The 144,179-nt window shown below is 37.0% G+C and overlaps 2 protein-coding genes and 1 pseudogene across 24 annotated transcripts; all 3 read left to right on the top strand.

Moving 5' to 3' along the window:
• Window positions 1-40,499: 40,499 nt before the first annotated feature.
• Window positions 40,500-46,434, top strand: LOC122751360 (annotated as a pseudogene).
• A 10,436-nt stretch (window positions 46,435-56,870) lies between these two features.
• On the top strand, window positions 56,871-116,679 carry SUN1 (Sad1 and UNC84 domain containing 1). 21 transcript variants are annotated; one of them, XM_043978511.1, is made up of 22 exons: window positions 56,871-56,896; window positions 74,235-74,331; window positions 78,625-78,810; window positions 80,241-80,431; window positions 83,781-83,807; window positions 83,907-84,092; window positions 89,862-90,059; window positions 90,629-90,712; window positions 91,033-91,143; window positions 92,548-92,646; window positions 93,195-93,288; window positions 95,761-95,819; window positions 95,994-96,139; window positions 97,350-97,436; window positions 100,924-100,967; window positions 101,860-101,995; window positions 106,346-106,609; window positions 107,201-107,285; window positions 108,649-108,764; window positions 111,377-111,544; window positions 113,522-113,614; window positions 114,892-116,679. In XM_043978511.1, the coding sequence occupies exons 2-22, from the start codon at window positions 74,255-74,257 to the stop codon at window positions 115,003-115,005; spliced, it is 2,565 nt and encodes an 854-aa protein (XP_043834446.1). In that variant the 5' UTR covers window positions 56,871-56,896; window positions 74,235-74,254; the 3' UTR covers window positions 115,006-116,679. The 21 variants fall into 21 exon arrangements, with proteins under 21 accessions (XP_043834446.1, XP_043834449.1, XP_043834448.1 ...); XM_043978514.1 differs by lacking the exon at window positions 56,871-56,896 and adding an exon at window positions 57,056-57,176 and having other exon boundaries at window positions 78,697-78,810; XM_043978513.1 differs by lacking the exon at window positions 56,871-56,896 and adding an exon at window positions 57,056-57,176 and having other exon boundaries at window positions 106,346-106,597.
• A 2,273-nt stretch (window positions 116,680-118,952) lies between these two features.
• GET4 (guided entry of tail-anchored proteins factor 4) lies at window positions 118,953-139,396 on the top strand. 3 transcript variants are annotated; one of them, XM_043968679.1, is made up of 9 exons: window positions 118,953-119,064; window positions 127,059-127,137; window positions 127,636-127,717; window positions 128,746-128,895; window positions 133,742-133,880; window positions 135,440-135,580; window positions 135,666-135,741; window positions 136,025-136,097; window positions 136,591-139,396. In XM_043968679.1, the coding sequence occupies exons 2-9, from the start codon at window positions 127,063-127,065 to the stop codon at window positions 136,677-136,679; spliced, it is 825 nt and encodes a 274-aa protein (XP_043824614.1). In that variant the 5' UTR covers window positions 118,953-119,064; window positions 127,059-127,062; the 3' UTR covers window positions 136,680-139,396. The 3 variants fall into 3 exon arrangements, with proteins under 3 accessions (XP_043824614.1, XP_043824604.1, XP_043824622.1); XM_043968669.1 differs by lacking the exon at window positions 118,953-119,064 and adding an exon at window positions 119,318-119,636; XM_043968687.1 differs by lacking the exon at window positions 118,953-119,064 and adding an exon at window positions 126,725-126,759.
• The last annotated feature ends 4,783 nt before the right edge of the window (window positions 139,397-144,179 follow it).

Genomic DNA, 144,179 nt, shown 5'->3' with positions numbered 1-144,179 from the left:
CAAATCCGGCCTCAGACACTTAACACTTACTAGCTGTGTGACCCTGGCAAGTCACTTAACCCCAATTGCCTCACTAAAAAAAAAAAAAAATCTCAACATTAGCAGCATTGAGTTATGCATTAGCATTTTTTTGCAATTATTTTAGTTGTGTGTCTGTAGCTGTGTAACATACATACTTTTGGATTAAAAGAAAGAAGATTAACATCTTTCATTAATACCTTCTGATAAAACGTCACAGGTCACAATTTCTTTGTTAGAATACAAAACTGCAATAATTTCATCAGCATGTGCTTAGTCTTTTGCTTCCTAATGGAACTCTTGGGCCAAGGCAGGCAGCAATAATGAAGGTGACCCAGTTATTCAGGCAAATTAATATCAATAGCTAAAATTTGCTCTTCCCCTCAGATTTCCCTACAGAGAGACAGATTTTTTTTGCCAAAAGATCTCTACCAACAACTTCTTTTATTTCTTTGTCTTATTTCAATACTAGCAGCAATTTGCAGGTTGGTTGTCATGACTTTTTTTTTTTTAATTTTTAGGCAGGGCAATGAGGGTTAAGTGACTTGCCCTAGGTCACACAGCTAGAAAGTGTCAAATGTCATAGGCTGGATTTGAACTCAGGTCCTCCTGAATCCAGGGCCAGTGCTTTTATCCACTGCTCCACCTAGCTGCCCCGTCATGACTTTTTAATAAAATTTTCTCCATCATTATGGTTAGACATATATAATAAATGAGTAATTAATAAATTCTGAAAATTGTTTCTCTTTCAGTGTAAACATATGCAGCATAGGAAGCTGATGATTTCAAACTGAGGTGTAAGGGGCTAAAAGTCTAGCTAGACTGTCTAAAAATCTAATGAGTGGTCACCATAAATTAGAAGCTTTAGCAAGAGTTTAGACTTTTAAGCATTTAATAAGGAATCTAGTGATCAGAGAGAAAGAGGCCAAGATTCCTTCATCTATCTTTCTAAGGGAGCCAGCATCTCTGCTCCACTCAAATCAAGGTCCCGAGCCAAAAAGAGATCCCTCCTCCCGGGCTTCTTCCTGAAAACTCCTGCAAAACCAGAAACAGGGCCATCCACACACCCCTCCCCAAGCTAATTGGTTGGCAGCCCTGATTGACAGAACCAACAGGCAGCTCTACAGATGCAAGCCGGCCAGCTTCCAGACGCCAAAGAACTGACCTTCCAAGCCCTAGAAAAGGTCACTTCCGGACGCTAAAGCCACATAGCTTCTAATTCACATGCTTTCTCCTCATGGTGGAGCTTCCTTACAGTATCTGTCCAGTAGGGGTGCCACTCCAATTCTTACAGTGGAGATGGTACATTCTAAATGTTCATTTACAATTTCTGGCCTTTTTTAAAAAACAGCATTTTTTCCATAGAGGCTTTAAAGGAAGAAAAAATTCCATTCCCTGACTTACTGGTAGAAGAAATTGAAGCTGTGAGATATAAACATCAATCTCTAATTTATTGTGAATAGCTTTACATCACATTCAGTCAACTAGAGCCATCCTCTAAATGCAAGATTCTAGAAATATTCAATTTTTTGCATTTTTTGGAATTGTAGGACGGTTTTAGAATTCGGTTCCTTTTTTGGACAGTAATTGGTGGTACTTAATTCTATAAGCAGTGGCAATTTTTATTAATAGTTTAGAGAAAGTAAGAAATAATAGGATAGTAGAAAAGTGTTCTTGTTTATTGTATATAGTCTAGGAAAACACATTTTCTTATGAATTTATTTTATATCTAATAATTTTAATAGCAATATTAAATAGATTCTCTAGTCATGATAGTTTTCAACATTTGTAAAGATTATAATCTAATATGAAAATGGGCTCATTTTTGGAAAAAAATTAATATTTAGAGTGATAGTGCTGAAATCCAAATAACAGTTCAGATATTATTTTAGTTGATTTCTTATAAAATAAATAATAACATATATTTAAAAATTTTAAAGTGGTCAGATAAATTTCACAATCATCTTGTCAGCAATTTTTTCCCCCAAAGTGCCTTATGGACTTAAATTTTCAGGTATATATTATATTTATAGGTCAACATGTATATTGACGCAAGGAAGATTGATTTCCATTTATTTCTGTTTTGCAATAATTGATTATATATAATTTAAACTTTGTCATTTTGTGTTTGAAAATATAATTAAAGTTTTCTGTTTTATAATATTGGATGAATGTGTATTTTTTTTAAATACTTGACAGAAATGTTTAGAGACTACTGTTTTTTCTACTTTTCCTTTTTAAAGACCTAAAGCCAAAGGACTCTGTCCCTCTATCCCTTATCTAGGCATAACTTTAACGACAATAACTTAACTGTTACCTGGTGCTTTCAGATTTACAAAGCATTTCCTCTGTGTTGTCTTGTTTAATCTTCATGGCAACCCTGTGAAATAAAGAGTAGCATTCCAGTTTTTGAGATGAGACAGCTAAGGCTGAGAGTGGCCCAGTGACTTACCAAGGTTTATTCGGTTAAGTTCCAAAGTAAAGCATCAGATCCATATCTTCTGTCTCCCAAGTTTTGTGTTCTTCCAACTACCTTCTCCTGCATCCACACTGAGGTTGCCTTCACTTACAAGAACAGATGTCAACTTTGTGGCACAGTTAACTCCATCTAACTCCATCTAACAGATCATCTCTATTGAATGTCACGATTGAAAAACGGTAGTGGTTTCATTTCGTTTTCTTGAATCTCATAGTTGCAGGGACTTAAGATCAAAGTTACTGTACCATAATTATTTTTGTTGAACACAGAAAAAGAATGTTTAGAGTCTGACAATTGTTCCTGTTCAGTTTACCATTAAGTTGTACACTTAAAAATATATAAACAATCTTAAATGAATGGGCCTCTCAATGAAGTTTCAGAAAAGCTGTTTTTAATTACTTAGTAGCATTTTTCTCCCTCCCCCATTTCACTATTATGACTCATAATTCTATCAAGTTTATTCTAGCTAGTGTTCCAAGGTCTGACCATATAGTACAGTTTACCATAGAATGACTTGGCATTTTATGTGCTGGGAAAATACTCAAAGTTGTAAGCCAGAATAATTTTAGTTAGTCCACAAGCATTTATTCAGGGTTTACTGTGGACCAGGTGTGGAACTAGGTGCTGGGAATACAGAGAAAGGCAAAAACATTTTCCCTGCCTTCAAGGAGCTCCTATGTTAATGAAAGAAACAATATGTCAATTAACCATGTACATTCAAACTATATACAGAATAGTCCAGAAATCATCTCCAAAAGAAGCTACAGCTACCAGCACCTGGGGGGTGGTAGGGTGGTGGTAAAGCTGCCAGCAGGAGATGGGATTTGAGCAGTCTTGAAGTGAGAAAATCAAATAATGATCTAGTATTTTATATTTGATTCCATTCTATAATTGATTCTATTCTGTGACTGCCAGGGCCATGTTTCTTTGTCTCTGAGTTAAGTTCAGAAGTTCATGAGTCCAGAAGTTCAGTTTTCCTTTCCAAGTTAATTTTTTTTTTGTTATTGTTTTGCAGGGCAATGAGGATTAAGTGACTTGCCCAGGGTCACAAAGCTAGTAAGTGTCAAGTGTCAAGTGTCTGAGGCTGGATTTGAACTCAGGTCCTCCTGAATCCAGGGCTGGTGCTTTATCCACTGTGCCACCTAGCTGCCCCTCCAAGTTAAATTTAAAAGTTAAGTTTCCCTTTACTTTAATTGAAAGAAAGCTGTTATCTCTGTCCCACTAGCCGATGTTGTCCAATTAGAAAAAATCTGTGGTCTTTGAAGGGTTGGGGTGGGTACCACAGAGTCTGGCTATCATCCCAGAAAGTATGGCCTGCTGTGGCTGTGACATTAACTAATCATGCAGGTGGACACCAACCATGCACTTTCTTTTTTAAAAAATTTTTTTTATTATTTTCCAGTTACGTGTAGAGACAGTTTTCAACATCTGTTTATATAAGATTTCCAATTTCAAATTTTTCTCACTCCCTCCCCTCCCTTCCACCCTCCCCTAGACAGCAGGTAATCTGACATATATATATATATATATGTGTGTGTGTGTGTGTGTGTGTGTGTGTTTATATATATATAAAATAACATTAAACATATTTCTGCATTAGTCATGTTATACAAGAAGAATCAGAGCAAAAAGGAAAAACCTCCAAAAAGAAAAACAACAGCACCAAAAAACAAAAGAAATAGTATGATTCAGTCAGCATCCATATTCCACAATTCTTTTTTTCCCCCTGGATTTGGAGAGACTTTTCCATCATGAGTCCTTTGGAACTATCTTGTACCGTTGTATTGGTGAGAAGAATCTAATCTATCACAGTTGATCAACACATAATGTTGATGATACTGTGTATCATCTGTGCATCTTCTGGTTCTTTTCATCTCACTCATCATTAGTTCATGCAAGTCCTTCCAGGTTTCTCTGAACTCCTCCTGCTCATCGTTTCTTACAGCACAATAGAATTCCATTATATCCATATACCACAACTTGTTCAGCCATGACCCAATTGATGGGCAACCCCTCAATTTCCAATTCCTTGACACCACAAAAAGAGCAGCTATAAATATTTTTGTACATGTAGGTCCTTTTCCCTTTTCTATGATCTCTTTGGGGAAAAGACCCAAAAGTGGTATTGCTGGGTCAATGGGTATTTACAGCTTTTATAGCCCTTTGGGCATAATTCCAAATTGCTCTCCAGAATGGTTGGATCAGTTCAAAGCTCCACCAACAATGCATTAGTGTTCCAATTTTTCCACAGCTTCTCCAACATTTATTATTTTCCTTTTTTGTCATATTAGCCAATCTGATAGGTGTCAGGTGGTACCTCAGAGTTGTTTTAATTTGCATCTCTCTAATCAATAGTGATTTAGAGTGTGTAATTTAAGATTCTAAATGTGGATTCTAATGTGTTCCCCCAGTTTGGGGGAAACTGACTAAAAATCACTGATAAAACGAGTTTAGGTTTTTAAGGGTTTATTGGAAAATAGAAAGAAAAAGATTGAGAACAGAATTCTAACAGCCTGGCATTCCTATCTTTCCTCAAATTTCCTGTGAAGTCCTCTGCCGCCACCACCATCAAGTCCGGAAGCCAAAAGGCAGCGCTCTCTGCGCAGGCTCCCTTTCCTCCTTCCTGTCTCCTCCCAGACCATAGGAGGCTCCTCCAGTTGATTGGCTGGTAGACTTGATAGACAGCACCCATGAGCAAACATCATTTCCTGACGCCAAGGAAAAGCCACAATGCCTCTGAGGCATTTTCCTCATGGTGGAGCTCTCCACAGCAAGTCTCCAGTAGGTGGCGTCATTTCAATCATTACAGTCCCCCCTTTTGTTCCTCAAGAAGAGCATTTTTTCATATGGGAATAGATAGCTTTGATTTCTTCATCAGAAAACTGCCTGTTCATATCCTTTGACCATTTCTCAGTTGGAGAATGACTTGGATTCTTATAAATTTTATTTAGTTCCTTATATATTTTAGAAATGAGGCCTTTATCAGAAGTACTGGCCATAAAAATTGTTTCCCAGCTTTCTGCCTCCCTTCTAATTTTGGATGCATTGCTTCTGTTTGCACAAAACCTTTTTAATTTAATGTAATCAAAATCATCCATCAAAATCTCTATCTCTTGTTTGGTCATAAACTGCTCTCCTTTTCAAAGATCTGAAAGGTAGATTATTCCTTTCTTTCCTCATTTACATATGGTATCACTTCTTATGTCTAAATCATGTACCCATTTTGACCTTATTTTAGTATAAGGTGTAAGATGTTGGTCTATGCCTAATTTCTGCCATACTCTCCTCCAGTTTTTCCAGCAGTTTTTGTCAAATACTGAATTCTTATCCCAGAAACTGGAGTCTTTGGGTTTATCAAACAGTACATTACTAATGGCATTTACTACTGTGTCTCCTGTGCCTAACCTATTCCATTGATCCTCCTCTCTATTTCTTAGCCAGTACCAGATAGTTTTGATGACTGCCGCTTTATAGTAAAGCTCCAGGTTTGGTACCGCTAACCCACCTTCCTGTGCATTTTTTTTTCATTATTTCCCTTGATATTCTTGACTTTTTGTCTTTTCCAGATGAATTTTGTTATTATTTTTTAGCTCTATAAAATAATTTTTAGGTAGTCTGATTAGCATGGCACTGAATAAGTAAATTAATTTAGGTAGAATTGTCATTTTTATTATATTAGCTCAGCCTGTCCATGAGTAATTGATATCTTTCCAATTATTTAGATCTGATTTGATCTGTGTGAAAAGTGTTTTGTAATTGTGTTTATAGAGTTCCTGGGTTTGTCTTGGCAAGTAGACTCCCAAGTATTTTATATTATCTACCATTACTTTAAATGGAATTTCTCTTTCTACCTCGTGCTGCTGGACTTTGTTGGTTATGTATAGAAATGCTAATGATTTATGTGGATTTATTTTATATCCTGCTACTTTGCTAAAGTTGTTAATTGTTTTAAGTAATTTTTGAGTTGATTCTCTAGGAGTCTCTAAGTATACCATCATATCATCTGCAAAGAGTGATAGTTTTGTTTCCTCCTTGCCTATTCTAATTCTTTTAATTCCTTTTTCTTCTGGTTGCTAAAGCTAACATTTCTAGAATATGAAATAATAGAGGTGTTAATGGGCATCCCTGTTTCACCCCTGATCTTATTGGGAAGGCCTCTAACTTATCTCCATTACATATAATATTTGCTGATGGTTTTAGGTAGATAGTGCTTATTATTTTAAGGAAAGCTCCACCTATTCCTAAGCTCTCTAGTGTTTTTAGTAGGAATGGGTGCTGTATTTTGTCAAAAACTTTCTCTGCATCTATTGAGATAATCATATGCTTTTAGTTAGTTTTCTTATTGATGTGGTTGATTATGTTAATAGTTTTCCTAATGTTGAACCAGCGCTGCATTCCTGGTATAAATCCCACCTGGTCATAGTGTATTATCCTGGTGATCACTTGCTGTAATCTCCTTGCTAATATCTTAAGATTTTAGCATCAATATTCATTAGGGAAATTGGCCTATAATTTTCTTTCTCTGTTTTTGCTTTGCCTGGTTTGGGTATCACCACCATATTTGTGTCATAAAATGAATTTGGTAGAACTCCTTCACCTATTTTTCCAAGTAATTTGTATAATATTGGAATTAGAATTAGAATTCACCTGTAAACCCATCTGGCCCTAGGAATTATTTCTTAGGGAGTTCATTAATGGCTTGTTCAAGTTCTTTTTCTAATATGGGCTTATTTAAGGATTTTATTTCCTCTTCAGTTAACCTGGGCAGTTTGTATTTTTGTAAACATTTGTCCATTTCATTTAGATTGTCAAATTTCTTGGCATACAGTTGGGCAAAATAGTTCCTAATTATTGCTTTAATTTCTACTTCATTGGTGGTAAAATCACCCCTTTCATTTTTGATACTGGTAATTTGGTTTTCTTCTTTTTTTAAAATCAAGTTAACTAATGGTTTGTCTATTTTATTGTTTGTTTTTTTTTATAAAACCAGCTCTTAGTTTTATTGATTAATTCTATAGTTTTCTTGCTTTCAATTTTATTAATTTCTCCTTTAATTTTCAGGATTTCTAATTTAGTATTTAATTGGGGATTTCTAATTTGCTCTTTTTCTAGCTTTTTAAGTTGCATGCCCAATTCATTGATCTCCTCTTTCCCTTTTTTATTCATGTAGGCAGTTAGAGCTATAAAATTTCCCCTAAGCACTGCTTTGGTTGCATATCATAGATTTTAGTATGTTGTCTCATTATTGGCATTCTCTTGGAAAAAGTTATTGTTTCTTTGATTTCTTGTTTGGCCCATTCATTCTTTAGAATGAAATTATTTAGTTTCCAATTGATTCAGTCTAACTTTCCATGGTTCTTTATTACATGTAATTTTTATTGAATCATGATCTGAGAAGGATGCACTTACTATTTCTGCCTTTCTACATTTGACTATGATGTTTTTGTGCCCTAATACATGGTCAATTTTTGAAAATGTGCCATGTGCTGCTGAGAAAAAGGGTATATTCCTTTCTATCCCCATTCAATTTTCTCCAGACATCTATCATGTCTAACTTTTCTAGTATTCTTTTCACCTCTTTCACTTCTTTCTTATTTATTTTGTGGCTAGATTTATCTAATTCTGAGAGGGGAAGATTTAGATCCCCAACTAGTATTTCCTCTCATAACTCATTTAACTTCTCCTCTAAGAATTTGGATGCCATACCACTTGGTGCATACATGTTTAATATTGATATTACTTCATTATCTATAGTACCTTTTAGCAAGATGTAGTTTCCTTCCTTATCTCTTTTAATTAGATCTATTTTTGCCTTTGCTTTGTCTGAGATAAGGATTGCTACCCATGATTTTTTAACTTTAGCTGAAGCATAATATATTCTGCTCCAGCCTTTTACCTTTATTCTGTGTGTATCTCTCTGCTTCAAATTTGTTTCTTGTAAACAGCATATTGTAGGATTCTGGTTTTTAATCCACTCTGCAATTCGCTTCTGTTTTATGGCAGAGTTCATCCCATTCACATTCAGAGTTATTATTACTAACTGTATTCCCCTCCATCCTATTTACCCCCTTTGTACTTTCCCCCCTTCTTTTACCCTATTCTTCCTCACCAACGTTTTGCTTCTTACCCCTGCCTCCCCCAATCTGTCCTCCCTTTTATCACCCCCCTCCCTTTTCTTTACCCTTTTCTCCCTTGCTTCTGCCCTCCCTTCTATCAGTCCCTTTCCCTTTTACTTCCCTAAAGAATAAGCTAAGTTTCTTTATCCAAATGAACATATATGTCATTCCCACTTTGAATCAAATCTAGTGAGAGTAGGGTTGGAACAATGTTCACCCCTCCCTTCTTTCCCTATATTGTAATAGGTTTTTTTCCCCTCTTCATATGATGTAATTACCCCATTTCACCTCCCCTTTCCTCTTCTCCCCATAAACTCCCTTTTTAACCCCTTAATTTTCTTTTTATCATCACATCAAAGACAGTTTATATTTATACCCTCTGTGTATAAATTCTGTGTATATTCCTTCTGTCTGCCCAAATACATATACAGTTCTCAAGAGTTATAAGTATTATCTTCCTGTGTAGGGATGTAAACAGTTTAACCTTATTGAGTAAATTTTTCCCCCATGTTTACCTTTTTAAACTTCTCTTGAGTCTTGTATGTTAAGATTGAATTTTCTATTCAGTTCTGGTCTTTTCATCAGGAAACCTTGAAAGTTCCCAATTTCATTGAATATCCATCTTTTTTCCCCTGAAAGAGAATTATCAGTTTTGATGGGTAATAGATTCTTGACTGCAATCCAAGCTCCTTTGCCTTCTGGAATATCATATTCCAAGCCTTGCGATCCTTTAATGTTGAAGTTGCCAGGTCCTGAGCAATCCTGACTGTGGCTCCATGATATTTAAATTGCTTCTTTCTGGCTGCTTGGAGTATTTTCTCCTTCACCTGATAATTCTGGAATTTGGCTACAATATTTCTTGGAGTTTTCCTTTGGGGTCTCTTTCTGGAGGTGATTGGTAGATTCTTTCAGTGACAATTTTATCCTCTGATTCTATAATATCAGGGCAGTTCTCCTTAATAATTTCCTAGAATATGGTGTCTAGACTCTTTTTCTGATCATGGCTTTCAGGCAGTCCAATGATTCTCAAATTGTCTCTCCTGGATCTGTTTTCCAGGTCAGTTGTCTTTCAAATGAAGTATTTCACATTTTCTTCTATTTTTTCATTGTTTTGATACTGCTTGACTGATTCCTGGTGTCTCATCGAGTCATTATCTTCCAACTGTCCAATTTTAATTTTTAAGGCATTGTTTTCTTCAATCAGATTATGCACTTTTTTTTTCCATTTGGCCAAATGAATTTTTTAAGGAATTGTTTTCTTCAGTCAATCTTTGTGCTTCCTTTTCCAAGTTGCTGATTCTTTTTTCATAATTTTCTTGTGTTGCTTTCATTTCTCTCCCCATTTCTCTCAATCGATTTTTGTTTTTTGTTTGTTTGTTTGTTTGTTTTTGTGTGAGGCAATTGGGGTTAAGTGACTTGCCCAGGGTCACACAGCTAGTAAGTGCTAAGTGTCTGAGGCTGGATTTGAACTCGGGTACTCCTGACTCCAGGGCTGGTACTCTATCCACTGCGCCACCTAGCTGCCCCTCAATTGATTTTTAAAATCCTCTTTGAGCTCTTCCAAGAAGGCTTTTTGTTCTTGAGACCAATTCATCTTCCCTCTTGAGGCATCACATGTAGGCAATTTGTGAGTATTGTCCTCATCTGAGTTTGTGTTTGCCTCTTCCCTGTCAATACAGAAGCTCTTTTTTGTTTCTTACTCATATTGTAGCTTATTCTTTTTTAAAGTTGATGTCTGCTCTGGGGGCACCAGGGTCCCTGTTTCAAGCTTCTTGTGCTGGGGTATAGGGGCTGTGTCACTGCTTTTTACACTGAGGCCTCTATGGCTTGTGGATTTCACACCACCTTGGACTTGCTGGTGGCGCGTTGGGATTGGTAGGCCTGGCCACGCCTGTCCTGTGGGTGGCTCTCCAGCTGGCAACCTGTCCTCTCGGCTGGTGCATATGGGTTTCACCACTGTCCTGCTGCGCCATCAGCTTGTTGAGCCAGGATCCAGGGGCCTCAGTTGCTTGGCTGTGGCCCACAGCTTCCTGCTGACTTGCCCCAATCCTCTCCTCACTGTGCTGCTGTACACTGCACCTCCCTTTTGCCCAAGTGAGACCAACCTTTCCTGAAGTCTTCTAAATTATCTCTGGTTGGAAGACTGTCTCTCTCTGTCTCTTTGCAGGTTCTATAGTTTCAGAATCCATCCAGAGGCTTGATTTCATGTTCTTTTTGAGGGAACAGAAGGAAAGTTCAAGCAACTCGCTGGCTTCTCTCCACCATCTTGGCCCAACCATGCACTTTCCATAGCAACAAGTTTGAAGGAGGGGTTCTTGTTAGCTCTGCATTCCAGATTTCCATCCAGTCATATTGTTTTCCATCATCTATGACACTTCAGATTTTCTAATCAATCATGTTGTTTTCCATCTCTGATGCATCCCATTCTTTGTTCTCTTGTACTTCCCAAAACTATGAGAAGGCTAGTAAGCGTCACTTCATGGCCTGAGGTGATGGCTGTCTGCAGAGCTGAAAGAACCATTTTTGTTGGTTATTGGTAGCCTTACAAACAAATCCAACATTCTTGAAACTTTGTGCCTCAGTTTACCTTAATTTCAGTTGTGATAGAAGGAAGCCAGAGAACCTGACAGTGAAGTGAGAGGGAAGAGCATTCCCAGACAGAGGACAGCTGATGGAAAGGCTTTGGAGTTTGTGTTCAATGAACAGGTAATAACCCAACATGTTATATCGTAGAGTGCATGAAAGAGGATAACAGATAAGAAGACAAGAAAGAGAGAACTGGACTAGGTTGTGAAGAGCTTTAAATAGTAAATAAGGGGTTTCCTGTTTGATCCTGGAAGTAATAGGGAACCTTTGGAGATTATAGGGTAGGTGAGGAGTTAGGGCAAGGAGTAGATAGTTTCAGAGCCACACTTAGGAAGATGGCTTCTGCAGCTGAGTAGTTTGGAGTAGACTTGAGGGAAAGAGATTAATTAGAAGGTTATTGCAATAATACGCTGGTGGCTGTATGAGTGGAGAGAAGGGGGACGTAGATGAGAAGTGTGAAGATAGACATGAACAGATTTGACAACAGTTTAGATATTCAGGATGAGTATGAGGAAGCAGTTGAGGATGAGACTAAGATTTTGGCCCCAAGTGACTGGGGGAATGCTAACGTCCTAACAGTAATAGGAAAGTAGGGATAAGAAGAGAATTTAGGAGAGATAGATACTAAGTTTTGTTTTGGGATGATGTGGAACTGGAGTTCAGGGATATTTGAATCCATAGGCACCTATGTGATCCAGGAAAGAAGAATCAAGGGAGGAGAGAAGAAAAGCTAGAATAGAGCCTTGGATTAGGCAATTTATGGTTAATGGGCATGATCTGGATGAAGGTCCAGCAAATATGACTCAAGAGTAGTCAGATGGGTGAGGGGAAAAACAAAACAAAACAAGAGAAAGCTGTATCATGGAAAGCAAGAGAGGAAAGAATATCTAGGAAGAGATAGTTATTAGAAGTGTTAAAAGGGGCAACTAGGGGGCAGCTAGATGGCGCAGTGGATAGAGCACCGGCCCTGGAGTCAGGAGTACCTGAGTTCAAATCCAGCCTCAGACACTTAACACTTACTAGCTGTGTGACCCTGGCCAAGTCATTTAACCCCAATTGCCTCACCAAAAAAAAAAAAAAAGTGTTAAAGACTCCAGAGAATTCCAAGAGGATGAGGATTGAGACAGAGCCATTAAATTTGGCAATTAAGAGATCAGGGGTACTTTAGGGAGTATCTCATGCTATTAAATCTACTTTATCTGATCCATGAATGACTTTATCAATGTCTCTTTAAACACAGAAACAAGAAGTTGAAGGTGCAGGGCCATGATAGTATACATACTTTGGACTAAATAACATCTGAAATCCTCTTCAAGTCTTAAGATTTTGTACTTTTATGATGTCCTATTCTAATGCTTATTCCTAATAACCTCCTAGCTTTTCTGTGAACTTAACTTTACATTACATGAAGGTTAATCTTAAAAAATTGATTGGGCTTTATAAAAACGAATGTTGAAAACTATCTTTACATGTAACTAGAAAAAATAAAATAATAATATTGAAAAAAATAGATTGAACTATATCATCTTACCTTATAATCCACAATAAATTCCATATCAGTGATCAGTGATCTAAAAATTAAAAAGTCCCACCACCACAAGAAAAAAGGAAAACAAAAGGTAGTTTCTTTGACAGATATGTATGGGGGGGGGCAGCTATGTGACACAGTGGATAAAGAACTGGCCCTGGATTCAGGAGGACCTGAGTTCAAGTTTGACCTTGGACACTTGACACTTACTAGCTGTGTGACCCTGAGCAAGTCACTTAACCCTCATTGCCCCACAAAAAACAAACAAATAGACAGATATGGACAGGGAACAAATTTGTTACCAGCTGTGTGGTATGGAAAATAATACAAAAAAACAAAATAGATAATTTTTATTACATACAAATAAACAGCTTTGGTACAAGTAAAAATAGCATAGCTAGGATAAAAAAAGGACATGGAAAAGAAAATTGTTTGCATTTAACATTTCTTTTTTTAATAATAAACATTTTCATTTATAGTTTCGGGTTCCGATTTTTATCCCTTTTTCCCTCCTTTCTCTCCCCCCTTCCTTGGGTGGCAAATAATCAGATATGGGTTATACATGTATGATTATGTAAAATATTACCATATTTGTCATTTTGTACAAAAAACTTGACTAAAAGAAAAAAATGAAAGAACGTGAAAAATAGCATGCTTCAGTCTGTTCCATCAATATCAGTTCTTTTTTTGAAGGTGGATAGTATGTTTCATCAATAGTCCTTTGGGATTGTCTTAGATCATTGTATTGTTGAGAATAATCAAGTCATTCATAGTTCTTCATCAAACAATATTGCTGTCTCTGTGCACAATGTTCTCTTGGTTCTGCTCACTTGACAATATGCCATTTCATACATGTCTTTCCAGACCTTTCTGAAGTCATCCTGCTTGTCATTTCTTATAGCACAGTAATATTCCATCACCATCTTATACAACAGCTTGTTTAGCCATTCCCCAATTTTAGGGCCATTTAACATTTCTGATGAAGAATCTGACATCTAAAATCTATAAGGCATTGACACAATTCTATAACATTATTGGACATTCTTCAATTTAAAAAATGAACGGTTTTCAAAAGAAAAATCAAACTATATGTAATCATCTGCAAAAAAAAAGAATATTTTTAACAACTAGAAACATGACAACTAAAACTATTCTATCAACTTAAACTGATCAAATTCGCAAAGATAGAAAAACATGGAGAACTTCAGTGCTCCCATCATTAGGCATCAACAGCTTTTTTAATTGGGTTGCTCTGGCGTAGACTCTGTTGGCCAGCACATCTTCATGTAAGTAGTGTGGTAAAAAGTGAAAGTTTTTAACAGTCGGTTAGCGATAACTGAAAGACGCCAGTTTTTGAAGGACCACCCTTTCAGGGAGGAGACCATGATGAACTGCCCATGCATCTGCTAAGCACTCCACTTCCGGGGTGCTAGCTTAAAAGGCAAGGAGAAAACGGAAGTGAGGTCTCTCTCTTTTTTGTTCACTCGCTCCTGGCTAGCTCACTCGGCAGACAGACGCTGACTCAGGTCCTTGGTGATCAGCCTGGTCCTCCATAACAGCACATGCTTGACGCGGTTCTCAACCTCAGAGGTGGCCTTGGGTTTTTGGTGAGTTCTACACGGAATATAGACTAAGCTTAGATCTAAGACTATTTATTTGTATTTCTATTTTCCTATCCCTCTAATCAACATCACCTTGTTTTGTTGGCTAATTAATTCCCAAATAATAAAAGTTCTAACTAAAGCTCAGAGCCTTCTTTCACTTACTGGTCTGGGAGATATATAAAGGAAAGGTTAAAAGGGAGTTTAATGCTCTTGTATCCAATTTTAAATCTCACAGTAGGCAGTCTGACTATCATACATAACACATGTGGACAGCCTCCAACTGATAACAAATCATTTTAGATGTATTAGGATATAATCATTTCATTTTAAAAAAATGTTATTTGGTACTTACCATCTTCAGAATTTCTCAACTCTTTTTAATTAACTATTTTATTATGAACTTAAAATACCTTTAAAAAAACCCACCAACATTTCCAAACAGCAGAATGACTTCATATGGATAATTACTGTGAAACAGACAGACACAAGTGTACTATCATTTCCTTGGATCAGTATACATTTTGGTCTACAGAGTATCATATTTCTTGCTTTCTCAAAGGGCAAGTGGGAGAGGAGTGGAGGGAAGGAAAGAATTTGGAACTTAAAAATTAAAACATTTTTTAAAAACAGCAGAACAGAAAATTCTGTGGAAGACTGTGAATCTCCATTTCCTACAGTTTGCTTTTAAAAATAATCCTGGGAGGCAGCTAGGTGGCACAGTGGATAGAACGCTGACCCTGGAGTCTGGAGTACCTGAGTTCAAATCCAGCCTCAGACACTTAACACTTACTAGCTATGTGACCCTGGGCAAGTCACTTAACCCCAATTGCCTCACTAAAACAAAACAAAACAAAATAAAACAAAAATAATCCTGTATATTACTTTCAAAAACTATCCTGCTTGTGTTTCCTTCTAAATTTCCTTCTGTTCTCTTTTGTGCACTTAAAAAAATGTTACAGTGGACTACTTTCTTTCTTCTTTTATGATACCTTCTAGAATATATTCCTCTTTAAAGTGATTTTGAGAAAATGTATTAAAACAAATTTAAATAAACTGTTTTGTAATATTTTAAAATTTTCACAGATAGCTTGCAGTCATTGATAACTTAGTATCACTTAGCTTCTTTGGGGGAAAACTTTTTACATAGATATATGGCATGAATTGGCACAAAGTGCTACCATACTTTTTTTTTTTTTGTCGGGCAATGGGGGTTAAGTGACTTGCCCAGGGTCACACAGCTAGTAAGTGTCAAGTGTCTGAGACCGGATTTGAACTTAGGTACTCCTGAATCCAGGGCCGGTGCTTTATCCACTGCACCACCTAGCTGCCCCCAGTGCTACATACTTTTAAGATGCTATTAGCCCTTTATCCAATATTTAGATGCAGACCTAGAAATAGCATTAGAAGTCACTTTTCTTGAACATAAGATTTTTATAATAACAATCAAACAACACTCATTTATTAAGCACTTGATTTGTGTCAGGCACTGAAAAAAAAAAGCAAGATGTTTATATTCTAATAAAAAAGTTGGCATGCAAAGAGATATGTACATATCAGATCTATACAATGGAAATGGAAGTTAACCTCAGAGGGAAGCCATTGGGTGATGTGGTAAAAAATATGAAAGTTTTTTTAACAGTTGGTTAGGATAACTTAAAGACGCCAGTTTTTTTTTAAGGACCACCCTTTTGGGGAAGAGACCAATGGCATGAGCTACGCACGCCAGTGCGCCTGCTGTGCATGTCAGACTGCCTGCTATGCACTCGACTTCCGGGGTGCGAGCTGAAAAGGCAAGGAGAGAAGGAAGTGGGGCTTTTTCCTGCTCTGCTGGTCTCCTGACTGCGCTGCACAGACGGTCTCTCTCTCTCTCCAAAGGTGGCCTTCAGTTTTGGTGAGTTTTTATTAGGAATATAGACTAAGCTTAGACTTAAGATGATTTGTATTGTGTTTCTACTTTCCTATCCTTCTAATCAACATCACCTTGTGACTACCATAACAATAAAAGGTCTATCTAGAAAACCAAAAGCTTCTTCCATTTACTAGTCTGGGAGATAAATTAAGGGAAAGGTTAAGTAGGGGAGATTTATGATCTAATATCCAATTTTAAATCTCACAGTGAGGATGGCAAGAAAAGACATTAAAAGACTTTTTGCAGAATGTGAAATTTGAACTGTCTTTAAAGAGGTCAGAGAAATCAGAAGGAGGTGGGATTGGAGACAGCCTGTGAAATGGCACATAATGGGAAGATGAGAATGTTGTGTGCAAAGAACTGCTGGACCATGTAGTTGGATCAGCTTACATAATGAAAAGTAGTAGGCTCAGCAAGCTTAGTGACATGAGGATTTCTTTAGCAATGAACACAAAGTCAGCAAATGAAATCCAAAAAGAAAGCATGTTCTTTGTCCTTCTCTGTCTGTAATTAGCTTTTTAAATTTCCTGCTAATATGTGAAATCCTATAAGTATTGGCATCAGCAAGATCCAATAGAAAATAGACTTGAAGCATTATTGATTCTCATTTGAATATGCCTTAACTTCTATGTACAAACATTAAAACAATTCATCTGCAAAGCTCTTTACAATTATTACCTCATTTGAACCTCATTGGGGGCAGTTAGGTGGCACAGTAAATAAAGCACCCTCCCTGAATTCAGGAGGACCTGAGTTCAAATACAGCCTCAGACACTTGACACTTACTAGCTGTGTGACCCTGGGCAAGTCACTTAACCCTCATTGCCTGGCCAAAAAACAAACAAACAAACAAATGAAAAATGAGTGGGTAAAAGAACAAATGGTGGAGGGGCAGCTAGGTGGTGCTGTGGATAGTGCACTGGCCCTGGATTCAGGAGGACCTGAGTTCAAATCGAGCCTCAGACATTTTACACACTTACTAGCTGTGTGACCCTGGGCAAGTCACTTAACCCCAAGTGCCTCACCAAAAAACAACAACAACAACAACAACAACAAAAACAAATGGTGGAAAAATAATTTCATTATAGAGAATTCTTTTTTTGGGGGGGGGGCAATGAGGGTTAAGTGACTTGCCCAGGGTCACACAGCTAGTAAGTGTCAAGTGTCTGAGGCTCGATTTGAACTCAGGTCCTCCTGAATCCAGAGCCTGTGCTTTATCCACTGAGCCACCTAGCTGCCCCCAAATATTTTCATTATAAAAGAGAATGAGGGCAGCTAGATGGCGCAGTGGATAGAGCACTGGCTCTGGATTCAGGAGTACCTGAGTTCAAATCCGGCCTCAGACACTTAACTAGCTGTGTGACCCTGGGCAAGTCACTTAACCCCAATTGCCTCACTTAAAAAAAAAAAAAGAGAGAATGACATCAATGAGACAACATACCAAAATTTATGCAATGCAGGTAGAATCACCTACCCAGCAAAACTATTTATAATCCTTTAGGGGAAAATGTAGTAATTCAATGAAAGAGAGGACTTTCAGGCATTCTTGATGAAAAGACCTGAGCTGAATAGACAATTTGACTTTTAAATATAAGACCCTAGAGAAGCATAAAAAGGTAAACAGTAAAAAGAAATCATGAGGGATATTAAAAGGTTAAACTGTTTACATTCCTACATGGGAATATGATACTTGTAACTCATAAGAACTTTCTCAGTATTAGGACAGCTTGGATTGAGTATATTTAGACAAAGGGCACAGGTATGAGTTGAATATGAAGGGATGATATCTTTCAAAAAATAAAATTAAGGGGTGAGAAGAATGCACTAGGAGAAAGGGAAAGGGAGAGTTGGAATGGGGTAAAGTATCTCACATAATAGATGCAAGGAAAAGCTTATGGAGTGGAGGGAAAGATGGGAGAGATATGGGGGAGTGGGTGAGGCTTACTCTCATCAGAATTAGCTCAAAGAAGGAATAACATACACACTCAATTGGGTAGAGTAATCTATCTTACCCTGCAGGAAAATAGGAGGGGAAGGGGATAAGGCAGGGGAGGGGAAGGGGGGAGATGAAGGGAGGGAAGATTGGGGAGGGGGTAGTCAGAAGCAAAACACTTTTGAGGAGGGATAGAGTGAAAGAAAATAGAAAATAGAGTAATTCTCATGGGGAGGGAATAGGATGGAGGGAAATACAGTTAGCAATAGTAACTGTGAAAAAAAAAATTGAATCAAGTTGTTTGATAGGCCTCAGTTCTCAAACACATAGAGAACTAAGTCAAATTTGTTAAAATAAGAGCCATTCCCCAGTTGATAGATGATCAAAAGACATGAAATTTTCAGATGAAATAATCAAAGATACCTATAGCCAAAAAAAACCCCTGTTCTAACTTACTATTGACTGAAGAGATTCAGGTCTAAACAATTCTGGGTACTACCCCATGCCCATTGGATTGGATAATAGGACAGCAGAGAAAAATGACAAATGTTGTGGAGGATATGGGGAAAATGAAACATTAATACACTCTTGGTAAAGTTGTAAACTGATTCAAACATTCTGTAGAGGAATTTGGAACTATGGCCAAAGGGCTATAAAACCATGCATATTCTTTGACCTAGTAACACTACTACTAAGTTAGTATCCAAAAAGAGAAAAAAAAGTTGAATTTGAAATTAGGGTGATGCCCATCAATTGGGGGAATGGCTGAACAACTTGTGGAATGAGATTATGATGGAACACTATTGTGTTGTAGGAAATGATGAGCAGGATGCTATCAGAGAAACCTGGAAAGACTTACATGAGCTGGTGCAAGGTAAAATGTACTATATAAAAAATAACAGCAATATTGTAAGATGATCTGCTGTGAATGACTTCTTTTCAGTAATACAATGATCCAAGACAACTCTGAAGGAATTATGAAAAATGCAATCCATTGGGGGCAGCTAGGTGGCACAGTGGATAGAGCACCGGCCATGGAGTCAGGAGGACCTGAGTTCAAATCCAGCCTCAGCCACTTGACACTAGCTGTGTGACCCTGGGCAAGTCACTTAACCTCAATTGCCTCACCAAAAAAAGAAAGAAGGAAAAAAAAAAAAGAAAAATGCAATCCATCTACAGAGAAAGAACTGATGGTATCTGAATACAGATAGAAGCATAGTTTTTTGTTACTTCCTTTTTCTAAAGTTTTTTTGTCTGTTTTCTTTCATAACCTGAATAATGTAGAAATGTTTTACATGACTACACATGTACAACTTATACTGGATTGCTTAAATTCTTAAGGGACAGTGGGGAGGGAGGGAGGAAGAGAATTTGGAACACAAAGTTTTAAAAATTGATGTTAAAATTTGTCTTTTCATGTAATTTGAGAAAACTAAAATTCTAAACATTAAAAAAAGATAGCCCTCATGTAAATTGTTCTAGTTCTGCTTCCTTCTGCATCAGTTCATATGACTTGCCAAGCTTCTCTGAATTCTTCATATTCAATGTTTCTTACAGCATAATATTCCATTACCTTCATATTAAAATTTACTCAGCCATTTCCTATGTGAGAAAATATTGGGTTTTGGTGGGGAGAAATAGAGCCCCCCCCCCACTTGAGGGAGCCTTACCTGACTTCTTTTAAGGTCAGCCCAGAGTCAATAAAGTTGGAGCTGGGGCTCTGAATAGAGACAATAGAGATTAGAACCATACCTACCTAAAAGCTTTGCCCTCAGAACTGTCTTTCATTAGACCTTGAGAAGCGGGGCACTGCTCATTTCGATGTGGACCACCTTCAAGTCATGCCAATCAATGGACTTGAATGTTACTTAGGGAGAGTGGGGTCGCTCTCTCTTTTGCCCCTCTTCTTCTTGTAGTGCCTCACAGAAACTTATCTTAACCTGGGGCTGGCCTGCCCACTCCCCTCCTTCCTGGGATTCCATGCTGGGTTATATGCGGTCAAACTAATAATAAATGCTTAATGCCAAGATTGATGTAATATCCTCTAATTTATAAGTAGCAATATAGTAGAAACCCCAGATAAGTTCCCTAAAACCTAGAACAGAAAAGGCACTCCCCCAAATATTTCAAACGACACACTTAAAAAAAGAGCATCAACTTTTTCTTCCAATTCTTTGGAATTCTTTATGTATATATGTATGTATATATGTATATGTGTATGTGTATGTGTATATGTATATGTATATGTATATGTATATGTATATGTATATGTATATGTATGTATTTGCGGGGCAATGAGGCTTAAGGGACTTGCCCAGGGTCACACAGCTAGTAAGTATCAAGTGTCAGAGGCTGGATTTGAACTCATGTCCTCCTGAATCCAGGGCCTGTGTTTTATCCAATGTGCCACCTAGCTGCCCCTGGCTATATTTTTAAAAGAAAGGTATTAAGCAGCTAGGTAGCATAGTGAATTGAATGTTGGGACTTTGAATCAGGAAGTCTTGAGTTTGAATCTTGCCTCAGACACTAGCTTTGTAATCCTGGATTTCTTTATCTGTAAAATGAAGATAATATTATGTATCTAACATGGTTGTTGTGAGGATAAAGTGAGATAGCACAAATAGTGTTTTCCACACTATGTAAACGCTATCTATTATTATCAAACATATAGCACTTTCATCTTTGATGACTTTTCTAGTCTACAGTAGATAAATGGACAGACAGATACCTAGATAGATGAATGGATAGATAAATGGATGGATAGATATCTAGATGGACAGAGTTACATACACGTAAAGTAGCATAGAGTTTCCCACATTTAATATACAGATGACAGGTAGGAACATGAATTCCCATGTGAGGTATAGGTATAGAGAGGAATAGATAGACCTCTGAAATTTGTAAATGGATTTCCACATGTAGAGGAAGTAGAAGTTCTCATCTGTAAGGAAAGCTCCTGATTTGCAGAGGACAGCTTGGATGGGATCTCATCTTCAATGTGCCCACACTAGTAAAGAGGAATGCTCATGTATAATAAGGACGGTCCCAGCAAGAATAATACATATAATGGTTTCTGTTAGTAGACTGAGGGGATGGGGGTGCTAGTGGTGGTGGTGATTTTTAGGTCTTTCTTGGCCTGAGGAAGAAAAAAAATGTCTCCTTCATGTTTAAGGGCAAAACCTCTTCTCCATTACATTGCCAAATAATACAGCTCCCAGAAGGAGCTCGTAACATCAGTTTTCTTTTATATAAATGGCAACAGCAAATAAGGAAACAACAGAAGTCAATTGGAGGACGTTCATTTATAATGCCAGCTGCTTGAGACTATAGCAGACAGGGAACAGAGAAGACAACTAAATGGTTCTCTCTCTCTCTCTCTCTCTCTCTCTCTCTCTCTCTCTCTCTCTGTCTTTCTCTCTCTCTGCTCCTTCTCTTCTTCTCTAGCAAGGGGGAGAAGGGAATGGTGGGACGAGTGTGAATAGTTTAAACAGTTAACAAAAGTGGTGGCCCAGCCAGGGATAAGGAAGGGAAACAAAGATATCAGGTGCCTGGTTTTGGTGTTCACCAGCCCACTCTGGCATGACTCAATGGTTTCTCTCTTTTCTCCCTGCTCCACTTCAACTCTCCAGTCTCTGGCGCCACCCCACAGTTTCTGGTCAATAGTGTCAGCAACAACAATCCATAAGAGTACCAGAGATAGAGGCAGGTCACCCAGGGACAGCACACTACTCTTACCTCCAATCTGTCCCTAGCATTCCACCTGGCTAGGCTAAAAGAAATACTTCATGTCCTCCTTCCCAGAATCCTCTTCCAGTACTTAGTTCCAATGCTATGGGTTCTTTTGAACACTGAGTAAAAGTGTGCTCAGTTACCATAGTTCCTTACAGCATCTTTAGTCTCCCTGACAACAATCCCTAAACTGGAAATCTGGGAGAGGATACATAGCATTCCTGCCTTGGCCCAGAAATTTTGTAGTCTCTTGCAAAAATCAGCTGAGGAATACTTCAAATCTTCAAACATAGATTCCAAACACCAAAAGAAACATCAATATTATAAAACAACAGGGGTGATTATCACAGAATGCCAGGTAATCGTCCTACAGCACAGTACATAGCAACTACACATCAATAATACACAAAATAGACGAAACATGGTACAAAACTTGCCTTACCAACTGCTTTAATCACCTGAAGTCTAAATTACATGAAAGACAAAGTATACGCATATCCTAATAATACATGCATATACATAATACAAAGTCAAATAATTATAGACAACAAAATAAAACAAAGCTAACAAAACTGATAGCATATGAAAGAACATGCATAGTTTTAGCATATACACAAACATCAAATAGCAAAATAGTGTATAGCTAATAAACAGGTATTACTATCCTACATTAATAACAATAGCACTGATAAATAAACAAAATTGCAAAATAGTAAAGGAAGCATGAACCAAACATGTAATAATTAATTCATGTGATATCAATAAATATGTAACCCTATGTAGGGCAGTGGTGTTAAACCCAAACAGAAACAGATTTCTGATGGTTGAATATTTACTTAGAAAACCACAAATCAATATCTCTGTAGTATTTTTATTAATTTTGTTCAATATTTCCTAATTATATTTTCATCTACTTCCAGACGTGGAGTTTTGCTGTTTCCTCAACCTTTGATGTTCCATCACTTGGGCGAATTTCAGTATTTTTATTCAGCCAAGTGTGCAACCATCTCAGTGTTTTCATCTGTAATATCACCTTAGTCTGTTCACAGGTCAAATAAGTCTACGGAGAGTTTATGGACTCTAGGTGATGAGGTATATGTTATTTTCACTGTCTCCTTTTATTGACTATACTGCTGTCATAATGAAGAGAGTGGGGAAAAATGACAGTGATGTCATCAAAACTTTTTTTATAAATTAAACTTTGTTAGGAAAAAAAATAAACTACCTGAGCTACAAATACCTTGATATCAAAATATAATTCTCTTAATAAACTACTTAGGATCCACTCTAAATAGATGGATTAAACCTGCATGTTTCCTACCTGAGGTAGTTTTTCAAATGGTCATGAAATTAAATATCTGTGAGATTTGTATAATGTGTGTTTAGAGATGTGATTTTTATTTGCTTTAAGCACTATTTCCTGTGTACCCATAGGCAGATTTTAATTTAGCCCACAAAAAAAAACCCTTACCCCATGATGGATGAGTGCTAATTTTCATAAGTGGATTGGCAGTGTGCTTTTAGAAAATGGCACACAATAAAGTTCTTGATTAAGGTAGGAATAGATTTTCTGTTTATTAGCAGCTTTCTGTCTTTACAAAGCCTTTTATATGTCTCATTAACTTTCTGGCAGACTCACCCTTGGCAAGAATCAGGTCAGGGCCCCTTGCCAAACACACACACAGAAATAGGCAGCTAGCTACTCATCTTTCCATTCCAACTGTTTTCCTATGCCTTGCCTGTTTGTTGACAACAGTTGCCTTCATGTTGTCACATTAAAACTAAGAAGTCAGTGAAAGCATAAGTGAGTAGAGAGCTTGAGCTCTGAAAGCTTTAGCTATCAGTGTTAGGCAATTGACTTCCCTGGCCTTGGAAAAGCCACTGACCCCTGATTCAATTTTGCCATTTGTCTCTGGAGCTGACACTCATTTATCAAGGCAGTAGATTAACTATTTAGTCTTTCCAAAAATGGTAAATACCATAAATTACCCTGTGTTTAAAATTAGTGGAACAAAATAAATATTGAATGTGCCCCAAATTACCACTCTCTCAAAGAGTAAATGTGCTAAATTTCACAAACCTTCTACCCACACAGAAAAAGATGTTCGGAGGAAGAGAAGAAAAAAAAAGTAAGGCCAGGTCAGTCTTAGCAAAGGGAAGTTGATAAATGAAATAGCTATTGAGTAATATAGATCATTCAGGTACAAAATGTGAGACTTAAAAATATGCATTGCACTTTCCTCCCTATATTATCTGAACAGTTGCCCCAGTTTCCTACCTGGCATAAAGAGAAAAAGTGGAATGGCAAAGGGGAGTATTATATCTTTCTCACTAAAAAAGATAAAAGCATGTAAAGTTAGACCACTGAAGGCCAACCACACCTCCTTGAAACTAACACCTCATTTAGATAGTTGCCTTCAGATGAAGGTGGAGCTTATTTAAGGTAACAGGCTTATACATAGTCATTTCATCTGTGGGTGACTGAGAGAAGCAATAATAGAAAAAAATCCATTCACCTAGGTGGCGCAGGAGATTAAGCACTGGCCCTGGATTCAGGAGGACCTGAGTTCAAATCTGACCTCAGACACTGGACACTTACTAGCTGTGTGACCCTGGGCAAGTCACTTAACCCTCATTGCCCCGGCCCCCCCCAAAAGAATGAGAGATGACAAAATTCATTCACCTATAATTTGTCTATAAATATGTCATTCTTCTTGGTTCTTACTTCTAGCATAATGCTCTATTTAGAAGGGTAAAACAAAAAATAACCCCCTAAGCACAAATTAAGTACCCTTGTCATCGCTTGACTGCTATAAGTTTCTCTTATCTAGCCATTTACTTTCTTTTTTTACACTAAAGGAAGTAATTTTGTTTTCTCATCTCTAGGATTATCCTCTCTCAGTTCTTGGCCTTGTCTATTCTTAGCCTTTGGCTGCTATTCAAAGGAAAGGTGTTAATTACCTCCTTAACACTTCTCTTTTTCCTCTGTGAATAGTAACTGTTTTTAATTTCTCTCCAATTCTCTTTAGCTATTTTAGCTCTTTGGGCAGGCCATTCCTCTTGATTAATGGTTTATATTCTAGTCTGACTTCTTACAGGAGATAGACATCTTTTTAAAAAAAAAATTTTAAATCTTAAATAAATGTTTATCTTTTAAAGTATCACAAACATTTCCTAAAGAACCATCTCCCCAGTAACCCTACAGAGAGTAAGCTCTTATGTTGTTGTTGTCATTATGTCATTTTCAGTTGTCTGACTCTTTGTGAACCTATTTGGGATTTTCTTGGCAGAGATACTGGAGTGATTTGCCATTTCCTTCTTCAGCTCATTTTACAGATGAGAAACTGAAGCAAACAGGGTTAAGTGACTTGTCCAGAGTAATACAGCTAGTAAGTTTTTTGACACCAAATTTGAACTTAGCAAGAAGAGTCTTCCTGACTCTAGGCCCAACACTCTATCTACTGTGCCACTTAGGAAGAAGAAAAAAAAAACAGCAAAATTAACCACTATATAGAAATATACAGAAATATATTGTAATGGAATTTATTAATTTGATCATTGACAATGCTATGCTAAGCTTTAGTAAAAATCCAACAATTCAAACAATTAAAGAAGAGAATCCAGATTTCCAGACCAGAGTCCAGAATCTAGCTTTCCAGATCAGAGTCCAGAGTCCAGAGCCCAGTTTTCCAGACCAGAATCCAGCTTCCTCCTGATGACATCTTTTTTTTTTTTAAGTGAGGCAATTGGGGTTAAGTGACTTGCCCAGGGTCACACAGCTAGCAAGTGTTAAGTGTCTGAGACAGGATTTGAACTCAAGTCCTCCTGACTCCAGGGCTGGTGCTCTATCCACTGTGCTACCTACCTGCCCCCTCCTGATGACATCTTACCACTTCAAGAAGACAAGAGAACTCAGAGACTTTATATGAACAGTTTTGCTTTGTTAGTTTTTGTTATCTCCTGTTATTATATACCATCTGTAACATGTACTCTCTGCAGAGGCCCTCCCTCTGCAAGACCAATGTCAAAGCGTGTTCAGGAGGGACTGCCCCTCTGGACAAAACTTTTCTCTCTCCTCTTTCTATATTGATATTAACATATTATTAGCTAGCATAGGACATTATTTTTGGCTGTTTCATTGAGCAAACTCATTTGTTTTTTTCAAATGAAACAAAGAGGGGAATGTGGTAAAAACCGGAAGGTTTAGCTGAATCACTTGAGAGTTGAGCGCATGCTACTGAAGCGGTTTTTGAAGGACCGCCCTTTTGGGGAGGAGACCAGGAGGAAAGGCGGTGTGCCTGCTCCTGCCCGGAGAGCATGGCCAAGCACGCCACCGTACTTTCAGGATGCCAACTTAAAATGGAGGGTAGAATGGAAGTTTGCTCTCTGTCTCACTAACTCTGGCTCCTCACCTTAGCGCACGCTTTGGCATTTGGCTCTGGTTCTCGGCCTGGCAGGCAGTTTGGGGTTCGGTGAGTTTTATAAAAGAATATAGACTAAGTGTAGATCTAAGACTATTCATTTGTATTTCTACTTTCCTATTTCCCTAACTGGTATCCCCTGTTTGTTGTCTAAACAATAAAGGCTAATCCCTCACTGATTAAAGCTCAGAGGCTTCTTTTCTTAGTGGTCTGGGAGATATATAAGAAAAAAAGTTAAAGGGGAAGTTTAATGCTCTTATATCCAATTTTAAATCTCACAATATATAAATAAAAAACCCAAAAACCCCACCAGAATATATGTAAATCTATATACACATATATGCCTGACATTATTTATATTTTTCCACACCTGTGTTTTCCCATATTTGAAAAGGAGAGGGGACGAAGTGCCATCTCATACCTTTTATTTGAGACCTACTTTGGTTTTTAGAAGTTTGCAGCATTCAACTTTGATTTTTCTGTTGTTCTTTCCATTTACATATATTGGAGATATTATGTATATTATTCACCTGGTTCTGCTTATTTCACTTTGTATGGTGCAGATGTCTTCCCATACTTTTCAGTATTCAGCATATTTGTTCTTTCTTATTGTACAGTAATATTCCATTACATTTACTTGCCACAGTGTGCTTATCCGTTTTCCATTCAACAAGCAATTGATTTTGTTCCCAATTTCTTGCTGCTACAGAAAGTATTACTATAAATATTTCACTTTCTTTTTTGCCGCTGACCTCCTTAGGACATACGCCTAGCACTGAAATCTCTGGGCCAAAAGGTTTAGACATATTAGCCACTTTTTTTTTGCATAATTCCAAATTGTTGTCCAGAATGGGACTCTTTCATCTTTTGAATATTGATTCACTAAATAAAATAGCAAATGTTTTGGAAAAGGTTGCAGAAAGATGATAGATTTTACAACTTGAAACGAATTGCTCATTTTCCAGGTGACTGTCGTATTCTAAATCAGCTGCTCTACTCTATCAAATTTCTGTGTTCATGTTTCACCAGGAAACCCCCAAGACAGAACCAACAATTCAGCTCCCACAGTTCAGTTTTTCCTAGTTAAGTCCTCTGGAACTAGCTGTACTATAGGCCACATTGCCATTATACAGCCACGGGACTGCCCTTCCCCATCCCTCACTGAAGTCACATTTAGTGACCTATAGAGTCATAGCCAAAAGACCTCATTCAGAAGCCCCCTCTTTTTCTGTTTGTTTTGGCTTGTCTTCAATTTAAGAATGTGTTCTCCCTTTCTCACTCAGGCTGGAAGAATAAGGGCTATTTATAGGCCAGATGCCATTATTGAGGCCAAGGCCAGTTAGCCCTTAGGCAACTTGGTGGCCCCCAGTTCTGGGGCCTTATCATATTGATGCTGAATTTTGTGCACCCATCATCATAGCCCACTGCATCCCAGAACTCCAAAGCTCAAGAGATCTGCCAGCTTTAGCCTCCCTGATGAGGGGGAGTACAGGTGCAGGGGTATGCTGATAAGTGTTTAACAATCAGCCCTCTAGGAAAAAAAGAAATGTACACTGAACACTTTTTTGTTGTTGTTTTTTTTAAATAATAAACATTTTTATTTATAGTTTTGAGTTCCAAATTTTATCCCTTCTTTCCTCCCTCCTGTCCCCCCTCCCTGAGGCTGTAAGCAGTCAGATATGGGTTATACTTGTGCGATTATGTAAAATATTACCATATTTGTCATTTTGTACAAGAAAACTTGAATAAACAAAAAGAATGAAAGAAAGTGAAAAATAGCATGCTTCAGTCTGTTCCATCAATATCAGTTCTTTCTTTGGAGGTGGATAGTGTGTTTCATCAGTGGTCCTTTGGGAATGTCTTAGATCATTGTATTGTTAAGAAAAGTCAAGTCATTCACAGTTCTTCATCAAACAATATTGCTGTCTCTGTGCACAATATTTTCTTGGTTTTGCTCCCTTCGCTATATATCAGTGCATACAAGTCTTTCCAGGCCTTTCTGAAATCATCCTGCTTGTAATTTCTTAGAGCACAATGATATTCCATCACCATGATATAACACAGCTTGTTTAGCCATTCCCCAATTGATGAACATTCCTTTGATTTCCAATTCTTAGCCACCACAAAAAGAGATGCTAGAAATATTTTTGTACAATAGATCTTTTTCTCTTTTGGGGGATGTCTTTGGGATATAAACCTAGCAGAGTATTGCTAGATCAAAAGGGTATGCACAGTGCTATAACCCTTTAGGCATAGTTCCAAACTGCTCTCCAGAATGCTTGGATCTTTTCACAACTCCACCAACCAACAGTGGATTAGTGTCCCAGCTTTCCCACAACCCCTCCAACAACCAATATTTTCATTTTTTGTTATATTTGCCACTCTGATAGGTGTGAGGTAATACCTCAGAATTGTTTTAATTTGCATTTCTCTGATCAATAGTGATCATATAGATAGATAGCTTTGATTTCTTTGTCTGAAAACTGCCTGTTTATATCCTTTGACCGTTTATCAATTGGGGAATGACTTATTTTCAGAAATTTGACTCAGTTCTCTATATAATTGAGAAATGAGGCCTTTATCAGAGATACTTATTTCTACTGAACACTTTTAAGTTTAATTGGCAATATTAGCATTTTCCCTATCATTTTCTCATTGACAATCAACAAAACAATAAATCAAGCCCTGATTAGAGCTGCCTTTAGCACACTCTTGGCTATGTGCCTGCCTTCTTTCTTTCTTTCTTTTTGGTGAGGCAATTGGGGTTAAGTGACTTGCCCAGGGTCACACAGCTAATATGTGTCAAGTGTCTGAGGTCAGATTTGAACTCAGGTCCTCCTGACTCCGGGGCCAGTGCTCTATCCACTGTGCCACCTAGCTGCCCCTCCCCTGCCTTCTTTTAAAAGGTTCCCCCTGCTTTCTCCCTGGTTGTAATCCTATGTACCTTATTTTATACAATAAAACGTTATTCTGTGAAGGGTTCACAAGACTACCCCAAAATCCATGACACACAAAATGGATGCAGACTCTTGCTCTGGGGTTAGTAGTTGAGGGAGGGGGATGGTGTTGGGTAAGGGGAAGTTTTCATGACCACAGCTTCCTCAGCAGGGGCAGTAGGTAAGGCAGTTGTTTTAATTGTATGCTTATAGGAAAATCATTTTTAAGTTGTGCACTCTTACATGCTTATTAATCCAAACGAAGAACTGGCATCATGGATAGAGAGATGGCCTCAAGTCAGGAAAACCTGATGATGTAGGCCAGGATACTAGAAAGCAGATACTGAGCAGCTTGAATTATCTTCTCTCAAATGTCAGTTCTTAGGCTCACTGTAGTTATTGGATTTGGGCTTCTCAGACAATATGGAACTTGTTTGTGTGCTGCTTTGGGGGAGGGAGGGGTACTCATTGAGCATATTTACTGGTAGACTAAAGACAGCTGGTGCAGCTAGGTACTGCAGTAGATGGAGCACTGAGCTTGGAATCAGGAAAACATCTTCCTGAATTCAAATCCAGCCTCAGATACTTACTAGCTTGTGTGACCCTGAGCAAATTACTTAACCCAGTTTGTCTTAGTTCCTCATCTGTAAAACGGGCTTGGAGTAGCAAATGGCCAACCATTCCACTATCTATGCCAAGAAAATCTCAAATGGGATCATGAAGAGCAGGACTCAACTGAACAACAACAAAGACAGCTGTGCTCAGCTGTCCCTCTACTTAGTAAAGTAATTGTTTACCCGGACAGTTAAAAAAAATTCCCCCGGGTCAATTCATCCAGCTCAGCAGCCAATTAAGAGACTCACACATTGCTAGAGTCTGCTTATGGTTAGAAGAACCCCTCCTCAGCAATTTGGAACTATGCCCAAAGGGCATACCCTTTGACCCAGCAACACCACTATTAGGTCTTTATCCCAAAGAGATCATAAAGAAGAGAAAAAAACCCACATGTACAAAAATATTTATAGCTGCTCTTTGTGTGGTGGCAAGGAATTGGTAATTGAGTGGATGCCCATCAATTGGGAAATGGATGAACAAGTTGTGGTATATGAATGTAATGGAATACTATTGTGCTGTAAGAAACAATGAGCAGGAGGAGTTCAGAGAAACCTGAAAGGTCTTACATGAACTGATGCTGAGTGAGATGAGCAGAACCAGGAGAACATTGTAGACAGTATCAACAACATTGTGTGTTGATCAACTGTGATAGATTTGACTCTTCTCAGCAATACAATGGTCCAAGATAATTCCAAAGGATTCATGATGGAAAATGCTCTCCAAATCCAGAAAAAAGAATTGTGGAATCTAGATACAGATTGGACCATACTGTTTCTGCCTTTTTTCTCTTTTTTGAGATTTTCCTCTTTTGTTCTGATTCTTCTTTCACAGCATGACTTAATGCAGAAATATGTTTAAAGTGATTGTACATATATAACCTATATCAGATTGCTTGCTGTCTTGGGGAGAAAGAAGGCAGGGGAGGGAGGGAGAAAAATTTGGAACTAGAAATCTTATAAAAACAAATGGCAAAAACTATCTCCATATGTAACTAGAAAATAATAAAATACTTATAAGATTTTTAAAAAGAGGTAGGTATAGTGCTAAAAATAAAATAAAATAAACCACTAAAAAGTAGAAGAAGAAGAAGAAGAACCCCTCCTTCCTATCCCTTACCAACCCTGCAAGATTCCATAGTGAACTGGAAGCTGGCAGAGAATACCTATACATGTTTTATTCAACCTACCAGGAAGGGCAAATCCAAGCATGTTCCATGGCCCCATTTCAATTAGAACCATAGAGAAAAGCTGTCCAAGGTCAGAATAACATCTTGCAACCCTATAATAAGATGTTTGCCTATGCACAGCCAACTGCCATCATGGGCACAGGAATAGGGAGAGGGAGAGGGATAAAGAAAAGGAAAGGAAAGGGGATCAAGGTAGGGAAAGTGAGAGATAGGGACAAAGTGTTTAAAGTTGCCCCAAATTGAACTTAAACACTCATCAACACCAGGTTTGATCAATGGACTCAAATAATGGGTCTGTTTTGGAGGGAACTCAAAATTTATTGTCCCTTCTGTGCTTTGGGATCTGTCTCTCAGCCACGTAGATTTAGAGAGTTCCAGGTCCATCAAAAACCAGTAACTTAGGTTAATGATAACTCTTTATGAGATTGCTTTGTGTAACGATTGGAATAACGCCACCTGCTGGATACTTACTGTAGAAGAGTTCTGCCCATGAAGCGAAGGTCTTTGAGGGCAAGACCAGGAGTCTTGACACGTGTCACTTCCTGATGCCAAAGAAAAGACTCCTGGTCTTGCCCTCAAAGACCTTCGCTTAATGGGCAGAACTCTTCTACAGTAAGTATCCAGCAGGTGGCGTTATTCCAATCGTTACATTTGTAAATCAATTGGTAGGTAAGTCTGATTCAGGATTTCAAGGAACAGAAAATGCAGCTGCAAACTCCTAAAGTCTAACTCTACAGAGTTCAAAAGATACAAGGATACACATATGTACCAGTCTACCCTATTGGCTACCCAGTTTCCCAGCTGTCCAGTCTCAGCTGGCCCCCGAGAAGCAAAGTAGAACACATGCGAGTTAGTTCCTGGAAGAGTAGCCCGTCCAAAGCTGAAGGGGGTGGTTAACAACACATAGGGACAGCATTCTTTCTTTCTTTTTTTTTTTTTGGTGAGGCAATTGGGGTTAAGTGACCTGCCCAGGGTCACACAGCTAGTAAGTGTTACGTGTCTGAGGCTGGATTTGAACTCAGGGTCCTCCTGACTCCAGAGCTGGTGCTCTATCCACTGTGCTACCTAGCTGCCCCAGGGACAGCATTCTTTTTACTCAGGGAGGCATAGGGAGCCTGGTCTCTTTCAAATGCACCAGCAGATACAGAAATTGATAGATACTGGTAGAATTCCTTCTGTCCATCTCTCCCTGTGTCTTAGCCCTCTGAAGACTATTCTAATCCTAAGGGCAACCTCTCATTACTTTTCCCCTGTCTCCAGGGCAATACTTCATTCTGGCCTCTCTTTCCTCCTTTCAAAATCCCAAACTACGGTTAACCCTCTCGGCTTCACCTTTATACTCTACCCTGGCCCCTTGCCCTTTCACAGTTCTGCCCTTGCCAAACTGCAACCCTACATAACTCCCATTACTTCTACTCCTACTCGTGTTCAATGAGGAAATCACCTAACAGTGCTGCCTGTGTGCACTACAAATTTGTTATCTAATCTCAGTTGCCTGCTCCTGGCTCACCGCAAGCCTTCGACTCTTCCCTGGAATCACAGCCCCCCACAGCTGAAATGGAACCACGACCCCAGTGATTTAGGAGTTCCCTCCAAGAACGCAAATCTCAGACAATCTATGCCTACCTGTCCAGTGTGACCCTAATCCATGATCTCCCTAAGGAGAAGGATGATGGGAGGGAAGATTTATTTACTATGTGCCAGGCAATGAGCTAAGTACCTGCCTATCCGATGTGACCTGAATCCATGTTTTCCCCAGAGAACATGGCAGGAAGGGGGTGGTGGTGAAGATGATGGGGAGGGAGATTCACTGAGTATCCTTGAAGCTTTCCTTGTTTTCTCCTAACATCACAAAGGCTCCAGAGAAGCACTATGACTGTCTTGTCTCCCTGTCACCTCTCACTTTTGCCAGGACACCTTCCCTTCTTCTCTCCCTTTCATACAATTCCTTGGTGACACTCATCCTCTACTCCTATTCTTTGGAGTTCATTATCTGTTGTAGCCTTCTCAAACAGGCAGCCCCTTTGCACCACAGTTTGACAGAATCCTATTAAAATGAAATATCATTAAGAGGAAGTAGCATTAATTGGGAAATATTTAATAAAATACATAAAATGCAATAGAACTTAGTGTCAAAATACTATTAGAAGCCACCCTATTTTCCAGAGCTAAGGCCCAGAAAGCTGTGCCCTGAGTCTAACATAACAACAATCCTTTGAGCTAAACCTCTGGATGAACTCTGCTGCAACTAAGTCACAGAACTGATGGTCCCTGAGGTCTGGCAAGCACCCACAGGCCAAGACATGATGACTTGCTATAAATGGACTTTTTGTAACTTGCCTCACTGGTGCTGTTGTGTCTCACCACTGTTGCCACACTACACTGCTTGATTCTCTGTATAGCCACAAGTATATAAATCAAGGTTTGGTCACACTAAGTAGGATCCCCCCAACTAGGGGCCTGGCCCCTGGCACATGTATCTCTAGACCCTCCTTGCTTACAAACCATTTTCCTCACTTAATTAAAAAATTTTTTTTAAAAATAATAAACATTTTTATTTATAGTTTTGGGTTCCAATTTTTATCCCTCCTTCCCTCCCTCCCGTCACCCTATCTGGAGAATCAGATATAGGTTATAGATGTACAATTATGTAAAACATTGCCATTTATTAGTCATTTTGTATAAGAAAACTTGAATAAAAGAAAAAATGAAAGAAAGTAAAAAATGGCATGCTTCAGTCTGTGTTCCATCAATATCAGTTCTTCTTTGGAGGTGGATAGTATGTTTCATCAATAGTCCTTTGGGTTTGTCTTGGATCATTGTGTTCTTGAGAATAGTTAAGTCTTTCACAGTTCTTCATCAAACAATATTGCTATCTCTGTGCAGTGTTCTCTTGGTTCTGCTCTCTTCATTATACATCAGTTCATACAAGTCTTTGCAGGCCTTTCTGAAATCATCCTGCTTGCCATTTCTTAGAGCACAATAATACTCTATCACCATCATATACCACAGCTTGTTTCGACATTCCCCAATTGATGGGCATTTCTTTGATTTCCATGTCTTAGCCACCACAAAAAGAGCTGCTATAAATATTTTTGTTCAAATAGGTCTTTTTCTTTTTTTGTGTTTCCCTCACTTTAAAATTAAACCTGTTTGATTCCAGAGTCTCCTGTCTCTAGCCTGTTCTGTTCAGCTCTGGCCATCCACAGGGTTGAGGCCATTTTGGTCCAATTGACAATACATAATATTAATATGTAGCTTTCTAAGTCAATATATGGCTCATAAAGCTCCTTATGTTTCTATCTGTTTCTTAATTGAGTTTGATACTACTTGTCTAAATTCATTTCTTCCTTGAGCTCACATTATACTCATTTCTCAATCTCTTATAACCAAGTTTTCAACCCTACAACTCAACAAACTGTTCTCCCCCAATGGATCAACAAGCAATGATAATATGATAAATTACCCTTGCAAGACAGGTAGATGGCACAGTGGATAGAGCCAAAGGCTGGAAGTAAGGAAGAACTGAGTTCAAATTGGGACCCTAACACTTACTAGTTGTGCTATCCCTGGGCAAATCACTTCACCTTTGTCCACCTCAGTTTCCTCATGTGTAAAATGGGCATAATAATAGCCCCCACCACCCACGATTGGAAGGGTCAAATCAAATCAAATGAGATATTTGTTAAACACTTGGCACCTGGCACAAAGTAGGTGCTTAATAAGTGCTTGTTCCTTTCCCTCTCCTGTAGCAAGCTACCCTCTAAAGAACCAAGTCTGATGATCTATGTAGCCCTTTGATAGAGGCTCTCACATGAGATAAAGAGCCATAGATTTCTCCTTTTTCAGCTCATTGCCCCCACTTTCAGGATAACCTGGGAAATTCATTCTCTGACACTACCCAGGGTGCTGTCACCAACTGTCTTTAGAAGCAAACACATGTTCCACAAGGCTCAAAGAATGAATAGGATTATTTACAGGCCCATGAAATTCACAAAAGGAAATAATGACACCTGTTTATGAGTAAGTCTTTCTGAGAGGCCTCTATTGGCACAGTCACAGTCATTGCCTTGAAGAGAACTTCTGGTGTGTAATCCTTATAGTGTCAAGGTACCTGATCTAATTGTCTAAAGAATCTTTAGGTCCATGGATAGATTTCAGGGTTTTAGCTAATTAAAAAAAAATATTCTGATAAACTGCTTGCCTTCTCAGGAAGGGGAGAATTTGGAACTTAAAAATTTTTTAAAATGAATGTTAGGGGCAGCTAGATGGCGCAGTGGATAGAGCACCGGCCCTGGATTCAGGAATACCTGAGTTCGAATTCGGCCTTAGACATTTAACACTAGCTATGTGACCCTGGGCAAGTCACTTAACCCCAATTGCCTCACCAAAAAAAAAAAAGAATGTTAAAAATTGTGTTTACATTTAATTGGAAAAAATAAAATATTTTAAAATATGTTGATAACTCTATTTCACTATGATTGGTTTTCATTGTAATCATATATATTTTATTTCACGCATTTTTAAACACTTATGACCCACAGTTCTCGGTTCATCCACAGTGTAGGCACCATGAACTGAACCTGTGAGAGGGGAAGCATTTCCTTCTCCTGTTCTCCCTTTTATTCTGGCCTGGAGAAATGAGCTTGGGGATGTTTGTTTCTGTTCTGTATTGTTTGTCCTCCTCAGTTTCAGGTGCCAGAGGGATCCCCATGGAACTGGAAGTTCAAGCTATGGCAACTTTGGAGTCAGGACTGAGGCAAACAAGGTTAAGTGACTTGCCCAGAGTAATGCATCTGAGGCCACACTTGAACTCAGGGCTTCCAGACTCTAAGCCCAGCCCTCTATCCACTGCACCACCTAGCTGCCTTATTAGTAATGAGTAACCAAGCCCTGGTTACAGATTCTTTTGAGAGGGGGTCCACAGGCTTCACCAGACCACCAAAAGGGTCCGTGGTTTAAAGGGATAAGAAACCCTGCTCTACTGCGATTCCTCAGTGCAATGGTGGTTGCTCCCTGTCAGTGCTCCAAGTTGTGAGTCCTCTAAGCAGCTTCCCTCTATCTGCCTGTAGTTCTCCATAGCTCCCAGCCAGTAGATGAGGGTCTCTTCCTAGATACTGGGTCCTTTTCTGTCACTGACTGCAGTTCTTCATAGCTCTCAGCAGATGGCATCTGCTCTTCCCTTGCTCAAGGAACTAGATCTGAATTCACCATTTGGTTTTGTTTGTTTTTTTGTTTTGTTTTGTTTTTGCAGGGCAATGAGAGTTAAGTGACTTGCCCAAGATCACACAGCTAGTAAGTATCAAGTGTCTTAGGCCAGATTTGAACTCAGAGCCAGTGCTTTATACACTGCGCCACCTACCTGCCCCCACCATTTGGTTGTTTTGTTTTTTTTTTAATTTAGTGAGGCAATTGGGGTTAAGTGACTTGCCCAGGGTCACACAGCTGGTAAATGTTAAGTGTCTGAGGCCAGATTTGAACTCAGGTCCTCCTGAATCCAGGGCCAGTGCTCTATCCACTGTGCCACCTGGCTGCCCCATCCACCATTTGGTTTTAATCAGTCTCATGTCCATTTATGTAAGCACTTCTTACAGGTCTAAGTGCTTAACTGTCTCGGGGTTATTCCAGCTGGCCTCCTATATTTAAAACCAAAGCATTTCTCCTTTTGGTTTCTTTGTCCCCACCTAATTTCAATCAATTTCAGCTGGGTGGCTCAGTGGATAGAGTGTCAGGCCTGGAGTCAGGATAGACCTGAGTTCAGATTCAGGGTCAGATACTTACTAGCTGTGTTACCTTGGGCAAGTCATTTAACTTCTGTTTACCTAAGAGGCAGCTAGATGGTTCAGTGGATAGAATGGTCACGGGGTCAGGACAGACCTAAATTCACATCTGGCCTCTGATACTTACTAGCTGTGTGACCGTGGGCAAGTCACTATACCTTGTTTGCCACAGCTTCCACATCTGTAAAATGAGCCAGAGAAGGAAACGGCAAAGCACTCTAGTATCTCTGCAAAGAAAATCCAAATGGGATCACAAAGAGGTGGACATGACTGGGATCACCAACAAATTTTAGCACACATTTCTTTTTTGCCATTTCTGAACCTGTTTTCCCAATGCACATATATATATATATATATATATATATATACACACACACACATATATACATTGACATATATGTATATATTAATTATAAACATTTTTATTTATAGCTTGGATTCCAATTTTTATCCCTCTTTCCCTCCCTTCCCTCCCCCCTTCCTGAGGCAGGAAACAATCAGATATGGGTTATACATGTATGATTATGTAAAACATGACCATATTTGTCATTTTGCACAAGAAAACTTGATTAAAAGAAAAAATGGAAGTGAAAAATGGCTTGCTTCAGTCTGTTCCATCAATATCAATTCTTTCTTTGGAAGTGAATAGTATGTTTCATCAATAGTCCTTGGACCATTGTCTTATTGAGAATAGTTGTCATTCACAGTTCTTATCAAGCAATATTGCTGTCTCTGTGCACAATGTTCTCTTGGTTCTGCTCACTTCACTATACATCATTTCATACATGTCTTTCTAGGCCTTTCTGAAATCATCCTGCTTGTCATTTCATAGAGCACAATAATACTCCATTACCATCACATACCACAGCTTATTTAGTCATTTCTCAATTGATGGGCATTCCTTTGATATCCAATTCTTAGTCACCACAAAAAAGAGTTGCTAGAAATATTTGTGTACAAATAGGTCTTTTTCTCTTTTGGGGGATGTCTTTCCCAATACCTATATTAATTTGTTTGCCATTTCATTGCACCACTATGATCTGGACTGGGTGTAATTTAAATGAGTTCTATAGTAATTCATGTAGGGGTCAGAAAACTGAATTTAGACTCAGAAGCAGGTTCAAATCCTGTTTCTGCCACTTACAATCTATGTGAACTCAAGCACATCACTTACTTTCTCTAGAACTCAGTCAGTTGGTCAGTCAATAAACATTTATTAAGCACTGGATTCTTCATCTGTAAAATAGGGTGCTTGGTCCAGAAGATCTTTAGGATACTTTCCAGCTCTCAATTCTATATTCCTATTCCTGTTTGTGGCCACGAGGTGGTGCCACAGTGCACAGAGTCCTGGACCTGGAGTCAGGAAACCTCTTCCTGAATTTAAATCTGACCTCAGATACTTACTAGTTGTGTCATAGGGCAAGTTTGTCTCAGCTCCTCAACTGGAAAAGGAAATGGGAAATCACTCCAGTATCTCTACCAAGAAAACCCCAAAGGGAGGCACAAAGAGTCCAGCATGACTGAATGACAACAATTCCTGTCTGGCCTTTATGTAATTTGATTTTTCTCTAAAAAGTCTATTGAGGGAGCAGCTAGGTGGCGCAGTGGATAGAGCACCAGCCCTGGATTCAGGAGGACCTGAATTCAAATCCAGCCTCAGACACTTAACACTTACTAGCTGTGTGACCCTGGGCAAATCACTTAACCTCAAATGCCTCACCAAAATAAATAAATAAAGAAACAAACAAATAAATAAAGAGTCTATTGAGGGGGTAGCTAGGTGGCACAGTGGATAAAGCACTGGCCTTGTATTCAGAAGGATCTGAGTTCAAATATAGCATCAGACACTTACCCTGGGCAAGTCACTTAACCCTCCACCCCCTTCCCCCAAAATGCCATTGGGTTAATTGCCTTTTGTGGACCTTTGAGAAGTCATTTCTACTTGATATTTTAACTTCATTCAATTCAACAAGCTTTTTCGGAGCATCTAAATGCTTTGCCTTTTGTGCTAGTTGCAGGGGTTATGAAGGCAAAAAATGGAAATCAGGACCTGCTCTCAAGGAGCTTACTTTCTAGTGATCAGCCCTGATCATGTAAGAAATAACAAATTTTAAATTCTGACTGGAGAAGGATAAGGAAAAGGGGAGCTCTGGAAGGGGAGCGAACACTTTGAAAAAATATTTAGTGGTCTTCAAAATCATATTCTGGCTTAAACCACACAAGACATTAAAACTTACATAATTCTGTTCAATATGAGTTAGTGTTAGTTCCACTAAAGAAAGCTATTCTACATGACTTGACTAGGTAAAAAAATGAATTTTTTCTCAGGGAAACAAATAAAAGGCTTTTGATTGTGTATGTGTGTGTGTGTGTGTAAATTGGGGTTATGTGACTTGCCCAGGATCACACAGCTAGTAAGTGTCAAGCATCTGAAGTCGGATTTGAACTCAGGTCCTCCTGAATCCAGGGCCAGTGCTTTATCCACTGCGCCACCTATCTGCCCCGATAGTTTTCTGATATGAAATGATTCATCCACAAAATTGAGACAACAAGCAAGATGATCTAATAGTTAATTATGTGATGAGTAACACAATATAAAGGTTGAGAGACTTAGAAGATAGCTATTATTTTCAACTTCTTTTTATTGAGAACTTAAAAGGGTGTAAAGATTTTATGTAAAGATTTTACATAATTGACAAAACATAATGAAGCCTGTAATATATGCCCTATCATGTTGATACTCAATTGATATCATTTGAGGCCATTAAATGTTGAAGTGGATAGACTGGAATCCAGAAGACAAGTTCAAATCCAGCCTCAGACACTAACTAGCTGTGTGACCTTATAATATTGTTATCTGTCCTTTGTTCTCAAAGAGAATTAAAGACATCAGTAGTGTGATGTCTTGACTTGCAAGTGAATTGGATTTGAGTGAGGCAGAGTTGTGCAAAGTCATCAATCAGCTTTACTCTCTCCTCCAGAGTCATCAGAGTCCAGTGAAAAGAAAGACGTAAGTCAAGATGACTGGAGATGTCCCAGTGTGTGGCCCTAAGCAAGTTACTGAACCACTCACTACCTACCTCAATTTCCTCATCTTTAAAATGGGGACAGTAACAGTAGCTTCCTACTATTATGAAGATAAAATGAGATAATATTTGCAAAGCGCTTGGCAAAGCTCAAGGGGGCAGCTAGGTGGTACAATGGGTAGAGTATAGGGCTTAAAATCAGGAAGAATCATTTTCCTGAGTTCAAATCTGGCCATAGACACTGGCTCTGTCACCTCGGAAAAGTCACTTCACCCTGTTTGCTTCAGTTTCCTCACCTATAAAAGCTGGAGAAGGGGATGGCAAACCACTCCTAGTATCTTTGCCAAGAAAATCCCAAATGGAGGTCATCAAGAGTCAGACACGACTCAAATGACCAAACAACAACAACAAACATCAAAAGCTTAAAGCTATTATTTAATGATGGGACATCACTTCCCTGGGTCACCTAGGAGTTAGGGGTAGATCCTTGAAGATGGAGGCCTGCAAGTCAGAGCAAAAATCCCCAACTTGCCTTTACCACAAGGAAGAAGGGGTTACATAGATGCTATAATATCTGAAAGCTAGTCTCTCTCATCCTTAGTGAAGACAGATGAGAGGGCATAAGGGGGAAGGATGAGGCACCCTCCGGAGTACCGAAGCAGTTTTGCTGCCACTGTCACAAGTGTCCTGGCAGTGGGGGAGAATGCCAAAACGCTAAGACAAAGGCCAAAGCAGATCTATTCAGATGCCAGGAGAACAGATGCAGAGTAGATGGAACGGTTTCCTGTTGCTGCGAACAGAACAGGCCAGGCCCTCCTTTCTAGTGCCTTGAATCACCCTGACTCCTGGGAGAGTGCAGAGCCTGGATTCCCCCCCATCCTTGTTTCCTACGAGTTGATTTGTTTTGCATCAGTTGAAAAGACATTTTCACTAGACAATGCAGTCAGTAATTGCATTACTGATTTGTGTATGTCTTGGGGCTATATTCAGTGTAGAGAGAAGCCCTAGGTAGAAAAGAATTGAGAGGAGAGAAGAGATTTTCTTAACTGTTGGGTCTTCCCAGTGGGAGGTTTGAGCGAACAAAGGAGAATTCTTCATTCACCTTTTTATAGCCTCTTCAAAGTAGGGAACAAGGAGACCTGAATTCTCCTAGGCAGAGGAGTCAGCAGACCCCGCTAGGAGAAAAGTTTGCAAGGGAATTGAGCCTTTCCAGAGGCAGTTGACCCCAGACACCTCCTATCCCTATTGTTGGGGTATTGTTTTTGTTGTCCAGTCATTTTTCAAGTCATAGTGAACAACTTTGTGACCCCTTTGGGGTTTCACGTTTGTTTTATAAGAATTTTGAGTTCCAAAATTTTCTCCCTCCCTTCCTTCCCTACCCCCTCCTCAAGAGAGAAAGAATTCTGGTATAGGTTATGTAAGTACAATCACATTAAACATATTTTTGCATAGTCATGTAAAATGTGTTGATATTTAAAAATTTGAATCTTCTCTTTGTGGTGTGTGTTAAGAGACTCATACAATGTAAAAACAATGCACTGTATCAAATATACCACAGAGCAGAACCTGCAATATGCAAGCTCAGGCTAGGAAAGGTTAACTTTCCCTTGAGATGCTTGGTGGCAAAGAACAATGCAGAAGGCTTCAGGTGGAAACTGCAGCTACAATTGACCAGAAATGAAACCATTTCCCTACTAATTTACTTGACAACTTGTCACCTTCACATTTTTCCTATTGATAAAGTGAGGCCTCAGAATCCTTATTTGCATTAGTTTCAAAGTCCTTTCAGAAAGTACCTTTCCAGTGGCAGGTTATATGAAGATGGTGATCTTACTAGGAAAACACACCTCTTGTAATTCTTCCCAATATGTCACAGCATCCATGTACTCCCTTCCTACCAGAGAAGAAGTTTGAATTATCATTGTATTAAAAGATAAAATATGGAATTACTCAGTGGGGTACATGTTTAGGAAAAGTAGCGCCTCTGGTGTGAGAGCTTAGTGAGCCTTTTTAAGGGCTATTCATCCACTTTGGGTGTCTATTTGATTTACTCAACTCTCACCTGTAGCTCCAGGAAGCTGTAGCATGCACAGTACCTATACCCTGGTAAACCCTAGGAGCATTATATTTAGGAGCCTATAAGGGTGATCCTATGAAGTATTCCCCAGAGATTCTCTGACAGCTTCCAAGGACACGTGGAGGTTAGTATTGAAGGGGGTGAGATTTTTGAAATGATTAAGTAACTCTCTTATATGAAGGAGAGAAAAAGCCACTGGACCCAGTGAACCTTAAAAAAGTGACTGCCCTGTCTCTCTCTTCCTTTGACTCTCCAGGTGGCATAAGGTGACTCTGGAATTCCCTATGAGGTTTGGAGGGGGAGTATCATAAAGACTGTTCCCTAAGACAGCCAGAACAGCTTCTCAGTGGTCAGCTAGGCAAAACAAGCCGGGACTGGGAGTCCTAATTGGTCTTTCTGCTTTGTGTTTCCTTCTCTGAGAATAGGTGACCAAACAGCACTCACAGGAGGGATGGGTCAACCTGAGAGACAACCTTGTAAGATTGAAAGGATTGGAGATCCCAAGTCCTTTAATAGAAGCTAATTAGTGGCCGGGGCAGTTTCTTCATGGCAGAGGATGATTGGAGAAAGAGATCAACCCTTGGTCTAGCTTAACGGAAAACATGTTCCTCTAGGGCACTGTTTGGACAGTTCAGAGCCGCAGAGAAAGGTGAAGCACCTATTCAGCAGTCCTGGGCCTGAAGTTTGTCTCAGCCTCCTGGGAGACCATAACTCTTTGTTACTGCTACTTCTTTAAGGTTTTGGTGTGTGTGTGTGTTTGTTTTCTAACATAGATTTGTGAGTCTCCTGTGTTTTTAGCATTTCTTTTGTGTTAAGGAAATAAATCACTGTCCTATGTCTGATCTAAACAAACTGCAAGTTGAATGCCTTTCTACTCCCTGCTTTTGGGGAGACCCTTGACATGAACCAAAATCTAAGCTTTAAGCAATTTTCCCCAGATGGGCATGTAAAGAGTCAGATAAGGGAAATGAGAGCCTGACCTCTCCCTTTAGGGGTCAGGAACCTCTAGACTGAAGTTTTGTCAGAGTGTATCCTGGAGAATAGCCCGTGAAGAGAGAATGAACAGCCTCTGGCCCAGTAAGAGTTATGATTATGATTATGATTATAAGAAAAATGAAAATTAAGTAATTCTAAGGTTTCGTCTTATATTCAGCAAATGGACAAAGATGATAAAAGATGGGAAAAGGCAATGAGGGAGGGACTTGTGATGGGACAGATCAATTTTGAACACTTTTGGAATCACTTATTTAAAAACACTTATTGGGGCAGCTAGATGGCGCAGTAAAGATAGCACTGGCCTTGGATTCAGGAGTACCTGAGTTCAAATCCAGCCTCAGACACTTAACACTTACTAGCTGTGTGACCCTGGCAAGTCACTTAACCTCATTGCCCTGTTAAAAAAATAAATAAAATACATTAAAAAACACTTATTTGAAAATTCAAGGAATCAACTATTTAAAAAATCTCTGTTACAAAGGATGACTGGCTTGGTAGAGGAGGAGGGATAGATGTGGAAATGAAGCTGACAGGAAAATGAAAGATAGTAATTAAAAATAAGACTTTTTTTAAGGAAGCTGAGAATGGAATTCTGGTAGTAGATGCCCACATCCCTCTCCTCTTTAGTATGGGAGGAGCTCTGCCTTTTAGGTCAAGCTGGGGAGAATAAAGAAGAAGGAATATTTAGCTCCTTCCAGGAGGTACTCCGGGTTTTTTTTTTAGTGAGTTTCACTCTTAAGATTTGGCTGGAAATTCCCTTTGTCAATTGTAACACTACCTGACTCTGAGCAAGGAGAAGCTAGACTATCTAAGAAATAGAATACTCCATTCTTGTGTATCAAGATTAGGTAAAAGCTGGATAAGAACCAGCAAGGCCTTGAGGACTCTATAGTTTCAGGTGAACAAAAATGAACCGAACTTGGCTCAACTCAGGCCCAGAACCCACATTTTCTCAATGGAACAACTTGCAGTTTCTAAATGATGAAAGCTCATTTAGTGCCTTATTTTGGCTCTGCTTTATACCAAATAAAATCGTGGGGTTTTTCTGCCAACTCTAGTAAATTGTGGTCAGTTGAGGGTGTTTTTAAAAGGACTTCTGTGGTTTTGTGCAGAGTGAATACTTCCTGGGAAATGCTTAGACAGCTGACATGCAAAAGAGATTGGATAAAATTAATTCAAGGCAGCAAGTAGGAAGAATTAGAAACACTTTGGGCCGAAACTTCACAAGATTTTTTTGTCAAGTTTCCCAAAATCTCAGACTTACCACCAAAATGATTTACTTTATTTATATGATTTTACATTTTAAAAATTCTGATGTTAAAAACCACCTAATTATATAAACATTTCCATATACAAAGCAGAACAGAAAAAGAGGATTATACATGAAACTGCAGATGACCATGATGTGCAGCTCATTCTTCCTTTCAATGTACATGACAATTCATTGTGTAACTTTTTTTCTAAACATTTATTAAATGCCTACTATATAGCAGTTGGGCAGCTAGGTGACACAGTGGATTGAGTTTCAGGCCTGGAGTCAGGACACTTATCTTGCTGATTAAAATCTGTCCTCAGACACATACTAGGTGACCTGGGCAAGTCACTTAACCCTGTTTACCTCAGTTTCCTCTCTGTAAAATGCTCTCGAGAAGGACAAACCACATCCAGTATCTTTGCCAAGAAAACCCAAATAGGGTTTACAAAGAGTTGGACATGACAGAATGAGTGAAACACAATATAACGGTTATTTAAGATACAAAATAAAAACAACAACAAATTTCTTCCTTCAAGGAGTTTATACTCTACTGGATAACCAGAAAGTGTGGTATATTAGAAAGAACACTGATTTGGAGTCTGAGGACCTGGAGATGGCGATTTGCCACTTATTACCAACATTGTTTTGGAAAAGTCACCTAAATATTCTGGGCTTCATTTTCTTATGATAAAATGAGGAAGGTGGGACTAGATCACCAACATCTCTGTCATCTCTAAAATTTAGGATGGTATGAAAGCACAAAGGAACTAAATTGATGTGGGTTGGGGCTTTTTGGGTAACATTTCAACATGTAACTTTCAAAGCTGCCTTGCCTATTTATATCACCCTCTTGCCTTCCCTCTAATCTCCTGTATGCATTTAAAAAATGCTTCAATGACTTTCTCTTTCCTTCTTCTTTCCTTCCCTTCCTTCTCTCTTTCTTTCTCCTTTTTCTCCTCTCCCTTCCTTCCTTTCTCTTTTCCTTCCTTCCTTTCAAACCCTATATTCTTCCATCTCTCCATCCCAACTTCCCTCTGCCAATAGCATTTTTTATAAACAAACCCCCCCCCCAAACCTTTGCCACGAATATGCAGTTAGTTAAAACAAATTCCCACGAGACAATGTTTAAAAACAAATGCCAATGTCTGCTAGGTGGCACAGTGGCTAAAGCACTGGCCCTGGATTCAGGAGGACCTGAGTTCAAATCCGACCTCAGACACTTGACACTAGCTGTGTGACCCTGGGCAAGTCACCTAACCCTCATTGCCCTGCAAAAATAAAAACAAACAAAAAAACCCAATGCCAAATTGTACATCTTGATTCTATCACTTCTGTAACAGGAGTCAGGAAACATGCCTAGTTATCATCCTTTAGAATCTTGAATTGATTAGTTTCTTGAGTTTTTCAAAATTGCAAAGTGACTCACTTTAAAGATACTGGCAAGATGATTATCACATGACACCACCATGTACTGTACTTTAGGAAATGCTAATTCAGTAGAATCCAAAATATTTAGGCCAACTCTTTAACTATGTTAGAAGATACATAAGGAAGTACTGGAGTCAAGAGTTCTAACCAGCCTTTGAAGCACTCACCATCTGACTTTAGGAGAGTAACTTAGTCACCCTGAGCATCAGTTTCCTCTTCTGTAAAATTAGGGGCTAGCTCAATGGCCTTAGAGGTTCCTTCCAAATCTAGATCTGTGAACCTGTTGGGTCACTGTAGCCCAATAGCACATGGTTTTGTATCAGTTGTCTACCACATCAGAAAACAACAGCTAAGATCACAGACCGGGCTTGTGAGGTCTACCAGTGCCCTGGGAGGGAGGGCTGGAGGGAACTGAGCAAGAGTGAGGGCAGCGGGGCATTGCAGGGAGCCGTGGCAGGGCAAGCTTTTAGAAAATTTCTTCCTCTCCTTGACTGAGTTTTGGTTGAAAGGAGTGCAGTTGAGACTGTTAACCAAAGGAGGTATCATCATGCTTCCAGAAAAATCTCAAGGAAAAAGTATTACAAGCAAGTGGACTAGCTGTTGGATCAGGATCTAAAGGAAAGAGTGGAGAGATTCAGCCAGTAAGTGTAAAAGTTGGAGACAAAGTTCTTCCAGGATATGGTGGCACCAAAGTCCGTTATAGAAGACAAGGACAGTTCTTATTTAGAGATAGTGACATTCTGGGGAAATATTGGATTGAAATCACTGATGAAGTGGCATCAAGAAAGTTGCCCATTCCACTGAAGTTCTGAAATATTTTGTTTCATCATGTAAATAATTCCAGGTCTCTTGTTTTATAATAAAAGGCTATCTTATGTCTCTAAAATCCAATTTCTCTGCATCGATATGAACATCTCCAAATAAAAAATGTATAAATGGATGGTTAACTATAGTTCATGCATTAAGAATTCTCTGAAATACTTTTGATCTCATACTTCTATAGAGTATTAGAGTTAAAAGACTTGCAGATTGGGGCTTTCTTTGCCCTTAGCTTTGGTATAATTGTATTTAATTAAAAACAAGAATGACAGTAAAAAAAAAAAAAGAAGAAAGAAAAGAAAACAACAGCTATGACAGCAAATGACATATCTAGCAAGAGTTAGCTGGATATCATTGTGAGGCAACTTAAGAATATAAATCTTTCTACTGCAGGTAAAGATGTGTGCAAACACTGATGCAAAATCTGACAGCTGACGCGGAGGTGGTCTTGATGAAATATATTCTATGGGACAATATGTTCTTAATTTTTAAAAATTAAATTAAAAAAATTAAATTTGATTTTTAAAAACATTTTTTCCAATTACATGTAAAGATATTTTTTGAGTTCCAATTTTTCCCCCAAACCTCACCTTCCTTCCCCACTTCCGAAGTCCACAAGCAATCAGATATAGGTTAATATATTACAAAGACAATCTGTGTTGTTGGGTTTTTGTTTTTTGGTGAGGCAATTGGGGTTAAGTGACTGCCCAGGGTCCACACTAGTAAGTGTTAAGTGTCTGAGGTGCATTTGAACTCAGGTTCTCCTGACTCCAAGGCTCTATCCACTGTTGCCACCCTAGCTGCCCCAAGACATCTTTTTAAAATGTTATCATCAGAGGGGTCAGATACAGGGACAGCTCCCATTCTTCCCAGTAAGCAGAACAAGATGAAAATGCAATTGGAAAATATTTAACAAAAAAAAAACATACAGCAAAACATAGATCATTAAAAACAAATGCCAATGTCTGCTAGGTGGCACAGTGGCCTAAAGCACTGGCCCTGGATTCAGGAGGACCTGAATGTGGCTATCTAAGTCATGATGTGGGCCAGCAGGATTCCTTAGGCATAGTTGAGTGGTCTTTTTCTATATATGTTTGATGCCACTACTACCAAAGTTGAAAAGGGTGTCATCAACCATTCCATTTAACTTCATGCACTGTGAATCTGCAGTGGTGGAAATGGACATAAAATAGGATAGTTTTTGTTGATATTATTAATAACAAGAAGAATAAAATAAGCCCCAAATTTCCAATGTTGTGTTCTGTACTCTATGCTGCTCAACCTTGGCCTGTCCTGAAGTCTCTCTGTGATCTACCTACTTGTGACCTACCCAAGAGTCTAACTAAATTTTCCCCTCTACAGGTTACTACGAGAAGGCTCTCCCATCCCTCTTAATTCTAGTGCCTTCCTCCACTGATTATTTCCTATTTATCCTGTACATAGCTTGTTGTACATATTGGTTGCATGTTGCCTACCTCTTTAGGTTTCCAGTTTTCTCTAGGGTAGGGAATGTCTTTAGCCTTTGTTTGTATCCTAACACTTAGCATAGTACCTGGCACATGGTAAGCAGGTAATTAATGTTGACTGATCTAGCTCTTAATCCCAATCCATTAAGTCCTGAGTGAGTGTTATAGCAGAGTGGATAGCATGCTGGACTCAGAAAGACCTATGTTCAAATCCTACCACACGAACTGTGTGACCCTGGGCAAAACATTAGACTTTCTTAGTTTCACCATCATAGTAACAACTGCTATTCAGTGTCACTGTGAGGACCTAATGGAATAACATATGTAAAGTGCTTTGCAGACTATAAAAATGTGAGCTCTTGTGATTGATTGAGTGCCTAGGCAAAGCTCTCTCTCTCCTAGGAATAGGGTAAGGGATAGAGGTTGGCTATTAGAAAATCTTACAGTTCTCTCAACCACCATATATATAAGATTCATCCCCTTTCTTTCCTTCATTCATTCACACAATCAGCTATCGACGTAGATCAGGCCTTCATCATTTCTTACTGGACTCCTATTTTAGCTTTCCTAATTAATCTCTCTCTGTCTCTAATCTCTTCCTTCTCCAATCTTCTATGGGGCTGTCATTGAATATTCAGTAGTTGTAAATCAACAAAAGTATAAGAAATTGTGCTTGCTCTAAAGAGCTTAAAGAAAAGTTAAAAAATGTAAAAATCCATATAATATCTAGAATGGATATAGTCCTTAATATGGCAGGTATTGTGCTAAGCACCTTCCAATGATTGCCTCATTTGATCCTTACAAAAACCTTTCAGCTAGGTGCTGTTATGATCCCCATTTTGTAGTTGAGGAAACTGAGGCAGACAAAAATGAAGCAACTTATTCAGGATCACACATCTAGAAAGTGTATGAGCCAGCACTGGAACACAGGACTTCCTGATTCCAAATCCAGCACTCTGATGACTGGGCACCATCTAGATGCCTAACACGGCACCTTTCCACGTAGAAGGTGCTCAATAAAATACTTTTGATTGATTTTAGGAGAGAGGGCACAAATTATGGAGGCCATTGAAAATCAGGCAGAAGCGGGTTTGGACTTGATAAGATACAGGAAAAAAACCAAGTGCATGCTTCTTGAAGAAGTAGTAAGATGATTAGACTCTGTCTACTCTTCATCTGGCTATACAATTACAGCGAGAGTGGAGAGAGTAAAAGCAAAGGAAGGTGAGCAGAGGAGAGATGTCAATGAGAATGATGTTAAACTGCCATCTCCTGATAGACCTCTTCTCCCTGAAGACCTTCGTGAAGCCAGTGATGTCAACACCCGCAACATTCTCTCTCTCTCTCTCTTTTTTTTTAGTGAGGCAATTGGGGTTAAGTGACTTGCCCAGGGTCACACAGCTAGTGTTAAATGTCTGAGGCCGGATTCGAACTCAGGTATTCCTGAATCCAGGGCTGGTGCTCTATCCACTGCGCCATCTAGCTGCCCCCCAACATTCTCAAGAAAACATATCTATTAACATATCTTCCTGTGAAAGTCTGTGTATGGGGGCAGCTAGGTGGCGGAGTGGATAAAGCACCGGCCCTGCATTCAGGAGGACCTGAGTTCAAATCCATCCTCAGACACTTGACATTCACTAGCTGTGTGACCCTGGGCAAGTCACTTAACCCTCATTGCCCCGTTTAAAAAAAAAAAAGTCTGTGTAAAGCACACAACCTCACTCTCAGAGGCATCTAGGTGGTACAGTGGACAGATTTTTAGGCCCAGGGTCCAAGAAAACCCGCAAAATGGGGTCACAAAGAGTTAGACACAACTAAAATGACTGAACAACAACAATCTGCTTCTATAAAAACGAGGCAGAACAGTTTGAGCCAAGGGAGAGACTGTAATATTTAACAGATTAGGGGTAGAAGTGAATCTAATGTAGTTATAGCTCCAGACACCCACAGCTCCTAGTTCTGCCTTCTGGGTCTAAGCAGAACAAGTCTAATCCCTTTTATTTTATTTGCTTGTTTGTTTATTTATTTGTTACACTAGACAGCACCACCATCTTCCCAGTCACTCAGGCTTACAACCCTAGCGTAATGCTTGGCTCTTTGCTAGTACTAACCCTACATATCCCACCTGCTGTCAAATCTGGTTGCTATCTTCCCAGCATCCCTTCTCCTCCACCATCCTCATTACCACTCACCTAGACTGTGGCAATAGCCTTCTAATTGGTCTCCCCATTTCAAGTCTCTCCCCATTCAATCCACCCTCCACTTAGCTGCCAAAGTGACTTTCCTTCTAAAGCAGAGGTCTCCCCAACTTAATGGTCTCTAAGCGATTTCTATTAACTTCAAGGTCAAGGGTATGAAAAGCCCTTCACGACCTGGCCTAGTCTTACCTTTCTAGTCTTCTTACAATTTAATCTTGCCCTCTTCCCACCCTCCCAGCCCCTCACCCCCCAATACAATCCATCTAGACTGACCTCATTGTTACTTGAAGAAGATACTCATCTGGGCTTTTGCTCTGGTTTGTTCCCATGCCTGGAATGCTCTTCCTCCTCACCTCAGCCTCAAGTTTCTTTTAAGATTCAGCTCAGATCTCACCTTCTGCAGAAGGCCTTTTCCATTCCAACAGGTCTTTTTACCCTCCCTTCCACCAGGGTCTTTCCTCCAAGATTATCTTCCTTCTACTCAGTAGATGGTAGTAGGTGTCCCAGTGGATGGAACAACAGGTCTGGAGTTAGGAAGACTCAACTTTCTGAGTTCAAATTTGGCCCCAGACATTTACTATCTGTGTGATCCTGGGTAAGTCACTTCACCCTGTTTTGCCTCAGTTTCCTCATCTGTAAAATGAGATGGATACGGAAACAGCAAACCCATCCAGTGTCTTTGCCAAGAAAACCCACAAAGGGGTCATGAAGAGTTGGACACAACTGGATAACAACACTCAGAATATGTTGCCTAAGGTACATAGTTATTTGCATGTTGTCTCCAATAGAATGGGAGCTCCTTGACGTCAGGGACTATGTTTTTGCCTTTCTTTGTTAAGTAATCCCAGCTTTAGCACAATGTAAGGTATGTGATAAGCACTTAATGAGAGATCTTGGAAGGATCCTGAAGATCTATTCTAGTCTTCTCATATTTCATCAAATCATCAAGTACTTAGAAAGCACTTATAATTTTACATGTTTATTAAGGATGTTATGTATCTCCAGGCATTAGAGATACATATTTGTCAAAAGGGGGAGATTGTCTCTTGTAAGAGGCTAAAATTAGTCTCCAGCGCCTCAACTGGCGCCCCTCCCCCAGCACAATGGCGCTCCCTGAAACTGCCTCAGGCACGCTAACCACCCCCCCCCCCCCCCCCCCCCCCCCCCCCCCCCCCCCCCCCCGCACAGAGGCCCCTGGTGCCAGCTTGCTCAGCTGGCTGAGGGTACGCAAGGAGTCTCCATGCCCTGGAAAACCTGGGTGCACCCTGGGTCCCTCTGCCGGTTCTGGCACACCCTGCATGGAGGTTCCATGCCTCAGCCTCCCTTGGGCTGGGCCAGTGAATTAGCTTGGGGGGGGGTGGGGGCGGCTTGGGCCAAGGTTCCTGAGAGAGAGAAGGTTAATAAAAAGGGATGCTATGGAGAAAGCAGGGGTGGCTGACAGAGAAGGAGAGACGGGGAGCAAAGAAGGAGAGAGTGGCAGTTGCACGGGAGCTGAGAAGAAAAGAGGCTGCTGATGAGAAAAGAAGGAGTTTCTAGTGAGTTGAATGAGGGTGGCTTTCAGCTAAGAGGGGAGTGGCGATGAGTGCAAGGTGAGCAAGGGGAGAAGGAGAAGCAGCTTGGAGGCATGGCTGCAGTGGTGGCAGTGGCCAGCATACCCACAGGCAGGAGGAGATTTCACAGGGGCAGGGAGAAAGTTAAACGTTAAACACAGTCAGGTCATACTTTTCTTTATCCTTATCTGTAGGTTTATTCTTATCAATAAACCCTGTTTGTGTTTAATTGAAAAGAGACTTTGTCTTATTAGTTTGGGAGAGGGCAGTAGGGGAGGGGGAGCCTCCCAATTGGCTCTTCCCATATTAAATTAAAAGCTTAAAGATAGCCAGGAGTTATAATTTTTCAGATAGCCAGACAGCCATTCAGATTAGATTAGATAGCCAGTTTTTTTTTCAGTCTGCCTTTAAGGACTTTTTTTTGCCTATTGATCAATAAGAGTTTACTATGCTAGGGATACAAAAAAAAAAAAAGGCAAAAGACATTCCCATCATTTTTTTAAAGTAATAAACATTTGTATTTATAGTTTTGGGATACAGTTTTTATCCTTCCTTCCTTCCCTCCCTCCCTCCCCTACCCGCTTCCTGAGCTGGTAAGCAATCAGATATAGGTTATACATGTATGATTATGTAAAACATTACCATATTTGTCTTTTTTATAAGAAAACGAATAAAAGGAAAACATGTAAGAAAGCAAAAAATGGCATGCTTCAGTCTGTGTTACATCAATAACAGTTGTTTCTTTGGAGGTGGATAGTATGTTTCATCCATATTCCTTGGGATTGTCTTGGATCATTGTATTGCTGAGAGTAGCCAAGTCGTTCACAACTTCTTCATGGAACAATATTGCTATTACTGCATACAACATTCTCCTGTTTCAGTTCATTATGCATCAGTTCATGTAAGTCCTGGTTTTTTCTGAAATCATCCTGCTTGTCATTTCTTAGAGCACAATAATATTCTATCACCATCATATACCACAGCTTGTTTAGCCACTCCCCAATTGATGGGCATGCCTTTGATTTTCAATTCTTAACCACTACAAAAAGAGCTGCTATAAATGTTTTTGTACAAATAGGTCTTCTTCTCTTTTGGGGGATGTCTTTGGGATATAAATCTAGCAGTGGTATTGCGGGATCAAAAGGTATACACAGTTCTATAGCCCTTTGGACATAGGTTCCAAATTGTTCTTCAAAATGGTTGGATCTTTTCACAACTCCACTAATAGTGAATTAGTGTCCCAGTTTTCTCATATCCCCTCCAACATCCAATATTTCCGTTTTTGTTATATTTGCACTCTGACAGGTGTGAGGTTATACCTAGAGTTGTTTTAATTTTCATTTCTCTGAAAAATAGTGATCTAGGGCATTTTTTCATATGATTATAGATAGCTTTAATTTCTTAACAATTCCTATCTTCAAGGAGCTTACAATTCAATGGGAGAGGCAACATGCAAACAAATGCACACAGAGAAAATTATATGTACAAGCTAAATAGGAAATAATTAACTGAGGGAAGACACTAGAATTAAGCAGGGTTGAGGAAGGCTTCCAGTAAAGATGGGATCTTAGTTGGTACTTAAATAAAGCCTTGAAGGGAAAAGGATCTATTTATACAAATATTTATAGAAACTTTTTGTAGTGGCTAAGATTTCGAAATCAAAGGGATACCTATCAAATGGGGGAATGGTTAAACAAGCTGTGGTATATAATTGTAGTGGAATATTATTGTGCTATAAGGAATGATAAGCAGGATGATTTCAGAAAAACCTGGACTTACATGAACTGAAGCAGGAGAATGTTGTATGCAGTAATAGCAATATTGTTCCATGAAGAAGTGTGAACGACTTGGCTACTCTCAGCAATACAATGATCCAAGACAATCCCAAAGGACTAATGATGAAGCATACTATCCACCTCCAGAGAAAGAACTGATATTGATTGAATACAGACAGACTGAAGCATCCTATTTTTCTACTTTCTTTCATTTTGTTCTTTGAGTCTTTTGTGCAAAATGACTATTATGGAAATGGTTTACATAATTGCACATGTATAATCTATATCTGATTGCTTACTGTCTCATGGAGGGGAATGGGAAGGACAGAATTTGGAACTCAAAACTTTAAATAAAAATGTTAAAAAATTGGGGGGGGGGGGAAAGAAAGCCATGGAGATTAGTAGTCAGAGCAGAGGAGGGAGAATGTTTCAGACATTTGATATATAGCCAGAGAAAATGCCTACAACAGAAAAATGGAGTATCTTGTACAGTTGAAGAGTATGTTGTAGGAAATAAGGTTTAAGACTGAAGAGTGTGAGAGTCAAAATTGGATATACGGAGCATTAATCTCCCCCTTTAAACTTTCCCTTTTATATATATCTCCCAGGCCAATAAGAAAAGGAGTTTCTGAGCTTTAATCTGTGAGGGATCAGTTTTTATTGCTTGGGAATTAGGCAACAAAAGTGAAACCAATTAGGGAAATAAGGAAATAGAAATACAGATGAATAGTCTGTTCTAAATTTAGTCTATTCAATCCCAGAGATTATGCTGGTTTAAAGGAATTTAGGATTTTCCTTTATAAAACTCACTGAATCCCAAACTGCCCGCCAGGCCACATACCAGCACACCCAAAGACCGAACACCAAACGCGTGCTTCCGAACTCCTCTCACCAGAGCACCGCCACTAAGTTAACCACCAGTGAGAGCGAACTTCCGTTCCTGCCCTCATTTTTAAGTTGGTGTCCCCAAAGTTCCTTGCATTTTCCTCCCCAAAAGGGGAGGGCCTTCAAAAGTCACTTCAGTAGCATGTGCAATCTCTCAAATGATTCAACTAAAACTTCTGATATTAATCTTTACTACAAATAATTTTTACCACAAGAGGTAGGATGGACTATGTAATTAACATCTTTGAATGCCAAGCAGAGTTTTCTGTATTTGATCCTGGAGTCAATAGGGAGCTACTGGAGTTGGGGGGGGAGGGGTGCATATGTGATTTAGGAAAATCACCTTAATGGCTGAATAAAGAATGGACTGGAATGGGGAGAGAAACTTGAGGAAAGCAGACCCACCAGCAGGCTATTGTAATAGCTCAGGTGTGAGGTAATGAGGGCCGTAACTACTGTTAATTCCAGTCTATATACAAAAATGCTTTACAAAGGAAGAAATTGAAGTCCAGACTGTATGAGTGAATTTGTAAAAGATTATATTAACCTCCACTTGCTTGAGCTCCCCAATTATCCAGGTAACCAAGAAGAGCTGAATGAGGACTGGCTATATTAACTAAGATACAGAGTGGCTTGGCATAAGAACAATCCTTTGTGGTGACTGAGAGTCAGTGGGATGTGCAGAAAATCAGCAACTCTGAAGCCAATTAAGCTCATACCTGCCTTGAAACAGACCCTGAGCCATTTGATGGTTTACGGACCTTTTGGAGACATCCTTATCTTCAGAGACTCCACTAACTTGGTTTATGGGGCTTTGGGAAACATCATGTTTTATTATTTTGGGAGGTACCCCCTTATCTTATTGTTTATGCTCAGTCTTGAATTGTTGTGGTTGCTTATCCCAAGAATTTTATTTCCCTGCTTAATAGAAATCTTCGATTTCACAGGCATCAGCTTCCTCTGATTTTCTTCCCTTTAGGGAAAAAGGAGGTTGGGACCTGAGAACTGGCTTTTGTATCCTTCAGGTATCTTCCCCTTTTGGGGGGGAAAGGGAGATCCATGTTCCCTGGGGAGAGTGTCAGTTTGGGTTTATAAGACAAAGGAAGTCACTTGCCTGAGGTCAGGTTCCTGTCTTTAAGCAGTAAATAATACAATAGCAAACATAATATAAAATCACAAGGATTAAATGCATAGGTAATCATAGGTTAATTACAATTAATTACACCTCTCAGTTTACACAGTCCTGAGGGAGGAACCACATCAAAACACTAGTTATCCTTTTCACATCTCATGGATTAGGGGTATGGTGCAACCCGACCCATATCTGAAAAATCCATGTAAAAGTTTTTGTCCTTCCCTTCATACTAGAAAAGAAGTCTGATTTTTTTCTTTCTTTCTTTTCTTTTTTTTTTTTTTTTTGGCAAGGCAATGAGGGTTAAGTGACTTGCCCAGGGTCACACAGCTAGTAAGTGTCAAGTGTCTCAGGCTGTATTTGAAATCAGGTCCTCTTGAATCCAGGGCCCATGCTTTATCAATTTTCTTTTCTTTTCTTTTTTGATAATTTATTTTGTTTTGTTTTTGTTTTTCGGGGCAATGAGGGTTAAGTGACTTGCCCAGGGTCACATAAGTGTCAAGTGTCTGAGGCTGGATTTGAACTCAGGTCCTCCTGAATCCAGGGCTGGTGCTTTATCCACTGTGCCACCTAGCTGCCCCCTTTCTTTTTTTTAATGGAGTGTTTGCAGTACTTTATTGTAAAATTTAGGTTAATATTATATAATACTATACATATTTTATGTATCTGTTGAGTTTCTAAACTTTTTCTGTGTTGTCTGCTGGTCTTTGAGTGTCATCTGCAGCTTCTGAAAAACTCCCAAAAAATTCCCATGCAATTTCTTATGCTGACCCAGAAACTGAGATGGGGAAAGTCCAGATGTGGAAGGGATAACTATACTCATTGCTTCTTAGAAGGTTCCTCCCTGCCAAGCCTTCTCCACTGGCTGATAAATAACTCCCAAAGCCCTTTATATATAATCACAATTGATTCTCACAGCAATCCCCTGAAGTAGGTGCTATTGTTATCGTTCCTGTTTTATTCATCCAATAAACATTTATTAAGCAGCTACTTTGTGCCAGGCACAGTGCTAAGCACAAAGAGGCAAAATACGGTTCCTGCCCTCAGAGCGCTTACAATGGAATGGGGGAGACAACATGCAAACAAATATAAGCAGTTACAATAAATCGGATAAATAGGAAATAATTAAGTGGGGAGACACTGGAATTAAGAGGGGCTGGGGAAGGCTTCCTGTAGGAGGTGGAATTTTAGTTAGGATTTATAAAGAGGAGGAAAACGAGGCTGGCTGAGAGAAGGTAACTGATTTAACTTGGAGAGAGGATGCAAACTCAGGCATCAGCTAGCATTGAAGCCGGGACTGTAACCTAAGCACGCAGACACCTGGCAGCTCTAGGGTTTGGGATTTAAAGAGCTCCCAGGAAAAGCAGCAGAGGCGTGTCCCCTGATTGGTCCAACCCAGGCCCCGCCCCCTCAGGTAGGGCGACTTTAAATTGGCCAGGAGCGGGCCAGGTAGGTTATAGGGAAGGGTCGGAGCTCCGCTCGCCTCACGCCGCTCTCCCCTACCGCGCCCAGCTTCGAGATTGCCCGTGCCTGCGGCTTGGCTTTTCGGGCTCTTTTGGGCGACCCCAACCAGGCTGGGGGTGGGAGACGAAAGGAAAGGGAAGGTCTCTGAGAGAGGAGGGGGCGGGGAGAAGTATAGGTGACGTTGCCAGGGGCGCGTGCTGGGCGTGACGGCGTCTGCACGAGCCTGGGGGGAGGCACAGACAGGGCAGCAGCAGCGCGAGAGCAGGTGAGCTCTAAGGCGGGAGCGCGCGAGTGCGGGTCCCATCTCCTCCCCCATCCCCTCCTCCCCCCTCTATCCCACTTCCCCTCCATTACCCCTTCGCCGGTCCCCTTTGGGCAGGGAAGAGGCTGGAGCTCAATCTGGGCCCGCTGTTTCTCTAGGCTCCTCCCGGGCAGGGCGAGGCCCGACGGTCGGCTGGTCTCCTGCTCTTCGGTCCCTCCCACGGCGAGGAGAGAAGCAGGTTTTTCCCCTCCCCCTCCATCCCGTGTGCGGAGGGACTCGAGCGGGCTGGCTCGGGGCGGAGCTGGGCCCGGGTGCCGCCCCCGCCGCTAACAGCTGCACCGACGCGTGCCGGAAGGGGCGAAGGACTGAGTCCCAACCCCGCCGTGGAGGGCCCTCCCGGGCCTCTGCTCCATCTCTCCTCCGCGCCCATTAGGAGCGGGGGACCGCGAGGTGAAGGGGAGGGGGAGAGAGAAGGGGGAGGAGTCAGGGGAGAAGGGGGAGGGGGAGAGAGAAGAGGGAGAAGGCGTGGGAGGGGGAGGAGCCTGCCCTTCTTATTTGCATCGCGGGTTACGAGGTGGCCGCGGGCAACCGCGGCAGCGAGGCGTGGCTAGGCGTGGCTAGAACCGCATCCTGGGGCACCTCCCTGCGGCTTTTTTTGATTTATTCTTTTTTTGAAAGCCTCAGTTGACTAACTGAGCCTCCCTCCATGTCGTTCTCCCAGTTACTTTCCCACGTCACGCTGGAGGTGTTTCTGTACCTCTCCCCTCCCCTCCCCTCCCCTCCCCTCCACCCTGCCCTCCCAAGAGCTCCAGTAAATATTTTATGGTGCTTAGCAGGGAGACTGCAGAAGACGATATGCCTCAGAGGATGCCATCTGAGGATGCTTGGGTGTGCTTTCCTGGTTTGTGGCCCTTCTGGGATGAGCTGTTTAGTGGTGCCTGTAAGCATTTCATAGAATCACAGAATTTGAGAGTTGTACGGCCACCTCATGCATGGGAACACACCACCTCCCAAACAGGCCTTTCTACTTTGACGTTTCTAATTGTTAGGAATTTCCCCTTAACCTCAAGCCTAAATTTTGCCCCTAACTTCTTCTCTCATTTGCTCTTGGTCTGCCTGCTGGGATCAAATGGGACAAGTCTAATTTGTTCCTCTACATCAGGGGTTCTTAACTTTTTTCCTTTTCTCCTGAGAAATTTTCCCCAGACCCCTGCTATATGAGTATTTTATGTGAGTATATAAAATAGATATACATAGCATTTTACTGTTGCCAAATTTTTGAGAACCCCAGGTATTGGACCCCATATGGGGTAGCAGCCCACAGTTTAAGAAGCTTTGCTTTACATAACTGATCTTCAGCTACTTGAAGATGACTGTTTTGATGCTTCCCTTTCCTCCATTCCCAGTCTTCTCTTTCTCTCTTTCGCTATGTGTGTATGTATGTATATGTGTGTGTATACACACACATATAGCTAGTTCCTCCAGTTATAAATTGGCTTTCAAGAAGCTGAGCATCTTCTTAGTTCCATTCCTTGCTACACGTGAATTGGTATTTTTAAGGATAATTGGTGGTTTTCAGAGGGTAGGTTTTAGAAGAGTCCTTCCAATGCCTGATTGCGGACATCTAGTTGTAGTAGGAGAAAGTTGGTGTTATGTTTCTAACATGACAAAGTTTTCAGTGTCATAATTAAAAACTCTAACAAACCAAACAAAACCTCATTGATAACTTATTGAAAGCACTGCCATTCTGTTGTGGTTCTTTTTGTAAGTATTTTTTAAAAAATGATAACCTATTGGTTGAGAGGCAGTTTGAGAGAGAGTCATCCTGGGACTCAAAAAGATGTCTCCTCCTGCTTGGCACATGCTGGCCATGGGACAGTAGACAAGAACCTCTCATTGCCCCCAGCCAACTCTAAGAATAAATTGTAGAGATGATTATGCCACCTTGTATTGCTAGAAGGAGTTTAATCTTTGGGAGTTCTCTATACCAATTAAATCTTAGATCTAGTGCCCATTCAGTTACATTCACATCAAGGAAAAGGAATTTCTGTAATACCAATTTACTAGTCATCCTAAATGGAGGTATTTTCTTAAAATACTTTATTATGATGAGGAATAATCTCAGCTGAGTGGGGCTGAAGGGACCTCCAGGAAATCTGGTTGCTATCCTTGACACTTCAATCTACTACATGCATTTCAGTCATTCATTTAATTGGTACTCATTATATTTTAGGACCTTCAGGGCAATTTAGCATACCTTTCAACCTGAAGTTCTATACCTCTACAATCTGACCTAATTTTCTATTATTCTTCATACACTCTACCTTCCATCTAAACTGTTCTACCAGCTGTTGTTCCCTTTGCATTTGCATAAGGCACCTCTCATTCCTAGACTGTGTTCTCTCATTTGACTCTCTTAAAATCCTCTTCTTTCTCTTTCTGCGAGCAATCTCTGATCCCTTTCCTGTCCCTTTCTCCCCCTACCCCCATGCCTTTTCTTTTCACATCACCTCAAAGTGCAAAGTGCTCTGGGATTTCAGAGGTAGCCGAGATTACTTCTGACTGGGTGGATCAAGAAAAACATGGAAATAGAGGCATTTGGGCTAGCCCGGAAAAGTACTGATAAGATTTATTTTGTCATCTGGGTCCGGGCCCATTGAGGGAAGGTAGTACAGCATAAACAAAGACAGGTCATGTTAGGAGAGTTTCCAAGAGTTCAATTTGGCTGAAGTGGATAGTGGAGATGAGGCAGAAGTTCTGTCTGTTACGCTGTTTTGAAAATCTACTGGATTTCAAGCATACTAAAATACTAGCATTTCATATCCCTATTCAGGGTTTGATAGCAGTGAATGCTAATGTGCACAACAGCAGGATTTTTGTATATTTCTGTCATAGACCCTTTGGGGGTGGGAATGTGGACTAGAACTATTGCTGTTCTTCTGAGATCTTGAATTCACTTGGGAGGCCTCTTGGGCATTTGTAACTTGGCAAAGTCATTGGATCTTTACTAGGTAACTTAAAATTCAGTATAGGATGGTCTGCTATAAAAGGGTTTATCTTATTTTTCTGTCTTCTTTCTTTTTTAGTTTACTTTCAGTTCTGAATTTTCTCCCTTCTCTCCCCCAAAACAATTTTTTTTTCATGAAAAATAAATCTCCACATTTGCCATATTTATGGGGGTGAGGAGAAAAAAGAAAATGTACTTCAAAATCTGCACTTTGAGTCCATGGATGGCATTATTTTTTTCATCAAGAGTCCTTTGGTATTGTGGTTGGTTCTTGTGTTGATCAAAGTTCCTAAGTCTTTCAGAGTTGATTATTTTTCTTATTAACTTTAACAACAATAACAATATTGTTATTAAAGAGGCTTATATAACATGGTACTTTTATACCATTTACTTGCTTGCTGAAGCAGTGGGAATCAAAACTTTAGTGTTTTGCCCTGTGTGACCCTGGGTAGATCATCATACAGAACTTTGCTGAACTTAATATGGAAATGAGTTGTTATTTTTTTTATTGTTATCCTGATACTATGACAGTTAACTTCAACATTTGCCATGAAGAACTATATCCAAAGGGCTATAAAACTGCATAAACCCTTTGATCCAGCAATATTGCTACTAGGTCTTTATTTCTTTTCTTTTTCTTTTTTCTTTTTTTTTTTTTTGCAGAGCAATGAAGGTTAAGTGACTTGCCCAGGGTCATACAGCTAGTAAGTGTCAAGTGTCTGAGGCCAGATTTGAACTCAGGTCCTCCTGAATCCAGGGCTAGTGCTTTATCCATTGCACCACCTAGCTGCACTCCCCCCTAGGTCTTTATTTAAAAGAGATTTTTTTTTTAAAGGGGGTGGAGGGGGAAGGACCTATTTGTACAAAAATATTTATAGCAGCTTTTTGCATTGGCAAATAATTGGAAATTCAAGGGATGCCCATCAGGGTAATGCCTGAACAAGTTATGGTATATGATCGTAATGGAGTATTACTATGGTATAAGAAATGGTGATCAGGGCGATTTCAGAAAAACTTGGAAAGACTTTTGAGAACTGATGCAAAATGAAGTGAACAGAACCAGGAAAACATTGTACACGGTAACAGCAAAACTATTTGATGTTGAACTGTGAATGACTTACCCATTCTCAACAATACAGTGATCAAGACAGTTCTAAAAAACTCATTATGAAAAATGCTATTCACCTCCAAAGAAAGAATTAGTCTGAATGCAGATAGAAGCATACTATTTTTCACTTTTCATATTTTTTCATTTTTTTCTTTGAGTCTGTGTCTTATTTTGCAACATGACTAATATGGTAATTTGGTTTGCATGATTGAACATGTATAACCTATATCAAATTGCTTGTTCTCTCAGGAAGGGGGGAGGTGAGGCAAGGAGAGAGAAAATTTGGTTTGTTTGTTTTTGCAGGGCAGTGAGGGTTAAGTGACTTGCTCAGGGTCACACAGCTAGTGTCAAGTGTCTGAGGCTGGATTTGAACTCAGGTCCTCCTGAATCCAAGGCCAGTGCTTTATCCACTGCACCACCTAGCTGCCCCCAGAGAGAGAAAATTTGGAACTCTAAACTTAAAAAAAAAAAATGAATGTTTAAATTGTCTTTACATATAATTGGGGGGAAAGTTTACATATTTTTAAATTGCCATGAAGGCACCATGAAGGCAGTCGTGACAAATTGAAGCCAATCTTTATTCTTTTCCTGGATCCATGGTCACAGATTTGTGTACAGAAAATGGTGCAGAAAGATCACTGAAGTTGGAGATAAGAGGCCTCAGTTTGAGTCCTGGTCCTGCTGGCTAATAGTTCTGTGATAATGGTCAAGTCACTTACCATCTCTCTCTCTCTCTCTTTGCGGGGCAATGAGGGTTAAGTGACTTGCCCAGGGTCACACAGCTAGTAAGTGTCAAGTGTCTGAGGCCAGATTTGAACTCAGGTCCTCCTGAATCCAGGGCTGGTGCTTTATCCACTGTGCCACCTAGCTACCCCCTCACTTACCATCTTTACAGCAGTCTCCTCATCTGTTAAGTGGGAATGACAATAAAATCATGTCATAGGGTCACTATGTGCAAAATTCTTTTTTAATCTATAAAGTACTAGATAAGTGTGTTATTAATATAAGCTAGTAGCTGGTAGATGCAAGTAGAGTGTTACTGCCTATAGTGTAATTATTTGCATATTTTAATTGCCTCACAGTATTTAAGTAACAATTCATTAATTGGCTTTGCAGTGTTTATAGTATCTGTAGCTGCATCATATTAGTTAATCTGGATTTCTTTTCCCCAATATTTTCAGTCTCAGAGTATAGAGTATTGAAAGGGAAAGGAAGAGTTGAGTTAATCAGGTAGGCTATATATATATGGGAAATGCTTTTGAATTTTTTGCTAAATAAAATGCATATTAGTAAGTATCATCTCAGACAAGTAGTTCTTAAGTTAAATTCAGAAAAGCTTTTTTTATTCAAAATATTCCAAACAGATCACTCTCTTAATTCAACAAATTTTTATTAAAAGCCTATACAAGAAACTGAATGATGACTAATAGAGATACAAAATGACAAGCATATATTCCTTGGCAGTTAAGACACAAACAGAAATAACTATAATATAAAGTATAGGTTTTGGAGAGCTAGAAGTGAAGTGCTCTGAGAGTTCAGAGGATAAAGAGATCTATTAGAGACCAAGAAATTGAGCTGTTGGAGTGTATTTGCTCCTTTAAGGGGAATGCCTGTGATAGATTCAGACATGGAACAAGTGTCTGAGTCTGCAGGTCCTCTCTCCCCATCACTGAGCAGTTCCCTTGGTGTTTACCTACTTGTGCTGAAGTAATTCTTTGCTTCCACAGCCCAAGGCAGATGTGTTAAATGTCAATTTTGTGACTCCTTTTACTGGAAACACACAACATCTGGTACAGTGGGAAAATCATTGGCTCTGAAATTAGAGGACATGGGTTCAAATCTTGCCTCTAACACTACCTATATAACCATGGCAACTCACTTAAAAAATGTAATAAACATTTTTATATATAATTTTAGATTCTAATTTTTATCCCTTCTTCCCTCCCTCTCCTCCCCCCCATGAATCAGTAAGCAATCAGATATGGGTTACACATGTATGATTATGTAAAGCATTACCATATTTGTAATTTTGTACAAGAAAACTTGATTTAAAGAAAAAAATGAAAGAAAGTGAAAAATAGCATGCTTCAGTCTGTGTTCCATCAATATTAGTTGTTTCTTTGGAGGTGGATGGTATGTTTCATCCGTAGTCCCTTGGGATTGTCTTGGATCATTGTCTTATTGAGAACAGTCAAGTCAATTACAGTTCTTCATCAAACAATATTGCTGTCTCTGTGCACAGTGTTCCTTGGTTCTGCTCACTTGACAATACATCATTTCATACATGTCTTTCCAGGCCTTTCTGTAGTCATCCTGCTTGTCATTTCTTATAGCACAATAATATTCTATCACCTTCATATAACATAGCTTGTTTAGCCATTTCCCAATTGATAAGCATTCCTTTGATTGCCAATTCTAACCCACCACAAAAAAGAGTTGCTATAAACATTTTTGTACAAATAGATCTTTTTCTCTTTTTGGGGATATCTTTGGGAAATAAACCTAGCAGGGGTACTGCTGGATCAAAGGGTATGCACAGTTTTATAGCCCTTTGGACATAGTTCCAATTTGCTCTCCAGAATGGTTGGATCTTTTCATAACTCCACCAAAAATGGATTAGCATCCCAGCTTTCTCACATCCCTTCCAACATCCCATATTTTCCATTTTTGTTATATTTGCCTGGCAACTCACTTTAACCTCCTCAGGTCTCATTTTTCTCATCTTTAAAATGAGAGAGTTGGACTAAATGGTTGGAGGTGCCTTCCAACTCTTAAATCTATGATCCTATGCACATAGGCCATGGCTCTGGGAAACCACTCCAGCTAAAGATTCTTTGAGTAGCCTTAGATAATTTATACACAAAAATGGGGACAGACATCAATCCCCAAGGTCAAAACACATGTCTACTCACTTATCAGAAATAATAAGTTATTTATAAAATTTTTTAAAGTTTAAAAGTGCAGGTGCAAGTCAGTGAGGGCCTGCACTAGGATGAAGGCTATGTGAATGGAGAGAAATCAACTTATAAGAACTGTGAAGATAAAAATGACAAGATTTGGCAACTCATTATAACCTTTATGAACTGATGGCTGATAATAAATAAAATGTTATAAATATTTTCTTTTAGTAGAGTGCAATCAAAAAGGGGGAAAAGAATAAATTTTTACATATTGCCTTTTATGTGCTAGGCAATCTGCTAAGCACTCTGCAAATATTATCTCATTTAATCCTTACAATAACTCTCTACCTCTGTTAACAGTTCTGGAAAAAGTAACAGTAAAATACAAATTTTTTCTGTAGTATAAGTGATTCTCATTAAAGTTTTGTAGAAATAGGATAATAGGTATATAGATGGTTGGTTACTGATGTTCTCTCATCAAGTTGCCTTTTTTAGTATTAATAAAGCCCCAGCTTTTTTCCACTTGTTTGGTATCTGACCTTTCCAGATACCTGGCCCATTGGTCCCGTATAGCTACACTTGGTCCAACACATGTGCTTTTCCTATTCTTATTCACTTTTGTGCTATTTCTTTCTCCTCTATAAGCCCTTCTGGGGACTGAATGGAGGTTCTACTGTCCTTGAGGGAGGAAGCTGTTTGTTATACTGATTTTTATGTATTGTTTCCACTTTTGTTTGTTGTCCTCCTTCAACCTTCATCTTTAAATGCCCTGGGACTGATTCTTCTTGGTTGTCTTCAAACTCCATTGCTTCTTTCTGCTTTATGAACCAATATCACTCATAATTGTCTATGATCTTCACAAAATTTTATGATAAAATTTCTATTTTAACCCTGTGGTGCCTTTGGCACCAGTCTCTGTTTGGCAAAATAAGAGAGTTGTTTGCTTACTTAAAGAACTTTTGGTGCTCTTTTAGCCTTTTTGTTCTAACTTTGGTATATCTATGGAAAGTGAGGAAAGCCTGCATCACTTTTTTTTTCTTTTTTTTTTTTGGTGAGGCAGTTGGGGTTAAGTGACTTGCCCAGGGTCACACAGCTAAGTAAGTCTTAAGTGTCTGAGTCTGGATTTGAACTCAAGTCCTCTTGAATCCAGGGCTCGTGCCTTATCCGATGTGCCACCTAGCTGCCCCTCCTGCATCACTTTGGATGGATCCCCTGTGTCAAACTTATGGTAGGACACCTAAGGGTCAAATGGGATGAGTAGGTTGGGATCTACATCTTTGGACAGAGCTTCTTAATTGATGAGATCATAAGTCTGAGTACTGCTGAGTGTTCTGGGCAATGTTTGAGGTAAAGGTCATCTTTAAAAAAACTTGAGTTTTGTTTAGTTTTTTACAGTTCTCTTCATCCTTGCTTATAATGCAAACAACATGCCATTTGTTCATCCTTTGTATATAAGAACCTAAGGAACCTTTGGTAGGCTTTTTACCTACATGTAAAGCCTTTAAGTGCTGGCTAGTCAAAAGAAGACCAACCTTGGTGAGTTCCTAGGAATTTAGTAACATTCACTTCAGGGCGACAGTTATTTTTCCCTTTAGAACTGAGTCATAGAAGAGTTGAGATGTCTTCTTGGAGGGAGAATCTGATCCAGTATTCTAATGGTCTCTGATTTCGTTGATCTGCAAAAGTGTGTACAAAGCAATGTGTTAGGTGCTAGGGAAGATGCAGTTGGGTATTTCTCCAAAAGAGAGTGATTGTCAAATGGCTAGGGATCATAGGAAATTATTGAGCAGTTGTATTCATTGTAAGCACATAAAGAAAGCAGTATTGCCATGGGTTTGGGCTATTTACCTGGGAGTGACAAATACTTTTTTAAAATACAGAATTTATCTTTTGTAAAAGTTTTTGCTATGATAATTTACCTCTATTAATAATTTGGTTCTGAAGCATATACAATAAAACTTTTAATACTAGATTTTCCATAGCATGTATATGTCTCTGTTTGTGTATGAAATGTATTACTGTGTATATAGGGTATCATTTGACCACTATAATTTTACTCTATTGCTAAATGATAGTGCAATAAGAGGAAGTGAGATTTTTACTGAAAAGTCCTTAGAAAATTTATCACTTGGACATCTAAGCATGTGATAATATAGCATAAGATAAAAGCTTTATTTTTCATTAGAACTATTTCAACTTGGAACTCTTTATACATTGTAAATATGCCCCATCTTTCTTTTTGTCATGTTCCTGAAAGTAGACAAGTCTGGGTTTGTGCACTGTGTTCTCTGAACCAAAAAAATCTCCAAAACATGTTTCAAAAGGGATTTTTTTTAAATAGAAAGAAGTATAGGTTGTATGTAGTTAGTATTTTTATGGTTCTGATTTCCTCTATTTAGTTGTGGGAGATTACCAGTTTGTCTTTAAGGGTTATTGATATTTCTCTGGGGAGAAAATGTGGTGTAATGGAAGGAATAAGGATCAGGACACATAGTCTAGAAGACTTTGAATCCTGTCTGTGACACCATTAGCAAATCTCATAAATTATTTATCCCTCTCAAGTCTGTTTTCTCATCTGTTAAATGGAGATGGTATTTCTCATAGTACCCTACCTCATTGGGTTGTGACACTCAAATAGAAATCTTGAAGAACTGCATAAGTGTCAGTTATTTCTCTCTGTCAGAGAACAACAAATTAACATTTTCTCTAAACCAACAGTGTTTTACTTCTTTAAAATGTCTTCTGTATGTCAATCAAATCCAGTCTTATTGGTTGTAGGAACCAATTAATTGGTTGCAGAGCTCTGCTTTAAAGAAAGCCTTATTCCTTTTTCATTGATAACTTTCCATCTGTTTCATAAAAAAAATTATGCATCAAACAGTAAAATTGTCTATATTTTAACAGGGAACTAATTTTTAAATGGCTAATTCAGGCTTTATTACTAGTTTTAAAAGGGGGAAAAACATGATCTTAATTTTAATTGAACAGTTATAATCACATTTTAAATCTATATAATGTTTTATAATAGGATCATATTTGAAATGGAAATATAAATGAAACCCGTTTTATGGAATCTGCAACCTTTGTTTTGTAAATTATCTGTCTACTCTTTAGATTCCAGTTTATCCTGAAACTTTGGGCACTTTGAGAAGAAATTAATGGGTTAAATATCTGTGGGCTGGCTAAAGCTGCAGTGTCCAATAAATTTAAAGGCTCCCTCTGACTGACAGTTGATGCTTAGAGAGGCTGGATCAGATTAGTCCAGGCTTCAGGCTTTGTTGAGACTGGGAAGCCATTTTAGGATTCTTTGGTGTGGAAGCGAAAACACCGTGCTGTCAACTTGCAAACTTCCCTCTTCGAGAATCGGTTTGGGTGCTTGGTAAACTTTTTAGAATATCATCATGATAATAAGTAGGAGTGCTCTGAGCACGTGATCTGAAAGTGGACCCTGAAACTTTGGACAAAGAGGTTTGATATATTTATTGTCATATTGAATTGTAATAGATTAGTATTGGTGCTTTCTAGGCGTGTTTTAAGTAAGAATGATTTTCTTTTTGGCCACTTTATTTGCTTTTACCTATGCTGTAATCATAAGCTCTTAGAGCACTACTACTTTGTTACCTAAAGTAACAGTTTATATATATATACACACACACACACACATATATATATAATATATATACACACACATATATATTATATATATGTGTATATATATAATATATATACACACATATATATTATATATATGTGTATGATTTATACATATGTATATATGTGTATGTGTGTTGGGGGGGACAAGCTCAGTTTCAATTTAAATCTACTTTAAAGGTTTCTTCTATGGGTGAAATTGTGGACCAGCTTTTATTCTTTCCCCCACTTCATAAGTGACTCAGTTTGTTATCAGTGACTTATTATAACTAGCCTTTTCATAATTATAAATGTTCTTGAGCCTTCTGAATAACTCGCAACTTTTTAGCCTATTTTGATTTTGGATATAATCCGTGGTGAAGTTTTCCAACAATTTCTCGATACTGTTTGTTTATAGTGTTGAAAATTTGTATTCTTTGTCATCTTTGAAATAAATTTACTACCTTTTCCCAGTATGTCTTTAAAAATGATTTCATAACCCTATAGCCTGATAAATAACAAATTTATTTATTGTGGTCCCATTTAATGATCTTAGTTTATAATATTGGCTTGAAGCATGTGGCTGTATAACTTGTCATTTTGAGGATACTATGATGCCTGTCATTTTCTAGGTTATGACATTCAACAGTTCTTAGACCAGTAGAGATGTGTACTTTCTGAATAGAAAATATTCAACTTGTGTGTAATAGGTGTTAAAAAAACCAAGCTTTCAACCTCTTTTGTTTCATAACAAACTTTTAAAATATTTTTATTTGCATTTTCAACCATGATTTATCAAACAGTTTTTATCATTTTCTTTGAAGGAGAAAAAGTCCTAATGTGTTTGAAACAACATAAAAGTCAAGAGAAAAAATTTAAACCTATGATATAAAATTCTTGATATTCTTTAAAAATACATATTCTGTAAGTTTGAAACTGACATTTGTGTCCATAATAGGATAGTATGCTGATTTATTGGTGTTGTGTTCATAATCTTTGGGCTGTTGATGTTAACTGTACTAAGTATCAATAAAACAACTTAAAACAAATAAATTTTTTTCCTTGTGACCTTTATGTTTAACACTATTGTTTTTTCATGTATGAAAATACTACTGATGCACAATTAGTAAGTCTATGTGCTTTTGACATGGTTTTCCACTTGTGTCAGAAGATGCAAATGTTAAATTTTAATCTTGTTATGAAACCCAAATAATATAAAGTTCCTGTCTTTCATCCACTTGCTCATCAGACGTGATTGTGTTGTGAAATATAGAACATAATTCAGTGTGACTGGCTAGGTGTAAGAATGGAACAGAGGGAGGCTAGCTTGTCCACATACAACTACAAATCCATTAGACTGTGTCACTATCACTGGTCTTTAATCAACTGAGCTAAGCAACTACAGGCAGCAATAGTAATCTGAAACTCTTTATTTAAAAATCAAGGCCTATCAAAGGGATTTAAATGCTAAGGCTCAAACTTCTTTGGGAATAATGCATGTGGAACTTGGATGTTCCTGCATCATGCTTTGGACAAATTTGTGCTACTAATTTTCATCATAGGGCACAGAATTTATTCTCAGGCTTAAAAACTACATTACTGTATGTCATTACGAACCTTACATTTTAATCTGTGTTGTTGTTTACAAAGAATGCATAGTTTTTTGTAACAATGCACTTTATATCTTTTTAAAACTATTACAAAAAATTATCAAGTTGGGTGAAATGAGCTATAGGATATGTCTCAAAGAAACATACTCAAGACCTGAGTGTGGAACTGCTATTTGTATATCTTAATTTGGACATAGCACCGTGCAGACTGCTAGCTTGTGACTGCATACTTCAGAAGGTTTTCCAGTGTCTTTTTCTTATTTTAAGTTGTCAGTCATGCCCAAGATGCGTGGTATTTTAACTCTGAACACTAGATGTAAATATAATTCATGTTCAGTGGTTTTTTCTATCATTTTTAGGGTGTAGGTCATGGGTTATGACTAGTATGGCTTCCTTCAGTGTGGGATGCAAATGGCAAAGATATAATATTACGTTATCTCCTTTAATTAGCAGTGATATAAATGGAAACTGGGATCAGTATTTTTTTAAATGCCATTAACAATGGTTATATATTCCAAAAAGGATTAAATGATTTTCAATAGATGATTCAAACTATATATTTTCAGATGATCTAATGGATTGCCACAAAAGTTGAATTTTGCTACTTTAACATGTTGACCAGCAGTGCTTAAAGAAAACAATCTGCACCTATTACAACCATGTTTTTTGTTCATTTTAATAATCTAGACAGGGGAAAAAAAATTCAAGGGTCCCATTAATGTAAGAAGGGGCTTAATTTGACGGGGGGGGGGGATGGGGCTGATAGTTAAATTAACTTCATCATAAGATAACTATTAACATGGAATACAAAAGTTCAATAAAACATTTTGAAAATAGTTCAGTTCTATATTATGATCCCTTAAGGGAGAAGCAGAGGGCCAAAATAATAACAAAAGAGTGAGTTTGAGATGCCAGAGGAAAAGGAAGGCCAGAAAGAGGCTTAGCTTCTGGTGACAAGGTAACCTATTCTTGATCACTAATACTATTCCCTGAAATAGAGTTTCTGAGTAGTATCATCCCTGTATCCCCAGTCCTTTGAAAAGCTAATTGTGATTAACAGTTGGTAAACCTTGGGAAGCTCTGCTCCATTCTAGATGGAGTAGCCATGAGGACACCTCCAGGAGAGAAAGTCTTTTCTGTTCTGTAGAGGTGATAACTAGGGGCAGATGTGTGGCACAGTAGATAGAGTGCCTGGGCCTGGAGACAGGAAGACTTGAGTTCAAATCAAGCCTCAGACTTCCTACCTGAGTGACCCTGGTAAGTCACTTCACTTTGTTTGCCTCAGTTTCCTCCTCTGTAAAATGAGTTGAAGAAGGAAATAGCAAACTACTTTAATATCTTTGTCAAGAAAACTCCAAATGGGGTCATGAAGAGTTGGGCATGACTGAACCAACTCAACAACAAAAGAGGTGATAACTAAAGTAGTATTATCTTCTCTCCTCCCTTCCCCGACCCCTCCCCCCCAACACCCTCTGAGTTAAGCCAGAGGTCTGATCCAGTGGTCTAAAGGTTCTTAAATTCAAATTTAGGGGCTATAGAAAATAGTTTGTTATATTCTTTGCTTAGATTCTGAATATCATTATTAGAGTAATCATAATTATTTGAGTTTGTACTAATAAGTTTTGCATTGTAAATAATGCACTGACTTCTAGCTAGTTGTCAAGTGAGTCATAGAACTGGTAAGGTTTTTTATCTCTGAGAAGGCAGAAGGTTCTTAAATATACTTTGAGCTTTACAATTAAACATAGGTAATATTTATTTTAAAAATGGATTTTCTGCTACTTTAAAACTAGCATTCTGTTACTTTTCTTGGGTTTTGGTAGATCACATTTTATTTCTAAATTTACTCTTTAATGAAACTAATGTGACCACATAACTTAGCAAACTAAATATCATATAACTAATGCTTATAATAAGAAAGGGTTGTTTATAACAAAATAAATACAGACAATTATGAAAGCAAATTAAGAATAATAGGAAGGGGGCAGCTAGATGGCACAGTGGATAGAGCACCGGCCCTGGAGTCAGGAGTACCTGAGTTCAAATCTGGTCTCAGACACTTAACACTTACTAGCTGTGTGACTCTGGGCAAGTCACTTAACCCCAATTGCCTCACTAAAAAAAAAAGAATAATAGGAAGAATATAGCAACTAATCTTTCACATAGTTTAAAGAATCACTTATACCCTAAAGTTTTTTCCCCCCAGTATTTTAAATTCTTGTGACTAGGGCCAATCCTCTTAACGACTGAAGAAAAGTTGACATTGCATCTAGCAAATAGTCTCTGTATTGTGGCAGCTCCAACAGATTTCAAAACTAACAATCAACCAAGTCTAGAAGTACTCAATGTTAGGTATTTATTGAACAGAAACTCAATTCAGTAAGTGCTGGAATGAATCAGTGGGGGAGTCATTTAAGCACCTAGAGTCCTCCATGACTATTTAACTTTTAATTTCCCATGTTGCATTGTCCTGGCTGTATATGAAACATTTCTAGACATCTATCAGAGTTTTCTAAGCATGTAAAGCACCCTTGCCAGAACTTTTTATTAATGAAAAAATGTTAATAGGTATAGAAAGAATGGTGGTGGTTAGTGGATTTATTCTTTTTGAATGATTGTACTTTAAATTAAGCAATCATTTGGAAATAGAAAAGTTAGAAATGTTTTATTTTTCCATTATTTGAATATGTGAGGTGATGATCGCTAAATTAGTTACATAATCCAAAGGATAACTGATAATAATTTATGCAGTCCAGCATCTACTGGATGCTTAGGATGTTACTGATCAAATCGGTCTGTAAGCATTTATTAGGTTGCTACTAAATAAGAAATTTGGAAGCAGTTTGTTATGGTTCTAGTTCTCCAGTAAGAAATAATGGACTTTGGGGCAGCTAGGTGGTGCGTTCGATAGAGCCCCGGCTCTGGATTCAGGAGGACTTGAGTTCAAATCCAGCCTCAGACACTTGATACTTACTAGCTGTGTGACCCTGAGCAAGTCACTTAACCCTCATTGCCCTGCAAAAAAAAAGAAAGAAAGAAAGAAAGAAAAAAAGAAATAATGGACTTTGTAATTGAGCAAGTGTGTGCTATTGAAGCTGCTTATAATTGGTCTTGAAGCTAGAAAGTACATAAAGTTTGAGGCAAATTTTTTCTCCATGTTCTTTTTGATTCCTTAGGTTTGTTGATGCAAATCTAAATTTTCATTTGTGCTCATATAAAATCTTTTATTTTGTTCTACTGTAGAAAATCAGTTAACATTATGGACAGACAGAAAAGGAGATATAAGTAAATGAACAGAATAATCAACAAGTATGCCACATTACAAAGATACTGTAGCACTGTATTACATAAGTAACAGTATTAAAGTCCATATTATTGAAGTGTTCAGTGAGGAACAGTCACTATTTTTGTGACTGTATATCCCAGTTGGAGCTAGGGACTTTCTAGCAGGGAGCTGAAAAATGTGAAAGCTATGAGGGCAAAAAGTAGTTTATAATTACTTTGTTAACCAAGCTGATATATTTTTAAAATGGACCAATCTCGGGGCAGCTAGATGGCTCAATGGATAGAGCACCGGCCCTGGATTCAGAAGGACCTGAGTTCAAATATGACCTCAGACAGTTGACATTTACAAGCTGTGTGACCCTGGGCAAGTCACTTAACCCTCATTGCCTGCCCGCCCCCCCCAAAAAAATGCAAAAAAAATTTAAATAGAATAGACCAATTTCCTTACATTTTCCGAAGAAGATTAGAAAAAAAAATTAGTGAATTTAGCCCTCAGGCCCTCCTAAAAGAGAAAGCAGTTCCAATTAAAGTAATTTAGAGTGGTCTTAAAAACTAACTCTTTTAAAAACAGACATTTTATACAAGGTGGTTCTTTGTTCCTTTTCTACCTTCATTGGATTTTTCAACTATGTGGTGACTCATCACTTTACTGTTTATTGTTGTAGTTTTTAGGGTGTGTAAAATATTTTTACCCAGAAGGGAATTTGTTAAACCAGTCTAAGAGACATAGGTGATGACTTGTGAAGCAAAATACTCTCTTCAAATGATTTACATTTTTTTTTAAATTTAGTTTTTACTGAGGAGAAGAAACCAGTTCTAATTTAAATTTATCACATGGTTTGTGCTTTGGTTAAAGTTCTTTCTATCTAGTTAATTACCATAGTGCTAATTGAAAATAGAAACTGATTTCAGCTTTCTTTGGTTCTTTTTTTTTTTTTTTTTGTGAGACTATTGGGGTTAAGTGACTTGCCCAGGGTCACACAGCTAGTAAGTGTCAAGTGTCTGAGGCCGGATTTGAACTCAGGTACTCCTGACTCCAGGACTGGTGCTCTACCTACTGCGCCACCTAGCCGCCCTCTTTGGTTCTTATAACAAAAAAAAGTTGCAGTCAAATAATGTTTTGAAAGTTTCTTAAACTATACAGTTTAAAAAGTGAGAATGCAAAATGTTTTGAGCATTCTTATGAGGTTAATTTATGCAAAATATCGTATTAATCTAGGAAATTATATATGGGATTCAACATCTTTTTTTTTAAATATAGTTTTTGAGAGGGAAATAGAGTAAATACCTAAAACAAACCCCCAAAAGGAAGCATCCTAGGGTATGCAGCTATGAGAAATCTATGTTTTAATAGAGCTACTACTATTAAAGCAAGATGAGTCTCGTGTTTCAAGAGATCATTGATAGTGACATTTTAACCCATCAATGTGCGGTATATATTGGGCAGGTTTCTTTATGATACATTTTTATTTTTAACACTTTAAAAAAGTCCATTACTTTTTTCTTTACCTGTTGTAGTATGATTTGATATCTTGAATATGGATTTTTCACGTCTGCACACGTACACTCCTCCTCAGAGTGTGCCAGAGAACACGGGCTACACATATGGACTCAGGTGAGTGACTGTGTATGTGTGTAAAATTTTTTTTCTTTTTAAATTGTTATGTCCTTAGCTAGCCATACTACTTTAAATATATAATGCACATCAAGGTGTTTTTCTTTCTTTCTTTCTTTCTTTCTTTCTTTCTTTCTTTCTTTCTTTCTTTCTCTCTCTCTCTCTCTCTCTCTCTTTCTTTTTTTCTTTCTTTCTTTCTTTCTTTCTCTCTTTCTTTCTTTCTTTCTTTCTTTCTTTCTTTCTCTCTTTCTTTCTTTCTCTCTTTCTTTCTTTCTCTCTTTCTTTCTTTCTCTCTTTCTTTCTTTCTTTCTCTCTTTCTTTCTTTCTCTCTTTCTTTCTTTCTTTCTTTTTCTTTCTTTCTTGTCTCTATGAACACTGTACCATGGAAATTTAATTCACTAAGCAGGTTTGGAAATTATTTGCATTTATTTTTAAAACTCCATAAATTTTTGAGCCAAAAAATTTCCAGTGACTCAGTGATTACTCAGTACCAATGAAATGCTATCCCAAAACTCCACCCAAAACGACTGTTTAAATAAAGAATAATCTTTGTAGTGATAGGATCATCAGGTCCCTCATCTGTAGAATTAGGATATTTAATTAGATGGCCTTCTAGGGCCCTTCCAGTTCTATATCTGTGATCTTCTGTATAAAAATCTAAGAAAAATTCTTTTTTCTTTGTTGTAGTCACACATGATACAAAATAACCACATAAAGTTTATATCAATTGAAGAGATTAACTATTTTTACAGAAGGGTAGGTTGCAGTGAACCCAACTTTTAAAAATAAACTATCAATTTTCTGTTTTTTAGTGTATTGTCATTTAAGTCATTCTGTATTAAAAACTCAAGAAGTGCTGCTTAGTACATAGAGGTCTGGCCTCTGAGTCAGGAAGACCTGAGTACAGGTTCTGCCTTTGACACATACTTGACTCTGTGTCCCTGCCTGTTTCTCCTAGCAACTTTCCACTACTCTAGGTTGCTTAGCAGTTGTCCATCTGCATCAGTTAGAGAAGGGATTCTTAATCCCTTTTTGCATCATGAATGCCTAGTGAAACCTATGGAGCCCTTCCCAGAATAATGTTTTTTAAGTGACTAAAATACATAGGATTACAAGGGAAACCAATTATATGCAAATAGTTATCAAAAGACTTTAAAAACACAAGTTCATGGACCCATGAGTTGGAGAAACACTGGCACTGGCCATTCCTATACTCTAATGAAATCATGTCTGGTCCTCCTCAAATGTTAAAATTGATAGGTGATTTTTTTTTAACCAAAAAATGTGGTTCACAAAATTTTTTAAGTCTAAGATGGATCTTAAAAATTAGATTTTCTAACTTCCTCATTTTATAGATAAGAAAATTGAGGCTTATCTATCCAGGTTAAGTGGTAATTGCCAAGATAATTAATGGTAGATCTGGAATTAGAACTCATACTCCCTAACTCCTAAACTAATGTTTGTTCTGCTATGTTCCTTTTCAATAGAATGTTCATTTTTTGGTAAACTTAAGGAATGTATTTGGTTACAGGAGGAAGTGTGTGAAGATACATTCTTGGATTGATTAGAACTTGTTTTTTTTTAGAAAATGTTTTGGTTGAATTCAATGGCAGTATGTTTAAAGTACATGTATTTTCACAAAGAAGGCTTTTGTTTCAAATTCTTATAAAACATGACTCTAAAGGATAAAGAGATTTAATCTTTACAGAAAACTTTTGAAGAGATTTTATAAAAGTTTTATTAGAAATTTAGAAAAGAATATCACCTTAAGTTCAGTTCTTTTCGGCACTTTATCTGATTCATAATTCTGATTGACATCACATTTTCCATGGCAACAAGTTTTGTTTACATAAACAGAATTATAATTTTCTATGGTAGAATAAGCAGATTAACTGTACTGAAATTCAGTTTTTATTTTCTACAGTATGAACATAACTAAAGGTTGGTTTTTATAATTTATATGTTTATTTATTAGTTCTGAAGACATTTGTTTCAGAATTAATTATTTTTTAAACTTTGTGATCAAGTCTGTGTTAGGAAAGCAACATTGGTGTTTCATGTGTTACCTAAAAGGAACATTGATGTTTCTGTAAAGTTAACACCTTTCTTTCCTTGTGTTATAGTTGTAAGTAGATTTGGGACTTGCCCAGTTATAAATATGCAGTTGAAAAGTAAAAGAGGATACCCTGAGAACTTGGGAGAGAGCCGAAAATGTTATTATAAAAGAATTAATATTGTATATTTGTTTGCCTCATCAATCCTTGTCTATGTCTTCACTTTAAAAAATAGATGTATTCCTAAAAAGTCTTATAAATTTAATTTTTGTAAAAGTAAATCATATTTTAAATGCTTTAAGGTAACTTACCCTTGAAGAACTAATGAATCCTTTTTATAAAGCAGATGAATAAGTATTCTTCTGATTTTTTTTTTGGTGGATTGATCTGAATCATAGATTTGATTTGGTGTTAAAGTAAGATATCTCTGTAAGTCAAGTTGTTATAGTAAATAAAATCTTTATAAAATAATTTTTACAAGCTATACGTAGTGCCTATTTATATAAGGCAATAGCTAATGAAACAAAATAATTCGGTTAGAGCTTGAGAGTTTTGCCAATATTGTCAGTGCTCTTCTTTGAACTGCACAGCTTACTTTACCTGCATCCATCCTCTTAGCTGCTTTTCTCATAAATTTGAGATCATATAGCTTAAAACATGTAAAGAGTTTCATTTATCAGTTGGTCAGTTAGTTTGTCTTTTGGTAAACAGTTGACATTGGTTATTAAATGCTAACTACAATTCATATTAGCTCATAAATCCCCCCCAAATAAATGAAATATTCTTCATGAAAATAATAGACCAGATTTGGCTTTTGCTATTTGAGTCTTATTAAAACTAATATTCCTGGGGGCAGCTAGATGGTACAGTGGATAGAGCACCGGCCCTGGGTTCAGGAGGACGAGTTCAAATCTGGTCTCAGACACGTGACACTTAGCTGTGTGACCCTGGGCAAGTCACTTAACCCTCATTGCCTTGCCAAAAAAACCAACCCCAAACCCTAATGTTCCTAATCTTTTATATTGTTTGCTATATTTAGCAAACTCTCATGTTAGTCTTCCCTCCTAATTCAAAATTGGGACATCTCAGTTGCTCTGTTTTGCTTTTTCATCTCCTGTCATTTAATAGAGAGTACAGGTAGTCCCCTTTTTAGAATGTGTTGTGTTCTGAAAGCTTGTGCATTTGTTAGAACTCTGAATGTATTTTCTCATGAAAATAGTGTTATGTTATACATGTAATACTTGGGGATCACTACTGTACTTCCCAAGTGTTATTTGGATTATGTAACCTCTCTAGAGTTTTCTTAATCTGAGAATCTTGAATGCCAACTCTTGTGTTGAGGCTAGGAGGGCTAGTTCTGAAGATGATTTGTAAGACATAGCTATGAATTAATTTTGTATAAAACAAATATGTCACTCTCTATAAAAATTTTGTGGTTTTAATTCCTCTTTGGAAAAAATTGATTAGACTGTTTTGATCAGTACCAATTAATATTAATTTTAGTGGTGTTTGTAGTATTTGGCTCAAAGAATCGGGTGTTATTTTGAATTCTGTTCAGGATTATAGATTTGGAAGTGAAATGGTACTTAAGAAAAATCTATTTCAACACCCTTATTTTATTGGTGAGGAAACTGAGGCCCGAAGAAGTTATGTGTTTTCATCCAGGATGATATACATAGCAAGGGGGAGGTGAGCCAGATTTGAACCTGTTTCCTCTGACATTCAATCTTCAATCCAATGTTTTTTTCACCACATCATGCAAAGTATTTTGTTTTGTGGTGTAATCTCTTTTAACCTAAACCTCTATATGAATGTATTAAATATGTATAGATATATATGTATATATATTTTAGCATGAACATTTGAAAATATTTTGTTACCTTGTTGATTTGCTTCAGTAGTTTTTCCCCTGAATGCCTTAGATTTTGAGTTAGTTAAAAACCTAGATGTGCTATCACACTAGGAAGTATATTGTTTGTTCTTAAAATGTAGAAGTAGTTAGAACGTATCTTTGGTAAAAAACTGTTCTTCCCTTTTTTATGTGCTAAGCCATTTTGGTCTTAATCAAATTAAGTTTTTAATTGGAAGAATTATAGTTGCCTCCTTAAATGATTAGTAATTTTAAAATGTTTTGGCCAAATAAATTGGATAATCTATTTGTTCCAGTAAGTCTTTCTAAGCTTTATACCAAATGACATTAAAACTTGATAACCTTGTGATGAGTTTGTTTTCATTGTAGTTCAAGCTATTCTTCAGATGCCCTGGATTTTGAGACTGAACATAAATTGGATCCTGTGTTTGATTTTCCAAGACTGTCACGTCGAAGTTTGCATTCGGTCCCCACAACTTACACCAATGATGATGGTCAGATGGAAAGCACTCCCTCTTATACTAGAAATACTTCTCAGAAAGACATGATTTCAAAGTAAGCAATGTTTTGCTTCTTTTGCTTTGTTTTTTAAAAATTATTCGCTATTCAAAATCACATGTATTTATATTTTGTGTAAAACTTTACCTTAATAAATTTCATATATTAAGCATTAATATCATTTTCTAAATTTTTGATATGGTAGAAATAGTCGAGTAACCAGTTCTCGAATTTATAGCCTTTCCTTCCCTTCTACAGAGTTAAGCATTTGACATTTTGTTCAGTTGAAGTCCTATTCAGTTGTATTTCAGAATGCTAAAGACAGCTGCCGCTCAATAGAGTAGCTACAATTCCAGATATAGTACTAATAGTCATGTTTTAGAAAGTTTAATTCATCTAGCATAATGAGAATTGAACTTCAGCTCTGTGACCAAATGTTATAGAAGGGAAAGGGATCTTACCAAAACAAACATGCTACATCTCAACTCTGTAATATTAGTGATTAAGATAGATTTTATAAAGCGTATATGTACATTCATTATGAGATTTACATGTTAGAATAAGTTCTATGAATACATTGCTTAGTGATTGTCAAATAAATTTAATTTATGGACTTCTCAAGTTTCATATAGACATTATGTCAATAACTATGGGATGATTTTCATGCTTTTGAGAAGAATCAAGACAAAAGCTTTAACTTTATTGAAATCTGAATTATGACCTATCAGCACAGATATTCAGTAACAAAGGTGATGAAACAGAAGAGAAAAAAGTGAGTGGTGTTTGTAGGGGAACTGGCTCAAAAGAGCTAGTATTAAAGTTTCATATTTAATTGTATTCATATGAATTATCAGAGGAAACCATATAAAATTTCAAATTCTCATCAAGTTATAAGTTGTCTTATATATATTTCCCATAGTTTATTTGGTAGAAAGAGTATGTTCTTTCTAAATATTTAACCTTTAAGTTAATTAAACAGTCTGATAGTTTTCTATCTTTTCTGGAAGGATGGGAGAAGTTGGGTCGGGGTGGGAGAACTGAGCCCACAATTTTATGTATGTAGGAAACTCCAGGTGTAGAAACTCTCTTCAGTGATCCAGATCAGGAGCTCTGGCATTTTTCTTATATAAGATTGAATTTTCATTAAAAACTTAGTTTTGAAGTAATTTTTGTAGTTGATGGAGAACATAAATGTAAAAACCCATATTCCAGATATTCAACCTGTCCTTAATTCACTAATCTAAATGCAAATTTTGCTTGTCATTGAGAAATAATGTGAAGTTTTTCTGTTGGTCTTGATGATATGTTTAAAAGTACATTGAAAAAATTTATAAAATGCAAATAACTTAAATTATTAAAAATATTAGAATTATTTAATCTCTAATTTATGTTCACTCTGCAGCATGATTAAGTTTATCATTAAGAGTCTAATAATTTTGTATTTATCAGAGAAAGTTTGCAGATTTGTTCTTTTTTTTTTTGGATAGATCATCAAAACATCATCGAAACACAAACAAACAGTCTTTGGCTATAAATCACACTGCAAGAAAAGCTGCATCCAACTCCTCCCTTCTCAGCCAGAGTACCTTAGATAGTCATGCTAGTGATACGTCTTTAAGATCCTCTGTCCTGGATGAGTCGTTAATTCGTAAGCAGACCAAAGTTGTCCATTTCTGGGGTGAGTTAATGAAAGGTGTTTTCTATTGCCTTTGGAATAAATTATGTGAGGTGTATTTGTGTATTTTAAATGTGTCTCTTGTTTGTCTGTTAGAAGCTCAGACTACGTCATCTATATTTTAATAATTTTTTGGACTGTTCCTAGGAAGTAAATAGGTTACATATCGATTACTTTTTCCATTTATAGCTAGGGAAACTGAAGTACCAGAAGTTTAAATGATTTGCTTATGGATATAAAGATACTTATTTGAATACTACTTCAGTCTTCTACTTTGCTCTGCTTAATTTCCCATGAGGTTTGGGATATTTGTTTTTGTTTTTATCTAGACAATTAAAGTAATATAATTGGATGTCATAACTGGATCTGTTTTCTAAGTATGGTGTCATGGGAATCACTTTTAAGCAAACTTGGCACAAAAATTAAAATTAGATAATATAGTGTGATATACCATAAAGCTTTGAAATTATTATATGAAACAGAAGAAAATTAAAGTTTAAGGATTTTCATTTTAAAATTCCTGAGCCATTGGAAAGCAATTGTACTGTATAAGTAACAAAAGTATTTCTTGGGAATGATTTCTGATTTAACCCTGTGGGCTTAAATGTGAGTTTTGTGATTTGCCCTCTTTCTGTAGAAAAGTGATGAATATGTTAAAATGATAAATTTTATCTAAATATGATAAAATAAATAACTTTTATATGTACCATCTAGCAGACTGAAGTTGTCTAGGAATTGTAATTTCAGGCTTGTTATACTACTTGTTATTTCTACTATTAATATAATGGCAGAATATTTAGTGTTAATGACGGTAAAGCAGTTTTCTTGACACTCAGGTCTTACCTCAATTTAACCCCTGAAATTCTTTGGTGAATGGAAGAATAGGTAGCATGAGATAATAACCATAAGTGTCTCTCAGGGTTCTGTCCTGGGCCCTTTTCTCTCTATATACTACTTCACTTGCTGATATCATCAGCTCCCATGGATTTAATTATTATTTAATTACTATTTAATACCTCTATGCTGATGATTCTCAAATCTACCTTTCCTGCCCTAATCTCTCTGTTGACCCCCAATCTTACATCTCCAATGGCCTTTTGGACATCTCAAACTAGATATCCAATAGACATCTTAAACTAAACATGTCCAAAACAATTAATTTTCTTTCCTCCAAACCCTCTCCCACTTCTACTTTCCCTGTTACTATATAGGGCAACACCATCTTCCCGGCCCCTCAGGTTCACAGCCTATCTCTATTACTATCTCTCACCACCCTCCCCACGCCCCCATTCAAGCTATTGCCAAGGCCTGTTGATTTCACCTCTGCAACATCTTTTATATGCTCCTTTGTCCCTTCTGATACTCTACTCTAGTGTAGGCCCTCTGGTGCATCACCTCAAGCCTTGACTATTAGCAATAGCCTGATGTTACGTCTGCCTTCTTCAAGATTCTCCACACTCCAGTCTATCCTCTCTATTTAACCACAAAAATGATTTCCTAAAGTGCAGGTCTCATCATGTCGCCCTTCTACTTAGTACACTTTAGTGGTTCCCTATCATCTCTAGGATCAAATACAGAATACTTTGACTTGGCATTCAAAGCTCTCTCCTACCTTTCCAGTCTTCCTACATCTTACTCCCTGCTCCATACTCTTTGATACAGTCGCTCTGGCCTTCTGGTTGTTCCAATAAACAAGACACTACATCTCTTGGTTCCAAACATATTTTCTGGCTGTCCCCTATGCCTGGAATACTCTCCCTCCCCAACTTCACCTACTGACTTTCCTTAAATCTCAACCAAAATCTCATCTTTTACAAGAAGCCTTTCCCAACCTCGTTTTATTCTAGTGTCTTTCCTCAGTTGATTATTTTCTATTTTCCCTGTATGTGGCTTACTTTGAATATATATGTTTGTATGTTTTCTTCCCTATTAGACTGTAAGATTTTTGAGGGCAGGAACTGTCTTTTGCCTCTTTTTGTATCCTCTTAGCAAGTATCTAGCACATTGAAGTGCTTAATAAATTTTTATTTATTGGGATAATCTCTTATGGAATTAAGCATGGTAATCTGAATATCCTTAGTGTTTCTTGACAGAACATTTTTGGACCATTCAAAGATTTTAAATTTTATAATAATAATTATTTAGCAAGAGTTGATGCCCTTTTGACTTCGATAGCTTTTTTTTGCTATCCTGGTTGGAGTTCAGGGAAATTGATTAGATCATCTCAGGTTTCCTTCTAAGCCAAATTTATCATTTCAGTAAATCTTAATCTAGTGGATTCTGGGTAGACCAATGGATAGAGCATTGGGCCAGGAGTCAAGAATACCTGAGTTCAGATCCAGCCTCAGACACTTCTTGTCCGTGTGACCCTGAGCAAGTCACTTAATCCTGATTGCTTCAGTTTCCTCATCCTTGAAATGAGCTGGAGAAAGAAATGACAAACTATTCTAGTATCTGCCAAGAAAACCCCAAATGGGTTCACAAAGAAATGGATGTGACTGACATGACTGAACAAAAACAAGTAATTTTAATATGATTTGTAAATATAAGAAATTGGACTTTTTAAAATTAAGAATTTCAAAAGGTTTCCTCTCAGGTGGAAGTAACTTTTTTTTATTATATATAATAATATAGAGGCATAGAATATGTTATTTGATAAAGGAATTTGATATAGTAAATTTTTTTATCTTATGAGATGGTATTTGTAAAGTACTTTTCAAAGCTTAAAGAGCTATATAACTGTTATTATTGTTATTTTAGCTTTCTTTAAAAGTTGCTTGCCTCTCTGTGACTTTCACACTGGTTCATTTCTCTTAGACAGTGATTTGAAGGATTTGAATAAGCTTCCAAAATATTATGTGCTAATTTTGGCAAGAGTTGGTATTCTTGTTTCACTGTGCTGTTTGTTCTGGCAGCAAAAGTAGTTACCAGGCAACGGAAGCAGCATATGCTACTAATTAATGTAGCTTTCCCCAGTAGTCACATGGAGGAAGCAAGGAGATATATGATTTTTGTTGCTTGTTTCCTTATACTTCTTCCCATATCTATGACAGATGACCCATGCTTTTTGTAAACGTTTTCTCATCAATGTAAATTGTTTTCACATACACCAAAATCTCACCAAAATTGACTGTATTAAAAGATAATGATTTTTAAAAAAAGATAATGATTGCAAGCATGTAGCTGGAAGTATTTCCATTTTGGGAACTTCAGAAAATTGGGGAGGGGAAGCTTTAAGTGCTGCTTAATATGATGCAATATAATTCTAATTTCTAAGTATTATAGTTTCTAAGCTCCTTTATGTGTTTTAGTTTGTGTTGTTTTCAACAGTAAGAATGTGTTTTGTTTTTAGGTCTTGATGATGATGGTGATCTTAAAGGTAATTAGTCTATGCTCCTTCCTTTCTCCAAAACACATTTATTTGTTAGATTGACTCATATCAAAATAAATGATCTCAATCTATTTTTTAAAAATTTAGGTGGGACTAAAACTGTCATTCAGGGAAATGGTGACCTAGCAACTGAAGGAACAGACACAACCTTGAACAATGGTTACATATGCAGTGATTGCAGTATGCTTTCTGAGCGAAAGGATGTCCTTACAGCCTACTCTACTTCGCACGTGCCATCTTCAAGAATTTATTTTAGGGATGGGAGTCAAAAAAGTAAGTCTAGTTTTTTGAAGCAAAGTATTAGGATGATAACCGTGTAAAAAGATTTCATTCTACAGATTGATGTGTGTTTATTTAAACCATTTCTGCTATAGATTTGTGAGCTATTTATGCATTAAAAACTAAGCAATGAAATAACCTGTGTGCTTGCAATTGGATAGTATTTTTTCTAGAGCATATTTGCCACACATTAACATTACAGAGTAATTTTGGATATTTCAGTGAGCAAACAAATGCTTTCCAGATTTTTTTTTAAGTACAATAGTTTTTTTTTTAACTTAAAAAAAAATTATTAAAAAAATTTTTTTGGGCAGGGTAATGAGGGTTAAGTGACTTGCCCAGGGTCACACAGCTAGTAAGTGTCGAGTGTCTGAGGTTGGATTTGAATTCAGGTCCTCCTGAATCCAGGACCAGTACTTTATCCACTGCACCACCTAGCTGCCCCCTACAATAGATTTTTTTAAAAAAGCTTTGAATGCCACTTTCAAACTGCCCTCATTAAAATAAATAAAGCATTATGCCATTATTTCTTGCTCAGTACACCCCATATGTGTGTCATCTAAATTATTGATACAAGGGACATTTCCTTAATGACAAAAATAATGTTTGACAGTTAAGAAATATTTTCTGTAATAAAAATATTTATAGAAATTGTGGTAGGAAAGGGAGGCAGGAATGCTACTGCTGAATCAACCCCAACACCCCTCCCCTCCCAACTCTGATAGGTCTGTGGTCATATGTTTGAGGAGGAGCAAAAGGAAAGTTTTTGTGGGGCAGGTGGAAAGATGGAGGTATTTACTGAATTCATGTACTGGAGAGGCCTGTATATGGCTTTTATATTTGTGATGACTGCTTTTGTTATAGGAAAAGCAACTCCATTAATTGCTCAAGTTAATATTAGTGTTCTAACATTATTTACCTGGACTTGAATTCAGATTGAGAGGTATTTCAGAAATATTCCCACACAATGAAATATGAATCTAGGAACTTTTGCTACTGGTAGATCCATAAAGAAGTTTCCAAAGAACCCTATCTTTGCATACTTTGAGAACTCCTTTCTACCAACTAAACACTTAGTTTATTTGAAAGTCAGTACCCTCTGTGAATGACTTAGCTATTCTCAGCAATACCTCTGAAGGACTTACTATGAAAAACGCTATCCATCCCCAGAGAAAGAACTGATGGTGTGTGAATACGGACTGAAGCATCTTTTTTACTTTATTTTTATTGAATTTTTATTGTTTATGTTTTCTTTTACAACATGACTAATATGGAAGTGTTTTGCATGACTGCACATTAAAAAAAAAAAAGAAAGTTCCCTTCTTCTATAGGGTACTGAGAGTATTATAGAGCCAGAGTGGGTTCTATTCATTGCCACTTTGGCTAAGCCTCTGTACTGCTAAGCCTGAGAGGTTGCCTTTGGCCCTTCAGGTACAATAAAGGATATTTGGTTAAAACTGTTAGCATTGAGAGTACTACTGTGACTGTCACTTTTGCTGTCTCTTTAGCCTCAGGATTCCTAAGAGCCTTTCAGGAGCTACTTGAATAATAGCTTTAGCTATTGTCAGGAGGTTTTAATTCTTAAATGCTACTTAGCCATTTAAATTCAAAACATACATATTTCTTACAAATTTAGTTTTATTTCCAGAGGTGTTTTTTGAAAGGCTGAAAATTCTTGCTTTGATAAGGGTTGGAAAAAAATACAATCTACCTTTGAAAGACTTGTTCCAATGTAGCATTCTTATATAACAGTGGGCAAAATGACCCACTTTTGGTTTTTCTTGTAAAGTTGCTCACATTGTTAATATAACAAGAAAGAATGAGGAAAAAGCAGATGAGGAAGTACAATGTTGCATGGAACATCTATTTTTTATTATGTTTATGTTGTGAACAGACATTAACAATGTTTTATGAGTTGAATCTGAATTTAAGATATAAATAAATTCCTTAGCCAGTCTCCCTTTGAGTTTTGTTTTTGCTCAAAATGCAGGGTTTTTTACACTAATCAAATTAGCAAGTCTTTTCATCTCATACAGATACTAAGTAAATTACCAGAATCCATTTGTCATAGTAGATAGGCATGGAATTTAGCAAACCTAGGTTCCTCCCCCCTCCCTCCGATTTATAGACAATTCAGCTCATTGGTCAGAAGCCAAAGAGAATCAGAACTTTTTTGGGGTTGGGGGGCAGGGGTAGGAAATGGTATATTATAAGTGGAGAAGGATGTAGAAATATATGCAAATAGTATCAAACACTAAGCCTCTAGGTTGAGACTAATTCTCTGTTGGAAACATTAGATGATTGTCTAGGGACTCTGAATTCAATAAATATTTAGCTTTCTGATGTGTAAAGTTCTGTACTAGACACTTAAAATGTGTTGCTAAAACTTTCTTGCATTAATGAAATTAAAATTTTGATAAGGGAATCTGACACGATGTGTCAACATATAACTATAATATGTATGTACAGGGTAGACCAAAAGTCATAAAAGGGTTTCAATATTTAATAGCTCCTTTATTTTTTGTTTTTAATTTATAATACATAGCATATACAGTATATATAGGAAATAAATTTACGTGTAAATGGCAAAAAATAAAGAAAACCAGTTTTCAAAAAGTTATTAAAACATCATGATTTTTGGCCCATTCAGACATTAAAGAGATGAACAACAAAGCCTACTTTGATGTCTGTTGGGGGAAAAAGATTTGTGAGTAGGTTGATTATGGACAAGTTGATCAGAGAAGAGGGAACCTTTGAAAATGGTTAGGAATTCAGGAGGCAGGATGGGGGTGGGGGGACAAGATATACTGGGTAAATGGAATATTATAAACAAAAGTTGACATTCCAGAAAAGTTACCATTCTAAAAGCTGTTTTCCACAAGACAGTTTTTCCTTTTGGCTTGATTGATCATAGAGTACTTGGCAAGAAGTTGTATGAGGGTCAGGATTGTGGTATGGTGTCAGAATTTAGTGGACCTTAAGTGATAAATGAAAGAGCCTGTGAAAAATTTTTGAGCAGATAAGACATTGACCAAACTATAAAATAAGATAGTCTGGCAATGTCATAAAGGATGGATTGGAGTAGAGGATGGGTGCGGAAAGTGGCACCAAAAAAACCTGTTATGAAGTCATTGGAATAATTCAGATAAGTATCAGTGGGAAGAACAGAATATAAACTCCTTGAAGGCAGGAACCCTGAGTTTTGTCTCTTGTCTTCAGTGCCTAGAATATTGCTTGTTGAAAGAAAGTTATCTATGAATTCCCTTCTAATTTTGAGTTTCTTTAATTCTTATAAAGGAAAAGGCCCTACAAAATATTGTTTTGACAGAATAAAACAAAAATTTTTGTCCTGAAAATCATGTGGTTAAGTCCAGAGAGAAGAGGTTGTAAAATAGTAACCGGAAAGGTTCTAGGAAATGAAGATTATTTCTAGGTAGTGAAAGTGTTTGTGGATGAAATAGTACCTGAACTGAGGATTGAAGACAGAGAAGAATGTTAATAGTAGAGAGATGTATCTTAGATTCATAGATTCAGAGCTAGGTGGGAGTTAAAGTTATGTAGATCTCTATAGTTTACAAATGAGAACTGAGGAGGAAGTCCATTCTGCCTATGAAGTAAGTACATCATGGACAAAGACATGGAGTCAGGAGAAGACTTGAAGAGGGCTGTACATTTAGCAACCAAAAACAGTAAAAAAAAAAAAAGCGTGTGGGGGGGATTTCTGATATTTGTTTTCTACAGATTCTGATGAAGTTCTTAAAAACAGAAACCAACACAGTGCTTGCATATGATTTATCGTAGGATTCCCTAGAAGTTTATTCTAATGTTCTTGAAGGTAGGTGGGGCAGGGAACTTATACTTTTAGATCTTAGATTTTTGCAAGCCATTGTTTTCTTAACAAAAGAGAGATCCAAGGGAAGAGGTAACTCATGAGAGAGTGTGCCTGCCCTCAAAGAATTTACAATCCAGTAGGAGAAATAGCATAGTCCTATTTATAATACCAAACTTGCTAGAGATCTTTAATCTTAAGGTATTTTTAAGGTGTAGAAAAAATTAAATTACTCCAATAAAACTACTTATAGAGGAGATGCAGAGAAACAAGACCATTTACACTAATCCATTCTCTGTGGTGCTTCTTCAGTTTAGATCAACATTTTTTCCTTAGTACAATAAAACTATGTTACCCCAGGTAATGATTCACTTTTCAATATGATTTCTGATTATAAAGGCTAATATTAAACAAACATACTGTATTTAGATGTGGTGTAATGTAAGAAGCTGGCACCGCCAGGGATGGATATTTCACTTAACATCTGTTTCTTATCTAGCCAACCTGGAAATCAACACCTTTAATTTGAACTAATATAGTTCCATGTCATTTACTGTTAAAACTATATCTTTATATTTCTTCTTCTTCTTCTTTTTGTGGGGCAAAGAGGGTTAAGTGGCTTGCCCAAGGTTACACAGCAAGACACAAGTGTCTGAGGCTGGATTTGAACTCGGGTACTCCTGAATCCAGGGCTGGTGCTTTATCCACTGCTCCATCTAGCTGCCCCCCCCCATGTTTATTCTTTTTTTTTTTTTTTTAGTGAGGCAATTGGGGTTAAGCGACTTGCCCAGGGTCACACAGCTAGTAAGTGTTAAGTGTCTGAGGCCAGATTTGAACTCAGGTACTCCTGACTCCAAGGCCAGTGCTCTATCCACTGCGCCACCTAGCTCCCCCGCTATGTTTATTCTTAATACACATATGTATACTTTTTTTCTGCCATGAGCATATAAGCTCCTTGAGAGCAGGGTTATTCCATTCTTCCTATTTGTATCTGTAGCACTTAGCACAGTGCCTTGTACATGCTAGGCACTTAATTCATGTTTGTTAGTTGAATGTTTGATTTAAAAAAGCAACGAAAATCATCCTAGTTTTTTTGTACTAGGGAAAAAATGTTGATTTAAACTGAAGCACCACAGAGAATTGATTAGTGTAAATGGTCTTGTTTCTCTGCTTCTCCTCTACAAGTAGTTTTACTGGAGGAATTTATTTTTTTCTACATCTTAAAAGTACCTTAAGATTAAAGATCTCTAGCAACTTTGGTATTATAAATAGGACTATGCTATTTCTCCTTCTAGATTGTAAATGCCTTGAGGGCAGGCACACTCCCTCATTTTTAAAATCTCATTTCAGCATGTAGAAATGTATGGCATATAGAATGTACTAAATAAATATTTGTTGAATGTGTATAAGTAACAGTAAGAACATCAGAAATCACCAGATCTTTTTAAGTTGTTGGAATGCTAACAGTGCCAAAGAAAAACTGCATACTAAGGCTGATGATGGCCTCCCAGACTCAATAGGATGAGTGAGAGCTTTTTCTTTTATAACTGCTACTCAGTGAGCTCGGTGAAAACCATGGCCTGTCCTCTGCAGGAGAGAGTCTATTAAAATGAAATAGTTTCATCCTGGGTGATATTTTACCGTTGTTTGCTAGAATTAGTGTTGATAAATCTGGCACGTAATTTTTATTCATGCCAGGATATTGCAAGTATCCATATCCTTTTGAAGGAATATAGCTTTAAGGAAAAAAATAATTTTAACTTTTATGGCCATTTGTTTACAGTTATATGAGTCCTTTAAAATTCTCTAAACTAAAATGACCTTTCTGGTTTTATCTACTCAAGTAATTTGCAAGATGATTTTTTTTTTTATCAATGGAAAATAAGTGTCAGTCTTGTGGGAGGAAATAACTTATATTCACACTTTTTTAATAGGAGGTGCATCTCTCTACATGAATAGAATTTTTCGTCTGGCTAAACACACAGCGGCATCGTTTTCATCACTCTTAGTTCAACTTTTTCAAGTTGTTTTAATGAAGTTTGGTTACGAATCAGAGAATTACAAACTGAAAAATTATGACTCTAAAGATTGTGAATCAAAAAGTTATAAGACGAAAAGCCATGAATCAAAAGGTATTTAGCAAATTTTCTTCTTCTCCCACCAAACAATGATGCGCTAGAGGTGGAGAAAACTGTCCTTTTTCTTATGGCTTTTCATCGACATTTTCTTCTGCAGTCAATGCCGTCTTCTTGTGGCTGTGTTTTTTCTGAGCTTACTGATACTAGTTTATCTTTTATTTCTAAGGCTGCAAATTGGCTATTGCTTAAACAGTTGTATCAAAGTGTACTGCTGTAACCTCTCTTTTCCAACATTATTATTCCTTGATTCGTTTTACCTTTTTAAATCAAAGGAAATTGTTTGATTAAATGTATTAATTTTTAGTTCTGGACCTCTGTGCTGTATTTCTAAACTTTTTTAAAACAAGATTTTCTTTTATTTGCTGCTGGTTTGGGGAATTCAGTTTACCAGTTGGTGCTTTTCTTACCTTTCAATAATAAAACCTCACCAGCATTCACCTATATTAGGTAGAGCTTCAGATATCCATTTTAGACTATCGTATTGCACTGGCTTCATATAAAGCTAGAAGAATTTGAACTTGAGAGAGATGAATTTTTCTAAGCCTGTTTTGCATATATTGCAGCTCATTCGAATTACTGTGGGTGTGTGAATGTAAAAGAGTTTCTCAGAGAGGATGGTCACCTCAGTGTAAATGGGGAATCACTGTGTAAGTATGGCTTTATCATATGTGTGAAAACTTAGTCTTGGCTCAGTTCTGCACAGATTATAATTTTTAGTGGCCTAATTAGATTACATGAGTGACATATGGCATATGTCAATATCCAGAGTTAATATCCATTATTAGGTTAAGTAAGGGATCTACTGTTTAAATACTTAATTATAGAAACAACTGCCAGATTTCACTTAACTGATTGTTTTTGTTTTTTATAAAGTGTTATTTTGACATGACTGGACAGAGGTCTGTTGATTGACTAACTTGCTTATTAATTTGTTAAATTAATGCTCAATTGTTACCACAACCAACAGGTGATGACTGTAAGGGGAAGAAACATCTTGAAACATATACAACAACCCACTTGCAATCTTCAAGGTCAAAAAGGGTAGCAAGGACCATTTGGCACACCTTTTCTTACACAGGTTGACTCTTGCACCTTTTTTTTTTTGTTTTTCTTTTTCATTACTATTTCACAAATGCTAATCATTCGTTGCTTTGTTTTTATAAAAGCTTAAAGATTTTAAATAATGACAATAACTCACTTTTCAATAGCACTTTGAGGTTTATAAAGCACTTTCCTCACAACCCCTCTCTAAGAAAAGTAGTAAGTAGCTTTAGATAACTCAAAAAGCACAGTCAAACTAAAAAATTATAGATAAATTTGTAGGTTAACTGTCTAATTTATTTATGTAGTACAGGTTTTATGAATAGAACTCAACTTTTTAGAGAAGTTAAGTAAAATCCAAGTTAATTATTCTTCTGAGATAAAATATTATTTTACAAATAACCACTTATTTAAAGTGCATAATAAAGAACATTTATGTTATACATTTTGCCTTATATTTGCATAAATGCAATGCCACTTTCAGTCTTAATTGGCAATGTTATAAAAGTCAACAAGGTATTATTTTATGAAAGTATGTGCTTTTCTGTTTATTTTTGATTAGTAATTTCATGGAAAAAGGGATAATAATTTTTTCCCTCTAAGGCTACAAAAGTTAGTTAAAATAAAATTGTTTTGTGAGTTACAAAATAAATGAACAGTAGTTAAACAGATGACTTCTTTATGTTTCAGTAAAAGCCAATTACTACTGGGATCTTCTTAAACTTTGCACAGATTTCAGGCAGTTAAAATGAATATGTATATACTATCAATGTCTCTATAAAAGAGACAGTAAATAAGGAATTTCATAAGCAGCTACAGACTTTACATACATTTCATTTTTATGTAAAGTTTATGTTGTGTTTTGCTGGGGTTTTTTCTCCCTAGGGGAGAGGCCATGAAAAAATAGTTTTTTAAAAATAAAATATTAGGTTTTAGACTTTTTTATTTCATGTTAACTATCTGTAAACATAATTTTCCCAAGAGTGTTATGTTGATTTTTTATGGCCTAATTTAACTTAGAATGTTGCATTCTCCCTTTCATAAAATTTGGCAGTACTATTCTCAGACATATATAGAAATTTTCAACAGAATTATTATGAAACTTGGATTTTAGGAAATACTTGTTAAGGTGACTAGTGCATAGACATTTTTTTGGATAACAAAAAGTCTAGAATTGAAGAAAAATTATTCTAATTCATAACAAGTGCTTTTTCATATTGCTAATCAATTTCAATGAATTTCTGTGTCTTAATTTATAGATCAAGCAAGGAAAATCCTTTTAATAAAAATAGAGAATGGTAAAGTTTTAAAATGGCATCCAAAATTATTGGTTTCATAGATTTTTCAAGTGGAAGAAGCTGTTTTATTATGTATTTAGAGGATGGTGTTCTGGTTATATTCTCTGTGTGTGCACTCTGCATACACCTTTTATCTGTTATAGGTTACTTTTTGATGCAAACACTACAAAGGATTGGAGCTACAGGATGGTTTGTGTCCAAGAAGGTGTTGTCGTTTCTTTGGTTGGCTATTGTTTCTCCAGGTGGTTATTTTTGGCTTTCTATGCTAGCATGATTTCAAAGGCTTTTGGCAAATCAAATATTTTTTTTCTATGTGATTTGATAACTTTCATTTTTAGGATCTCATCTTGGCTTCTTGAAATAACATTTTTCAATCATTATTACCTAGAAATGCTAACATCCTAAATTTCTAGCTGCATAAGCATTTGGTGTGTGTGTGTGTCTGGGGGAGGGTTGGAGATTTGAGATTTCAAATTCATTGCTAGCAGCTTGATTTTAGTATAATTGAAGTGCATGGATTTAATGCTTTAAGTAAATGTTTCTTCTTTTGCATCTTGTCTTGTGCATCTATGACTTATGTTGCTCTGTGGTTTTACTCTTAACCACAGCTATATGACTTAGTCCTATTGTGGTGCATGTAAAAATCCTGTTCACAGATTTTCTTTGAACATCTACTTTCAAAATAAAGTGAATTTTTTTGGGTTGTTTCTTGCTTGGTTGTCACCAAAGTATTTCACTCAGAGGCTTTGATTTCCTCAGAATGGTTCTACTTTTTATGTTTTATTTTTAGGGAAGGCAGCCTCTGGAGTATTCTGGTGGCTAGGAACTGGATGGTACCAATTTGTTACTTTGATATCGTGGTTAAATGTGTTCCTCCTTACAAGGTAAGGAAACCTTCCCAATATCAATTTTAAGTTTCAAAAGGGAGAGGGGTCATTTTGCTATTAAAGTTCACTCACTTTAATTGTGGGTTAGAAATCATAGTTTGAGTGGATAAAGCACTGGCTCTGGATTCAGGAGTACCTGAGTTCAAATCTGGCCTCAGACACTTGACACTTACTAGCTGTGTGACCCTGGGCAAGTCACTTAACCCCCATTGCCTCGCAAAAAAAAAAAAAAAAATCACGGTTTGAGAAAATGTATTAGAATAATCAAAATTGGGTTACTTGTATTGGAATCTCAGAATAGTGAATATGTCAGGTCATTTTTGGACTTTATTCAAGGAGGTTTTAATCACTCCGGAACTTTTCCAATACTCTACAATTGGGAATGCAGTATCTCACATATAGTAAGGAGTCTGTTGACCAAATGGTGTCTTGGACAATGCAAGGCAACATTATAACAATGGCAACAACATAGCAATGTTTCAAATACATGGAGGAGAAGGCTTTAGAACAAATCACTAGTATAGACAGATTTCCATTATCAAAAATGTATTATCTGGGGGCAGCTAGATGGTGCAGTGGATAGAGCACCGGCCCTGGATTCAGGAGGACCTGAGTTAAAATCCAGCCTCAGATACAATTACTAGCTGTGTGACCCTAGGCAAGTCACTTAACCCCAATTGCCTCACCAAAAAAAAAAAAAAAGTATTATGTGTACATATATAACCTATATTGGATTGCTTTCTGTCTTGAGGAGGGGGAAGGGAAGGAAGGGAAGAAGAAAAATTTGGAACTAAAAATCTTATGAAAACAAAACAAAAAAACACAACAAAAAATGTATTATCTGAGAAGCTTAATAAAACTAATAATTTGTGCAGATAAATGTTTATTTACTCATCTATGCTTTTCCTCATCCATACATAGTTCATATTATCAATAGTTAGTGAATTTATGCAGATACTTGCCTATAATAATAATTACTATGACATTTAGAAAATTAGAAATCTATAATTATTATTACTGCATTTTTAGATTATGTTTTTCAGTTTATAAAGTTGAGCAAAAGGGTAGAAATCATGTGCCTGTGGGAAATTGCAGTGTTTTTTAAGGTCAAAGGTATTTTATATAAAATGCTCAGAATGAAAATCAGTGTGGTGAACATTATTACTTACTATCTTTTCCTCAAAATCTCTTCTCCCTTCCTCACTTTTCTTCCCAGTCATTGAGACTTTCAACTTCAGTGTCATCTTCTACTCTTTTCTCAAACCCCCATATCTAGTCTGCTGCCAAGTACCTTCAGTTTTACCTTTGTAATATCTCTTGTGTTCCCCCTTCTCTCCTCTGCCACCACCAGTCTGGTACAGGGAGGGCATAGTCACTTCAAGCATGGACAGTAGCAATAACCTTCTGGTTGACTTCTCTGCCTCAAGTCTCCCCCTACTCCAGTCCATCTTCCGCTCAGCTATCGAAATGAATTTTGCATGTCATTGCTTCATTTAGTAAATTCTAGTGGCTCCCTGTTGCCTTCAGGGTTTAAATATAAAATCTTCTGGGCTTTAAAACCATTTGTAATGTAACGATTGGAATGACGCCACCTGCTGGAGACTTACTGTAGAAGTGTTCCGCCCATGAAGCGAAGGTCTTTGAGGGCAAGACCAGGAGTCTTTTCTTTGGCGTCAGGAAGTGAAGTTGGCTAGTGGGAGGAAGAGGGAAGAGACTAGTGCTCTGTCTTGCGCTTTTTCCTGGGGACTCTGGTGGAGAAGGCAGGTGGAGAAGGCAGGTAGAAATGCGTTCTCCCTTTAATAGATAGGAATCTAGGCCTTTCTCTCTCTCTTTACCAAATTCTTATTCTCCTTAATAAATGCTTAAAAGTCTAACTCTTGCTAAAGCTTATAATTTATTGGTGACCACTCATTAGATATTTTAGATAGTTTAGCTAGAATTTTAGCCCTTAACAGTAACATAGACCCTTCCAATCTTTCTAGCGTTCCTACCTCTCCCATTTATATACTCTACAGTCAGTGATACTGGCCTCCTTGATGTTTCCTTGAACAAGACACTCCATATCTCAGTTTCTTGTGTTTTCTCTGGCTGTCCCCCCAATGCCTGGAATTCCTTCTTTCCTTACTTCCATACACTGGTTTCCTTTAAGTCTCAATTAAAATTCCATCTCCTCAAGAAGCCCTTCTTTATCTTATTTTTAGCACTTTCCTTCTGAGATCATCTCTAATTTATCTCTTACAGAAAGATATAGACATGTACACTCACCCATATGTCTTATTTGTTCATTTTTTGTTGTATTCTCTCATTCAAATGTGAACTCCTTGAGGGCCAGGGGTTCTTTTACTTTTCTTTGTATTCTAAGCACACAAACAGTGCCTGGTGTATATAGTAGGCACTTAGTAGTTGCATGTTGTTTTATTTTTCAACTTCCACTTGTTCCAAGTTAAACATTTTCATTTTTATTTCCAGGTGCCTTCCAAAAATATGCAAGTTGCTACTGTTACTTATCCCACTTTTACTTTTGCTAGGTATGTGAGGTTTGTTTTCACTTTAAATTGATTATTCATGTTTTTTTTTATTGTAAGTGATAATTCGGTTTAATTATTGAAGATACTTTCCCTTACTTTTCTAGTTAAATATAATCTCTTGTTTACTTTCTTGAAATTGTTTTTTTAACTTTTTGATTTTTGTTTTTATCTAAGGGATAGGCCTTTATTTATGGAACATGGAAAGTTTCCTTTCACTCTTGCCTATATTTAATTGGACAAGCATACACAGATCACAGAGGATAGATGAGTCCAGATACTTATTTAAGCCTGATTCTTCTCACGTTAATCAGCCTACAGAGGTAAATTGTTAGAATACTTTCTTAGATGACTGACTCAGTGTTTAACTCCACACAGCAAATTAGTCAAATTATTAGTTAATAATAAGGTTCAGAGTAGGGGAGTACTGTTCTCTGGATTTATTGATAAAATTTTCCAATAAAGAAGCTATGTAGGTTCTTGCATGTTCTAAAAGAGTTCCAACAATATATTTTTAATAAATAGCTTTCCTTATGTTTCTCGCATTTCTCCTGATTGCCATTCCCTCCCTTACCTCCATTATTTAGCTTATGTTTGATTTAATTAGCAATTGATATTTTCATTTTATTGGAGGAAAGTTCCCTAAAATGTTTTGTAGACAGCTTTTAAAATAAAACAAACAACCCTCCGTTTGATAGGGTTTTAACTGGATTTTCCTGTTTGAATTATTTTCCAGTATTTTACTATGCCAGAGAAAGGACAGGTGAATAAGAATTCTTTGATTTTTGTCTAAGAACCTTTTTGATTTCAGCTTTTTTTTTTTTGGTGAGGCAATTGGGGTTAAGTGACTTGCCCAGGGTCACATAGCTAGTAAGTGTTAAATGTCTGAGGCCGGATTTGAACTCAGGTCCTCCTGAATCCAGGGCCAGTGCTCTATCTACTGCACCACCTAGCTGCCCCTTGGCTATTTTTTTTATAGGAAGTTAGTTATTAGCCTGTAAAACTACTTCAGCATTATCTTTGGAATTGAAATCACTTGGAAAAATGCTGTAAAAATTCTTACAACTATATCTTGGTAATATTTGTAGTAGTAATTGAAATTATTTAGCCAAATATTTTTAAGGAACAGACTGGGAAACTTTATTCCTTATTTTTTCATTATAACATATCTATTTATTTATTTTTGCAGTTTTGTCGGAGACCTGCTTAATAGACTAGAGTATGATTTATAGTATTTTCTGACACTGCCACAAAAATTATAGGATTTTTTATTGCTGTTATTTTTTTTAAATTAGAGGAGAATCCATTTGTCGTTTTTAGCTTGGCATAGATTGCTGTTACTTTTCATTTGGATATATATCTTTCTATTGAATAAACTCTCTAAACTTAGACATGATTAAAATGTATATTAAATTACTTATTATTTGGCATGAAATATTATGACCAAATGAAATTAACTGTTGAAAAGTTTTGTGTGTTTTGAGATCACCTGCTTTACATTTCCATTTAATGTGTTTGTTTTTTATCTTTAAGATGGATTTTATGGCTTTCCAACAAGAAAATGAATTCCGTATATTGAAGCTGGAAGATCTTCTTGGAAAACTGTCTGAAAAGGACAAGGTACTTAGTTGTGTTTTTTTCTAACTGTAACATAAGTTAAATTGCTATTTTTCATCTTTCAGAATGACAACCAATAATCAACTTCAGTTTAAAAGATTAAAAAAAATTCCTTGGTTATTATTCAAAGAATTTTAAAGCTTTTTTGGTGTTGAACTTTTTATATTGTCCTTATGAAAGAGTGTTTGTCAAAAACCCTTGAGAGTAACTTGGGGTTACTGATTCTCATTCTTAGTAAGCAATTTTCCTTGTTCTTGTTTCTGGATTCTCTTTGGTTTTAGTTAATCAATAAGTGTAATTTTTGAGTTCATACTATGTATGTAGCCTTGTGCTAGGTTCTGTGGGATCAAAAAGAATTACAAGATGAGGTAAATGTCCACATGGTTCCAGTGCTAGCACTAATAAGTGAAACCTTTAGTATTCTGTAGTTAGTTTTTTCATTATAATACCAACAGTTGTCATCTGCTTGTGCTTTGTGCTCTGTCCTGTCATTGTTCAACAAACTATTCAACAGAGATTTATAAAGTACCTACCATGTGTAGGGAACTATGTATTAGAAATATACCCATGCTACTCCAACTCTAAAACAAATCAGATTCCAAGTTTGAAAATGGGCGAGCATTTATAGTATATCACTGGCCATGCTCACATGTTTTATACCTTTGGCTCTCAAAACATATGAGTATGAAAATTTTTTCCACATTATCCACATCCAAGAAAAAAAAGAAAAGATATAGAAGAAAATATTCTTAAAACTGTGCCCTGAGTCTATCACTTCTCTACCTGGAGGTGGATAGCATTTTTCACCATGCATCCTTTGGAATTATGATTGGTGATTGTATTGATTAGAGTTCCTAAATCTTTCAAAGTTGATTATCTTTAAAACTGTTAAACTTTAAAGCTGTTACTATGTAGATTGCTCTCCTGGTTCTTCTCACTTCAGTTTGTATCAGTTCGTACAAGTCTTCCAAAATTTTTATGAAACTATTTGTCATCATTTCCTTTTTTAAAAAAATTCACTTTTAAGTTCTAAATTCTCTCCCTCCCCCAACCTCTTTTTCACGCATTGAGCAGGCAAGAAAAAACAACTCATTGCAGTATGAAGTCATACTAAACAAATTTCATTAACTATGTTCTATAAAAAAGAAAAAGAAAATATAACACTGAGTCTATCAGTGTAGATAACATTTTTCATCAAAAGTCCTTTGAAATTATGGTGGGTTATTGTGATCAGAGTTGCTAAGTCTTTCATAGTCAATCATCTTTACAATATTGCTGTTACTGTGTAGATTGTTCTCCGGCTTCAGCTCACTTCACTTTGCGTTAGTTTCTAAAGTCTTTCAGGTTTTTCTGAAACCATCCCCTTCATCATTTCTTACAGCACAGTAGTATTCCATTATATGCATATACTATCATCATTTGTTTATTCATTCCTCAATTGATGTGCATCCTCTCAGTTTCCAATTCTTTGCTACTACTAGAAGAGTGGCTATAAATATTTTTGCATATATGGTCCCTTTTTCTTTCTTGATATTTTTGGAGTATAAGCCTAAAAGTAGTATTTTTGTTTCCGAGAATATGTATAATTTTTCTTTTTTTTTTTCCTGCAGGGCATTGAGAGTTAAGTGACTTGCCCAGGGTCACACAGCTAGTAAGTGTCAAGTGTCTGAGGCCAAATTTGAATTCAGGTCCTCCTGAATCCAGGTCCAGTGCTTTATCCACTTCGACACCTAGTTGCCCTGAAAAGCTATTTTTCTAAGATAGAGTTATTTATGTATTCTATTTAATTTTTTTAATAGTGGCAATTTATATTTTTATAAATATTCATCCATTTTATTAAGATTGTCCATTTTATTGGCATTTGTTTGGGAAAAATAATTCCTAATAATTGCCTTTATTTCACTTGATTGTCAATTTAGCTTTTTCATTTTTGATACTGGTAATTTAATTTTCTTTTTAAAAATCAAATTAGGGGCAGCTAGGTCGCACAGTGGATAAAGCACTGGCCCTAGATTCAGGAGGACCTGAGTTCAAATCTGGCCTCTGAGACTTGACAGTAGCTGTGTGACCCTGGGCAAGTCACTTAACCCCAATTGCCTCACATACACGCACACAAAATCAAATTAGCTAGTGATTTGTCATTTTTAAAAATTTTATTCCCTACCTGCCAAATCCAAGGTCCTACTTTTATTTCAGTGGTTATTCAGGGTTTTGGTGGGTTTGGGGGTTTTTTTGCATTTAATTTTATTATCCTATTCTTTCATTTTTCAGGATTTTTATTTTAATACTTAATTGAGAGGTTTTTAATTGCTGGTTTCCTGATTTTTTTTTTTTTAGTTACATGCCCAATTTGTTGGTCTATTCTTTCTCTCTTTTCTTGATGTACGAGTTCAGAAATATTTTCCCTTAAGTACTGCTTTGGCAATATCCCACAAATTTTGGTATGTTGTGTCATTGTTGTGATTGATATTCTTTAAATGTTGGAGGGAAATGAGAGGTATATCAATGAATTTCATTTCCTCCATTTTCTGTAATAATTGCTACTTTTTATCTGCTAGGTTTAGTAGTTTTCAAGCATTTTTAAAAACTTATTAAATCTCTGTATATATCTTTGGATCATTGTCTAAAAGAAATGTTAAGTGATATTTAAATAAGTTTTTTGAGAGCAGTGACTGTTTTGTTTTTGTCTTGGTATCCTCAGTGGTTAGCACAATGCCTGGCACATAAGTTTATATTGATCAATTGATATGTTTTTCAAAAGGTATTACAACTACAGTGAACTCCATTACCCACTCAATTAATCCACTAACACTATCTTGTTTGCTACATTGTATTAGATTTTAGTTATATAAAGTAATAAGACCAATATCTTTAAGCCACACACTGAAATATGATGGTTTGTAATTAAAAGACAATCTTCTTCTAAATGGTAAGTCATAAAGATCAAATCCTTAGATCTTAAGAATCAAAGAATTGGGAGATTCTTATTCCATATTCTCTTAATTCTCATATTCTCACTTTTTCAGTTATTATTGTAGATTTAATCTCAAGGTCACAGTATTAAGACTTATCATAGTTTAAAGAAAAGTTTCATTGTGGTCTAAGATGTCCAGCTATGTGGTGGACACGGTCAGTTAAGGACCCAGTTACTGACTAATAAATAATGCTGACTCTTTAAAAATAAAAGTATAATTCTTTTCTCTCCCACCCTCTCTTTCCTCCTCATCCTAGTGGTGGCTTTTTAATATTTTAAGGTTGTGATAACAAATTTAATCAGATTGTTTCCATCTTTGATTGAAATGGTTTTATTTCAAAATTGGGAAACATAGGAAATGTTTTTTTCCATTATTGAGTTCCTGTGGATGAAAACTTACTAGAACTTATGCCAGTCCTGGCATTTGCATCGCCCCAAAAGAGCTAATTGATACTTAAAATGTTAGAAGATAAATGTGTACATTCTATATTTGGTTATTGTTTTTATATTTTTCAGCTTATCCAGGAAGAATTAGATCAGACCAAGTCAAGAATAATTAGGTATGACTGCTTTTCCTATATTTTGACTCTTAGATACTTTTTTCCTACTTGAGAGAAACTGGTGATTACAAAAGGATTCTTATTATTTGTGTCAGACTTGATATTGGTTGAGGTCATGACATGGTTTATATGATCAGAGCACACCTAAATCCTACTGTGAATGAACACTGAGCTTTGGAGCAGTTTTATTCTTTGGTAGTGCCTAAGGCTTCTGTTGGTGGAATGTCTTCAGAGTTTTTTTGATTACTGTGAACAAAAAAATTGGATTAATAACAACTGAATTAGAGAATTATGAAATAAAGGTCTTGACTTTATAACTAATCTGTAAATTTATCGGATGTGTTCTCATAAAAATGGAGAGGCCTGCTCTAAAATCTTTCTCAAAACAGAAAAAGTATGAGGGTAGAGGAGAGGGTGAGATAGAGTCAGAGAGAAAGAGAAATAGAGTGAAATAGAAAAGGGAGGGGGGGAGAGAGAGAGAGAGAGAGAAAGAAGGAGGGCAGGAGGGAGGGAGAGAGGGAGGGGGGAGAGAGCAAAATCAAGATCTTCAGAGTGTAGGTTGAAGTATGAATTCCCAAAATATAGCTGTATCCACCCTGTAAGTACTCAAAAATTCTGTGTTTTTATTTTTCCTTCTGTTTTTTTGATTAAACATTAATAATTGAGGGTTTTTTCTTTTAAGAGAATTATCATTACACATATTTACAGTAGTTTTCATTTGTGGATAAGATCACTGTTCAATTGATCATAATGGTGATCTTTTTTTTTTGGTAAGATGTAATACATCCTCAGTCTTCATTTTTCGTGTCTTTATTTTTGGTATTTAATGTGTTGTTAGAGTAAATTTAACTTCAGGTTATGTAACATGTTTTTTCTACATTTGGTTTACTAGTGGAGTTGATGAACGACAACATCTTCTGTCCCAGGTTAAGAATCTAGAATTGGAACTGGGTCATTTGAAATCAGAATTATTAACTTGGCAAAGCTTGAAGACTAGCTGTGAGAAAGTAGAGACAATGCATGAAAAAGTAAGCATTTGGTTATTAACATATTTTATGATCTGAGATATTAAAAATGTATATAAACATATCTTAAGTTCACAAAATGAAGTTCTTTGTTAATTATGATTGCATATATAATTTTCAATTATTGTATTATTGAAAACTTCTAAATGGAGTCTTAGATTTAGTGGTGGAATGAACCTGAGAGATTATTGAGTCCAACACTGTTATTTTTATAGATAAGGAAACTGAGGTCCAGAAAGGTGAAGTGATTTTCCTTAAAGTTATACACCTACTAAGTGGCAGAGCTGGACTTTGAAATGAAGTATTATGAATTCTATGTTTTGTTTTGTTTTGTTTTTTGGCAGGGCAGTGAGGGATAAGTGACTTGCCCAAGGTCACGCAGCTAGTACATGTCAAGTGTCTGAGGCCGGATTTGAACTTAGGTCCTCCTGAATCCAGAGTCAGTGCTTTATCCATTGTACCACCTAGCTGCCCCATGAAGTATTATGACTTCAAATCCAATTCTGTTTGTACCATGTTGTATTTATAATTGCAAACTTTTCTGTCAACATCTGTAGTATTATAGGCCAGGTTACGTGTCTTATAAAATGGAATTTTTTTCTGAGCTTTTGAGTATATTGATTTATTAAACAATGCATGCCAATTGCATAACAAATTGGGACCAGTCCTCCTCACCTTAGTAGATTTTTATGCATTAAAAGAAAACAATTAGCAGGATATAAACCAGGATAGAAGATTAGGTAATCTGATTTTTAATTGGAGGAAAGATTAGGGACTTTCCAAGTTGAGAGAGAGAGAATGAACAGGTGCAGTTCCCTGAAATCAGAAAAAGGGGTATCCCATTCCTCCCCACAAGTGTCTATATGCAATCAAAAGAACAAGGGGAAGGTAATGATTGACCAATAAGGGGCCAGTTTTCAGATGAGACATTTGAGTTGCCTGAGATATAATTGTGAGAAAATACCTTGCATCAGTCTTTGGATCTGACTGGTTTTCTGATCACCAAAACCTAGGTCCTTGGTTAAGAGTCACTAAGCAACATGTAGCCGTGGTCCAGCTTCCCAGCCAGGCAGGGCTAGGTTCAAACAATGCAATAACATTTTTCACAGTTCCCATAATTGAATAAAGTTTCTCACACGACAGAAATCGGACAAGGCTTGTAATTAAATAGCAAAGGGAATTGAGCTAGATCCAGAATTGAGTCACATGATGGAATCAGCGTGGTTCACACAATTCTCTCAATGGTGTGTGTGTGTGGGGGGGTGGGGATCTATCCATAGGTCCATAGTTTCAAGCACTGGTCCCTGGCATAGCACCATGGGAGATTACATTGGTTTCAGGAATGTCACCCAGAGTAATCCTAGATCCCAGGTCTCCTTGGCCCTCTTTCCTTGTTTTGTCACCTACAGGGAGTTCTCACCTCCTAGAATGGCCCTTACTTCAGATTCTGTCTCTTCCTGTTTTCCTCAGAAAAGAATTTTCTGTACTATGTAAGAGATAACTTTTAGAAATATGGAAATGGAGGCAGCTAGATGGCACAGTGGATAAAGCACTGGCCCTGGATTCAGGAGGACCTGAGTTCAAATCTGGCCTCAGATACTTGACACTTGACACTTACTAGTTGTGTGACTCTGGGCAAGTCACTTAACCCTCATTGTCCCCCCCCTCCCCCAAAAGAAAGAAAGAAATATTGAGATGGTGAGATGCTCTGAAAATAATCAGCATCACATTTTTGGCTATGCCATTTCAAAAGTTAAAATTGATTCCAGAGTGATGTCAGCTAACAATTGTTGGAGCAGAATATCTGTTAGCCATAAATATTAGATTTCATTAACCATTATAAGTTTATTATAAATAGGTTTTGTGGTGCAAGTTGAGGATTTTGTGGAAACAGTATCATCTTTGGATTTTTCATTTCAGTTCAGCATATGTATTAGGCAGTTACTATACTGAGTACACTAGTGATATGAAGATTAAGACACAATCCTATAATATAAAGTGATGTTGAGGTTAGGGAGATAGTGTAGACATGTGCTACTGATACAAGAAGAAATGGGATAGATTCAAAGTCCAAGCAAAGTGTTGTGAGAAATTTCAGGAGGCAGAGCTACTTTTAAGGTGGAGTTTGGGGATAGGGAGTTAGTCAACAAGCATTTATTAAGCCCTGCTACACCTAGTATATGCCACACTGTGTACTAAATACTGGAGGTACAAAGAAAGGCAAAAGGCAATTCCAATCCTGAAGGAACTTACAGTGTAGGGAGGTGAAAATATTGGGGGAAAAGGCTTCTTCATGGAGAAGGTGGCTTCTGAGTTGGGGCTTCAGAAAAGAGAAGACTTAGGTGGGAAGAGTGGAATCTGTTGTAGGCATGAAAAATGATAAAAGTTTTTTTTTTTTAAATAAAAACAGCAGGAAGCAAGATAATTAGGGGATTGAGGAGTACTCTAGTTAGGCTGGAATAAATATTACATGAAACAAACTCTATATGTTTGAATGAAATAAGGCTAGAAAAGAACTTTGGAGCCAGATTATCAAGGGCCTTGAATGCTAGGTAAAGAGTTTACATTTAATATCATAAAGATAGCACTGAAAATTTTTTGAATGAAGAAATAACCTGATCAGAATGGTACATTAGTAACATTTAGACTGTATCATGGAAGCAGAAGAGAAGGAGTTAGAGTAGAGACACAAACTTAAAGGAAGCTATTATAATGGATTAAATAGGAAGATTGAGGGCCTGAACTATTGTGATCATAGTAGGAGAATAAAGGATTTAGAGGTAGAAAAAAAACAACAAAAAAAATTAGCTATGACTTTAGAAAAAAAGGGGAAAAAAGACTTGGAAAAAAGACAAAATAGAAAATCATTATTAAAATTACTTTTTGTTTAAATGAAAATGGAAATACATGCAATTATTACTTACAGTAATAATCTATCTTTTTTTTGTACTTGTTGGGAATGTTACCAGTTTTTATTAAAAAATTATTTTGTTTTTAAAAAGGGAGGAGATGAATATGAATGAGAGATTATGAATGTAGAATTTGACAAGACTTGGGAAATCATTAGATGTGGAGATCGAGGGTAGAAAATAATTTTACATTTCAGATTTTGAGGCTATATCACTGGGAAGATGGTAATGTGTTCAAGAGTTAAAGATAAATAAGTTAGAAAGAATAGACTTTTGGGGGGAGGAACCATTTGATTTGAACATAATGAGTTTCAAGATGGGTGGTGCATCTAGATGGGAATATTTAGCATTAGGTTGGAAATATAAGTTTAGAGTCTAGAGATAGATTTAAGGTGGCACTATAGATTTGGCAGCCATCTTTATGGACATGATAAGAAATGTTAGTATCAGATGAAATCACCAAATTTTTAAGAATGTAGAAAGAGGTAGAGGAGGACCAAGGGCAAAATCTTGGGGGATGCCCACATTGAGGAAGAGCTACTAAAAGAGACATGAACAATCATAAAAAAAGTAAGAAGAAGAATCTAACATGTTTCTGGTTGTTAATACTGGATTTCCATCAACTTTAGATTCCATTCTTTCAGAAAACCCAATATGTGTAAATTTATATTCACAACATATAAACTAAGAGATTTTTATCGATTTACTTTGTGGAAAGGTTATCATCAAATTCCTTTAGTGAATTCCTAGAGCACACATATAATATGAATTAAATTTATGTAAATAGAATTACATAATTTTCAGAACTACATCTGTTGTCTAATGCATAGTATATCTCCCCCCCCCAAAAAGATGCTAAAACATTTAATTCTTAGTCTTTTATTTATACTTGGAAATAATTTCTGCTTTGGTAAATTTCCATACTCAATATTCCTATTGACTTTGGATTCTTTTGAAGAAATATTTTAGATTATTTTTAGTGCATTTGTATTTAGGATAATTAAAGTTAAAGGCATCTTGACAATGTAGAAAAAGCACTGGATTTAGAATCAGAAAATCAGATACCAAATCCTGGCTCTGCCACTGACCACATGTGTGATCTTGGCAAAATTACTTATTTTCTGCGCTTCACTTTCCTCATCTGCAAAATGAGGATGTTGGACAAAATGATTCTAATATCTATGCTAGTTTTTTTATCTTAAAGCTTAGTATACTCCTCTGTATCCCCACCTACCCAAATATTATTACATGGTTCTTTCCCTGTTGCTGTTTCCATTAGGATTTTTCTGCTTTCCCAGGAGGACTGTTTAAGTGTAGGGGGAAAACTGTTTCTTTTTCATAATTGCTTTGATGATTTTAAATGAACAAGTGAATTGAAGTAATTTGAATTAACTCTGTAAATTCACAAATCCCTTGCACTGTTTTGTTTTTTTATTTTAACTAGGTAGATACCCAAATTCGAGAAACTATCAAATTTATGTTTTCTAATGATCAGCAAGATGGTTCTCTTGAATGGCTGCTACAGTGGCTTTCTTCCAAATTTGTAAGCAAAGGTGACTTGCAAACTTTGTTACGGGATTTAGAGCTGCAAATTCTAAAGAATATTACACTCCATATGTCCATGACAAAACAGATTCCAACTTCTGAGACATTGGTAAATGCTGACAGCGTGGGGATTTCTGGCATAACAGAAGCGGTAGGTAAAAAGGTAATTTTGAATGCTAAAAAGCTATATGATGAAGTGGGTTGTTTTTGTCTTAAGAAAGATCTTGGAGTATCAGCTATTCTTACCAAATCATTTGGTCCCTAAGTGTAAGGAAAGATTTTTGAAAAGAGCTCATTTTTTTTTTCAGTGAGGTGCTGTTTACCTATGTGGCCCCCACTTGTTCTTTTAGTTATTTGCACATCTCCCAGTAGCACAGTGCAACTGTTTTCATGACAGTCATGTTTTAAGGCCCTTTGTTGGTGCAGTTAAAGTTACCTAAAGATCTGCTCTTAATATTTAACAATGAAGATACGAATTTTTTGAAATATGCATTCTAGAAATGTCCAGTCTGTTGATTTGTTTTATTTAGCTATACATATTTGATACAAGAAAGTACTTCTACTTAAAGTGGGCAGGACGGTGGGTTAATGCATAGTGATGGACGTTTTTAAAAAGAGGATCACTTAAAACATTTTTAAATGCACAGAACTTAAGATAATTAATCTTTATTTGTGTTTTGTTTAAAGAAATTCCCAAACTAAAAAACCAAATGTTTCTTTCATATTTCCCCTTTCTATTCTCATGCACATCTAGCAAGCACGTATTATTGTTAATAATGCTCTGAAGCTGTATTCCCAGGACAAAACAGGGATGGTAGACTTTGCATTAGAATCTGGAGGTAAGTAAAATCATGCTCATATCAAAAATTAACAGTGCTAAGACCAAAAATTGCTTGATTTGTAAGAAATATTTTGAGATAATTGGGGTTAAGTGACTTGCTCAGGGTCCCACAGGTAGTAAGTGTCTGAGGCTGGATTTGATGTCAGGTCCTCCTGACTCCAGGGCTCATGCTTTTATCCACTGTGCTGTCCCTTAAAGTAATATATTTATTCAAGATTTGGGAATTTTCATCTGTATCTACCAATGCACAGCTCTTTTATCATATCATAGACGGTCTTTGAGAGTCTCCATGACTGAAAAGATTATCACTCTTCAGCCATCTTGGTGATAAGTATCTCTGACCTTGGGCTGGTCTTTGGATAATAGATAGAAGCTCTTGTCACTAAGTGGCATTTATATAGTGTTTTAATATTTAGAAAACTCTTTACTTAACTCAGGGTTTTTTTAAGGAACAAATGACATAATATTATAGATCATATTATCCTCATTTTAGAGATGAAGGAACTGAGGCTCCATGAGGTTGTGATGTGACCATGAAACAATCACTTAACTGCTAAGTCAGATCTTGCTTAACTCCAAGTCTAGGATTATTTTCACTATACCACCTTGCCTCTGTAAATTAAACTCTGTGAGATTATGAATATGTTCCTTCACCTGATGATTTATTAAAGTAGAAATACTAGGTAGAAATTAGGAAGAAAGTAATAGAAAAATAGAAAACATCTCTAATAAATCTATTGCAAATGATATAGTAAAATTTGTGATTAGTTACTGTATTTATTTAACATATTTATGTGTGTATACAAATTTATATAAGCATTTATGCCTATACTCTGTAAATACACTGATAGTTTATTAAATTTGGTGTCTGATTATTTCTATAAGAGCTTGAAGACCACAGTGTGCATCAGATTCAGAGTTGGGAGACTAAGGACCTTAGAGATCAGCTAGTTATCTCTTCTCATTTTGTTCATATGAAATTGGAGGAAAGGGCAGAATTCAATACAAATCTTTTAACTCCAGTGCTCTGTTATTATACCATCAGATGATCGGGAAGTCATACTTGACTCAGATCATTTAGGCATACAGCACTCCTTAGACTAGTTTTCCTCCCACTTAACTAAAAGTAATGAGATATTGCTAAGTTAAAATAGTTTTAAGGTAAGTGCTTATTCTCATTCCAGTATTACAGTATCAATGTTGAACCTTTAAAATTGTAAATACCTTTCCAATTGGTGGTCTTAGATAAATTTCCAGAGATCTGAGAAAATTTTACTTGAAAAAAAGATTCCCTGGATCAATACTTTTTATTGCTTCACAATGGTCAAATATGATGCTGAAAAAAATGACTTGTTTTTAAGGTGGTAGTATTCTGAGTACTCGCTGTTCTGAAACATATGAAACCCAAACTGCGTTAATTAGTGTGTTCGGGATCCCTCTGTGGTACCACTCACAGTCTCCCCGGATTGTCATTCAGGTGAGTGAGTTTTGTCTAAAACACAGTATTGTTTTCTGCAGTGGTGTTCCAGCTTAGACATCCACATAGAAAGTTGTCAACAAGGCACTCTTCACACAGATGAATTGACATATTTTTCAAGAGTTAAACTAAACCTAATAAGTAGGTATGAGTTGGAGACTTTTACATTAGAACCAAACAAAGATCCTTTTCATGAGGTTTTTTTGGTTTGTTTCTTAGCACTGTCCAATTGAGTGGGTAATTTCCAATCCAGTTTTATAGAGGTAACTTTAGATAAAAAAAAGTTTTGTCCTTGTTAAGATGTGATAGCTTTTTATACACTATTTTATAAATTTGATTATGTGAACTAATTTAGAAGTTTGACAGAAGACATTAAATTGTTAAATATATTTGTTTTACTATAATACTGAATACATTCTAGTATATAATTGAATGGCTCCCAGTATGTGTCTATCCTATCTCCCTAAAGTTCTCCTTGCCACTCCATGACCCCCATGACATTTCCTTACTGGTTGAGCACCCACTATACAAGTATGACTCCCCAATAGAATGACATTTTTTGTGTACTGACATACTCTATAGGTGAATTGTGATTGGCTGAGCTTTGTGCTCTGGCTCAAATTTCTCCCTCCATTCCTTTGGCTTCCTATTGTCTCCAGGATGAAATATAAACTTATTTTCTTTTAAAGCACTTCACAACTTGGCAACTTCTTAGTTCCCTAGCCTAATTATATAAATTCACTTTTTTCCCCCTACACTTTATCGTCCAGTGAAACTGGCTTTATTATTCCTCACACATACAGTGCCCCATCTCCCATCTTTGTGCCTTCTGCATAGGTGGCTCAGTAGATAGAGTGTCAGGCTTGGATTCAGGAAGACCTGAGTTCAAAACGTTTGAACAGACACTTACTTGCTGTGCCACCCTGAACAAGTTACTTAACCTTGTTTGCATCAGATTGCTACTTTTTCAAAGGAAAATAGAGAAATATGTGAGACCAGGCAAGGTAGATAATGTAGTATTGCCAATTAATTTTCTTTTTTTCCACCCATTTTAAATATTTCATTATGACACATTATGAGAATATCAACAATATTATTAATCATTTAAGTATTGCTTTGTTAATATTCCATTTAAATTATTTGGAACATCATGTGATTTTTAAAAAATCATAAAATTATAAAAGCTACCAAAAATCTTATAGTTGCAAGAACTTCATAGTCTGTCTAGTCCAGATGAGGAAGAGGAGACCCAGAGAGGGGCAATGGGCCTGCATTTAAGATGGGATTTTTTTACTCTTATTCTCTGGCTCCAGAGGCCGTGTTCTTTGCCCTGCACCATGCTACACTACTTATGGGTCACAATTTTGAAGTTTTCAATACTATATTTACATAAGAAAATCATGGTTTTTGCAATTTGCTCTTAGTTTACAGTTTTTAGCCAAATTTTAATAAGCCTTAAGTGTTTCAAAATATTTCATTTTCATATTTTCTCCCTTTTTGACTCTTTGTTAAATGGACTATTGACTTGAATGTGTATTTTTTAAAAAAAACAAACTTTGCCCATTTATGTTGAGGCAGCAAAGAAAATGTAATCAATTGTTAAAAAATAGCTTTTCAGGTCAACTAGGTGGCGCAGTGGATAAAGCACTGTCCCTGGATTCAGGAGTTCCTGAGTTCAAATCCGGCCTCAGACACTTGACACTTACTAGCTGTGTGACCCTGGGCAAGTCACTTAACCCCAATTGCCTCACCAAAAAAAAAAAAAAGTTTTTCAGTACGTTGGCTAATTTGATATTTTTTACCAAAATAAATGTATTCTCATTCTATCCTACTTGTCTTAGCATTTATATGGATTCTTTTGAACAGATGAGAAAGAATCCCACCTACATTTTATAGACTACAGTATTTTATGAATTGTGAAAATGGTTTTTTAATTTTAATTTTTTTCTCCAATTACATGTTAAGATACATTTTTTTGAGTTCCAAATTTTTTTCCCACCCTCCCTTCCCTCCCAGGCCAGCAAGCAATTTGATATAAGTTATGCATTACAATCATGTTAAACATTTCCACAATAGTCATGTTGTAAAAGAAGAATCAGAACAAAAGGGGAAAAAAAATGCAAGAAAGAATAAACAAGGACAATAACAAAAACCCCCCAACAAAAGTGAAAATAGTATGTTTCAAGCTACATTCAAGACTCATAGTTCTTTTTCTGAATTTCCTGAATGTGGAGAGCATTTTCCACCATAGGTCTTTTGGCATTGTCTTGGATCAGTGTATTGCTGTTAAGTTTGTCACAGTTGATCATCACACAGTGTTGTTGATATTGTGTACAATGTTCTCTTGGTTCCGCTCATTTCATTCAGCATCAATTCATCTAAGTCTTGTCAGGTTTTTCTGAAATATATCTGCTTATCATTTCTTACAGCACAATAGTATTCCATTACATTCATATACCACAACTTGTTCAGCCATTCCCCAATTGATGGGCATCCACTCAATTACCAATTCCTTGCCACCACACAAAGAACAGCTATAAATATTTTTGTACATGTGGGTTCTTAAAAATTGTTTTAAAGTCTTAAATTGTTGGTATTTTATTGTTTCCTAGCCTGACATATATCCAGGGAACTGCTGGGCATTTAAAGGCTCTCAAGGATACCTTGTTGTGAGATTATCAATGATGATCTATCCAACAGCTTTTACAATAGAACATATACCAAAGACACTTTCACCAACAGGCAACATCACTAGTGCTCCTAAAGATTTCTCAGTATATGTAAGTATATTTCTTTGTTAATGTTTATAGATAAAATAGGAGTTTCTGGGTAGAAAGTTTACATGTAACAAAAGTTGAAGAGATTGAAAGTTAGCTAAGCAGCCATCTAACTTCAAAATAAATGATTTCTCATTTGCAACTTAGAGGACATTTTCCTATGGAAACAATGTTTAATAAACCCATGCCACACACAAAGACTATTAAATCACAATGTAGCAGATGTATACATAGTAGTCTTGTACTATAGAACCTAGCCATTGCACTTAGCATGTTTTCATGGGAAAATGCATTAGAAGTACCAACTTGGGTTACCAACAGCATATCTATAATAGTCTAAAGGGGTTTTTAAAATTTCTTTTTTGTTTTTGCTAGTAATAGCCAAGTTTAAAAGCGTGTGTCTTGTGTTCCCTCAGTTTTTTCTTTTTTGATAGATATTATAGACAAAACTTTTAAGGAGCTACTAATAGGTACATAAGGGACAAAATTAATATTCATCTACTTTTTAGAGAAAAAGCAGGGGCAGCTAGGTGGCGCAGTGGATAAAGCACTGGCCTTGGATTCAGGAGGACCTGAGTTCAAATCCAGCCTCACACACTTGACACTAGTTGTGTGACCTTGGGCAAGTCACTTAACCCTCATTGCCCCACAAAAATTTAAAACAAAAAAAAAAGAGAGAGAGAAAAAGCAGGTTCAGGTTTCCTGGGCATACACTTGGAGACTTGGTTGTAGAAGTGAGACTATAGTAGGGGTTCCTAACCTTTTTTGTATCATGGACCCCATCAACAGTCTGGTGAAGCCTATGAGCCTCTTCTTGGAATAGTGTTTTTAAATACATAAAATAAAATATATTGTTCAAAAGTTTTCAAAATAGTTTGAAAAAGTTCATGGACCCCAAGTTAAGAATGCAGGGATTGGGTAGGAGTGCGGAGTAGGGAGGTGTACCCTTCCTAGGCCAGACCTTAGTGGAAGGAGAAGTAGCTTCAGGGACTTTAATCTCCCCATTTTCCTAAACCACCTCATATTTTGCCTTGAACTGACCAGTGACAGGAATGGGGGGGGGTGCAGGGAAGATGGAAGAAATGTCGATTCCTGTGGCCAACTGTACATTTAGTGGCCACTAGCAGGTTGGATTCTTACCCTCCCCCAACCTCTACTCCCTAACTCCTATTGGAGTAACATTAGAATACTTTCACCAGAAGATAAACAATGGGTCAAAAGCAAAAAGTATTTGTTTCTTCTCTGTATATGGTATGCTATAAAGATCAAGTTGTTGTGAGACTTTGATTTGATTGATTAGATTCGATTGCAAAGTACTTTAGAGATCATCTTGTCTAGATTCCCTCATTTTACAGATAAGGAAACTGTGTCCCAGAGAAGTGAAGTGACGTGCCCAAAGTGGTGTAACGATTGGAATGACGCCACCTGCTGGAGACTTACTGTAGAAGAGTTCTGCCCATGAAGCGAAGGTCTTTGAGGGCAAGACCAGGAGTCTTTTCTTTGATGTCAGGAAGTAACGTGGACTAGTGGGAGGAGGAAGGAAGAGACTGGCGCTCAGTCTCGCTCTCTTTCCTCTGGACTCGGGTGGAGAGCGGAGCTAGAAATGTGCTCTCCCTTTAATAGATAGGAATCTAGGCCTTTCTCTCTCTTTACCAAATTCTTATTCTCCTTAATAAATGCTTAAAAGTCTAACTCTTGCTAAAGCTTATAATTTATTGGCGACCACTCATTAGATATTTTAGACAGACTAGCTAGAATTTTAGCCCTTAACAGTGGCAGGTTGTGAGACTCCTCATCCAGCCATACCAGCACTTGTAGCACTTGGATAAACATGGAAAAAGTATCACCTTCTGACAGCCTGAATAAGATATGGCTTGTTGGCTAGTTATTTCTTGATTATTTTTTTTTATGTAAACTTAATATTTGAAAAAATTCTAGCCAACAGAGTGTTCTTATTTAATACTTTCTTCTTGGTTATAGGGTTTGGACAGTGAATATCAAGAAGAAGGAATGCTTCTAGGACAGTTTGTTTATGATCAAGAAGGAGAATCACTTCAGATATTTCAAGCAATGGTAAGGGCCTTCATGTATAGATAATGCATGTGTTATAGGTAAGCTTACTAAAGCTTGAAACTGCACTAAGACTTTTAGGACAACCCACATATATGCCAAGTGTAGCTGATTTTTAGGTTTTGATAATATATACACATATTCACAAAATAAGAATATTTGGCTATTTCTAAATCTAGCCCCAGCAAGTATCCTCATGTTTTGCCATTGAGAAATAAATATATTTAGAATTTTCCACTTTGAAAAGACTCTTTTAGTGTATTTGGTGAAGTAGCCCGATTTGATTGGATTGATAATATAAGCAAGTCTGCCACTAATAACCAGATTGTTATTAATGGCTTTATTTTTGATATCCTCACTGTTATGTCATTGGTATAGGGAGTAATCTACCAATGCATACTGGCATCTGCTCTACAACTTGTAGTTTTAGACATTTTCAGGAGGTCACTGAGAGGTTGTCATTTGCCCACAGGTCACATCACTATGATGTGTGAAGAAGTAACTTGGGTTTTTCTGTGACACTGAAACCAACTCTCTGTTGTTTAGACCAGAGGCTTCAAACACAAGGCCAGCAACACTTCTGAGTGGGAGCAATCAGATTTAAATGTAATTGTGAAATACTTAACAAAATAAATAAAAATACAGTTAAACATAAATATCATTACTTTTTAAAACTAAGGCAGGATGTGGTCCACATGTATCCTTAGATATGTGTTCATAGCTGTAGTGTCTGTTAGAGTTTAACACCACAGATCTATGCCACACTGCCTCTTAGGGACTTTATTAAGTATTTTATTTAGATTATTAATTAAATCAGTTGTGAGACAGTCCACTTTTTAAATATAAAAAATAAATTCTGACTTGACTGAAAGAAATGAATCATAGTAATTCCCCGTGGAGCACTTCTAGCCCAGCTTCTGAGCTTGGGAGTGAATTCTCCCTTTGTTTAACATTGAACATGTATCAGAGCCCATGTGAGAGCAGTGGCATTGATGCTGCATATTTTGAAGGAGCTGAGTAAAGAACAAAATGACATTTTTTCATACATATATTATTGATTTGAGGACCCCTTGAAGTAGCTCAAGTTGAGAACCTTTTTCCCTCGCATCTTGGCTGGTGGAGAAATTCAGGTTAAGAGAAGTTCTTAGTTAACTTGTTAGCTCAGTGTTTCAGGACCTAGGACTCAAATCTCCATATCCTGATTCTCAAGGTTAAATGATTGATGAATTTTTGTTTGTTATAGATATGAAATAATGCAAGTTTTTTTTTTCTCTTTTAAGAAGAGCCCTGGAAAAGCTTTCCAGATTGTGGAACTTCGGATTTTCTCTAACTGGGGCCATCCTGAATACACATGTCTCTATCGATTCAGAGTGCATGGAGAACTCATCAAGTAACAATACTATCTACATTATTTTTCTTGTACATTTTTGTATATATACACCAAACAACCTGAAACACTGGATGAGGGCATGTTCTATCACAGGACAAGATTATCCTCTATAATAAATTTCACAAGACTGCCAGCAAGACAATACATGAAAAGTCAACTGATAAAATGTTCCTGATGCTCAGCTTGCCATTGACAGCTTTATTTTAAAAATGGTCATGCTGAGAAACTAACTGCATGCCAAGTATTCTGGTTCACAAAGATCAGTTAGCAGAACAAGTGATATCTCTTGTACCCGGTTTGAATTGTATTTTTAACAAAATCATTTACTTTTGTTTTTCAACTTTAGAATCTATTTTAACATAAATTTTATCTATATACTTGTAATTTGCCTGGCACCAGGACCAAGGCAAGTAGACATTAAAATATTCCTTATGATTTTGGTCCCAGTTTGACTTTTTCACTAGATTTTGAGGGCTTTTTTGATCATATGTATTTCATCTATTAAACCTTATACATATTACTGTCAGGGAAAAATAATGCAACCAAAATGTCTTTATCAACTGCTGTAAACTCCTATTCTTCAAGATTAGTGACTACTTGCCTTAACCCAGACACAGATGTTACTTTACTATATTTGTGGGGTTGGGAGAGGGAGGGGGGGGATGAGATAGAAATTGGGTGAGGGAGAGAAGTACCTTTCAAATTTGTTTTCTGGTTTGCTCTTATTCTTGAACCAGCTTTTCAAAATAAATAGTGTATCCTAATATTGAATGAGAAAAATAAGGAAGTTTTCTTTCATTTGTTAGTTTTAAGGATGAACTGGATCTAAAAAGTCAACTCAGATCTCGTCTGAATAATTTTTCCACTTAAATTAATTGGTTTAGTTTGGGTTATACACTAAGATAAAATTAGGATCTGAAAAAAGTAGAATATTTTGGTTTTGCATTCTGCTATAGAACCAACACTGATATGTTCTTAACAGTTGTATTTTTATTCCACCGGAAACATGATATTAAAAGTGTATTAGCTAAAGTAAAGTAGGCAAGTTCAGCCGCCATTATTATATTTTTAAGGCCTTTGTTTTTCCCTACAAGAGCATTTTTACTTGATATAATTGAGATTTGCATTATACTATACAACTGCATGAAGCATTCCTGCTTGACTGATCTTAGAGGCTTATTTGGTTGTGATTAACATTTGTGTTATCATGTTTTATTTTTTCAGAAAAGGCTTAAAATGATGGTGCTGACTGTTTTCTGAATAGAGTTTTATGTATATTGCACAACAGTCCTCAAATGTATTTAAAAACTCCATAAATTAGCATTTGTTCAGTTTTTAGAAATGGAACTAATGCCTATACAGAGAAGTTGAATAAAATATGTACAGGTATTTCATATATTATAGGTTAAATATATAAATCAAAATTATCCTGTGTAAATTAAATTTGGGGACTGGGATGGGAATATTTTGAATACTAATTTATTTTTAAAGATGCAAGATAGGACTTTGTGCAATGTATTTTTGTAAATGCTTTTCAAAATATTTGTCTTTGGTAGTGTTTCTTTTGCTGCCTCCAAATTCACAAGATGCTATTGAGATGTTTAAATAAAGAGTTTGTAATTTTTAAAAGTGCATGTAATATTTCAAATTAATAATAAAGAGTATATTTCTTTTCTCATTTTATGTTTCTGCCACAGAATGTGGGAATCTATTAATTAATAACTTTAAATTGATAATATTCATCCAATAGACAATAAATCCTTTCTTGCAGCTTATGTACCAGTACCACAAACAACTGTCAACTGAAAATAAATGACCAAAGAGTCACAAAGGTTATGCACCTGCTGTTAACTCAAAATACCAAAGAGCTCACAGCCACAGTTAACTCTGAAAAATAAAATAAAACCAAAGAACTAACATTGGTTATAAACAGAGCTTTCTTTATTTTGTTGGAGAAAGGAAACCAGACATGTGCCAGGACCTCCTCTGATTCTATAGTTTGGGCAAATCTCAATGCATATACTAACTGCTATGCAGTGAGCTGTAGCCCTGACAATGAGGGGTAACAGCAACAAGGAGACAAGTTTGATCGGCAGGTGCTTGACCAAGCTCGGGGATCACCTGTTGCTGGTGTGAAACAGTTCTGAGATTTTGTTGCAGGAGAGGTCATCCAGAGGGTGAGCACAAAGGATTGTTTTTATGGCAAGCTCAGGGTATAGATTGCTTGCTGGGCCATAGCTCTGGAAAACAAGGTGTCTCCTAATAGTAAAAAAGAAAGGACTAAAAAGACCGTGGTGGTCTTGGCACAAGGGCTCCTGACACAACAAATGACTGCAAAATGGGAACAAATAACTTTAAAATATAAGCACATGGCAGATTTAAGGTCATCCAGGTCAAACATAGAACAGCTGTTTTATATCAGAACCATATAATCCCTTACCAAATTTCCCTCCTTCAGAATTCCTTTCATTAATTCAAGTAAAAAGATAAAAAAGCTTTTTTTAAACAATTTGCCCCCAAGGATAATAACACTTTTGACCTTAGTTTCTTAAATCCTGAGCACTGGTCATAAAAGTACTTACTATATGGTTTATACAAAATTCTCGAGTGTTACAATGTAACCATAAATAAATCTAAACTTGGGGCTTTCTTGTACTATGTAATATTTAGGTAATCTCTTAAAATTATTTTCATTTCTGGATACAGAATATATCACCAACTATGAGAGCTGAAAAATGCAATCTTATTCTCTACTTTTTCAGAAGAAACTCAGACCCAGTGATATTAAGTAACTTTTCCCAACAGAAAATTTAGACTGCCAGAATCTGATCTCTTTGCTGTTCTTTTCACTATACCACACTAGGAAATTACATTTCAAGAAAAACAAAACAAAACCCTTAATGATGTTGAGATGTATTGCTTTGTGTGTACACAAAGTGGAAAGTACAGACAACATAATACTTAACTACAAGTGCTATTTGTTCTACAGGGTAAATCTGTATTGTCAAAAAGACTCATTGCCTGTTCTTTCTGTATAACTTTTTGGATACATGTTCTCATACAATTATGGTGATGATTTCCATGGACTTATGTTTTTGAGCTATAGTAAATAGCGGAAAAAAACTGAGGAAATAGTAATCTTATTTTGGAATTGAGCATATCAGTAAATTATGTATGAAGGGAAAATTATGAGCCCAAACAGGGAACAACTTCTAAAATTTATTTTGTTTCTTAAAAATTTAATTAATTTTTTTTTTTGGTGAGGCTATTGGGGTTAAGTGACTTGCCCAGGGTCACACAGCTAGTGTCAAGTGTCTGAGGCCAGATTTGAACTCGGGTCCTCCTGAATCCAGGGCAGGTGTTCTATACACTGTGCCACCTGGCTGCCCCTCTAAGGTTTGTTTTTAATAGCACTACAAAATGGCAATTGAAGTGGCATCTCTTTTTTGACTTTGTTGTCCTTTTTAACCAAAAGGAGCCATACTACTTTTGCAAAGACCCTTTTTTCCATTAGGGAAATGATATTACCACTTGTCTTTATCAAATTTGCCATTATTTATGCCATTATTTATGCCATGTTTGAAGACACTGGTGGAATAGCAATAATATTAAAGCTAGAGTAAAACATTTTCATTTAATGATACTCAAAATATATTCTAGCTGAGCATGATGGTGACTAAGGAAAGGGATGAACTAAATACACACAGAATAAGAATTTTACTATTTACAAGGTAAGATGAACGAACTCAAGCCCCAGTTGTGCTACAGAAGCGTAGCATTAAATGGAAAGTTGGGTTTTGTTATTTAATCATAAATCTACGGGGGTGACAGAAGCAAGAAAGATTAGAGTGAGAACCACCCAAGTAACCGATCAAGACAGACTCGGAATTTGTGGGGAAGGCCCCTCCCCCCCTTCAGGAGAAGTCCCGAGGCGCCGCGAGAGGAGAGACAATGTGCCTCAAGTCTCGCCGCCGGAGGGGGCAGGTTCCAGGTGGGCTGTACAGGAACCCAGAGTAAAGCGCCAGGGGCCACCGCCGGAAGGAGTGGATGGAGCTTGCTAAAGGTGGGAAACATTTTCAAGGGTGTGCGCCTTAAAACTCCAGGCACCGAGTTCTCAGAACGTAGGCGCAAGGGTTTTTTGAGCCCCTGCGCGCCGCCGCCTCCACACATGGAGATTGTGACGTCGCTGGTCTCCCCCGGCCCCCGTCTTGGGGCGGGGCGGTTGTAGCTCCTCCTCCGTTGGGAGGCGGCCCGCCCCAGTCGGCCTCCTCCGTCGGCCGTCGCCGCCGTCGCATCCCCTCCCATGAGGTCACGTGGAATGGCACATCGCCGACACGCCCGCTGAAGCGCCTGCGACTGTTCCCTGCAAGCCACCGTAGAAGCTCTCGGGCCGCCGCCAGGACGGAAGCCGGGGAGGTTGGAGGGTGACTACGGGCTGCGGCAGCCTCAGCGCCTGCTCTCTGCGCGGGCCCCCGGGATGGCGGCAGCAGCTGCGGCGATGGCCGAGCAGGACAGCTCCCGGAACAGCGCCCGGAACCGGGGCGGGGTCCAGCGGGTGGAGGGCAAGCTCCGCGCTAGTGTCGAGAAGGGCGAGTACTATGAGGCACACCAAATGTACCGGACCCTGTTCTTCAGGTAGCCGGAACTCGCGGCCGAACGGAGGGCGGCCCGCCCGTCTCGGGGCGCCGGCCTATGCTTTCCAGAGCTTTCCGCCTCGTCAACCTAACCTGGCACCGGCACCGCCCTCCTCTCTTTCCCTATTGGCGGAATGAAGATCAGCCCGCCCTCTCATTGGCTCGCGCGAATGCCTGTCGTGGGGGGGGGGTGTTAGAGGCCCGGTGTTAGTGTGATCAGGGCCGGGGAGATCCCTAAAGGGGAGCTCAGGGATGGGGAATGGGGCTTCCGGACCCCCCCTCTCTCCTTCCAGGGTCGGGCTAGGAGGGACGCTAGGCCCTTGCCTTGGCCCAGCCGCGCACCGCTTTGGGGGCCTCAAAACCTCGAGTGGGGCCACCCCCACTCTGCTTAGCCTCCCTCCCGGCCTTGACCTCTGCAGGTAGCATGAGGGCCCCTCCCTCTCCCCGGGGCCCAGCTTAGTGACTACTCCTCTGCCCTTCTCTGGCCCGGTGCTTACGGGCTGGGGGTGGCGTGGGCGTGGGCGTGGGCGGCCGAGTTTCCGAGCCCCTTCAAGGTTTTGTATCCCTTTGCTTCTGTGATGTCGAGAAGAGGGAGTTTATTTTGTTAGTTGGACCCAGCCCCATTTCAGGACAATCACTGTCTCTGGGAGCCGGCCACCTTCTCCCTGACATCCTCCCATCTCTTAACCTCCCACCCCCGCCCAGGTCCAGGAGATAGAAACGTCTCCCTCGCCATTCCCTCCCCAAGAAATTACGTTTTTCTCCCTCCAGGGACTTTATGGGTTTAAACAGGCTGGAAAGTTTGTTTATACATTGACTCTTTCCCATTCCATTCTTCTCGGTGGTCGTTCATAAAAAGTAGTTCATCTTTGACGAGCTTCTACGGTTTATTAAGTAAGGCCTGCCTATCATCCTTGCAGAATTTAATTGGCTAATTTCCTTAACGCAGGGCATTAGTTGACTGTGATTAGGGTTTGTGAAATACTGTGGCAAACATGGTTTAGATCATCTTTGTGAGACTGTGATTCTTCCTCAAAGGATCTCTCTGTGTTGATCGGGCAAGACTAAAACTAGGATTAGAAATTGTTTTTTCCGTGACTTCTAAAATAAAAATAAGAGAGTGTGTGTATTTGAAATTTTCATGGTCCTTTTGGTTTTAGCATTACTTTTCAGTTAGGGAATCCTTGACCATAAATAGTTTTCTTCAAAGATAGTTAAATTCAATATTCCCCCAAAATAATCAGAATGAGGATTTAAAAATCTTTTCCTATATTATCCACTGCTTTCTTTTATAGGTTTTTCTTTGCCATATCAGCTAGGACGAAAAAAAATATAAATATATATCTGTTGTAATTTCGCCATGGGAATTTTCTTATGTAATTGAAAGGACTTTGGATTTGGCTTCAGAAGACCTGGGTTCAGTTTCTTATCTGGTTGGTCATCATAGAGTTAGAGTAGGTAGGGTTCCTTAGTAGTCCAACCCCCTCATTGAACTGATGAGCAGCTACATAAGGCTCAGAGAACTTCAGGGACTTGCCCAGTCATCACCCCTATTTTGTAGCAGTTTTGTTTAGAACCAAGGTGCCTTAACTCCAGACCCACTGCTCTTTCCTTTACACCAAGGTGCAATGACTTCTGTCCCTCTGTGACCTTGTGCAAGTCATCAAAACTTCACTTTTCTGGGCCTCAAACTTCCTCATCTGTAAAAATAGGAGGTTGGATTAGAGAAGATAATCTCTGAAGTCCCATACAAGCTTAAAATCCCTTATCATAGGGTCAGTTCCAGTCTTGCTGTAATGACATGAACTTGTTGAATTAAAGTTAAGTGGGCATTGATTGGAACTTGGAAGTATTTTGTGGTGATTCTTACTTTAATAGGATTTGGCCTATACTCTACACCCACAAACATACACATATCTAAATTGCCATTGCTAAAACCTATAAATACAAATTTTAAAGATCATTTGTACCCATCTTTTGTTGCTTAGCCCAATTTCCATTGACATATTGGAAAGTAAGAATAGTATTCTGAGAGTTTCTTCTTAAAACATGTTTTCACTTAAATCATGTTTTATTTATTAATTTTAACTTAGCAGTCAGTATTGTCTAATGTCCTTCCAGCTTATGTTACTGGAACATTTTGAGCTTGTTTCCTATTAGGATAAGTAATTAAGTGAACTTTACCTAATACCTTTATTGAAATTATATTTAATCTGAACTTCTAGGCATTACAAAAACTGCCAGTTTGTGTGCTACCAAAAGCTTTATAAGTGTAATTCTTCATGTTTGTTCAAGGAAAAGAAAAAACAGGGTTATCTAGATAAAGTGATCAGTCCCATATATTCTTTTCTTAAAAATTTATCTGAGAATTTGCCTATTCCTTTGGAATATCTGTAGTCCCATGATAAAAAGGATGTTAATCTTTCCATTTGGTCTGAAACTGAAGGTAAGTTTTTTTAGACCATTGTAATATCAAATTATGCTACATTTAGTGTTTTATCGTTCTGCTATGAAGAATTTTTTTCCCTTTAAAAAATAAAGCTATTTTTACATGAGAAAAGTTTTTCCAGTACTTTAAAACAACTTATTTAATTGGTCTCCTGGCAGAAACCACAAACTCTAATGCATTGTGTTTATAGTTGTTAACATTTGAAACTAAATATCAGCTAACAAATGGGAGAGGGTTGTGGTGTCTTGGGAAAGTTGATTCCCCCCTTCCCCCCCAAAAAATTAAATAGGTGTTTAGACGTTAAACTTATTTGTGAGTCAGCTAGTCCACCTTTTTGGGGTGTTGGCGGACAGAATGGCCATCCATCCACTTTGGTAGTGTGTCCTTATGTATGCTTAAAATTGACTTTAGTTCTGTGGCAGTTAGGCATCTTCGGTAAATGTTGATGTTAGTTATAATCGGAGTAAGTAAGCCTCAGGTTTTAATTGAGATAGTTTCTACACAACTTTTTTCATATGTCTCTTGTTTTTCTGAAAAGCAGTTATATGGATTTTAGCTTGTTCTTTACTTTCAATTGAATCTGAATTACTAAGATTAATTTACAGTTATTAAACACTCAGTTAAGGGTGGACCAAACCTTATAGTAGTGATGACATAGGTAAGAAAATTGAGTAATATATTGAGCTTGGATTCCAATTTTAGACCCTTGGTCCTAGGGTGGTTCCTAATTATCCAGCTGTGAAATTTCAAAATCTATACATTTTAATTAACTCTATTTTTCAAATAATTTTTTAAAGACAAAAGAGGAAGAAAAATTAGCAAAACTGATCTACAGTGGAAAAGTCTGAAAATATATGCAATATACCAACACATTAGTGGATCTCCCAAGGTGGAGTTGGGGTATCTTTTTTGGAGCCATGGTTAATCTTTGTAATTTTGTAACATTAACTTTTGAAATTTTTATTTCCTTTTACATTGTTGTAGTCATGGTATATATTGTTTTTCCTAGCTTTGTTTACTTCATTCTACATCAGTTCATGTAGATTTTTTTTCATGCTTCTCTTTATCATATTTGTCATTTCTTACAGAATGGTAATGTTATATTATGTTTAGGTACCACAATTTGTTTAGTCATTGCCCAGTTGATGGATATCTACCTTGTTTCTAATTCTTTGCTACCACAAAATGTTCTGCTATAAATATTTTGGCATGTTTGGGAACTTTCTTCTCATCAATGGCCTCCTTGGGGTATAAGCCTAGTAGGTTTCTTGGTGAAATTGCTCGATGTTGAACACATAATTCCTATTTTGGAGAGGTTTGGGGTGATTTTAAGGATCTGAGAAAATGTCCCAGAAGTCCTTTGTCATTTAACTTTATTTTTTTTAAAGAAGAAATAAATGTATGCTATATAGTATTTCTTTGGGAGGCAAATGTAATGAAATCAAGCTAATGGGGTGTGTCAATTAAAAAAAAGAATCAGAACCACTGCACTGGTTCATATATTTGAGATAAGAAAGCATTTCAGAGTAGGCTACAGCATTTTCTATGGATTAGGTATGATTCAATTAACTTTAAAACTATCAGCCATCATGTGTTTCATTTGTGGTCCCTTTCCTCTATCCCTACCACTCTAAGATGAATACTTGATTCATTCTTAACCCACTGAAAGATCAGCACAAAAAGTTCAGTTACTGGGGGCAGGTAGGTGGCACAGTGAATAAAGCACAGGCCCTGGATTCATGAGAACCTGAGTTCAAATCCGGACTCAGACACTTGACACTTAGTAGCTGTGTGACCCTGGACAAGTCACTTAACCCTCATTGTCCTGCAAAAAAAAAAAAATCAGTTACTATATTCATCTTCAAATTGAAAAATGACTGAAAGTACCAGTGTCCTCAAGGGCTCTGTCATTACCAGTTGAGTGTGAAAATGTTCCTAATGATGAGTGACTGTCTATAGATTCCATTTTTCAAGAGATGGTCTTCATATTTTTAGAGTGACAGAACCTTTCTGTTTGTTTTTGTCTTTTTTATATCTATCAGTGACTATACTAATATATTTTATTGATTCATTGTAAGTGATTTAATATTCACATTAACCAGAGTGTCTTAATATTAGAACTTTTAGGGATGGATATCTTGTGGAACCATGTAGTTCTGGGGAGCACAGAGTTAGAACATATCTTATACGTTACAAATTATGAATTCTTCATGTTGACAGTTATCTAGAAAAATGGTTATGGTTTAGATAGTTGTACTTGATCCCAGATCTCTGATGCATTGCTGCTTTTGTTTGTGCATGTTGATCCTTTTCTTTGAGAATTATAGCCTAAAGTTGGCCCAAATTACTAGGTTTTACTTTTCCTTAATAGAGTTTTTCCATGTGATATTTTTGAAAGAGTATCTCCCTCTATAGCCAAATCTTTTGGAGATGATCTAAAAGTATGAAAGAAGTTTGCATTTTTAGTTTAATCACTATATGTGGGTAAATGTTTTAAAAGGCCACCTAGCATTGAAAAATGCAAATAATCTTTCTCAAAATTATCCAGAAGAGATTTTGAATAATAGTTTTGTTAATCTTCTAAGATCTTGTAGTGCGCTAAGTGATCCTTCAAGATCTATAGCATGTTATATAGTGTATTTTGAAATATCAGATGACCATACTGCATACATAATAAATTAATTGGGGGATCTGATGACAAAAGAAATTGTATTATCTTATTAGCAGACTATTAAATATAAAGATAGCCTCCTGCTTTCACAGACATGATGTCATTCTTTTTTAATCCTGTATTTATTGAGTTTTCTTCTCCATTGAAGTCCTACTAATGCTTCATCTTGTCTTTGAGGTGATTCTGGTTTTAAAGGTTATGCCAGTGGAGAATGTTCATAGTTCCTACCTATGCAGTTTCCAGAGAGAGGCCACAAATGAAACACAGGACAGCAAAAAAGCAGCCTTCTATAGTTTCAAGAATCATGCCCAACCTATAGAAAATGGTGCAGTCCAACTATTAATGAAGACCATCTTCCAATCAGTTACTTACTAGCTTTATGATTCTGAGCTAATTACTTCCCTTCTGTCTGCTGCCTAGCTTTCCTTTAAAATGAGAATAATAAGAGCATCTGCTTCCTAGTGTTGTTGTGAGGATAAAATGAGATAATAATGTGAAAGCACTTATTATTTTCAGAAGCCTGGAGGAGTATTAGTCTGTAGTAGAAAGATTCTTTAAAGGTGAAAAGCAGTTCCTATTTATAGACCCTGCATATGTCCTGGGTAAAATGAAATAAATCAGTTTTACTAACTTTTCCCCATTTAGCTCATGATTATTTATTTTGACTCACTACCTCCAGTATTACTTATCTGTCTTTGTCCCAAAACAAGAAACAAGATTAAGAATGTTTTTCAGAAGATTTTGTAGGGCGTAAGGCTAAAGACATTCTCTTTTTCTTTTATGGTCATTGGAGTGGTAGAACTTTGAATGGAAATTAAGTAGAGAGGAAAATATGGGTAGTACAATTTATTTTCAGCTTTCTGCCACTTCTGCAGCTCTTCTCTTACTGGGATTGGTTACTTGTCCCAATTCAGGGCAAACCACTCTTCCTTATCTCCTATATTCTAATTTATTTCCAGTACTTTCCTTTGTACACTTGCTTAAATCTTCTTTCATCCAGAAATTCCACTTTATCATTATCTTGTCCCAAGGCAACATTTTATCCTTAGAATATCATCTGCCAGCCTATTCAACTTTACCATTCAAATAGCTGAAAATTTGTGCATCTTTCCAGGACTAGTGAAAAATATAGATGACTGTTTGACTGTTTCCTTTCAGGGTTTGGACTTCTAGATCTACTTTGCTCACTCTGCTCCCCAAGTGTATACTTTATGTATATATTGGGACTGACTGCTGATACTGTTTACATATTTGATATTTTACTTCCATTGACTTTGTGTCATCTATGGTTTATCCAGATTTGTGGTGTCTGTCCAACTGTAAACCTAGAGAGGGCAGAGATCTTGTTTCATCTAAATGTATCATGTACAAATAGATGCTGGATAATAAATGTTTTTAAATTATAATGAGAATATACTATTTCCTTGCTACTCTCCTTCCCTCCCCCAAGCAAAGCCATTTGGCAATGTGTGAGAAACGTAGACCTCCCCTTCAGATTTTTGGTTACAAATGAGTGTCAGAGACCATGGCCACTACAATCCATGAGGGCTAATCTAAAATAAGTTTGGGAGAGAGCCCCTGAGGGAATAAAAGCTTCCTATGGGCTTATGGAACTCTAAAAAGATATCTGAATTTTAGAGGTAGAAGGGGCCTTAGATATCTTATAGTCTAACCCTCTCATTTTACTGATGAAACTGAAGCTCAAAGAAATAAACTTGTCTGAGTTACACAGCTAGTAAGTAGCATAGGCAGGATTTGAACTTCGGTCTTCAAACTTCATATCCATCCCTGGTATAAAGCTGTATGTACAATAAATAAAAACTTGATACTAGCTCTTTTGTTGTTGTTTAGTCGTTTCAGTCATGTCTGACTCTTCGTGACCCCATTTGGAGTTTTCTTGGCAAAGATATTGGAGTGGTTTGCCATTTCCTTCTCCAGCTCCCTTGACAGATGAGGAAACTGAGGCAAACAGAGTTAAGTGACTTACCCAGGATCACACAGCTAGTAAGTGTCTGAGGCCAGATTGAATTCAGGAAGAGGAGTCTTTCCGACTCCAGGTCCAGTGCTGTATCCACTGTACCACCTAGCTGCCCAATTATAACTTCTTTGAAAACTTATGTATGTTTAACATTTAAATTCTAGATGTAGTTTAGCCTTTATAAAGTCTTTGTTTTGTGGACTTGAATGAAATTGTTAGACTCTGTCAGTGATATTAGGAATGCAGTCCTCTTGTTCATTTGGAGCGATTTGGATGCAGTGCATAACTTGACTATTTCAATGTTATTTTTTCTTCCTTATTGTAGGTACATGTCACAAGGCAAACACATAGAAGCAAGAGAACTAATGTACTCAGGGGCATTGTTGTTCTTCAGTCACAGTCAAGTAAGTGACTTTTCTATTTCTGTTCTAGAGAAAACTGAAAAGTGAATGCTAAAGAAAAGACTAATAGGCAGCACGCTGTGGGCTGATGCTATGCATTCTGTCCCATTTTGAATCAGTTTTGACAGCAGTAACCTGGTTGTTCCTATTGAATAGAAACCCATATCTGCAATAACAGCCACTTGGAGCCTGCCTGATTTTATGCTGCTTTCATAGCTTTGGCTCCAGCTGTTGTGGGTGTTGCAGTGTCAGTGATATAGCTAGAAATATCTCATAGGTGTTCACTGATATGGTAGCCATTTACAGTATATCCAGTAAGTATAATTAGTGTCTAAAACAGCTTCATTTATCTGTTACAGGCTTTGAATCATTTGAAAAACTGGTTAGCACTGCTTGTTTAGCATATGCCTTTGAAAACCAAAAGCATCCCTTATTTGTTTCTAGAAACTAATCAGAGCTTCATGACTAACAATATGCTTCTTGTTTGTGTATGTTTTGTAGCAAAACAGTGCTGCCGATCTTTCCATGCTGGTTTTAGAGTCCTTGGAGATATCAGATGCGAAAGTAACTGATGAGCTATTGGGTGAGAATTTTACTGTGTTGAGCTTTACCAGACTTAAAAGTACATCTGCATTTAAGAGATTATTTTTAGCTGGTCACTGATGTAATGATTCCTTAAGCCCTTTAACTCCCTTTTTGGTGCCTTGAGTTGTGATGTGATGTGGCATTAATTTTGCTGTAGAAGCATCACAGCACTTTTCACAACTGAAGATCATAGTCTCTGATTGAGTTAGTGCTGAGCATACTGGCACATTTAGCAAACATACTATGTTTTATAGGTGGAGCATGATTTTTGGCACTGTCCTCTCCCCCAACACAGGAGCAACATGTAATGTCTGCACAGTAATTGACCTCTCCGCCGCTTTGATGGACAGCGGCTTCCCATCCAGTCAGCGAGGTGATGTGCGCATTGCCCGCGAGTCGGCCATTTTGTCAAAGAAACTTTGCTTGGCGGACTGTCTAATTCGGTAAGCGTGCAGTTCGTGAAGCCCTTTTTGTGAGCTGCCCAGCTGGAAAGAATATGGAGAGGCCTAGCCACCCCTTGCCTCTACTACTCTTCCAGAGGCCTGTCGACAAAATGGAGAATAAAATTGAGGAGTCTGTAATGTTTCTGTGGCTCCACTCTGGCACATTCATTCCCCAGTCCCTTGATAGTATTGCCCCATTCTAGGTTTCATTCTTCCACAAGGGCCAACCTCCCCACTGCAGCCTTCCCTGACCCCCAACTTGATCATATCTGGGCTAAGCAGTGAGGCAGGAAATATTTTTTCCCTTCCTACTCACTAAGGGAGAGTGTGGCTTCTGGCACTGCAGCGGAGAGGTCAATTGGATGTTAACAATTCACAGAATTAATAGGAATTTAAATAGTACATTTGGTACACACACACACACACACACATATATATATATATATATATATATATATCTTTTTAAATGCTCTGCAACATTTTTTTTAAAGTAAAAGAATTGGTTTTTAAGCTAATAGTATATCCACAGGACACTCAGTATGTGTTTTCTTTGATTAAGGATCTATATTTATGTTGCTTTTAGAAAATTTGGCTAAAGTGTTTAGTTTGATGGATCCAAATTCTCCAGAAAGAGTGGCATTTGTATCCAGAGCACTAAAATGGTCCAGCGGTGGATCAGGGAAATTGGGTCATCCAAAACTACACCAGTTATTGGCTATCACACTTTGGAAAGGTAAGAATCATTCCTTTAAGTCATTTTAAAATTGGAGTGTAGCTGTGGAACTTCTCCTGATAGGTCACAATTTCATAGGTATAAAAGCAGAGTCCTAACTGCTGCATAGCGGGGCACTAGATTTGAAGTCAGAAGATTTAGGTTCAGATCCTAGTTCTGCTGTTTCCTGCCTATATGACTATATTTCAATCATTTAACTTCTCTGGGTCTCAGTTTCCCCTTCTGCAAATTGAAAGGGCTGGACTAAATGACCTTTTAAAGGATTCTTTTAACTTAGATAATTAAACTACAGATTATATAAAGTCAAAGAAAGTTTGTGAAAGTGTTTAGAAATGAAATGTTATTGTGTAACTGTAAAACAATGAGATAATGAATAATAGAGATTAATTGTATAAATATAACCTGTTATAGAGTATTGATACCGGTGTGCCCATTGACCTTTATTTTCATTTTCACTTAATAATTAAAGTAGTCCATTACAGCTCTAGATTTGTGGAGGGGGGGGGGGGGGCCGGCGGTGTTCTTTGAAATGCTTTGAGAAGCATTTGTTCAAATCTGGGTGTCTATACTTTGTACTTCTATATTTTACCTCTTGGCTTTCGGTAAACCTTTTAAGAACACTTTGGTTTGATGCTTTGGCTAACTATGCTAAAATTAATGATAATACATTGAAACTCCATTAATTGTGAGTCATTTAGAATTCTGAGAGTTAGGCTGAAATTTACCTTTACATTGTAAAGTCTTCTTAATGTAAATTAATTGTGTAAACAAAGTTAGGGTATTTAAGAGAACAAGCTTTTCTTGCATCTTCCAGAATCATACCAGAGATGAAAATGGTCATCAGAAAGCATTTTTATATTTATTATAATGGAAATAGAAATGGTTCTGGTAGACAGATGCTTTCTTGCAACTTGGGAGGAGTTGGGAAACCTGCTGTGACTACTTAGCTCTTCTGTTCATTTTCCATATTTAAAGTGACTAATCTCTGACGCAAAAATTGGTACACATGGTCTGGAGATATCTTTTTGGTAAAGTTTCATTAAAAGTAGCCTTTTTTGGATTACTTTCTTTTCTTGAAGTAAGGAGTTTGAGAAAATACAGGAGATTGTCACCTTCCATTCCTCAGGTTTTTCTTTCTCTTTTATCAGAAACATGTAAAGACTGTTATTCTTGAAAATAATGAAACTGGAAGAAGAAAAAAGAAAGAAATTGCATTTCTCTAATAAATAAAAATTTTAAGCTGGGTAATTTTGACCTTTTATTAATGCTGTCTTTTTCCCCTGCTCCTCTTTAGTACAGTTTAGTTAGTGCTTAAAGGGTTATAGATCTATAACTGGAAAAGACTTGACAGGCATCTAATCTAAGGCCTTCCTCATTTTACAAATGAATAAACTGAGGCCTAGACAAGTTAGGTGACTTGACCAAGGCCACACCAAGGTAGGAGGTGGGCAAAAGTGGAATTTGAACCCAGGTTCTCTCATTCCACCAGCCTCCACCCTACCTCTCTTCTTTAGCTCCATATTCTTTATGTGAAATAGTCTGAGCATCACTTGGTCCCTCCTGACCACATGCAGAGAGGTGCTTAATCAATCCTTTTTGATGATTATGTGCCAGCCTTTTCTGCATTTTGTTAAAAAGAGGTTCACAAATTAAAATAATTAACTACCTCTGAGCACAGTCCAGTCCAAGTATTTGTTTTCTTTTACTTTTTATTATTATTATTATTTTTTAAGTTAAAAAGAGTACCTGGAGTATCAGGACAAAAGAGTTTTTTTAGGGGAATTTTTCTTCTAATTTGAGCCTTTTATTCCAAATGCCATAAATGCATGTTTTTGTTTTGTTTTGTTTTGGTGTTTTTGTGGGGCAATGGGGGTTAAGTGACTTGCCCAGGGTCACACAGCTAGTACATGTCAAGTGTCTGAGGCCGGATTTGAACTCAGGTACTCCTGAATCCAGGGCCGGTGCTTAATCCACTGTGCCACCTAGCTGCCCCATAAATACATGTTTTAAAAGTTGGAATTAAGATAAACTGAAGAAAAAATTCTTTACTGTACCACATAACTTTTATTGTACCTATTTTAATCATTTCATAAAGCATGTTATAATTATTGTATTCTCGTTTTTGGCTTGACCCAGTTATAGATTCTGTATTGATCATTTTTTTCCCATCTTTGCATTTTTTTATATCTGAAGGGTTTCCTGGGTCTTCCTTTTTCTCCCTTTAAAAAAAAAATCCTGGGGGCAGCTAGGTGGCGCAGTGGATAAAGCACCAGCCCTGGATTCAGGAGTTCCTGAGTTCAAATGTGGCCTCAGACATTTGACACTTACTGGCTGTGTGACCCTGGGCAAGTCACTTAAACCCCATTGCCCCGCAAAAAAAAAAAAAAAACCTTCTTCCTTTTTTAAAGATTTTTTTTATTCCTCTAAATTTCACCTTTTCTCTTCCCAAATGTATGCTTTACAGTGAAGTTATGCAAAACCGTTCTAGTTAAGAAGCTTGTTTGGTGTATCTAAAATCTTTATAGAACTGTTAGCAAATTCATGAATTAGAATTTCAGTTTGTTTTTTTTGTGTGTGCGTGTGAAGGAAAATCTTTTTTGTTATAAGAGATTTTTTTATGTGTGATTTTTGATTTTGTGGGTTTTTTTCCTAAATCTCTTTTGCTAAAGTAATACCTTGTACGTTGATTATAAATATTAGCATTTGAAAATATTGACTGATGCTTGAATCACTGCTGGTAATGGAATAAGTATTAAATTCAATTTTTTGTAATTATCATTAAGTAACTAGTGATTTTGTTTTCAATATTTACTTCTAAATGGCAAGGTATTATTAGGCACCAAGGGAAATACAAGGACCTCAGTAAATTGTAGTATATTAGGAGAAATAAGAAATACACATAATTGAATTTCAAATTAAGAAAATGATAAAAGCAGACACATATAGGTATTCAGAGTTTAGAAGAAGTGGAAAGCATTTCCAGCTTGGGGGTGGTGGAAGGTGGAGTTCAAGGTAAGTTTTATAGCAGAGACATTTGAGCTAGGCCTTGAAATTAGGTAGAATTTCAAGAACTATAGGTACCTTGGGGTGAGGATTAGTTAAAAAGAAACTAATAACGATTAGTATAATATATAACCTTGACATCAAAGACTTCTTGCCATTTTGCATTTTTGTGGACCAATTGTATATATTGAATTAGAATTGGTGAAAAAAAATGTTAACAGAAACCCAATGAATGAATTTATCTGTTTTCACTGCTGGGACTTTGAAATTAGTTTTTTAGTCAAAATATATAACTCAAAGAGAGGTTATTTCTAACTAGGAAGAGGGCTAGCAAACAATTGGACTAAGGTTTCACATTATTTCTTAGTGAAAGTTTTCACATCTTTTCTTATTTCTTAGTTCAAATAAGGCCCAGTGTTGTTTGTTTTTAGATCAAGAATATGACTCTCGGGGCGGCTAGGTGGCGCAGTGGATAAAGCACTGGCCCTGGATTCAGGAGTTCCTGAGTTCAAATCCGGCCTCAGACACTTGACACTTACTGGCTGTATGACCCTGGGCAAGTCACTTAACCCCCATTGCCCCACCAAAAAAAAAAAAAAAAGAATATGACTCTCCACCCAAAAGGCAATAAAGCTGTGCATACCCTTTTACCCAGTAATACCACTACAAGGTTTTCCAAAGAGTTCATAAAAGAGAAAAAAGGACCCACATGTACAAAAATATTTGTAGCTGCTCTTTTTGTGATGGCAAAAAATTGGAAATTGAGGAGATGCCCATCAATTGGAGAGTAGCTAAACAAGTTGTGATATATGAATGTAATGGAATATTATGTGCTATAACAAATGAGGAGCAGGCAGATTTCAGAAAAACTTGGAAAGACTTACATGGACTGATCTTAAGTGAAATGAGCAGAACCAAGAGAACATTGTACACAGTATCAACATCATTTTGTGATGATCAGCTGTGATTGACTTAGCTCTTCTCAGCAATAAAATGATCTAAGACAGTGCCAAAAGGCTCATGATGGAAAATGTTCTCCACATCCAGAAAAAGAACTATGGAGTCTGAATGCAGATTGAAGCATACTATTTTCACTTTGTTGTTGTTGTTGTTGTTGTTGTTATTTCTTTCTTGTGTTATTTTTTTCCCTTTTGTTCTGATTCTTGTCTCACAACATGACTAATATGGAAATATGTTTAACATGATTATAATGTATAATCTATATCAGATTGTTTGCTGGCCTCAGGAGGGGGCAGGGAAAGGAGGGCGGGAGAAAATTTTGGGGACTCAAAAATCTTATAAAAATGAATGTTGAGGGGCAGCTAGGTGGCACAGTAGATAGAGCACCAGCCCTGGATTCAGGAGGACCTGAGTTCAAATGTGGCTGCAGACACTTGACACTTACTATCTGTGTGTCCCTGTGCAGGTCACTTAACCCCAATTGCCTCACTAAAAAAAAAAAAAAGAATGTTGAATACTATCGTTACATGTAATCGGAAAAAATAAAATACTATTTTTAAAAAAGAATATGACTCTCAGTCATTACTGAGAATGTAAGACTCAGAAATTCAATGGGCCTCTGAACCTTCAAATAACTTATTTCCATAGGTTTTGTATTCAAGTGGGCTGGGGTTTTTTTTGTTGTTTTCGGGGATTTTTTGGCCATAGGACTTTTATTAATGACCAAGGTAATTTTTCTTCCTTGTTTCAGATGCAAGATCTTAATTTGATCTTAAATTATGCCATAAAATAATTTTAGCAGAAAATGCTTGACAAAAAAAGTTTATTCTATTTTAAAAGCTATCAAAACAATACTAAATATTTTTCTTTTCCTCCCTTCTAGAACAGAATTATTGTGAGTCTCGGTATCATTTCCTGCATTCCACAGATGGAGAAGGATGTGCGAATATGTTAGTAGAATATTCTGCCTCTCGAGGATATCGCAGTGAGGTGGACATGTTTGTAGCACAGGCAGTCTTACAGTAGGTGTTCCTATTTTGTTCCTAGTTTGCAGCACATCATTTGATAAGAATAATTTGAAATTAGAAATGTTTGTGCCTTTAATGAAAATCTAAAGATAATAGATTGTAAGTTTAATACTTTTTTTTTTCAGGAACCATGCCTTGGTAATGACCATTGAGGGTCAAAACTTTCTGCAAATCTTAATTTTTGTAATAACTTATTCAAATTTAAGTCTCTTTTAATTTTAATTGAGCAACATCAGAATTTCTTTGAAAGACATACAAATTAGATTAGTCTTATTTCCAAAGTGTATTTGGGAGAAAAACCCCATACCAAACTATTTTCTTTCTCTTCTAAGCCACTGTGTCTCTGAAAGGAAATGCACATTTGATTAATTATGAGAAATACCTTATTCTAAATACGACTGACACACTGAAACTGAAATTTGATTTTCTTACCAAGTATTTTTTGCTTGTAAAGTAATAACGATTACAATTCTGTGTAGCATTGACTTTTATTAATATTTTTAAAGTGTGGTGGTGGATCTATAGAAGTAGAGACTCCCCACTAAAAGACAGAGAAAACAAAGGCAAGAGACTAACCTAAATGTGTTGTGGATTCTAAAAAGGGCAGAAGTCCTCTATCCTTGATTTTTTGGCTATGTGATTTTTTCCAAATCATCTTTCTCCTTCATGAATGATTTTCACGTGTAACTTTTTTTTTTTATTCTGCTAAAACCCAATTTGGTTTGGTATATGTATACATTTGAATAGGATTTGCTTTTTGGATGTTCAGGTGCAGAATTTAATACTCTTATTCATACTTGCTTTGCTTAAATAGATTTACCATGTAGTTTTTTGTAATAGTTCATTGGTAAAGGTATATATAAGATTTGCTTTTCCCTTCAAGTATCTTACAGCATATTGGAAAAAATCAGTTATGCAACAGTGGCTTAAATTTAATTGGCGTAGGGGCAGCTAGGTGGCACAGTGGATAGAGCACTGGCCCTGGAGTCAGGAGTACCTGAGTTCAAATCCGGCCTCAGAAACTTAACACTTACTAGCTGTGTGACCCGGGCAAGTCACTTAACCCCAATTGCCTCACTAAAAAAAAAAAAAAATTTAATTGGTGTAAAAGTTTATAGAACTTTTTGTAATTTTTTATTGGTCTCAATATTCTTTCTAAAACTGAACTTAATACTTTTAATGAAATTATTAATTATAGGCAACCTATTTTTGTACCCCCCCAAAGTGCAAGTATAATGGTCACATAGTATTTTGAGTTTTTCCAAGGGATAAATCTTTTCCTTATTGTATGTAGGAAGGTCATATAAGAGGGAAGGTTTCTTAAATCTTTCATCAAATTGACAAATGTTTTGTCAAATTTGGACCAGTTCTTTTTAATTCCTTTTGATAGAGATAATAATTGCTTATAAAAATCATTAAAAAACCCCAAAGAAATGAATTCCTTTTGATAAAAGAGTGTACTTTGACATTTCTATGAAACTTTAAAATATGAACTCATGCTACTTTTTATGGTCTTCCCAAAATATAGCATTTTTCTTAATTTTTTTCTTTAGGTTTCTCTGTTTAAAAAATAAAAGCAGTGCTTCAGTGGTATTCACAACATATACACAGAAACATCCTTCAATACAGAAGGGACCTCCATTTGTACAGCCTTTGCTCAACTTTATCTGGTTTCTGCTGCTGGCTGTTGAAGGGTAAATTGTATTGTATTTTTATTAGCAGCAACATTTTGGTTTATGGCATAAGGTTTCATCATTCTTTTCTGTTTGTTTTTTTCAGAGGCAAACTAACCGTATTTACAGTATTATGTGAGCAGTATCAGCCCTCACTCAAGAGAGATCCTATGTACAATGAGGTTAGTAGTAGCCAGCTGTGTTTTATTTGAACAGTTGGATATTAGACAATACATGCTGTTTAAAGTGAAAAGGACTTTGCAAACCTATTTTTGCCCTCAATAGAGTAGAATGGAGTTACCCTTGTTGAAGATACAAATTCAACCAAAATTTCGTGTCTGTTGAAAACACTGGGCATAAGGAATTGAGTCATGAAAACAATGATGGATGTGTGTGAGCTGTGTAGGTGAAGCTTCCTTTTTCATTATTTGTAATTGACAATAGCATCTCTTTCCTGTTTTTCAGTATCTCGATAGAATAGGACAGCTCTTTTTTGGAGTACCACCCAAGCAGACGTCATCCTATGGAGGTTTATTAGGTAAAAAGCCTGAGAGAAATTTATTTGCAAATATTACTAATCTAACTACCCTTGCTTAACATTTGGATTTAAATCCATATTGTCTTGTATATTTTGTTTAACTAGATGTTCCATCTCTAAGTACATGGTAGTAACCCTATGAAAAATCATTTGTTTCAATTTTCAACTAAAAGACATCCCTTTATCTTAGGTGATAGCAGAAATTATGTTAAGGAGCTATAATTTCTTTTGACTTGCTGAAGTACTTTAGTACCTCATCTGAACAAGAGCCATGACTTATTCATAGGAGTAGTTTAGGGGCCTCTGAAGCTGTCTAGGTGACAGTGGCTCATGACATACCCACTTGCTACTGTTGGCTTTATCAGGAGTGGCTTAACACCCTACAAAAGTTTTTTGTAGGTTTTAGTTGAAAATGATAAATTTGGAAACTTAAAAAATGCACTTTTGAGTTGGTTATGACCTTTTGCAACATTCCTTTCTTGTTTTATTGTAGGGAACCTTTTGAACAGTCTTATGGGATCAGGGGAGGAAGAGGAGGCAGAAGATGGTCAAGAAGATAGCAGTCCTATTGAACTTGATTGAAAACTTTTCACTAGGAACTGCATGATTCAGACAACTTGATAACTCAAAAGACATTTTCAGAATACGAGCCCTGAAATTTTGTTTTTCACAACTAGGAGGGCTCTCCGTTCTGTTAAAAGAAGGTTGCTGAGATGTTTATAATGTTTGGTCTATATTATTTATGTAAAAAGGGTAGCCAGAAGAACTGATTGGAGTGATTGTTAGCAGCCTTTCAGTATGCTGACCAGTGACTTTTGATTGAGTTATATAGTCATTTATGGTTTCAAATGCAGTATTCCCTTTCAGATTAATACAAAATAAAGCACAGGCATTACTGTTACTTTACCCTTTCAAAATAATTTTGTTTCAGTTTCTTATGGGGGAAAAAATAACACATTTAACCTTTGCTGTCACAAAAGAATGTCTTGAAAGGCAGGGTAGTTTTTAGATTTTTCTCCGAGCCTGGTGCCAAATGTATTTTTAAGGCATGCCAAAAGAAAGGGTGCATTTTATTAGCTAGATAACATCAAGCTAAGTACCTTTTGGAGTGCAGCACATTTTTGGAGAACAATAGAGTTGGCTATCTCAAATCACAATGTAACTTGTGCCCATCAAAACTGATTTTTTTTTTTTTACCTTTCAAATGTGTGTGTTTTGAGTTTTGCTTTAATTTGAATGGATCTTTGTAGCATGTAGGTAAGAGGCTAAAGATACTAAAGTCCATCCTACTGGTTTTATACATAAATTCTCATGTCGATCTCCTTCATGCATGGGATTTTGCTGCCTTTGATGGATTTTGACAGTGTTAGTTGTGTATGTGTGTAAGGTGACAGTTGTGTTTAATAAAGCAAGCCAGCAGCCCCTGCCTTTTTCTCTTAAGTACAACCACTTTTGAAATGTCATTTAAAGAAAAGGGATACTGCAGAACTTTTTGTTTCTATCTTAATGCAATATTTATTTTTATTGGGTGATTGATTCCTTTTAACTTAACATTTTAGAGAAAAAAAGACATGAAATTACAGGAACAACTGCAGACCAGGGATTAGCAAGTCCACATTTTATCACCTTATGATGCAGTGCAGTATGCCAGATATTACCAATATAATTAGAAAGGGGGGTGGGGGGGAAACACTTTATTTTTTCACAGTTAAAAGACGTAGATTAATACACAGTGATCATGCATGGGGAGGAGGGAAATACAATTTTATTTACTGTAAAAACAAATGGAATTTAAAGGAAGGTTTTGTGTTAACTGTTGAGTTTAAATAAATACTTTATACTGGGACTTGAAGCACTGTTGATTTTTGAAGTAGCTAATGGGGAAGGGAGTGTCTCATTTTAAGCCTTTTTCTCTCCAACATGAAAACACTGAGTGCTATATTCCATCAAATTTCTGATGGGTCAGAGCAGCCGCTAGCTACATGCTGCTCTTTAGTTGCCAGGCCTTACTTCTTTACCCAAGGCTGGGCTAGCTTATTTCAATAAGCTGTAAATGTACCCCATGTCTGTAACACAGATAAGAACTTCTGTAGTGTAGATTAGGTGGCAAGATGTTTTTCTTTATTGAGCACTGATGGTATACAGAAAACATCAACTCTCATGTATGTGTACACACACACACACACACACACACACACACACACACACACACACACACACGATCCTAGGATTTAGAGGAAGAGATTTTAGAGACCATTTCATCCAAAACACTTTTTTTTTTTACAGTTCAGGAGACCTTGGTCTAGAAAAGGGAAGTGACTTGCCCAAGACATCATGTAGGTAGTGACATTTAGATTTGAATCCAGATTTTCTGATTCCAAATCTCGTGTTCTTTTTAACATATCCTGGCATAGATGTTTTCTGTTGGTCAATGATGCTTAATTTTTTTTTTTAAGTTTCCCCATTCCTGGTATAGAAGATCTACACGTAGAAATCATCTAGATAAGTATAATTAAAACTTTGCTGTGTTGAAATGTCAAGATACTTAAGACAATAATGTAAGTACTTCCACTTAGTAAAGACCCTTTGAAAAATGTGTGTTGTTCTGTATACTTGTTGTAAAAATTAAAGTTATTCTATCCAACTACTAAGAGACCTCCCAGCAGCTCTTAGGCTTATGGTTCATTAGTGGTGTCTACAGAGTGGCCCTAAATTTCCTTATTGTGCTGAGATTAGGCACCCATCAGGTTCTCCCGAGAATTAAAGGCTTTGATAATGACTTGATTACCAGTCGTACTGTTTTCTTCTTCTTCTTTTTTTTTTTTTTGGCTTTGGTGTTTCACTTAATTTTTACCAGAAAATTTTTGGAGATTTATTAAAACCCTTTTGTGGCACAGATGTTCATAAGATAATAGTGACAGGGTAGATTGGCCATGTTACAATCACACAATCATGTACCTTGTATAGTTACTGTAGTGTATTTAAGCATGTGCAGTAATAAGCCTGTCAATAAAATCTTTCCAGCCTATAAAGTGTGTGCAAGTTAGAGATATGATGTCATCTGATTGGACTCTGTAGAGTGATTGTACTAAGTATAATGTTAGCATTCTGTTTCTTGCCACTAATTCCACTTCTGTACAGATTTTTTTTTCCTTCTTAAATGTTTCCTCATGTCCCCAAATAGATGACGTGCAGTTGTTGTGGAAAGAATCCTAAGCATTCTACAGTCAGAGAATTCTACTTCACAACTCCAGATCCAGAGAGATGTAATAAATCAATAAATCAAAAATCAAACTGAATCACTTGGCTCCATCCATATGTCATTTCCTGCCTGTATTTTCTAGCCTGCCTTTACCTGGTCATTTTTGTTGGTATTTTTTAAACTACTGATGCTTTGTTGTTTTTTTTTTTTTAACCATCTGTTGCTGTGTACCTACCTCTTCATATACAAATACCACTTGTAATAAAGAGAAATAGTTAACGTAAAACAGACACATCCACCATCTGTGATATCATATGTATCATTCCACACTTATATTCAACCACGTCTGTTAAGAGATGTTTCAAAGCTTGTCATTACACTCATTTACTTTTGATTTCCTTTACAGTGGACATTATGCATGTCTTGGTTCTGATTTCAAGTCACTTTGCATCAGTTCATAGAGGTTGATTTTTTAAAAAAGTTTTTAGTAATGTCATTTGGTTTTTTTACCTCACCATAATTTTCTTCACAAGAACCATCCTATATAGCAAATAGTATTTTTTGAAGAGGAAAAAATCAGCACAACCGATCCATATGTTGAAAAAGTGTGAAATAAAGTGGAATATGTAACATCTATGGACCTTTTACCTCCACAAAGAAGGTTAGAAGTATCTCTTCATTCAAGTCTTGCTTGATCTTTATAATTTTGTTACATTCACTTTCGTTTTTGTGTTTGGTTCTTAAAATTTACATTGTAGTTACTGTGTGTATATATTGTTTTCTTAGCTTTGCTCACTTCACTGCATCAGTTCATGTAGATCTTTCCATGCTTCTCGGTAGTCACAATTTCTTTTCTTTTCTTTTTTTTGGGGTGCGGGGTAATGAGGGTTAAATGACTTGCCCAGGGTCACACAGCTAGTAAGTGTCAAGTGTCTGAGGTCAGATTTGAACTCAGGTCCTGCTGAATCCAGGGCTGGTCCTTTATCCACTGTACTACCTAGTTGCTCCTCACACATAATTTCTTAAGGCAAAGTAATCATTACCTTCATGTACCACAATATGTTTAGCTCTACTTGGGCAAATGCTTTGTTTTCAATTTTTTTTGCTATCACAGAAAGTGCTGCTATAAATATTTTGGAATAGGCACTTTATTCTTATCAATGGATTCTTTGGGGTATAAGCCTAGTAATGGAGCCTCTGGTTCAAAAGATGTAGAAATTTTAATCATTTTATTTGCATAATTTCAAATTGCTTTCCAAAATGATCATACCATTTCATGGCTCCACCAACAGTGTATTACTGTACCTATCCTTCCATGACACTTCCAACATCGACTGTTGGCATTTTTTTTTATCATTTTTGCCAATTTGCAGGGTGTGAGGTGGAACATCAGGGTTATTTTGATTTGCATTTCCCTTAGTGATTTGGAGCATTCTTTTCAGAATGTTCATATCCTTTGACCATTTATATATTGGGGAATGGCTGTTACTTATATATATTTAATAATTGCTTACATATCTTGGATACAAACCATTATCAGAGAAATATGATACAAAGACTTTTTTTCCCCATTTGACCAAGACCTTCCTTCTTATCCCAGATACATTAATTTTGTCTATAGAAGCTTTTTGTTGTCAAGTAGAGTTATCAGTTTTATCCTTTGTAACTGCCTCTATTGCTTGTTTGGTTAAGAATACATCTTCCTATAGCTGTGAGAGTATGTTTATGTCCTAATTTTTAGTAGACTGATCTTTAATATTAAGGTTCCATATTCATTAAGAAAGTATTGTGGAATATAGTTTAAGGTGTTGGTCTAAACCTATTTTCTACCAGACTCCTTTCCAGTTTTCCCAGCAGGTTTCTTTAAAAAAAATCAAATAAGGATATTGTTCCTAGATAATTTATGTTTTCCACTTTGATCAGACACTGGATTATTGAATTTTATTGTTTCTGATTCTCCTTTGTCTAGTCTGTTCCATTGATCTCTCTATTCTTTAATCAATACCAGATGGTTTCGATAACTGCTACTTTATAATATAGTTTGAGGTCTAGAAGTACTATTCCTTCTTCATCCCTGCTTTTCGTCATTTCCTTTGATAGTCTGCTTTTGCTTTTCCAAATGAGTTTTGTTGTTATTTTATCAAGTTTGGTAAAATATACCCTTGTTTATCCAATTGGTTTCCATTTATATTGTAATCTGGTTCGGGCTGTACTTGGGAGTGTTGTGGTCTGCATGTTTGATACTTGTGTTCTGGCTTTTTTGTTTTTCCAAATGAATTTTGTTATTTTATCAAGTTCTATAAAGTATCCCCTTGGTAATTTGTTTAGTATAGCAATAAAAGTGTAAATTAACTCTGGTGGTATTGTCATTTTTATTATATTGGCAATGAGTATTCCTCCAGCTGTTGTTTTTTATTTCTTTAAGGAGCATTTTGTAATTAGCTCCACACAAGTCTTTTGTGTGTTTTGGTAGGTCAATCCTTGGATATTTTATGCATTTTGTTATTTGCAATGGGATTTCCCTTTCTATTTTTGCTTCTTGAGTTTTGTTATTATATAGATTTTTGAGGGTTTATTTTGTAACCTGCAACTTGGCTGAAACTATTGTCTCAATTAGTATCTTTGCTGATTCCCTAGGATTTTCCAAGTATACCATTATATTAGCAAATAGGGATAGTTTTTATCTCCTTTCTACTGATCTTTGTGTTTTAAATTTCTTTTTCTTGCCTTAATGCTTTTGCTAACATTTTCATAACTATATTAAATAAAAGTGGGGAAAGTGGGTAATTTTGCTTTACCCCCAAATTAATTGGAAAAAGTTCTAGTGTATACTCATTGTATATGTTTGGTTTTGGTTTTCAATGGATGCTTTTTATCATATTTTTTCAGTCCCTCGATACTTATACTTTGTAGAGTTTATAGCATAAATATTTGTTGTACTTTGTCAAAGCTTTTTTTTTAGCATCTATTGAGATAATTAAGTGGTTTTGGATGTTTTTTATTATTAATTTTTTTGATTATTTTCCTAATATCAAGCCATCCTTGCATTTCAGTCTTTTTTCATTTGTGTCCAACTCTTTGGATTTTCTTGGCAAAGGTACTGGAGTGGTTTGCCATTTCTTCCTCCAGCTCATTTTACAGATGAGGAATCTGAAGTAAACAGAGTTAAGTGACTTGCCCAGGGTCACAGAGCTAGTAAGTGTCTAAGGCTAGATTTTTGAACTCAAGTCTGTCTGATTCTAGGCCGGGTGCTCTATCCACTGTGCCACTTAGGTGCCCAATCCTTGCACCCCCAGTATAAATTCTGCTCCGTCATAATGAATGACTTCTTGGTGAAATTGTTGTAGTCCATTTGATAAGAATGTGTTTAGGGGCAGCTAGGTGGCGCAATGGATAGAGCACTGGCCTTGGAGTCAGGAGTACCTGAGTTCAAATCCGGCCTCAGACACTTAACACTTACTAGCTGTGTAACCCTGGGCAAGTCACTTAACCCCAGTTGCCTCACTTAAAAAAAAAAAAAAAGAATGTGTTTAACATTTTTGAGTCAATGTAATGTTAATCTTTTGTTTTCCTTCTGTGCTTTATTCTTTCTTAGATTTAGTTATCAGGGCTATTATTTGTCTCATAAAAGTATTCTAATAGAGTATTTTCATAATTTTTGAGAATAATTTGTGAAATGAGTACTAGTTGTTCTTTAAAAGTTTGATAGAATTCACCATTGAATCATGACCAGGAGTATTTTACTTTGGTAGATTCTTTACAGCTAGATCTATTTCCTTTCTAAGATTGGGTTATTTAAAATCTCTCTCTGGTCTTCTAATAGTTCAGGTATTTTGTATTTTGGTTTTTTGTTTTTTTTTTTTTTGCTGGGCAGTTGGGGTTAAGTGACTTGCTCAGGGTCACACAGCTAGTAAGTGTTAAGTGTCTGAGGCCGGATTTGAACTCAGGTACTCCTGAATCCAGGCCGGTGCTCTATCCACTGTGCCACCTAGCTGCCCCTAGTATTTTGTATTTTTAAAGGCATTCCTCTATTTCTTTTGTGTTCTCAGATTTGTTAAGTCTTTTCAAAGAGCTAACTTTTAGTTTTATATATCATTTTTATTGGATTTTTGTTCTAATTTATTTCTCTCCTAATTTTTAATATTTCTTTGTGCTTATTTTACGTTTGTTTATTTGTTTTCTTTCTAATTTTTAAAATGTGTGTTTGGTTCATTAATCCTTTTTTTCCCTATTTTGTAAACGCATATTTGCAGGGTTATGATTTTTCACCTGAGAACTGCTTTAGTTACATCCCAGAAATTTTGGTACATTTCATTATTTTCTTTAACACAATTATTATTTCTGTGATTCATTCTTTGACCCATTCATTATTTAGGATTCTATTGTTAAGTCTTCATCTGGGTCTGTGTCTTTTGTTTATTGTCCCTAAACCAATTATTTTATTGCATTGTGTTATATAAAAGATGTATTTGGTATCTCTGCCTTTTTACAGTTGTTTGCAAACATCTCTGGTCAATTTTTGTAAAAGTCCATATTGTTCTGAGAGATCTGTATGTGCTTTTACAGTCCAGCAGTTTTGTTTAGTTTTTTATTTTCCCCTTTGTTTGTCTTTCTTCTAGACTTATTGAAAACTCAGAGGGATATTGAAGTCTCCTATTACTCTTATGTCTGTCTTCTTGTAGCTCAGTGTTTCCTTTATGAATCTGCAAATTTGTTAAGGTTAAAATGCTGTGGCATGGGGGCAGCTAGGTGGTGCAGTGGATAGAGCACTGGCCCTGGAGTCAGGAGTACCTAAGTTCAAATCCGGCCTCAGACACTTAACACTAGCTAGCTGTGTGACCCTGGGCAAGTCACTTAACCCCAATTGCCTCACTTTAAAA

Source organism: Dromiciops gliroides, chromosome 1, assembly GCF_019393635.1.
Source record: "Dromiciops gliroides isolate mDroGli1 chromosome 1, mDroGli1.pri, whole genome shotgun sequence".
Taxonomy (NCBI): Eukaryota; Metazoa; Chordata; class Mammalia; order Microbiotheria; family Microbiotheriidae; genus Dromiciops; species Dromiciops gliroides.
Note: the sequence above shows the minus strand (reverse complement) of the source record. Positions and strands in the feature narration are given on the sequence as shown.

Coding starts and splice junctions, on each gene's coding strand:
- GET4 (XM_043968669.1), top strand. CDS start 119,479: ATGGCGGCAGCAGCTGCGGCGATGGCCGAGCAGGACAGCTCCCGGAAC. Junction 127,718..128,745: donor AGTAACTGATGAGCTATTGG/GTGAGAATTTTA, acceptor TGTTGCTTTTAG/AAAATTTGGCTAAAGTGTTT. Junction 128,896..133,741: donor GGCTATCACACTTTGGAAAG/GTAAGAATCATT, acceptor CCTCCCTTCTAG/AACAGAATTATTGTGAGTCT.
- SUN1 (XM_043978511.1), top strand. CDS start 74,255: ATGGATTTTTCACGTCTGCACACGTACACTCCTCCTCAGAGTGTGCCA. Junction 78,811..80,240: donor CAGAAAGACATGATTTCAAA/GTAAGCAATGTT, acceptor TTTTTTGGATAG/ATCATCAAAACATCATCGAA. Junction 95,820..95,993: donor CCCACTTTTACTTTTGCTAG/GTATGTGAGGTT, acceptor TTTTTATCTAAG/GGATAGGCCTTTATTTATGG.